Source organism: Garra rufa, chromosome 13 (assembly GCF_049309525.1).
Source record: "Garra rufa chromosome 13, GarRuf1.0, whole genome shotgun sequence".
Lineage (NCBI taxonomy): Eukaryota > Metazoa > Chordata > Actinopteri > Cypriniformes > Cyprinidae > Garra > Garra rufa.
The window spans coordinates 25,354,308-25,472,134 of NC_133373.1; the positions used below are offsets into that span (position 1 = coordinate 25,354,308).

The following is a 117,827-nucleotide window of genomic DNA, read 5'->3' on the forward strand; positions in this document are numbered from 1 at the left end:
TTCGGCTCACCGCAGGGGCGATCTGAGGACTGCAAAAAGTCCTTTTGGGATTTTAGTTAGTTCAAATCCAGAGTTACAGTCTCTGGATCGGATAATTGAATAAACGAGTTGAAGAGTTCACTTTTGTGGTGTTATCAAACGGCCATCTATAATGTAATTACGGTAGGAAGTTTCATTATTTTTCCTAACAGCAGCATTTATTTATTTTCTTAGTTTTACATATTTTAAAAACATTTTTTAAATCACTTTTATCTGTTCTTTATGAATTACTGTCAATTTTTGAAGACATTTCTGTTTGAAACAGTCCCAACTGTGCAAACAATGCACATCTTTATTGGTTTGTTTCGCAGCCACCATTAAAACAGCTTGTTATTCAAAGCTTGCTCCGTCTTTTATCTCACTTCTACCGTGAAAAGAGACAAGGAATGGTAATTTTCCACATTTAGCACAATGCCCTATCATCAGCAGTGTGAATGCATGAAACACAACTATAAATGCCCAGTCATTGCTCGCACCATGACATTTATACGTCTGTTTAATTTGAGACATATGGCACCAGAGGAGATAAGACGGGCAATATTTTCCACAGCTATCAAACCAGAAAGCTGCTTTCTACACAGCCTCCTGGGTGCAAATAATACGATACCATCAAACTATAAACCCTGTTTAATGATTTGACAAAAACAGGCTGGTTTGGAGTGTGCTGAGAGTGGTATTGCTATTTAACTATAGTTGCAAAGCAAATGAGAGTTTGTATGCCATGTGGTGTTGTGGACTAATGCACTGCTTTGTCCATTGAAACTCAGTGATTGCTCACGGTAAGCCAAAACAAACATGTCTCTGCTATGGTTAATTTGGTATAAATGGTGCTTTTAACAATTAATTCAGATCATAAACAAAACAAGTATCGATGCAAAGGGTATGTCTTTCTATCACTTTCCCTCTCCCTCGCTCTCGCTCTCTCTACATGCACTTTCTTTCATTTTGTTGTTTAATTTGTTCTAGCCATCATCAGCATGGCAGGTGTGTAAATATGACTCACAAAACCTATTCAATACTTCACCTTCAGGAAGGAAAAAAAAAGATAAATATGCTTTCTCAGCATATATTCAAAAGCAGACCAGAATGAAAAAGAAAAAGAGATTTGAAACTGATAAGGGCAAATCAACAAACACTGTTTCACATATTAGGGTCTGTGTCAACATCCACTAGAATTTACATTTGAAGACCCTTGATAAATGTTTCATAAAAACACTAACTGATAAAACATGAGAAGTGAGGCATAGGCTGTCCTTCTAACTATCAACTGACCAAAAGTAAAACGGGCTAATATAAACAGAATCCCATGTGTGTATATCAGATTATCAACTAACATAAGGGTTTAGATCAAAGTTTACACATGCGAGGTATCTACAGTTTACAAATATGTCACAAAAATAACTTATTTTAAACAACAGAGAGTGGGAGAGATGATTTATATGATTTATGATTTTCCTTCAGCTTCAGACTAAGTGGGATCAATGAACTACATCTGGTTTGTACGGCTTGGGTATGATTCAAATATTGAAATATTGGGCTTGTACTGTTTTAAATCTTATTTTATAAGCTTTAACCATAATATCTGATTTATAATAGGATATCCTAACTGTCAGTACGGCTTAGCCGTCTACTAAATTTGGCAAGATAGCCAGAGAAACTATATAATGCCTTGCCGAAAGAGCTCAAATGTCACCGCTAACCACAAAGCAATTAAACCCTCTTTCATGCACTTTCGCCACCTGTGCATGTATCAGGCGTTTCCTTCAAATGCTCACATTGGCTCGTTCAGAGCGCACTGGCAAATGACAACACGGCTTGCTGTAATTATTGAAAATTTCACATTATTGCAATGCAATTAATGCACTGCTTGGATGCGCCGAATCCATCTCTAGTATTCACACTAACGATGCCAGCTACAATCCAAAATGAACAGGTTCAGTCAGTCGATCAGACGGGAGGAGCACCAGATGGTAAACAGAAAATCCTCAAGCGACATGACAGTCCAGTAGCACAACCAATCAAAAATCAAAACGCCTGTGGACATTGGCAAAATATCGAAACTTAACTGAAATGATTTCAATTTAAACTTCTCTGTAATGTGCATTGCTCTTTCCTTTCTAAATATACGCGTATACAAACCACTCTAATTACCATTTCTAATTAATTCTAAGTAATCAATTTATGAGCCTATTAGGTATTTTATATGCAAAGATTGCTTATTATGACTGAGCTCACAATATATTTGTGACCCTGGACCACAAAACCATGCAAACTGTATGAATCACAATTATCGTTTTTTCTTTTATGCCACAATCAGTAAAGATAATGTTCCATTAAGATATTTTGTAAATTTCATACCGTAAATACATCAAAACTTAATATTTGATTAGTAATATGCATTGCTAAGAACTTCATTTGGACAACAAGGCGATTTTATTGCCCCCTCATATTCCATAGTTCTCAGCAAATATTGCCCTATCATAACAAACCATACATCAATGGAAAACGTATTTATTCATGATATGAAATCTCAATTTCAAAAAATGTACCCTAATGACTGATTTCTGGTCCAGGTCTGTGATTTTAATTGATAACTTGTTTCGAAAATAAACATAATGAAATAATACACCTACATTACGCAGTTATCCTCATTCAAAATAACTGACTCATCGTGGCACATAGAATAATTTACATTATCTTTCTTGTTAGGTACACAAGAAGAAGACGCAGAGTTTTATGACGGTTATGGCTAAAACCCTCATTATCATACAGCTGAATTGTTATCTCTCTCACCCCATCGCAGCCAGAGGCCCGTATGAAAGCAACATGAAAGCCCTCGAAACGCGCTTCTAACGAGGGGCACGCGACTCAACAATAATGGCACGCTGTATTTAGGCTGAAAGGACGGCGTGTGCAGCACATGTATCAAATTAAATGAGGAAATATTATTCATTATCATATTTTTAATTAGAGCTCATTTAGGCATCGCTTGGAGCGAGCTTTTGATGATTCTTTCGATAAAAACACAAAGACAAATTATTATGTATAAAACAAAAAAATAAAATAAGTGTTTTTACAGTATATTAAAATATCATTATAGTGCTGTAACGCAGCAGGGCCATCAGGTAAGCTATATGACCCTACACTGACCGTGCACGCGTTCAGTGATGTAATATAATTACCCGCGCAATTGACTGGAACGGGGACAAACGAGAAGTAACAGGCTGTGCGAAGTTTCCCCGGTTTTTTTTTTTTTATTTTTTTTTTTTTTTTTGGGATGAGGGCAAATTGCACAGTGTGAAATGCTCAGCGTTTAACCGTGCCCGCTTTAAATATGCCAACAGATGCTGGGCTTGTTAATAATCACTCGCGCTCAATTGGTCATCATCCGCGTAGTGGTGGGTATTAAATGTGGATATCATTGTTGTCGAGAGAGGGGGGCTGAGTATATAAAGTGGGCGGCGTTTAGTGATAGACAGTTTATATAATGAGCAGCGCGGACACAAAGCCAGTCTTCATTCACGAATAACACGAGAAGCGTGAGGATACCCAACAGCGCAATGCTGACGCACAAAGTTTAGAACCAAAACAAGACATTACCATTGACACTAAACACATCGGTGCGCTCACTGTGGAATACTAAACATGCTCCGTGGATATCTTGGGACGAAGAGGAATAGGACTGGATGCTGATTTTCCAGTTTCACCTTCACCTTTTGGATAGCCTGGAAATTTGACGTGCTCCTGCACACTGAAGTGCCGTGCAGCGCGGACGCGCAGCGGGATATACCTTTTTCCTCTTCGGCATTTGTTTTTATTGCACCCTTTTGCATTGGAATAGGCTCTTTCGGGGAATATAATCGTGGGTGACGCGGCTGCCCAGGAGAATCGAAAAGCATGGCAGCTTGGCTCACCTTTCTCATCGCAATTTTCACGACCGTTTTGACGCAGGTAAACATCCAAGGTCCTGTGGAAAGTCAGCAGGACCCCGTTGCTCTCAATCGAGAACACTTGTAGGTAAGCCAGTGTTTGCAGTGCAATGTTGTAATGCATGTAATTTTTCCCTTCAGATATTGGGATCTGGTGTTTTCGAACTCGACCTTCACGAATTCAAAAATTTCAAAGGCTTGCTCGCAAATGGCAATGCATGCAAGCCCGAATGCAGGACTTTCTTCCGAGTTTGCCTAAAAAACTACCAGGTGGTCGTGTCTCCAGGTGACTGTATCTTTGGAAGTGCCATAACGCCAGTGCTGGGGACAAACTCGTTCAGTATCATGGGAGGTGGCTCTTTCAGCACACCGATTCGACTGCCGTTCAACTTTGGCTGGCCGGTAAGCTCAAACGCAACTCCTTTTGATCTTATGTGAGCTGAAACGGAACGCCTTGCGTTTTATTACAGCATTGGGGTAGCAACAGTTTGCAATGCAGCCAGGTTCAACGTGTGTAGGCAAACTCTACATTATTCATTCTTTTGATCACTTTAACTACGGTTATTTATTTATTTATGCTTCTTACAAGATTTTATAATGCTGGTATTTTTATTTATAGATTAGTACTACACATCCTCTCATGTTTTAACCATTTGTTTAATTTTGTTTTTTATTTATTAAAGGCGTAAATCTAAATTTCTCTTTTCTCCCAGGGATCATTTTCATTGATTATTGAGGCCTGGCACTCACCTTACGCGGATCTACCTGTAGGTAAGATTCGATTTCATCCACTAGAGGGCGACACTTCGATATTGTACATATACAAAATATCAAATCAAGCTTCTCTTTTAATTAGAACGTTTTATATACATTTATGTTTGTTTACAACACCTCACTAAAGCTTGGCAAGCTGAATCCAACTCTTAAGATGTTCACTAGTGCATTTTCCTATTGCTTCAAACACCTTTGCATTCTCATGCTCGAACACAATTGAACTTCCTTTGGTTTATTTTTGGCGTGGGAAAGCGCAGTGGGCTTTGGTGAGAATACACAGCGCTTGCCAAAACCATCCGACTGCATTTTCCTGTATTTTACACCTTTGTCTGTCCCGCCCTTTAGAATGGGATAATACCATGGGAATATTTTGCTTAACTCAAAGGAAGAGGAAATTTAAACATATATTTTACTCCAAATGTGTCAGCTTCCCAGAACTTAAAGTTGGTCTACATTTTTTCCTTTAAAGACACTTTTAAAACAGAAAAAAGAAAAACATAATGCCACGCTTTAACCTATTTATTTAAGCTTTTTAACCCCCAAAAAATGAGAAATCAAATAATGGCCTAATCACAATCTTCTCCTCTTTTTTTCCACAGACACATACAACCCAGAATTGCAGATAAGCTTTTTTGCCATCCAAAGAAAGTTGGAAGTAGGGGCTGAATGGTCTCAGGATGTCCAAAGCGGGAAGCAGACGGAGTTAAGGTATTCATACCGGTTCATCTGCAGTGACAATTACTACGGCGACAGTTGTTCCAAAAAATGCACGCCCAGGGACGACCGTTTTGGCCACTACACCTGCAACCCAGATGGGCAGTTATCCTGTCTCCCTGGCTGGAAGGGAGAATACTGCGAAGAACGTAAGCAATCAGAGATCACAATCCACTGGATTAGTCTTGAAGAGTGAGGCTTTGCTTAGGTTTGAGCTCTGTGTTTTGCTCGTCCCAATAATTTACAATTGAACAAAAGTGTTAGAGCATGTCTGAGTGATGTTAACCATGCTGCCAGCGGCCTCTGGAGTCAACCTTTTAGGAATTTGTATAAGAAATTTAGAAATGGAAAAGATTTGTAGCACAAATAAACTTACTTTTAATTTTTTTTTTTTTTTTGTGATACAGGCGATTTGTGATATGCGAATAGTGTTAAAAAGAGATTAAATTATTATTTAATATATAACAGCTAGCGTGTAAATGTTTTGTCAATGTTCCGTCCGATAATGATCCTCAAGTAGCGTACCGTTGCTGTCCTTAACGCTACCTCTTCAGGCGATACTGTTCGCGTCTTGAATAACTTCTAATAATTATTTTTTTTGGTTGATGAAACATGATTTTAAAACGAAAATATTATATTTCTATATAATAGATGTTCCTTTAAAATCCTTTAAGATTGTGTTTTGGCTTCTTTTTATCGTCAATACGAACAGCGTCCTGAGATGGTTATGGCCTTAATGGGAAGCGTATGTTTGCCGACCGTATGGCTGTATTCATTTGAGTCTTGTGTGTTTTGCTCTCGGCTTTTTCTTTGTAGTGCTGTAGTTTCTCTGAGAATTGACGGTGTTGCTCAGGGCGCTGACACAGTTTGTGTATACTCTAAACGCGCGTGCTTGGTAATTTAATCCTGCACGCGCGTCATGGCAAGCACGCGCCGGGTTAATCGCGCCATTATTATCCGCCACGCGCCACGAAATTGTAGTCCCCATTGTTGCGCTCCAGCGTAGCAGCTGCAAATATGGTTCGCACAGACTACAAACAACAATAGGGGCAGCTGTCCGTTATTGGGATAGAGCATCTGCTGCGGTCTAACCAGCAGTTCTGTGCTGGTCGGGTACCCGCTCAAAATCAATGTCATAGACAGCTCAACACAAGCAACAGTAAATTACCCGGCAGCCAAAGCAGTGACCTCGCCAGACAGGTTCTGTACAATTGCTTGCAGTGAAAGAGATTTATTTGGTTAAGAGCACTGCACAATGCTGATAATGAACAAGAACTGAACTTCAGTTTTTACAAGGGCAGCTGATATAAAGGCACAATGCAATTATGGATGCTTCTATTGTAAAATAGGCTGAAATCTCAGAAATAGATCTTGTCCAGTTTCGTTTTTTCGTTCTGATACAAGCTTAATGCAAAAAATGAGTCAGTCACACGTATTCATTTCAAGCTCAGAATTAGTATGAACGTTGAAATTTAAAGATGAAGTTAGATTGTTTATGCGCCGCTATTGCAAAAATTAAAGTTTTATGAGCACTTCCCCTGTCTGCCATTGGTTGGACAAACAGGTAGTTCTTCTCAAACCTGGCTAAGCCAACATTGTTATTTCAGACTAAATAAGCTGTTCAAAGCAATGTGTTGTTACACTATTTGAAGAATCAATCTCTGAAAGGCTTACACATTATCATTATTCATTATCATTATTATTAATGCATATTAAGCTGGTAGAGGAGAATTATTTAACACAGGGGGGAAATGACATATCACCTTTATTAAGTCAAAATAACTGATTAAACAACTGTAAACCCATGACCCTTTACTAACAAGAGCTTTTTATTTTAATGCAGCAATCTGTTTGGAGGGATGCAGTGAGGCGAATGGGAATTGCTCCAAACCTGGAGAGTGTGTGTAAGTATACTAGTCCTGTGCATTAAGTGTGAATATCTCCTAATCTGTGTTTGCATACATCTATATAGTATTTGCTCTGGTGTAATTTTCTGACCCGCATACAGGATAAGCCTTGAAATGCAACACAACTGTTGCATACAGTTTGATAGAAAAATGATTGTCCTGAACTCTAATTAACTGTTTTTTGGCATATTTGTCTATTGCAGATGCCGAGAAGGATGGCAGGGTAAACTTTGCACAGAGTGTAGAAAATATCCAGCCTGTAAACATGGCACCTGTCAGCAACCATGGCAGTGCAACTGTAAAGAGGGCTGGGGTGGACTGTTCTGTGACCAAGGTAAGACTAAACCCTAAACGGTTACAGAAGCTGACTGAATGTCTCGCTCTTCATTGACCTCAGTGTCAGTAATAATAGCTCTTACAGCACTTTAGCTCATTGCTAGTTTAAGACTGAACAAGTAGATGTGTGACTGAAAAGCAATGCTAAAAAATGAAATTTTTTACGTCTTTCAAAACAGATTTGAACTTTTGCACACATCACAAACCATGTGTGAACGGAGCCACATGTATGAATACAGGTCAGGGCAGTTACACCTGCACCTGTCGGCCTGGATACACAGGGGTCAACTGCGAGCTTGAGGTGCGAGAATGTGACAGCAGCCCATGCAAGAACGGAGGTCTTTGCTCGGTGAGTCATTACTTCATTGAAAAGCCCCAAACCTTCATGTTTTTATAGCCACTGAGAGATTCTGACTCAATTGGAGTATATGAATTTGATTGAAACCATATGAGTTTAGTGGTTTTTACTATAATGCGAATTTGGACTGCAAATGAATGAATCATCTTAACAGATAATCTTTTTATATTTGGTATTTTATCATCTGTCCATGTCAGAGTAATCATTAATAGTGTTTGGAATAACCTCAGGCTTAATCAGTGGCCATGTATGACTTTATTAATGGACCCAAGCATCCTTTCTGCTCTTTCTTAGCATCTAGAATGACTGTACAAACATGAAACAATACAAATGGGTCCATAAATAGCTCTATGAAACATCTGCTTCCTTTCCCACTCTATAGGATCTTGACAAAGGCTACATCTGCACCTGTCTCCCTGGCTTTGAGGGAACTCACTGTGAACACAGTCTGCTCACCTGCGCAGACTCCCCATGCTTTCACGGCGGTAGATGCCATGAAAAAGACAACGGGCGCAGCTACGCGTGCGACTGTCCCAGAGGCTACACGGGCCTGAACTGCGAGAGGAGAGTGGACAAATGCACAACTCTGCCGTGTGCCAATGGTATGTATCTTATCTGAGATCCAGATGTGTGTGTGCATGCATGTCTATGTAAAATTAGTCACTGACACCTGTGCAACTAATCCACAGATGGCTTGTGTGTGGTTCTGAGTGGCGTTCGCATGTGTAGCTGTCGAGCGGGCTTTACCGGTCAGCGCTGCGAGATCAACATCAACGACTGTGCGAACAACCCCTGCGCTAATGGCGGCACGTGTTTCGACCGCATCAACGACTACGTCTGCTCCTGTGCCCCGGGATACGAAGGCCGCAATTGCGACCGGCCCTCCAACGCCTGCTCATCCAGACCCTGCCTCAACGGGGGCTCCTGTGTGGGCATCCCAGGGAACCCACCCGCCTGCTTCTGCCCCAGCGGCTTCACCGGACCCCACTGCGAATACTACTCGGTCACCGCTCCAGTGACCAAAGAGGAACCCCAAGATCGTTTCCAGTGGGCCGCGGTTTCTCTGGCCGTGGGTCTGGTGGCTCTAGTGGTTCTGCTCTGCATGGTGGTCATTGCCCTGCGCCACATTCACAGGCAGGCATCTGGAGAAAGGACTCGAGCCGAGGCAATGAACAACATATCGGAAACGCAAAGAGACAACTTGATCCCCACCTCCCAGTTGAAGAACACTAATAAGCAGGTCAGCCTGGAGGTGGACTGCACACCTGACAAATCGAATTACATACACAAGAACTGCCACTTGGACTACAATTCATCGAAAGAGTTCAAGGACATCGTATCCCAAGAGGACAAAAGTCATAAATACGAAAAGTGTTTAGAAGACAAAATACCGTTGAGTAGAATGTACAGGTGAGAAATGGATTTCACGTCACTTTGATAAATAGAGGTGTTTGGATGAATTGAATTTGCTTTATTATGCTGAGGTCATGCTCCATTAGAGTGCCGCCAAGTATATTAACCTTTGCACTTAGCGCTTGCTTGATGACCGTAATACGAACATCAATACTGGCTAAAAGAAGTTAAACCCTGATATCCGCAACACACACATTTACACGCTCAAACGCGGATTTTACACACAGGCCCAAAGGCATTGACAGCAAGAAGCCTTTTTGCCCCGTTAAAAGATTTTTATTGATTTGGACCGCACAACAAAAGCGCTTTTTCCTCTTAGAGGGTTTTCTTACATCAGCCTCTGTAAACAAAGCGAAAGAACAAAACGTTATAAAGTGAAAAAACGAGGCCAACGCTTTCACCCCCATCTCAGTACAATAAATAGCTGCCCCATGTGCTTTTACTTTGTGTTAACATGAAGCGTGATTTGTGTGTGCAGGGAAAAGCCAGAGTGTAGGATATCAACGATATGTTCCCCAAGGGACTCCGTGTACCAGTCTGTGTTTGTAATAGCAGAGGAGAGGAGTGAATGTGTCATAGCAACTGAGGTAAGGAGGATCATTTCATTTCTTAATATGTCTGCATGTTTCAAGCAGGGATCTGCTGGTCGTGTTTGCTGTTTTATCATTCTGTCAGTGTCTACTAATCTAGCCTACTGAACAGAGGCTTGTTAATAGAGAGAAAAGTGATAAATGTGCCACTAAATCACATTTGAAATGAAATTCCGTGCATGTTCTGAGAGCACTGTACCATTATTTTCAAAGCATAATCTAATCCTCTTTTCTGTTTTTACTCCATCCACAGGTATAAACTACAGGCTGATGTCTATGAAGAGAGGAGACAAAAACACAATCAAAGCAGAATCTTTTTCTGGATTGTTTACAAAATACTTAGAGACTGGAGATTTATATTGACGTCCACTGCTGCACTGAGAAACTTGAGAAACTGGAGAGAGCAGAGTCCTGCTCATCGAATGCAATAGTTTAGTTTTATGTTGAAGAAGTGTTTGTGTACAAAACGTGTACAGTCCTGGATAATTTCTGAACTCTTCTGCTACGGTATGTTTTTCCCCCGTGGGCTGAAAGGAAAAGGGACTTCTTCAAAAAGAAAAAAAACAAAAAAAACAATCCTTTTGCGGTAATCATGGACACGTCGTCCGCCAAGTAATCAATAGAAGGTGCCAGGGACTTCCAAACCTTCAACCAGCATTGCCAGCTATGCAAGAACGAGGAGGGGAGCACCAATCAGAGCTTACCCAAACAAATCAACCATGAGCGCTACGAATGTCTGAGAAGAAAAAAAAAACTGCTAACATCAATCATTTCAATCAAAAGACTTTTTGCTCTCCTCTCTACAATAAGATTGTAAGCAGCTGAAATCACAAAAAAAGCCTTAAAAGAAATTGAATAGAGTGCTATGTTTGTGCCCAGGGTCTTCTTGGATTGTTTTTTTGATAATTTGATCAACATGGGAAAAAAAAAAGAAGAAAAGAAAAATAACTCGCAAAACCGTAATACGCAGAACTGTGCCAGCAAGACCCAAGAGGAAGTTCAGTCGACTTCTTTTATGCAACACGGCCCATGAGTAGAAGACAAGAAATGGACAGAAACAGAAAAACAAAGCGACTGCTCACCACTGACTGCCTATAATTAGTTTTGAGAATACAGAACCAATAATGTAATTTTTTAAAAAGTGATTATTTCCAGAGTTAATTTAATAATGACACACTGCTCTTTATATGTTTTATACTATTATTTTGTATATAATGCATATTTATAAGAAACCAAACATCTGAAGAATAAAAAAAGTTAATTCCTTCAAGCTATTTTTTGTTCTTACTAAGAGATAATTTCACATTTGTGACCCTGTACCACAAAAAAAGTAATTTTTTGACTAAACGGGCTTTCCACTGATGTATGGTTTGTTAGGATAGGACAATATTTGGCTGAGATACAACTGTTTGAAAATCTGGAATCTGAAAAGTTGTCTAAAACAAGTTTTTAGCAATGCATATTACTAATCAAAAATTAAGTTTTGATATATTTACAGTAGGAAATTTATGATGTATGACCTTCCTATTATCCTAATGCTTTATGGCATAAAAGCAAAATCAATCATTTTGACCCATACAATGTATTTTTGGCTATGACTACAAATATACCCTTGCTACTACTGGTTTTGTGGTCCAGGGTCACATTTGTGTGTGTATTTTATATACATTTATATTACGTTTAAGGTTACAAATGTGCCGCTTTTTTACATCTCCATGAACTATTTTCTCTCAATCCTGAAAAAAAACCTCACAACCCCCTCCTTCCTCTTCCCCAGTTGTAAATTGGCTTGAAATTTAAATCCGTTGCCTCGGATACAGGCCCCTTGAGCTGGAAATTCTGAAACAAAGACAGGCGAAGAGCGCAAACGACAGAGGAGCGGCCCCTCCTCAGAAAACCGAAACAGATGCCCCAGGGTGCAACCTTGCCCTGCCATAAAAACAGCGGCATATGCCGCCCCTCTCACCAGGCTCATCATGGCGCTGCTCAGCAAAGCACCCATAAAGAAAACACACACACACTTATCTACAAACGCAAACGAGTTCCAGCTCCGAGGGCCTCAGCCTCGCCTTTGGGGCTAAAGGAGACATCTCCATCCCCAACAAAAGAATCAACCAGAGCCGTGCACGTGGCCTTGGCGCCCACAGATGGGTTTCAGGGCATTATACACTGCAAACATAGAAAGAATAGGAAAAATCCAAGGTTTTTGTTAAAAATCAAATCAAAGACCTTATCGACCTGCCAGAGCAGAACAAGCTAAAAGGTCTTCTAAGGTTTTAAGTAGTTAAAAAACACCATAAAAGTAAGGCAATTTGGACTTTCATTTGATGTTCAGCTCCGAGATTCATCCTTCCCATCAGTTCCCAAATAATTCATCACCCTGGCCAAAGTCAACATTATGAGACCCCATGCAAGGCACCAGAGGCCCATGCAGGAGATGTGTTTTAAGTACTAAACCAGAAATGCTATTCCAGAAGGTCAAGCTCAGGTTTCTTTCCATTCCAAACTGCAACATAATCAACAACCGACAACAAATCTATGCCACGCAAACACACTCCACACACACACATCCTGTTCATCCGTGTCATCTAGGCATCCTTCTCTCTATGTCTGTGCATGGGTCAAAAGGACGCTTAGGAAGAATAAACACATTTCGGGAAAGGTTCCGAGAGAATTTCCGTCAGCGGCCGGAGCGTTAAACACTTGTTATCGCAGCAATTAGTCTTGCGCTAAAGCTTTCGCAATGCAACCTGTTACCGAACCCCTCCTGCCACAACTGCAAGAGTGTATGTGTATGTGTGTGTGTGTGTGTGTGTGTGTGTGTGTGTGTGTGTGTGCGCGCTCTGCTCTCTGGCCTCTGGGTCTAAATCGCATGGCCAGGCATTCTCATTGTGTTATAATCACTGCATCCTGTTTGTGACCCAGTGACATCATTTCCTGCTTCCTGTCTGATTAAAAAATGCAGAACATGCCGGCACTGGCCAAACGCTTTTCTCACGCATCTCTTTCTTTCTCCATTCTCTGTTATTTGTACGGATCCCCAAAGTTGCAGGAAACGAGCTCATAACAAACAAAAGGGGAGGGGGGCATCAAATCAAGACTATTGCTTTCATTTCAAGAGTATTTTGAAATCTGGCCTGTGGAATGTGAAAACATCCTTGATAGGAGGATGCTAAACATTCATTAGATTTTGACACGGTCGGCCATGTGCAGTCGAAAAAATAAAACGGGTAAACACAAATGAACTTTTTCTGAACCTGAAATCGCACATTAATGTGTTCAAATGCAACAAAAATGTGAAATTTAAAACACATGATGTTCAAAACAGCCATCATGAGGCAGAAATCCAGCAAACCCAGAGGCCCTTCATCTGCAGTTTTTTTTCACTAACACTAGATGTCACTAATATGCCCATGCAGTTTGTACAGCAACACATGATGCAAGTTTTCATAAAAAACAAAACAAAAACAAAAGCATTCTTTCATCTGTCACACTGTTCTTGAAGTTCTTAATTTATAAGATGAATTTAGTAAAATATTAAAATATTTAATCTTGTAACAAAAAAAAGTATGTCTAAGTCAAACAATTCTCAAGAGAATTACCTATTAATGTAATAAATTCTCCAAAAGGGTGTTTTTGCAGTTATGCCATAGGAGAACCATTTTTGGTTCCTCCTAGAAACTTTCAGTGAACAGTTCTTAAATGAACCATTATGAAGAACTTTTTCGACTATAAAGAACCTTTTCTACATTTGAAAGGTTCTATGGATGTTCAAGGTTCTTTATGGAACCAACGATACCAATAAAGAAGTTTTATTTTTAGTAGTTCAACAAAACATAGCAATTCTGTCATTATTCACTCTCCTTCGTGATGTTTTAACCCTGTGAAGAACATAAAATAAGATATATTCTGAAGTTATGTTTTTGGCCATACAGTGGGGGTTCAGTGTTGGTTTGGACCCCATTCACTTTCATTGTATGGACAATAATAGTTCTCAAAATATCTTTAGATATGATTAGATATTTTTTTATCTTGTACTGTGTTCCACAGAATAAATAAAGCCATCCAGGTACACTACACTCTTAATAATAAAGGTGCATTAAAAGATTCATCAAGCGATGCCATATAGAAGAACCATTTTTGGTTCCACAAAGAACCATTCAGTCAAAGGTTCTTTAAAGAACCATCTCTTTCTTACCCTTTTATAATCTGAAGAACCGTCTTTCGCCACAAAGAACCTTTTGTGAAACGGAAAGGTTTTTCAGATGTTAAAGGTTCTTTAAGGAACCATTTAGACAAAAAAGGTTCTTTTATGGCATTGTGAAGCACCTTTATTTAGTTTTTGAACAGTAAGCTTTTTAATGTTTTTTTTTAATTCTCTTCTGCTCACCAAGCCTGCATTTATTTGATCCAAAGTACAAAAAGCAGTAACATTTTGAAATATTTTTACTATTTAAAATAACTGTTTACTATTTGAATATATTTTAAAATGTTATATATTCCTGTGATCAGAGCTACATTTTTAGCATCATTACTCTAGTCGCCAGTGTCACATGATTCTTCAGAAATCATTTTAATATGCTGATTTGCTATTCAATAAACAATTATTATTATTATTATTATTATTATTATTATTAATATTTAAAACAGCTGGGTACATTTTTTCAGGATTTTTTGATGAAGAGAAAGATCCAAAGACCAGCATTTATCTAAAATAAAAAGCTTTTGTAACATTATACAATATACCATTCAAAAGCTTTTGGGGAAAGAAATGATAGAAATGAATACTTTTATTAATGCTTTAAATTGACCAAAAGTAATGATAAAGACATTTATAATGTTACAAAATATTTCTATTTCAGATAAATCTATTCATCAAAGAAACCTAAAAAAGTCTACTCAGCGGTTTCCGACATAAAAATAAATGATTTTGAGCAGCAAATCAAAATATTAAAATGATTTCTGAAGGACCATGTGATGGGAATAATGATGCTAAAAATTCAACTTTGAAATCACAGAAATAAATTACATTTAAATAGAAAACAGCTATGTTAAATAGTAAAAATATTTCAAAGTTGAAATGGTTTTGCTCTACTTTGGATCAAATAAATGCAGGCTTGGTGAGCAGAAGAAACTTATTTAAAAACTTGACCAGTAGTGTATCCTGAAGATCTGTTTTTGTCCAATGTTTTTGCACAATGAAAGTCAACAGAGGTTCAATGTTGTTTTGGACCCCATTCACTTTCATTATGTAAACAATAACAGTTAGAGTGTCCTTCAAAATATGGTTAAATATGATGAGACAATAAAATAAGTCATACAGGTATAAAGAACTTGAGGGTGAGTAAATGATGACATTTTTCCAACTATCCCTTCAAGACATCATTATTAAAAAAAATAATAATAGTAAAAAAGTAAGATTAAAATTACATAAGCGATGATCAATATAAATATATAATTACCAAACATTCTCATCCATCAGTAAACCAATTATAAAAAAAAAACATTTATGTAATACATCAACGTGTCTGAAATGTTCCCTGCATTTTATCATGTATGGCAGGAAGAATGTTTAAGTGCACAGCATGTGTGCATAGGGCATGGGAATGTATTTTCTCCTAAGTTTTCTAGGTCAGTTTACTTTGGGTGTAGATTTCTTGGTCTCCACCCTATGGCATGGCCATACTGTAATACACGTGGGTTGTTGTTTTGTTTTTTGTTTTTGACATTTAACCGCAGTATGTTTCTAAAAAACAGTTCAACTGGTCATCAACATAACATCAAACTTACATGAGCCAACATAAACAACACGAAGACCGGAATGTCATAAATGCATTAAAATAATGAGCTTTGTCAAACCACATATCAATTATAATAAAATTACACTGATTAACATAAACATTCAATTGTGCTAATCAATTCTTTCAGGGATTTGAGCAACGGCCAAAAAAAGTCATTTTAGAAACGGCTAAAAAGAAACAGGCAAGTGCAGCACATGTCCAATTCACACAATATGCATTTGTCATTCATATAAGGTCAGCCGGGGCCTAGCGTGTCCGTGCTGGAGAAAGTAAACAGGCTGTCCCGTGAAAGGTCTGGTCACTGGAGCTCCCCCGTCTCCCTGAGCTATAGGCAGAGAAAGGCTTGTGCATCATGCAGACTTTTAAGGAGCTTACATGTGCTTGTATCTTATGATGCCAGCTAATACCTCTATTTATAGATAATCCTATTCTAACCAAAGGAGAGCCTAAGCTATACTACAAGGAAACGTCCAGGGGTGGCCAGGGGCAGAGGGGTGTTTTGTTTATCAACCGAAAGTGGAGTAATTAAAAAAAAAAAAAAACAGCAAATACAGGATGTTCCCTAATCTAATTGTTTTGAAATCCAGTGATTCATTTACCTGAAAAAAAAACAAAAAAAACAAACAGGCTTGCATGAAAGAAAGAACATGGATTAATTAAAATATAGCCTATCCTTGTTACTGCGATCAGAAAAAATGCTACATCCGCATTGTTAGAGAGTGAAATGAGTCACAGTCTTAGAAACCTGTCTTAGAAACCAGGCTGAAAAACACCTGTCAACATAATGCAGAAATTCCAAGTCGGGCTGACAAAAGAACTATGACGCTACTGACATCACAAGTCTGCCCTGCCTGTAGTTTGATGACGCCGTCATGTTGTCATTCTCAGGCTGCCCAGGTATATAATACGCAAAAAAACATTAATCTAATAAGACTCTGAATCTTCAAGACAGATAACAGGTCAGTACATAAATATTTGCTTTGCTAAGAACATGACGCAATTGTATGTGCAGACAGCATGCACTCAGAGTGCTTTCCAAATTTAACGTACTGATGACCTTAACTTTATCATAATTTGTAAATGACGAGAGCATGAGATGTAACCAAAATAGAGGTGAACACATGTGGAACGCGGCACAGGTTTGTAGAAAGATTCGAAGAAATTGTGAAGAAGTTTCTGTACTTGTTGGAAAGATCTATCATAGATAGAGATTACAGACAAAGGAGATCTAAAATACAAGCCGATGCCATAGCTTAAAAGATCTTTTGGAGGAAACTAATCGGTCTCAGCAGTCATGATAGGATAAAACTGAATGGAGAGGTCTGAAGGATATTTTTCTGGAGGCTACCGTGGTAAAAAAAAAATGGCTAAAACCAGTCTAGGCTGGTTGGCTGGTTTTAGCTGGTCAACCAGGCTGGCATAGGAGATCTAAAATACAAGCTGATGCCATAGCTTAAAAGATCTTTAGGAGGAAACTAATCTGTCTCAGCAGCCATGATAGGATGAAATTGAATGGAGATGTCTGAAGGATGTTATATTTTCTGGAGGCTACCGTGCTGAAAAAACAGCTAAAACCGGTCTCGGCTGGTTGGCTGGTTTTAGCTAGGAGATCTAAAATACAAGCCGATGCCATAGCTTAAAAGATCTTTAGGAGGAAACTAATCTGTCTCCGCAGTCATGATAGGATAAAGCTGAATGGAGATGTCTGAAGGATGTTATATTTTCTGGAGGCTACCATGCTGAAAAAAAAACAGTTAAAACCAGCCTAGGCTGGTTGGCTGGCTTTAGCTGGTCAAGGGGTTTTGGACACTTTCCCAGCCTGGGCAGGCTGGGCAGGCTGGTCTTAGCTCTTCAGGCTGGGAGACCACCAGCTAAAACCAGCCTTGCCAGGCTGGGAGACCAGCTAAAACCAGCTACTTCCAGCATAAACCAGCTAAGCCCAGCCAACCAGCCTAGGTTGGTTTTGACTGCTTTTTTCAGCAGGGTTTGCAACTGCATTTAAAATAAAAATGGAATTGGTGGATATGCACCACAGCTGGAACAGCATATTGATTTCGTTTTTATATTAGCCTATATGAGACCCTGGACCACAAAACTAGACTTAAATAGCACAGAGATATTTGTATCAATAACCAAAAAAAAAAAAAAAAAAAATACATTGTATAGGTCAAAATTTGTGATTTTTCTTTAATGCCAAAAATCATAAGGATAATAAGATCACGTTCCACAAAGATATTATTTTATTTAATCGTAAATATATCAAAACTTAATGTTTGATTAGTAATATGCATTGCTGAGAACTTAATTTGGACAACTTTAAAAACGATTTTCTTAATATTTTGATATTTCTGCACCCTTAAATTGCAGATTTTCAAATAGTTGCGTCTTAGCTAAATATAGTCTTGTCCCAACAAACCATACATCAATGGAAAGCTTATTTATGTTCTAAAAACGAAACTTTAGGACTGGTTTTGTGGTCCAGGGTCACATATTGCATCACATTATATTACTTATGTCTCCTAGTCGCTGTTTCTCTCCAGCATCCTTGCAACCCTACAAAGAAAAACGGTTTGAAAAAATAATAAATCAATGGATGTTATTTTATCCTATTATACTATTGAAATTATTACATTATTTTCCAATTTAGACTTCATACGAAGTCAAATCTGATACCTTGTATGTGCAGTCAGCTCTGTTTCGGTCTCAAATTACATTCTTGGAAGGCCTGACGCAATACTTTGAGTACAAACTGTGCCAGTATCGCCGGTTGAAACGCTTGTTTCAAGTTGCATCAGCCGAGCAGACTTTAAGCGACAGAATTTCTGACGAATGAGCGTGAGAGTATGTCGTGACTGACGCCTGGCTGACCAATGAAATAAAACACCCTCGCACATTTTTTCCTGGTTCGTGAGCCAATCAGACCAGTATGCGCTTATAGAGTCTTGGCAAGATGATTTGATTGGATAGAACACAAAACACCCCGCCCGATCTGCGCTGTGATTGGGTAACATTTTGAGCAAGACCAGGTACGCCCATAGACTCTGTCGTTTATAGTCAGCCTCAGAGGAGCGTATATTTCATCAGCCGCTGAGGAGGAAACAGCACGGTAGTCGAGAGCTTATAAGGAACGGTTAAACAGTTCTTGTGACTTTAAAGTGTCCTGTGGTTGGGTAGGTAGAGGCTGGTAAACAGCAGGCTGGCCGGTGAGCCAGCAACGGTTTTTGTGTTTTATTCGAGTTGAAAGAGCCGAAGAGGCCACGATGGAGTTTTAAGGCAATATGCGGTAACTGCACGGCATCGGCATGCACCAGGCAAAGAAAAGCGATTTGCGGGACTTTACCATCACAACTGCTAAGCAGTTGGGCTCTGATACCGTCCGCGGTATAGCCGTGAGCCAACCGATACCTCTCCTACTTGACAGGAGGAAGCTAACGCTAGCCAGTTAGCCTGTGGGCCCATTCATTTAGCGTAAAGAAGCTGTTACATCTAAGCGTACACTACTACCCTTACTATCCTCATACCATCCTGTAAAGATGAAACCTCAAGACATCATCGCTGGAAAATCCAGTCTGTGGATCTTCGGGTACGGCTCGTTGGTTTGGAAACCAGACTTCAAGTTCAAGAGGAGCAAGGTCGGTTACATTAACGGGTACAAGAGACGCTTCTGGCATGGGGATAATTTTCATCGTGGAGATGATGAAATGGTGAGTGTTTTTTGGTTTTCTTAAAAACATACCTAAACAGCTCCTTTATTGAAACTCACCAAACCTTGCGTTTTTCCATGACAGCCCGGAAGAGTGGTGACGCTCATCGAGAAGGATGACGTAAGTGTAATTTCCCCTTTTTATAGAAACAGCGCTATGTATAGAAACATATTACATTTTCTGGGCGTAACGATAGTTGCTTAGTTTTTTTCAGTTTGCTCATACTTGTTGTTCCAAACCTGTCTGACTGACTCATTTGATAAACACTAAAGATGTCTAATTAAATGGCAGTGTTTCCATTCACTTTCACGCAATACAAGTGAATTAGGTTTGGAACAACATTTAAATCGAGCCAACTCATTCCCCTCAGTATATCTGACTAACATTCTGCTTTCATACACAGGCGTGCACCTGGGGTGTTGCTTTCGAAGTGACTGGATCTCAGGTCGAGGAGTCTCTTAAGTACCTGAACGTGAGGGAGGCGGTAAGAGGCGGCTACCTGACCCGGGTCGTAGAGTTCTTCCCGCAGGGCACGAACCAGTCTCCTGTTCAGGCTCTGGTTTACATCGCCACGCCCGACAACCCTATTTACCTGGGGCCTGCCAGCACAGAGAAAATTGCTGCTCAGATCGCCGTGTGCAAGGGAAAGTCGGGCCCCAACATCGAGTACCTGCTTCGCCTGGCGGAGTTCATGAGAGTCAGCTGCCCTGATGTGGAGGACTCTCACCTGTTCTCCATCGAGGCAGCTGTTCTCGCCACCATTAGACCCGTATTGTTGGCAGGCTAGATGTTTGTGTCTTAAATGGGTTAACATTTAATCTAAACACCATGAATTAAGGTCCTAACATGAATCAATGTTGCTGTCCTTGAGGTGTCCTTTTGATTTGGTGGCTATTCAAATATTATATTCTCCCTATGTCAAGCTATTAAAACTTACTGTTTTAGGTACTGTATTAAGGGAAATTGTATTTTAGGTTGTCAATGTTGTGATCCTGTAGCATGACATCATGCATACTGTCAGTTCTCATTGTCGGTGTTGTAGTACAAAGGCATGTTTGTGACGATGTATTGCCAAAGTTTGTCCAGTTCTAAAGCTGTTACATTTGTTTTGTATATTAAACCTCAAAACACTTCCATTTGTAATTTGCACTGAAGCAGAATGCTGTTAAGCCATTATAGGTGTTTTCCTTTTGCACATTAAAACCTTCAGAGAAACTGTAATCTGATTGTCAAGTGTTTTTGTTGTGACATTAAATCAGTGTCCGTGTTAAATGTGTAAGACCTGAGAGATGACCAGATTTAGCTACAGTTGAGATCTGCAAGTTTACATACACCTTGCAGAATCTGCTAAATGTTAACTATTTGAGCAAAATAAGGGATTCATACAAAATGCATGTTATTTTTTTTATTTAGTACTGACCTGAATAAGATATTAAACGTAAAATAGGTTTACATATAGTCCACTAAAGAAAATAATAGTTGATTTATAAAAATGACCCTGTTCAAAAGTTTACACACACTTGATTTTTATAACTCGTATGCAACTATTACAGAAGGTTCAAATGCTCACTGATGCTCCAAAAGGGAAAAAAGATGCATTAAGAGTCAGAGGTGTAAACTTTTGAACACAATGAAGATTTTACAATATATTTTTTAGTACTGTCCTTTAGAAGCTACAGAATATACATGTTTCCCAGGAGCCAGTTGTTCAAAAGTAATCTGATCAGATTTTGGCCATCGGATTGGATCGTATCTTGAAAATGGGTTGTTTAAAAGACAAAGGATTCTGAATTCAGATTAGATCTGAATTAGATCCAGATTTGATCAGGATTAAATCCCCAAATGTTTTAGTAAAACTGGGATACTTTCAATTAAAAAAAAAGTATCTCAGCAGAGGTCAGTTGTTCAAAAAGTTTAATCTGGATCAGAATGATCTGGATTTGGAAATCCCATGCTTTTTTTTTTTTTGCTATCCAGGATCAGGTAGCCCATTTTACTTTTGTGCTGGTTTTTCAAAGCAAAATTGGATTGGATCACCCTAATCCAGATATACACTTTTTGAGATTTCCAAATCTAGATTACTAGTGCTCTACGGAGACCCTAAAAGGACATGGTAATAAAAAAGACGATGTTTTGCATTGCATTTACACAAATAACTACTTCTGTCTGGTCCATCTATGGTGATTGTGCCAATGTAGTTTACAATCAGTGATTAAAAAGAACTACTTTAAATACAATAGTAAATATGTTTTAATGGGTGGGAATATTCCGGTTCCTCATGAGTCGATTCAAATCAATTCTTAGGGTCACAATATGATTAAAAGTCAATTTTTAATCACGGTCCACTATTTATGTGGTAACGTGAAACTCTAATGTAGCGTGGCCAAGTAGAACATATCGTTCATTTTCTGTCACTTTCCGAATATTTTCCATAATAACAAAAGATCAATAATTAATGTTTTTCCAAACACGTGCCCTCGCTGAAAACAGGGCAGGATGTTTTTGTTTTTCCATCTCCATTGCTGTTGCTGTTTTGTTCTGACAACATCATGCTATTATTATTATTATATTAACCAGTTTTGACATTTGTAAATCGATCGCTAAAATGAATTGCCAGAAGACTGAATCGCTATTCAAATGTGAAACGATTTTTCCCCCACCCTTAATATTTTTGTTTAATATTGACAGCTGTTTGGGGATTTGGGGATGTATTACATGTTAAAATGTGGTATGTTTTAAAGTTTTATTACATTCTTGTTCCTGAAATCCACCCTTTTGCTGGGATCAGAATAATCCAGTTTTTGGGGTCAAAAGTATCCAAATCTTACTAAAACATTTTAAACAATACAAACCAAATCAAATCAATCCAAATCAAAACTGATTGGATTTTGTGATCTAACCCATTATCCTTTTTTTTTTCTTTTGAGCAACCCCTTTTCAAGATGTGATCCAATCCGATGGCCAAAATCCAACCACATTACTTTAAAACAACTGGCCCCAGAAGGGTGGATTTCAATAACAAAAATGTAATAAAACATATATGCCCAAATAGCTGTCAATATCAAACTAAAATATTATATTTAATTTAAAGTTTTTTTTCACTGATTGTAAACTACATTGGCACAATAATCATAAATGGACCAGTCAGAAGTAGTTATTTGTGTAAATGCAATGCAAAATTCAAAACATTGGCATTACTTTCCATCACCATGTCCCTTTAGGGGCTCCATAGAGCACTAGTAGAGCACATTTCAGAATAACAACAAAAAAATTCAGAAAAACAAAGTAAATTGATTTGCATTTTGAGTGAAACCCTTGTTCGTAATCACAGAAGTCAGACGTTTCTTGTAGTTTGCACTTGTAGTTCAGAAGGGATTTTGTCCCACTCCTCTTTGCAGATCCTTTCCAAGTCATTAAGGTTTCGAGGCTGACGTTTGGCAACTCGAACCTTCAGCTCCCTCCACAGATTTTCTATGGGTTTAAGGTCTGGAGACTGGCTAGACCACTCCAGGGGCCTCATTTATAAAGACTTGCGTAAAAACCATCCTTGATTTAATCTAAGAACTTTTCTGATTTGATCGTAAGAGCGATTCAGAGAAAACGAACGTACCACGAAATCCATGCGTACGCCAGTCATTCGGTTATAAATCACAAATGATCGTGGAATTGTGTGCAGCTGAATGTTCCGCCGTCGAAACGCCCCTGCTTAATTAATTAACATATAAAATGAGCTCATTCCTAAAGCAAAAACTCTGTGACAATCGCAAGTAAAAAGGAGCGCAAGAAATCAAATTATAGTGAGGCTGAACTATCTGCATTACCAGGCATAACCACAAGGAAACGGTCGTACGCCAAGCTGGAATCTGACGTGGAGATAAGTACTTTTCCACGTCAAAGACGGTTTTTATAAATCTGTACTTTGACGTGGATTTGATCGTACGAACACTCTAAGATCAAATCAGTGCGTAAGAAAGTTTTATAAATGAGGCCCCAGGACCTTAATGTGCTTCTTTTTGAGCCACTCCTTTGTTGCCTTGGCCGTGTGTTTTAGGTCATGCCCATCCACAACACATTTTCAACGCCCTGGCTGAGGGAAGGAGGTTCTCACCCAAGATTTGATGTTACATGACCTGTCCATCGTCTCTTTGATGCGGTGCAGTTGTCCTGTCCCCTTAGCAGAAAAACACCCCCAAAGCATAATGTTTCCACCTCCATGTTTGACAGTGGGGATGGTGTTCTTGGGGTCAGCAGCATTCCTCCTCCTTTAAACACGGCGAATTGAGTTGATTTTGGTCTCATCTGACCACAACATTTTCACCCAGTTCTCTGAATCATTCAGATGTTCACTGACAAACTTCAGACGAGCCTCTACATGTGCTTTCCTGAGCAGGGGGATCTTGCAGGTGCTGCAAGATTTCAGTCCTTCACGACGTAGTGTGTTACAAATTGTTTGGTGTGGCTGATTTCTCACCGTTTTCATGATCATTGAAACTCCATGAGGTGAGATCCTGCATGGAGCCCCAGACCGAGGGAAATTGACAGTTATTTTGTTTCTTCCATTTGTGAATAACTGCACCAACTGTTGTCACCTTCTCAACAAGAATGGTCTTTGAAGCCCATTCCAGTTTTGCATAGGTCTACAATCTTGTCCCTGACATCCTTGGACAGCTCTTTGGTCTTGGCCATGGTGGAGAGTTTGGAATCTGATTGCTTCTGTGGACAGGTGTCTTTTATACAGGTAACAAACTAAGATTAGGAGCACTCCCTTTAAGAGTTAACCTTTATAAAAGACACCTGGGAGCAAGAAATCTTGCTGATTGTTAGGGGATCAAATACTTATTTCATTCATTAAAATGCAATTCATAACTTTTCGGAAATGCATTTTTTCTTTGTTTGTTGTTATTCTGTCTCTCACTGTTTAAATAAAATTCTAGGCTGATGATTTCTTTGTCAGTGGGCAAACATACAAAATCAGCAGGGGATCAAATAATTTCCCCCCTCACTGTATCTGGATCAGGGTGATCCAATCCAATTTTGCTTTAAAAAAGCATTTGATCCTGGAAAGCAAAACGTGGCAAATCATTCTGATTTAGATTAAACTGGCCCCAGAAGACAAAATAAGTTAAATTTACCCTGACCTTCAAATTAAAAAAAGTTTTCACCCCCGGCTCTTAATGCATTGTGTTTCCTTCTGAAGCATCAGTGAGTGCTTGAACCTTCTGTAATAGTTACATATAGTCCCTCAGTGTAAAAAAATGGAACTCAAAATCATACACTTATTGTTGGAAAGGGTTCAAATATACAAAAAAGCTGAAAAACCAAATAATATATGGGACTTGAAGATTTTTCTGAAGAACAGCGGGCAGTTTAACTGTTCAGGACAAACAAACAACTCATGAACAACTATCACTAAACAAACAAACAAACAAAAAAGCTATGGATTATTCAGGTAACAACACAGTATTAAGAATCCAGTGTATGTAAACTTTTGAACAGAGTAATTTTTACAAATTCAACTATTATTTTGGACTACATGTAGACTTCTTTAATGTGAAATATCTTATTTAGGTCAGTACGAAATAAAAAAAAAACATGCATTTTGTATGATCCTTCTTATTTTGGTAAAATAATTAACATTTTGCAGATTCTGCAATTTGTATGTTAACTTTTGACTTCAACTGTAAATGTACCAAAAACCACATTATCCCACAGTAAAAATTTCAAATCATTGAATCAATGTTTATTTAGTTCTTTCTCCAAGTTAGTAAAAGGACCATTTGGGTTTTTCTCTTCAGGTATTTACACTGACCTATAAAAATAGACAAGCAATTGGGGGAAAATGGAGAACTTTGAAAGGGACGATACCCTTGAATTATTTACATACATAGAACATTTATCATCACATTTAAAGACAAAATAAACCCAGACACGGCCTTCCTCAAAACCATAGCCATATGTCACAGATGCAACAAAATTATGGACTTCTCATCATGTTATTTAAAAATAAAACAGCTTTGATACAATTTACAACTAGCACAGATCATCATAAATTACCAAGTTTTAACTTAAGCTATGATACATTTCACATCCAACTGTTTTAAGTCACCATCTGAGCAGTGACATGTTTTTCGAGCAGCACTCACTTCAGACATTTTGACTACAAAAAACATTGATTTCTTTTATTCTTCCCAAGAGAAAATATATATATATTAGTATTTAAGCCAAAATCTTTGAGTCTGCAGCAAATAAACATAGAAAGAAGGCCATTCGGTATTTAAATTGAACAAATGTCAACGAGTCTGTCCTACAAAAATAAGAGCGATCTTACAAAAGCAGTCTTATCTGTTCCTGTGTTCAAGGTAAAGACTTTGTTCAAAAGGGTGTTCCATAACCAACATTACTCTCCCGTTCCCATTTCAACTCATCTCTGCTCATAATGATGCCGAATATCTTGTGATTAGTGCCAGAAGATGAAGAAAACTCTTGGATCCTTCATTCGGCCCTGCTGCCCTTTGCTTAGTCATCAGAAAACAAAAAAGAGCTGTTAATGGAATAACACTCTCTTTGGTCAACCTATACAATGGGTATTTTCTGTATAAAGGAACAATTTCATATTCAAAAGATCCGATTCTCAAAGGAAAAGTTTGCTTTTAGATGCAAAACTGGGGTGGGCATCAGGTCAGGTTTCACAGTGACAGTAGGGCTTGTGGTATGACAGCGGCTCGTCATCCTAAGCGAGAGAATCGTCAACCTGGGACTGAAAATGTACTGGCCATGCTACAATCAAAAAGCGAACATTCACAAGCTGCTACCGCCCACTGTGGTTGCTGGGTCCTGCTTTGCCTCTCTTAGTGGGGTTGTGTTGGCTTTGTGAACTGCCGTGTGATAAAGTCTGAGAGTTGGTGGCCATGGCGCTTCCTTTAGCCTGGGGGGAGGAGGTGCCAGCTGGAACAAAGGCAGGTGTGGTTGAAGACCGAATAAGAGCCGGTTGTAAGGAGCCAGTTGCTGGAATACCTGGAAGAGGGTTGATTAACAATGGATGAACTAATATAGACCTTTTCATCAGGAGTTCTGCCAGTCAAAGTTGAAGCGTGTCTTACCTTTGGACACACTGTAGCCGTATGCGGCATAGGCAGCTGCGGACGCGGCTGCCGCCCCTGCCATCGCCCCTGCCATTGCTGCAGCACTGCCCGCAGTGGACTTCCGTCCTCGTCCCTTTCTCACAGAAGACGACTTGCCGGCTCCTCCAGAGCCTTTGGGTCGGCCTCGACTCCGACCGGACCTTCCTCTGCCTGGACTGGATATATCTTGGGAGGAGACACCTGAGAGAAAGTCATGTGCGATGACATTGGTTAGGATTAATGGCTTTAAAAAAATTCAGCTTTTCATCACAGGAAAAAATTACTAAATTATTTTAATATATTTTAAACAGATTAAAACGTAAAACTATAGAAGCCGTTTTTGCCACTGAATAAAAAAAATAAAATGTTAACTGCAACTTTTTATCTCACAACTCTGTTTTTTGTTTTTTTTTCAGAAATGCATGATACAAACTTGCAATTCTAAACTTTTTTTTCTTTAAACACACCATTGCATGTTATTGAGTCAAAATTGCAAGATACAAACTCGCAATTTGGACTTTTTTGAGAAGTGGATTATATAAACTCGCAATAGTGAGAAAAAACTCTGACTTTCTTGCAAATGCAAATTTGTATCTCGCAATTTTGACTAAACTTGCAATTGCGGGGTATAAAGTCAGAATTGCAAGATATAAACTTGCAATTCGGAGTAAAGTCATAATTGCGTTATATAAACTCACAATAGTGAGAATTTTTACTTTTTTCTCAAAATTGTGTGATATAAACTCACAATTGAGAGTAAGAATAGTGGGATATAAACACAATTGCAAGATAAAAACGTGTAATTTTCAGTTTATATCTTGCGATTCTGACTTTATAACATGCAATTGCGAGTTAAGTCAGAATTGCGAGATATAAACTCACAATTACGTGTTATAAAGTCACAATTATGTGATAAACTCGCAAGAAAAAAACCTCAAAACTGCAAAATAAAAACTCGCAATTTTGACTTTTTCTTGCAAGTTTGTTTCTTACAATTCTGACTTAACTCGCAATTGCGTTATATAAACTCGCAGTAGTGAGAAAACTCATAATTGCAAGATAAATATGTGCAATACTGTCTTTTTCTTGCAAATGTGAGTTTGTATCTTGCAATTCTGACTTAATTTGCACTTACATGTAATAAAGTCAGAACTGCGAGATATAAGCTCGCGATTGAGTAAAAACTCACAGTTGCATGATATAAACTCGCAATTCAGAGTAAAAAGTCACAATTACGTGATATAAACTACAATTTAGAATTTGCCTTGCAATTGTGAGTTTACATCTCGCAATTCTGACTTTATAACATGCAACTGCGAGTTAAGTCAGAATTGCGAGATCTATACTCACAATAGTGAGAAAAAACTCAGAATTGCAAGATAAATATGTGCAATACTGTCTTTTTCTTGCAAATGCGAGTTTGTATCTTGCAATTCTGACTTAATTTGCACTTACATGTAATAAAGTCAGAATTGCAAGATATAAACTCGTGATTGAGTAAAAAGTCACAGTTGTGTGATATAAACTCGCAATTCAGAGTAAAAAGTCACAGTTACGTGATATAAACATCGCAATAGCGAGAAAAAAAAACAGAATTGCAAGAAAAACTACAATTCTGACTATAACGTGCAATTGCAAGATCTATACTCACGATAGTGAGAAAAAACTCAAAATTGCAAGATAAAAACTCGCAATTCAGAATTTTTCTTGCAAATGCGAGTTTGTATCTCGCAATTCTGACTTAACTTGCAATTGCATGTTAGAAATTCAGTATTGCGAGATATAAACTCGCAATTCAGAGCAAAAAACAGAATTGCGTTATATAAATTCGAAATAATGAGAACAAATTCTGAATTGCGAGATATAATAGTCGCAATAGTGAAAAAAAAAACTGCAATTGCAAAATTTGCTTAACCCACGTTTGCATGTTATAGTCAGAATTGCAAAGTTATAGTCATAATTATGTGATATAAACTCGCAATAGCGAGAAAAAAACTGAATTGCGAGAAAAACTGCAATTCTGACTTTTTCTTGCAAATGCAAGTTTGTATCTCGCAGTACTGACTTTCTTGCAAATGCGAGTTTGTATCTTGCAATTCTGGCTTAACTCACGCTTACATGTTATAAAGTCAGAATTGCAAGATATAAACTCGCAATTCTGATTTTTTTCTTGCAAATGCGAGTTTTATCTTGCAATTCAGAGTAAAAAGTCAGAATTGCATGATACAAACTTGTAATAGTGAGAAAAAACTCAATACCAACTTTGTCTTGCAATTGGGAGTTTATGTTTGCAATTCTGACGTTACAACACGCAATTGCAAGTTAAGCCAGAACTGCGAGATAAACTTACAGTTACATGTAAAGTCACAACTGCGTGATATAAACTCGCAATAATTCAGTCTCAATGACCTTTTTTATTTTTTATTCAGTAGCGGAAATGGGCTTTTATAGAAAACACTTATTTTAAACTGTAAAAATATTTTACAATAATACTGTTTTTACCATATTTTGAACAAATACATGCAGCCTTGCTGAGCATAAGAGACTTCTTTTAAACACCTTACCAAACTGCCAACCCCAAACCTGGTAGTGAATCCTCAAAATATGATTTCGCAGATCCACGACTATTTAACGGATTATGTGCCAGCCAAACACATCAATATGTTTCTTTTAAATTGTCAGAGTTGCCATTTCTCCTCTAATCCTCAGTTTATTATGAGGTTGCCTGCCGAGGCCATCTGAGCCACTGCGGCCCAGACTCACGCACACCCTGTCTCCTTTATAGCCACAGTTCTGCTCGCGTTTCACAGGCAAGCTCAATCCCACAAACCTCTGCGCTCCCAGCTTTATGGCCTAGACTGCAACACTGCTTATTAGCACTGCTAATCACTCGACAGAAAGGCAGCCAGATCTATGCTAAATGTGACCCTGTTAAACTACAGTGGTGCTTTCAAAAATTTGGGAACTCTTTAGAATTTTCTATATTATTTCTATTATTGAATCCTCAAAGTAGGCAAAGAGGATCCAATCAGATGAGAAAAACAATATACACTGTCATTCATTCATTGAGAAAAACAATCTAGTGTTACACACCTGTGAGGGGCAAAAGTATGTGAATCTGTGCTTTTTAATATTTGGTGTGACCACCTTTTGCAGCAATAACTGCAGATAAATGTTTCTTGTAACTGCTGATCAGTCCTGCACTACCACGTGTCAATACAGAACCGCTTCAACTCTAATGTTGGTGGGTTTCTTCCTATTAACAGCTTGCTTCAAGTCCTTCCACAACATTTTATTTGGATTAAGGTCTAGACTTTGACTCATCCATTCCAAAACATGAACTTTGTTCTTCTTCAACCATTTTTTGGTAAAATTATTTGTGTGCTTGGGTTCGTTGTCTCGCTGCATGATCCACTTTCTCTTGAGATTCAGTTCCTAGACAGACGTCCTGACATTTTCCTTCAGAATTTGATGGTATAATTCAGAATTCTTTGTTCCATCAATGATGGCAAGCACTCCTGGCCCAGATGCAGTAAAACAGGCCCAAACCATGATACTACCACCACCGTGTTTCATAGATGGGATAAGGTTCTTATGCTGGAATGCAGTATTTTTCTTTTTCCAAAGTACATAATGCTTCTCATTTAAACCCAAAATGTCTATTTTGGTCTCATCCATCCATTAAACCCATTAAATCTTTCTCCAATAGCCTTCTAGCTTGTCCACATGCTCTTTATCAAACTGCAGACAGGCAGTAATGTTCTTTTTGGAGAGCAGTGGCTTTCTTCTTGCAACTCTGCCATGCACGCCAATGGTTGTTCAGTGTTCTCCCGATGGTGAACTCATGAACATTAACATTAGCCAATGTTCTCACTATTTTGCAAACTCGTTGACTTTTTACAAGTCTGGCTTTTGGAGTGATCTTTGTCGGTCGACCACTCCAGGGAAGGCTAACTATGGTCTTGAATTTCCTCTATTTGTACACGATCTGTCTGACTGTGGATTTGTGGAGTCCAAACTCTTCAGAGATGACCTTTTCCAGCCTGATGAGCAACAGCAACTCTTTTTCTGAGGCCCTTAGGGATCTCCTTTATTCGTGCCATGATTCTCTTTCACAAACAATGACATACTTTGACAGATCCCTGTTCTTTAAATAAAACAGGGCACGCACTGACACCTGATAGTCATCCCAGTGATTGAAAACACCTCTGAACAAATGGACTAAAATTAACTGCTAATCCTAGAGATTCACATAATTTTGCCACTCAAAGATATGTAATATTGGATCGTCTTCCAGAAAAAATAAATAATATGTCTTGTTTAATTGGGATTTCTTTGTCAACTTTCGGGATTTGCATGAAAATACAAAGATCTTAAGGGTCATATTTATGCAGAAATATAGAAATTTCTAAAAGGTTCACAAACTTTTGAGCACCACTGTATATTTAGGAATTTGAATATGCCCCAACAAACAAATAAGAAGGTTAAACTGAATTAATGTATGAAATGTTATGCCCATGTATAATACAACAAATCTTTCTGTGAGCTGCATAGGCCTGAATGTAATTTAAAAACGAACAAGAAACAGAACAAGGATACCCACCATTCATCGTGTCAGACACAGAGCCAGTGATGGAAGCAGGAGAGTTGGTTGCACGGGACTGTGGAGCAGAAGACACGGGTTCGTCTACAATTACCAGCATGTCGCTGCTGCTCTCATCTGCGGGAATGGAGCTGGGCTGGAGCTCACTGCTCAACGAAATCTGCAGAGACACACAGTTCTGGGGGTGAGACAGGGACAGAGGGACAGCACCACGAAGGAAAGACAGCAGGACCAGAAGATGGAACGAGGAGGAGGAAGAGCGGCGTGAGATCGGTGTAGCAAGTAAATGAAAGGATGTGAGTTGACAATGGCATAATGGCTCTATAGAAATCATCCATTCTTTGGGGAAGTTCTCACATGATTGTTTTAGGGACTCATCAAAAAGAAATGTCATTACAGGACCAGCACTGTACAGTAATTCTTCCTGACATTATGACCTCTGCAATTCAATAAACATTGTCAGGTTTGCACAGTTCAGTCCAGTCCAGGAAGTGCATTTGAATTGAGTCTCATTCGCTCTTACCTCACTGAAGGGGCTGGGCATGGCAGAGTCCATGTCCACACTGATGAACGAGTCTTCTCCATCTACCGACAGATTGGAGTTGTCTGCAGACGGGATGAAAGGGATGACCACATTCACACCTTCTTTCTTCCTCTTAATGTCTGGGTCATCCTCCTTTCTCTTCTTTAAAATAAGACAGGACAGTTGGATAAGGGTGATTAGGGAATTTTCTTCACTTAAAAAATTATTTATCATTTCTATATGAATCAGGAACCTATGGAAGCCCATTTCCGCCACTGAATAAAAAAAAAAAAAAATGAATATTGCGACTTTTTTTCTCAGAATTGCGAGATAAAAACTCGGAATTCTGACTTTTTTTCGCAGAATTTCTCAGATTTCTGAGATATAAACTCGCAATTGCGAGAAAAAAGTCAGAATTCTGAGATATAAACTTGCAATTGCGAGACAAAAAGTCAGAATTCTCAATAACGTTTCTTCATAATAGTTGGCTATATTTCTTGCAAATATACATGTCATATAATGATATCATATAATAATCATAATAATCATATAATGTTTGTATCTCGAAATTCTGAGAAAAAAAGTCGCAATATTTTATTTAATTTTTTTATTCAGTGGCGGAAACGGGCTTCCATAGGAACCTGATAGAAAAAAAAAATCTTTGTGGCAACAAATATAAAACTGCTGTTTTAGTATTGTTTATATACTAGTACAATATTTATATTTTGAATATGTTTTTTTTTTTTTTTATGTTTAATGTTTTGTTTAACTTTCAGTCATTTTGATTTGTGCTTCTGTCATTTTTAGTAGTTTCTTTAATTCAATTTATAATTAATTTGTCTTTATTTCTTTTTTTTCTGTTTTAGTTATTAAGTTCTGAAGGTTTTTAATCTTATATTTATATTGTATTATATTTAAAATGTAATTTAATAACCAAATTTTAATAGGTTTTAGTTTTAGTTAACAATAATAACACTGATGTAGAGTACAACTATATTCTTTACCGCAAGGACATTTATTGAAAAAAAAACACACACACACACACACACACACACACACACACACACACACATACATATATATATAAGCAAATAAATAACTAATAGATAAAAATAAATATTGGCACAGGAATCTTTTTTTTTAATAAATAAATATCATTAAACACCACGGCACAGGAAGTAGATTCTTAATAATAATATTTTAAGCAAATATTAAATATTATTATTGCTAAAGACCATGGAAAAGGAAGGAGATTCTTCATTCTTTTTTTTTAAGCAAAAAAAAAAAAAATAGATTCTTCATCATCATTTTTTTTTTTTGTTAAAGACCATGGGACAGGAAGTAGATTCTTTATATATTTTTTTAAGCAAATAATTAATATTATTATTTTTTAACACCATGGCACAGGAAGTAGATTCTTCGTAATTGTTTTTAAGCAAAAAAATAAATAAATTTCATTGAACACCACAGCACAGGAAGGAGATTCTTCATCATTTTTATTTTTTTTTGCAAAAAAAAAAATATTATTATTGTTTTACACCATGGCACAGAAAGCAGATTCTTCATTATATTTTTTAAGCAAATATTAAATATTATTATTGTTAAAGATCATGGAAAAGGAAGGAGATTCTTCATATTTTTTTTTTTTACCAAAAAAAAAAATATTATTGTTGAACACCATGGCATAGGAAGTAGTTTCTTCATTTTTTTTTTTAAGCAAATATTAAATATTATTATTGTTAAAGATCATGGAAAAGGAAGGAGATTCTTCATTTAAAAAAAAATTAAAGCAAAAAATTAATATCATTATTGTTGAACACCATGGCACAGGAAGTAGTTTCTTCATAATTTTTTTTTAGGAAAAAAATAAATATTATTATTGAACACCACAACACAGTAAGTAGATTCTTCATCATCATTTTTCTTTTGTTTAAGCAAAAAATTAATATTATTTTTGAACACCATGGCACAGGAAGTAGTTTCTTTATATATTATTGTTGAAGACTACAGCACAGGAAGTAGATTCTTCATCAATTTACACCTCTGTGAGGACACTTACCCTTTCTGCATACTTCTCCCTCTTCCTCTTCCGCTCTTTCACCTTACTGGTCTCCTCCAGCTGCCGTTTCTCTTCTTGTCGTAAACGCACTGTCCGAAAACACAACGCATCCATCCAATCAGAGCTGAGCAATTAATTAATCTATTACCTTATTTAGAACTTACATATGCTTTTATTCTCATGAACGCAGTGGGAACTCACATTTTTTCTCCAGCTCCTCATCATCCAGCAGCAAACTGACAACCTCTTTGGGCTTCAGGGTGTCAGGTTTAAAATTTCCCCCTGATATTACCATCCTCTGAATCTGAAGCGCAGATCCCACAGCAGAAAGTGATTATTGAGACAGAGAATAAATAAATCAAATCAGTAAGAGCAGAAAGAGGAGAACACTTGACTCTTGGAAACATATACTGACTATAATGATGTGTTGATACAGACGTCCCGGGCGGCATGTGACTGTTTAGAGCATATATGCAATTACAGTATAATTAGTTGTAATTGCAGTTAAAACCATGGGCTAAATATTCCTTTAACCCCCTTGTCACTGCAAAGACTCTTCTGCGGTTTGACATTTAGATAAATAAGGTTTTTGTAACTTAAACTGACTGATGTAAGCAATGACGAGAAAAAGAAGTCATTTGTTTAACCATCGCAGAATTAGCTGAATTAAAAGGAAAACGTGCTACATTTTATTTTGTGTGACCTTCTCGATACTGTGTACTAACCTCACTCTTCTCTTTGGCTCTCTGTAGAATGCGTTCCTCAATTGTTCCTTTGCAAATGAGCCGATACACTGTGACTTGCTTGGTTTGTCCAAGTCTGTGGGCTCGATCCATGGCCTGCTGGTCAACCGTGGGATTCCAGTCGCTGTCGTAGAAGATCACCTGGAAAGAGAGGAAATTGCTAAATTAGTCACATTAATTCATTTCTATTCATGGAAGATACATTTTTTTTTGCACATATGTGACCCTGGACAAAAACAAAAACGTTATAAGGGTCAATTTTCTAAAATTGAGATTTATACATCAGCTTTCCTCTGATGTATTGTTTGTTAGGATAAGACAATATTTGAAGATACAACTACTTGAAAATCTAGAATCTGAAAAAAAAAAAATCTAAAATTTAAGAAAATTGCCTTTACAGTTGGCCAAATGAGTTTTGATATATTTATGATAGGAAATTTACTAAATATCTTCATGGATCATAATCTTTACTTAATATTCTACTGATTTTTGACATAAAAGAAAAAGCGATTATTTTGACCCATACAATGTATTTTTGGCTATTGCTAAAAATATACCCATGCTACTTATGACTGGTTTTGTAGTCCAGGGTCTATACTGGTTAAAAATACTTGATTCCACACCTCCACAGTCAATTCACTGACCATCTGCATATTGTACACAAAATTGGATTAAACTTTGTGAACCTAGCAAGCTCTTATCTGATTGGCTGACCCAATTCAACATCTGGGATTAAAAGCATAGTTTTTTTTTTAACTTATGTTAAAACTTGACTTATGTTTTACCTATATTTTATATAAATAAATAATTTAATATGTTGTCATTTCATATTCATTTTACTATGGCTAAAATGGCATCTAATTTTATCTGACAAAAATTGGGGGGAAAATTATATTAATTTAAACATTGTTTACAACCTTTAACAAAAACAACATGGGAAAACGTACTCGGTTACTTACGTAACCTCGGTTCTCTCTAGAGAGGGAACGAGTACTGCGTAAGAAGTATCTTACGCTAGGGGAAAATCCTTTTCTGCGAGATATTGAAGCCAAAAATTATCCTTAATTTTGAAATAATGTAAAGCGCGTTGCAGCAGCATACAGACATAGGCGAAACAGCTTGCGCGCCTATTGGCTGCTCTGCGGCAACTGCAGCAGCCTATTAGAGCGAGGCCTGACGCGACGCCAGATCCAATGGGGGCATTTCGCGCCCTTTGCGTCGCTTCGCGCCCTTTTCGTAGCTTCCCGCCTAAAAGGGCGTGGTCTAGGCCTATAAATATCGCTCATAGGCAGCTATTATCTGGTTTTTCATCATCAAAGCAACCAGAGCGTGCGCATGCACGGCAAGATACGCAGTACTCGTTCCCTCTCTAGAGAGAACCGAGGTTACGTAAGTAACCGAGTACGTTCTCTTACTAGAGGGAACGAGTACTGCGTAAGAAGTATCTTACGCTAGGGGACCCAGTGTAAAACGCCGTGCATGCTGAGATCTGACACCAAAGACCCAAGGGCGAAAGCCCGGGGTTCATACAGTTCATAATCACCTATAGAACTCACAGGGAGTCCGGGGAAGAGGGAGGGGCAACGCCGCACTCTTCCACATAGTGCAGCGTCACTCAGACGCTGAGTAAACGTACATACAGGGCGGGGTTACGGCCTGAGCTGACGTAAGAATAAGGGTCATCACACAGTTTGCCCAGACACATATTGTGCTGCTATTACTTTCACTGTCGACCCTAGAGCTGTGCTCAGTAGACGCAGCATTTCGAGCTGATAAATCAGGTCAGACAACACTGAATATCTAGACTGACAGCAGTCTGGCCTGTAAGGCGGGAACCTCCAGGTTGTAAAACCTTATAAATGTAGACGGAGAGGCCCAGCCCGCCGCCGTACAAATATCTTGTAAGGCAATCCCACTCGACCAAGCCCACGACGAGGCCACGCCCCTCGTGGAATGTGCTCTGACACCTAGCGGGCACTGCTTGCCCTTGGAAGCATATGCCAACGCAATAGCATCAACTATCCATCTGGATAGGCTGTGTTTCGAAGCGGCCAGTCCCTTTGGGCGCCCGTAAAACGAAACAAAAAGCTGATCTGTCTGTCTAAAAGCAGGCGAGCGAGACACGTAAGCTCGTAATGCCCTGACTGGGCATAGGAGGTTCGCGTCCGTTTCCTCATCATTGACCGGTAGGGCTGACAGCGCGATGACCTGTGCCCTGAACGGTGTGTTGAGTGATTTTGGAACGTAACCATGCTTGGGTTTGAGTATGACTTTAGAGTCATTAGGTCCAAATTCCATGCACGTCGCGCTCACAGAGAGTGCGTGCAAATCCCCTATGCGCTTCACTGAAGCGAGAGCCAGCAGAAACACAGTCTTAAGAGACAGGTATTTCAAATCAATCGTCTGCAGAGGCTCGAATGGTCCGCCTTTCATGGCCTCTAGTACCACAGAAAGGTCCCATACGGGGACTGAGGGAGGTCTGGGGGGATTTAGTCTTCTAGCTCCCCTCAGGAAGCGAATAATTAAATCGTTCCTTCCTATTGACTGACCTAACGTTGCGCTCGAAAACGCCGTTATAGCCGCCACATAGACTTTGAGCGTGGACGGGGTTCTGCCCTTGTCCAGCAGCTCTTGTAGGAAGGAAAGCACCTCCATCACACCACAGTTAGTGGGTGACAAGCCGCGGGCTGCGCACCAGCCCGAAAACACTGACCATTTTGAGGAATAGAGCCGTCTCGTAGAAGGGGCTCTAGCCTGCGTGATCGTGTTTAATACTCCTTTTGGGAGTTCATCATATATTCGCTGGTGGCCCAGACATGAAGGGACCACAGCTCTGGGTGAGGGTGCCAAATCGAGCCGCTGGCCTGAGAGAGAAGGTCTCTCCTCACTGGTATCGGCCACGGGGCGGTGCTCGTCAGCTGCATCAGCGCTGGGAACCAGGGCTGGTTTTCCCAAAACGGCGCTATCAGCAGTATTGGACATCCTTTTTCCCTGACCCTCTCTATCACCTGAGGTAGGAGAGAGATGGGGGGAAAAGCATAGAGATGACGGCGGGGCCATTCGTGGGCCAGCGCGTCTCTGCTTTTTGAGTAAAATTCCTGACAGTGAGCGTTGTTCGGAGACGCAAAAAGGTCTATTTCCGCTTTGCCGAATTTTTTCCACAGCATTTGTACTGTCTGTGGGTGTAGAGACCATTCGCCTGCTGGAACATTGTTCCTGGACAGTCTGTCTGGTCCTATGTTCAGAAGCCCCGGCACATGCGCTGCTTTCAGCGAGCGCAGGTTGCGCTGAGCCCATACCAGGAGGCGTTCTGCAAGTCTGTATAGGTTTTTGGACCTGAGACCGCCCTGGCGATTTATATAGGAAACCACTGACATGTTGTCCGAGCGGACTAGTACATGGTTTCCTTTTATTTGGGGACAGAAGCGCGTCAGCGCGTTCTGTACTGCCAGCATTTCGAGGCAGTTGATATGTAGGAGCTTTTCCCGTTCTGACCACTGGCCAAAAGACGGTCTGCCCTCGAGCAGAGCCCCCCATCCCGAGGTTGACGCGTCCGTAGACACCACTTTTACTCTCGAGAAAGTCCCCAGGCTTACACCTGACTGGTACCAGTCGACTGCTTTCCACGGCTTCAGGGCTGTGATACATTTCTGATTGACCGTGATACGAAGCCGACCGGGCGCCCACGCTTGACGCGGGACGCGCGCTTTCAGCCAGAACTGCAGTGGACGCATACGCAGCAGACCCAGCTGCAGAACTGATGACGCTGAGGCCATGAGACCCAGCATTTTCTGAAATGTTTTGAGCGGGACAGACGCGCCGCAGCGGAACGAGCCCGCTGTGCGCTGAATGTCTGCTGCGCGCTGTGGTGACAGCCGCGCTATCATTGACAGCGAGTCCAATTCTGTGCCCAGGAAGGAAGTTTTCTGACTGGGGGACAGGGAGCTCTTCGCCCAATTGACTCTGAGACCCAAATTCTCGAGGTGATCGAGTAACATGGTCGTATGCTGTACAAGCACTGAGCGAGACTGCGCTAGAATCAGCCAATCGTCCAAATAGTTCAGTATGCGCACGCCTTTCAGTCTGAGAGGAACGAGCGCTGCGTCCATGCACTTTGTAAATGTACGGGGTGCCTGGGACAAACCGAACGGCAGGACTGTGTACTGATATGCCTGGCCCTCGAAGGCGAATCTCAAAAATCGCCTGTGACGTGACGCTATCTGTATTTGAAAATACGCGTCTTTCAGATCCACTGACACGAACCAGTCTCCTTGGCGAACTTGCGCGAGGATTTTTCTGGTCGTGAGCATCCTGAACCGACGCTTCACCAGCGCTTTGTTCAGTTGCCTTAGATCTAATATGGGTCTGTGACCCCCGTCTTTTTTCGGTACCAGGAAATATCTGCTGTACAACCCTCCTTCGCTTTGAGTTTGAGAGAGGGGCTCTATGACTCCTTTGCTCAATAGTTTCGCCACTTCGGCTCGAAGCAGTTGTGCTGCTTCTGTCTGCATTGTGGTCTCGACGCGCGCTGTATAGCGGCGCGGGCGTCGGTGAAACTGTAGCGAATAGCCTCCTTTTATAATGTCCAGCACCCATTTCGAAACCCCTGGAAGCTTTTCCCATGCGTTTGCATGAATAGCTAGAGGTTGAATACGAAACGCGCTCCGTTCTATCCGTAACGGAGTGGTTTCGGAGTGCTGTGGCACTAGAGACGTGCTGACATTCGAGGCGTGGGGCACGCTGATAGCGGGAACTATTATGTCTGTGTGTGGATGTGGTCGTGTGGCAACAGGCACATTTAACACACTGCAAACACCGTTCGCCTGCATGCACGTTAGTTTCGCTTTTACGGAAACCTTTTGACGTGCGTGATGTGATGTCTGTGGGCACTGTAAAGTGGGCACGTCTATCACCTGTGGAGCGCAATCGATCTGAGCCGATTTTATGTGCGCAGGGTCTGTCTGACATGTTGTGCTTGTGTGTAGAAATGGGCACTGAGTGGGCATTTTGACTACACTTGAAACACCATCGGCCGTGGCCGGTTGTGAAGCGCAATCGATTCGAGTCGATTTTATGTGCGCTTGACCTGTTAGACAGGGTGTGCTTATGTGTAGAAATGGGCACTGGGGAGTGGGCATTCTGACACGTGAAACACCATCGGCCGTGGCCGGGACACCAGAAAATACACTCTTTTTTGGATTTATCTGGGTAGCCGTGAGAACGGCTTTTGAGTACAGGCAAACGGGCGACAGAGCCGGTTTGTTGGCTGCAAAATACACTGGAACAGTCACAATACTTGGAACTGAACAAGCAAATACCTTTGGTGGGGGTCCGGCGACAGCGGGACTCGCGCACCGTCTTTTTCCTAGCTTTGTTAGGACTGCTTCGGAGGCTCAGGTTTCAAATCCAACCTGGGTCTCGGGCCGCGACCAGCGGGACGGCGGCCAGAAGAGCGGGAACGCGGTCTCGCGCCCTGCGCTCGGTGGCGCTGCGAAGCGGCAACAGCGGGCTGTGGCTGGGGTCGTGCGCTCTGCGCGGGCGGTTTCACACGGCCGGCTGCAGAGCTGGAGCGTTTCGGCAGGAAGTGCCTCATCGCCTGGGACGCCTTCTGTACCTCAGCGAATCTCTCTGCAAAGTCCTTGACAGAGGATCCAAAAAGGCCAGCGGGAGAGAGCGGAGCATCGAAGAACGCGGTGCGCTCAGACTCAGCCATCTCCGAAAGCGTCAGCCACAAATGCCTTTCGGCTACAGCGAGCGAAGCCATGTTGCGTCCGATGGCCTGTGCTGCAGACTTTGTAGCGCGGAGTGCGAGGTCCGTGGCGCTCCTTAGGTCCGGCACACAAATCGCGTCAGGGCCTTCCTCATCCATCCTTCGGAGGAGGTCAGCCTGAAAAACCTGCAGCGTGGCCATTGTGTGCAGCGCTGACGCTGCCTGCCCAGCGGCGGTGTAAGCGCGGCTGTGCAGGTTTGACGTCTGGCGACATGCTTTAGACGGCAGCGTCGACTTAGCACGCCGTCCAGCGGAGGGCGGGCACAAGTGGGCTGCTATCGCCTCCTCGACAGGCGGCAGAGAGAGGTATCCTTTTTTCTCGGCGCCGTCCACAGTGGAGAACGCTAGAGAAGAGGATGGGCGCACTCTCGCTGAGTAAGGGGCGCTCCAGGATTTAGCCAGTTCTTCGTGAAGCTCAGGAAGAAAAGGCGCTGGTTTGCACGCGCTCGAAGCGCGTTCCCCTTTCGGCAGAAAACAGCCGTCCAACCTGTTATGAGCGGGCTGCTCCGGTGAGGACCACTCGAGGCCAAGGCACGCCGTGGCCTGTGTCAGAATCCTCATCAGTTCTGCCTCGATCGAAGCTCTCGAGCCTGACGGAGCGTGGGCGGGGGGAGCGAGGTCCACAGAGCTCGTCCAATCCTCACTGCCTGACGCCAGAATAGAGCAGGAATCCTCCTCCTCCATAACTGTGCCCTCGTCAACCGTGTCGGTGCAAGCGGCGGCGGGCAGCGGCCACTTAACATCTGGGACGGAGGCTGACGAGATTGGTGAAGCTGGCGGGCGAACCGGCGAGCTTTGTCGGCTGGGGGGGGGGTTCCGGTGCCCGCTGGGCACGGCGCTTCTTACGGCGCGACACCGTGGCGGGCGGGGGAGCAGATTCGGCGAAGAGTGCCAGGCGAGTCCTCAGAGTCGCCATCGGCAGTAGTTCACAATGAGGGCAGCCGCCCTCAGCGAGCGCGAGTGCCGCGTGCTCCTCACCCAGGCAGGAAACGCAGACGATATGGCGGTCCCCGTCACTGAGTGTGGCTCTGCATGAGCCGCAGGAAGGCATCTTTAAAAAGACGCCTGCTCTTTTATAGAGAAGTGTGTATCGCAGCGGCGACACACACTTGAGATATTAAAGGATATGAGCGCCGGAAAGCGCAGCAGGAAGGCACGGAAGGCGGCGTGGCCAGCAGCTTCAGAGACTCGTCCCGCTGAGATGCTTGCAATCGACGGCGGCTTCTTCTCCGGCTCCAGCGATGCGTTTGCTTCGCTTGAAGGATGAAAAATCAGATAATAGCTGCCTATGAGCGATATTTATAGGCCTAGACCACGCCCTTTTAGGCGGGAAGCTACGAAAAGGGCGCGAAGCGACGCAAAGGGCGCGAAATGCCCCCATTGGATCTGGCGTCGCGTCAGGCCTCGCTCTAATAGGCTGCTGCAGTTGCCGCAGAGCAGCCAATAGGCGCGCAAGCTGTTTCGCCTATGTCTGTATGCTGCTGCAACGCGCTTTACATTATTTCAAAATTAAGGATAATTTTTGGCTTCAATATCTCGCAGAAAAGGATTTTCCCCTAGCGTAAGATACTTCTTACGCAGTACTCGTTCCCTCTAGTAAGAGAACTCCTTTTTGTTCTGACAGAGCTTCAGTTTAATAGTGATCATTCACTGTATATATTATTAAAAAAAAACGTCAAAACATTTAAAGAACGATAAAAGGCATTTTCTTTATTTCATTAGGGCTGTCAAAGTTAACATGCTAATTTAATAAACTAATTGTTTAATATTCTGTACGTCGTTTTAATGATGAAAAGTAAATATTTTCTAGATAATATTAAATAATATTCATTAAAGTGACCATATAAAAGCCAATTATTTAATTTTGCTCAAATATATTTTATATATATACTGCCGTTAAAAAGTTTGAGATGAGTAAGGTTTTTAATGTTTTAAAAAAAAGTTTATAATGCTCATCAAGGCTGCATTTATTTGATCAAAAACACAGAAATAAACTGTGATATTGTGAAATATTATTACAATTTAAAACAATGGTTTTCTCTTTTAATATACTTTAAAATATGATTTATTTTTCTGACGCAAAGCTGAATTTTCATCAGCCATCATTCCAGTGCTCAGTGTTACATGAGCTAGAAAATCTGAAATTATTCTAATATTCTGATTTATTTGTTTATTTAGTTGTGCTGCTTTTTATTTATTTTTTTTTGGAACCGTTGAAAATGTTTTGTCAGGATTCTTTGATGAATAAAATTATTTAAAAAATATTTATTTAAAGTAGAAATATTTTGTAACAGTATACACTGCCATTTAAAGGTAGGATTTAGTTTTTTCTTTTTTAAATGAAATTAATACTTCTATTTAGCAAGGATGTGTTAATTTGATTTTAAAAAAGTGATAGTACAGATCTGTATTGTTAAAAAACATTTATGTTTTGAATAAATGCCGTTCTTTTAAAAGAACCCTGGGCAAAAAGAGCACTACAGGTTCCAAAAACATTAAACAGCACAATTGTTTCCAAAATTGATTATAAATCAGCATATCACAGTGATTTCTAAAGAATCATGTGACACCGAAGACTGTACTGATGGCTGATAAAATTCAGCCTTACATCAGAAATGAATTCGGCAATGCTTTATTTTACGTTTTTTTTTTACTAGTTGCGTATTAGTATGCATGAAACTAGAATATTAGCCTTTTATTAGTACTAATTATACACATATTAATGTCTTATTCTACATCCCTAATCCTAACAAATACCTAAACTTAACAACTAACTGACTATTAATAAGCAGCAAATTAGGAATGTAATGAGGGAATGTCAAAGTTAATAGTGAATAAGTGTTTCCTATTCTAAAGTGTTACAATAAATTCTATTTTAAAGTATCTTCCATTATTTTTTCTATATTTTTGGTCAAATGAGACCATAACAGACTTCTTTAAATAACATTAAAAATCTGATTCCAAACTTTTGAATGCCAGCGTAATTACACGCAGTAGCAAGAAAGTTTTGCTGTTTTTTTTAGTTATGTCAAATGTTTGTGACCCTTTTTTGTCTACACAAACTAAACATATTAAATTATACATTTTTCTCAAGCTTTCTGTGTAAGTGCTTGCAGTGCCTGCTGCACCATTTTTTGTTTATTTAATACCTTTCTATTATTGTGTTATCCACCATTTCAGATAAACACCAAACCCCCCAAACAAAACAAACTGTGGTTGGTCATGTTCCACGCTGACCATTTGGTCGAAGCTTCAAAGTGTCCATGTTAAGGTCAATGAGTTCAACAGCTATTATTACACAAGTGCTAAATGTCTTTGAGTTCATACAATATTAGAGCCCGTTCTCATGGCCCCCGGTGGGGGGGGAGGCGCTCTGGTAATCATGATGTGCTGATGGGCTACAGCCTCACCGTGTCTGCAGCTGTCAGGTTGATCCCCAGGCCTCCGGCTCTGGTACTGAGGAGGAAGACAAAAATATCCGTCCTGCAAAGGGAGGGGAGACCAGAACAGTGAGAGAAAGCAAATAAAGCACAGGCAAATCGTACTCTTCAAGGGGCCTGCCCAACCGCCCAGGATTTACACAGAGAAACGTTTCAATATACAGCACACTCCTCTAGAAAATAAAAACCAGAGCCCACTGCACCCACAGAGAGCTGAGCTAATGCAAACCAGGCCCTGTGAGGAAGGGTGGGGAGAGAGAAGGCAGCGCAAAACCTTGACAGCACCGCCAGGGATGAGGAATTTACGCTTGGTGACATTTTGGAAAAACAAGCCCCAATTAGGTTTAAGAAGAGACGGGAATTTACAGACGTGTACGTCTCCTTTTTAATCCGTAGCTGCAAACTCACCGGCTCTGGAAGTCGGCCACCATGTCCCGCCGCTCCGAAATCTTGGATGAACCATCCAGTCTCATGTAAGTATGCTTGCGGTACACCATGTACTCCTGTAGGAGAGTTGAGAAACACTCAAGTAAGCAAATGGAAAATCATAGGTAAACAAGTCAACGATACAAAACTGGTGTGTCTATTTCACTTTAATCCTCTCATAAAATCTGCAGGGCCGCCACAGATCCTCATTAGCATTGCAGAGTCTTCTCAGTGACTTTTCTCAGATGACCTCCCACTCTCCTACGCCACCCAGAGTGAACATCGGGCCTACGACTCCACTGGACGGCCTCCCAAAAGCACATCTGGACCGTATGAAGCGAGCATTAGCACTCTCCTTGACATTAAATGTCTTTGATTAGGACTTTGTTCCCGCCTGAAGTAACATTAGATCACAAATCCCAACCTTCTCTGCAGCTGTAAGTAATGGGACCATCTTAAACGGCATTACACCGCTGAGAATATAACTCTAGGTTAGCAGTGTGTCGAACATAACATGATTTAGACCTAGACTTAGGAACAAAGCCTGGAATATGCTTGAACAAACCTCAAGTGGGAGTTGAGCTATTGAACACATAATGAATAAATAAAAAAAAACTTGACCAAAATACTCAAGGGATCTGTTTGGTGAGTGACAATATGAAAGGAGACAAGATTTGACAGTCTACGGCTTCTGCACAGAGAATACAGTGATACAGGGATTTGCAAACTGGGCTCCAGGGATATACAAGGGGTTCCAGAGAGTCCACAGAACATTTTGGGGGGGAAAGGAAAAAGATTTTACAAGATGCATATCTGTCAAATTTAATGTGTTAATTTAAGATGGAAATTATACATTGTTTAATATTCTTAAAACATTTTAATGATTTACACTACAAGTCAAAAGTCAAAACATAGTTGATGACTAAAAGTAATAATTTAATGGCTCTAGACATTACTTTGTGAAGACGGTGGCATAATACAATGACACACACTACCAGTCAAACGTTTTTGGACAGGAAGATGTTTTAAAGAAACCTCTTCCGCTCACCAAGCCTGCATTTATTTGATTCAAAGTACAGCAAAAACAGAGAAGTTTTGAAATATTTTTACTATTTAAAATAACTGTTTTCTATTTGAATATATTTTAAAATGGAATTTATTCCTGTGATTTCATAACTGAATTTTTAGCATCATTACTCCAGTCACACGATCATTCTAATATTTTGATTTGCTGCTCAAAAACATTTATTACTATTATTATGTTGAAAACATCTCAGTAGAATTTTTTCTTTGAGGTTTCTGTGATGAATAGAAAGTTCAAAAGAACAGCATTTATCTGAAATAGAATTCTTTTCTAACAGTATAAATGTCTATCTAAATCTAAAGCATCCTTGTTAAATAAAAGAATTACTTTCTATAATCCCCCACCCCCAAAATGATACTGACTCCAAGCTTTTGAATTATATAGTGTATAATATTACAAACACTTTTTATTTCAGATAAATGCTGATCTTTAAAACTTTCTATTCAAAGAATCCAGAAAAATGTACTCAACTGTTTTAAATATTGATAATAATAAATGTTTCATGAACAGCAAATCAGCATATTCGATCAGGGGTTCCCAACCTTTTTTACTCCGGTGCCCCCTCTTTCTCTGGTCAATTGTCCTCTTATACTGTACTTCCGCTATTTTTAGACCTTTTTTTATCAACAAAAACATTTGTTTGAGAGTTTTAATTTTTCTGATAATCAGATGATATATTTAATATTTTTTGGCAAACAAACAGAGGTTTACTTTAAAATTATATTCAGTTTAAAATTCTTTAATAATAGTAGTATTTTTTTCTACAATTATAATTTTCATATATATTGGGAACCACTGTATTAGATTGATGTCTGAAGGATCATGTGACACTGAAGACTGAAGTAATGATGCTGAAAATGCTGAAATAAATTACAATTTAAAATACATTCAAATAGAAAACAGCTATTTTAACAAAAAAATTGGATGTATATTACTTTGGATCAAATAAATGTAGGCTTGGTGAGCAGATGAGACTTTTAAAAAAAAAAACATTAAAAATCTTACTGTCCAAAAACTTTTGACTGGTAGTGTGTGTCATTGTATTATGCTACTGTCTTCACAAAGTAATGTCTAGAGTCATTAAATTATTACGGTAACACTTTACAATAAGGTTCATTAGTTAAACATTAGTTAATGTATTAACTAACATGAACTAACTATGAGCAATACATTTGTTACTGTATTTACTAATCTTTATTAACATTAGTGAACGGAAATACAGTTGTTCATTGTTTGTTCATGTTAGTTCACACTGCATTAACTAATGTTAACAAAATTTTAATAATGTATTAGTAAATGTTGAAATTAACATTAACACAGATTAATAAATGCTGTATAAGTGCAGTTCATTATTAGTTCATGTTAACTAATGTGGTTAACTAATGTTAACTAATGAACCTTATTGTAAAGTGTTACCATTATTACTTAATCATCAACTATGTTTTCGCCCTGTTTTAAGCAGGCTACATTAATCACTTTTCCTAACGGTGAATATAGGCTAAACCAGCCTGCAATGACAACGAGAATTAGAAGGAAATTAATATATATTTGGGTGGTGTAATACTATAATAAAATATTTTAAGATAACCCATGTTATTTAAATGACTAAAGTACTCTAAAATGGATAATAATGAGCAAAACTAATTCACTGGATTTGATTTTTTTTTCTTTTCAGGAAATGGGCAGACTAAAATAAACAGCTACTGAACAGCGAACAATAAGCGATAAAAATGGCAAAACAAAAATAAATAACTAATCCAAAGTTTATTATTTTAGCCTACTCATAAATGTTCAAACTTTGGATTAATTATTATTTTTATTTTTATTTATTGTTCGCTACTGTTTTGCTATTTATTCAGGTCTGCCTGTTTCCTGGAAAGAAAAAAATATAATGTAGTGAACAAAACCATTTTAATGATTACCCCAAGTTTATTTGTGTTGTTGTCTTATTTAAATTACAAATGATATAACTAAACAAATTATTAATAATTAGGTGAATCTATGCTCTTGAATTTGTCGTTGCATCACACATCCTCTGCAGTGCAGTGACTTCTTATTGCTCATGTTTGTCTATTGAACATAAAACAACAGCACAAAAACATAGTACATGACTAAAATAAACAATTTCATGAGTCTAGCCATTATTTTGTGAAGACAGCGCATAATACAGTGACAATTTTTTTTTTTTTTTTAGCCATATCAAAACAGTAGCCATATGCATGGGTAAATTTTTCTGGTGGTTTTAGGTACAATTAAAGCCAAAAGTTTACATACAGCTTGCCGAATCTGCAAAATGTTGATTATTTTACCAAAATAAGAGGGATTATACAAAATGCATGTTGTTTTTAATGCAGTACTGTATTTAGTACACATTTACCTAATAGACCACAAGTCCACAAGAGACAATAATAGTTGAATTTATAAAAATGAATCAAATACTGATTCTTAATACTGTGTTGTTACCTGAATGATTTTTGTTTAGTGATAGTTGTTCATGAGTCCCTTGTTTGTCCTAAACAGTTAAACTGCCTGCTGTTCTTCAGAAAAATCCTTCAGGTCCCACCAATTCTTTGGTTTTTCAGCATTTTTGTGTATTTGAACCCATTCCAACAATGACTGTATGATTTTGAGATCCATCTTTTCACACTGAGGACAACTGAGGGACTCATATGCAACTATTACAGAAGGTTCAAACGCTCACTGATGCTTTAGAAGGAAACACGATGCATTGAGAACCTGGGGGTGAAAACTTTTGAAGATGTATACATTTTTGTTATTTTGCCTAAATATCATATAATTGTCATTGAGCATTGCTCCTCAGAAGCTACAAAGATACCTACATTTTTCCCAGAAGACAAAATAAGTTCAATTTACCCTGATCTTTAAATTCAAAAAGTCTCTGTTGTGTACATTTTTTTTAAAAAAGCCATGGGTAAATTTTACCCTGTGGCATTTCTAGTGTTAATAGTAAAAAAATAAATAATAAAGGGAAATATTACCTAGATTATATTATTATATTTAATTTCAGTGACAATTATACAAATATTTTGAAACTTGTTTTTATAAAAATCCCCCCTACAATAAGTAGATCTTTATAAATTAAAACATATAGCTTTCGTTATACTTTACGATGGGGTTCCTAGTTAGAAAAATGTATTATACACATTATGAAAGTAGAATGGTTATAAATATTGTGACATATTTTTATTCAAGAGCAGGATATTTAGATAATATATTATCCATCATAAACTAAAGGGGTTGAAAAATAAGACAAATTTGTGATGACGGCTGAAAGGGAAAGTCATTTCAGTGGCGGGGTAAGTTATTACATTTTGATGAAAGAATGTAAAGCCAAACATTTTTTTTTTCTTGTGAATTGCGTGCACTGATGAATAGTTCACAATAAGACCAGGAATGCGTGTCCAAAAAGAAAATAGGATCATTCGAGATTTTTATGTTGACTTAAAGTTAAAATATAAGGTGCAGATATACATGTCTATGCCAAAACTAATGGCCAATCAAAGCCAAACGTTGATGCCGTGTTTTTCCATGCTTGACTTTTTCTATAGACCAACTACTTCACAAATAAAGGAAGTCAAATCTGCGTAATCAGACTTTAGAGAGACGGCCATGGAAAACGCTTCAGCCAAAATTAATCGGAAGGAATTCCTATTGACTTTAAGGAGGTGTTTCTAGACTACGAGCGCTGTTGTGTAGGGCTATAAGCTGCCCGTGTTGACAATGTTATTGAAGGCTTCTACTTTTAGCTCTGTGTTTGGCTTGCTGCTGAACATGTGGCAAACAACTGTGTGCCTCTGGAAAAAGTGATTGTTTCCTCTAGTTATCTTCTCTCAGCTTTTGTCCAGCTTTGACAATATGGAGCTGTTTAACAGCAAACATTCCGCTCACAATGCTTGATCAAATTTAGCCATCTCTCCTTTGGTGGGATTAACACTCAACATGTAAACAAAAACACGTACAGCATGACCTCGGATATCTACAATCGCTTCAGTACAGAGATTTCTGAAGGAAAGGTTGAAGGTTACAGGAAAAAACATGTCACAATGACATGACGTAGTTAACGTAATGTTCACAGGCCACAGAGCTGTCAGTCACCGACTGTGAGAAGTTCCTGGAAGCACTCACCTCTAAAAGGTCTATCATGCGGGTCATCTGAGAGTAGATGAGAACTCGGTGGCCCTGAGACTTCAGTCGAGTCAGCAGCAGGTCTAGAGTGTGAAGCTTCCCGCTGTCTGTGATCAGAGACTCTTTGTCTGAAGAACAAAGAGGAGAAAAACATTTCAAAACACTAAGAAATGGTAAATAATGCGTCAACACTCTAGATCAAAACTGTATCCCACACTGTCGGAATGGAGCTGATTAAATAAATCAAAGCAATATAATGAATAAGCTTGTGGAGTGACAGCAATTTCCCCTCCCCACTCAAAGCACTCTATAATCACTCCGCTCCAGCTCCGCTTCGGGTTTTCCATTTCCTGCTCGTCACCTACCGATGACAGAAATCCCACTCTCAGTAGCAGAATTTTGTTACAGATCCGCTGTAAAGGTCTTTCAATATGTTTGTTTTATGATATCTCTTCTTTTACTTAAGAGAAAAATGTTATGCTTTATTGAAAGACCAAAATTCTTTTCTCAGAATTCTCGCAAATGCATGTTTGCACCTCTTTTCTCTGATTTGTAAGATATAAACTCACAGTTGTAATTTAAGATACAAACTTAAAATTCTGACTTTTCTCAGAACTGCACGATAAAAAAACTCACAATTGTGAGTTATAAAGCCAGAACAGCATGATATAAACTTGCAATTGCGAGAAATAAAGTCAGATTTGTGAGATAAAAACTCTGACTTTTTTCCCCTAGAATTTTTAGATAAACTCGCAGTTGTGAGTTATAAAGTCAGAATTTAGAGATATAAACGTGCAATTCAAAGAAATAAAGACTTAAAATAAAGATAGAAATGCGAAAATGCTAATTTTCTAGCAAATGCATGCATCTCGCAACTCTGACTTTCTTTGCAATTCCAAGAAATGAAGTGAAATGATAAACTTGAATCTCAGAATTGCTCAATATAAAACTCGCAATTTCCAACTTATATCTCACAATTCTGACTTTTTGACTTGAAAATGCGTGTTTGTATCTTGCAACAGAATTGAGAGATATAAACTCGTAATTGCGAGTTATAAAGGTCCAATTCTAAGGGGAAAAAGGACAATTTTTTTTTTCAGAATTGAAAAAAATTTCTCACATTTCTGAGAAAAAAAGTCACAACTGCGAGATATAAACTTGCAATTCTGACTTTTTTCTCGCAATTCCGAATTTATATCTCACAATTCTGACTTTTTGTCTCGCAAATGCGTGTTTGTATCTCGCAATTCTGACTTTTTTTCTCAGAATTGAGATATAAACTTGCAATTTCAAGTTATAAACTCTAATTCTAAGGGGAAAAAAGACTGATATTTTTTCAGAATTGCAAGTTTACATCTCACAATTCTGACTTAATAAACTCAGAATTCTGAGAAAAAAAGTCAATATTGCAAGATATAAATGCGAAATTCTGACATTTTTCTCACAATTCCCAACTTATAGCTCACAATTCTGACTTTTTGTCTCGCAAATGCGTGTTTGTATCTTGCAATTCTGTTTTTTTCTGGCGATTCCAAGTTTATCTCACAATTCAGACTTTTTTTTCTCAGAATTGAGATATAAACTTGCAATTGCAAGTTATAAGCTCCCATTCTAAGGGGGAAAAAGACTGATATTTTTTAGAATTGCAAGTTTACATCTCACAATTCTGACTTAAACTCACAATTCGCGAAAAAAAGTCAAAATTGCAAGATATAAACGTGAAATTCTGACTTTTTTTCACAGTTTCCAACTTATATCTTGGATATAAACTTGCAATTGTCCATTTAATATAAACAATTCTACAAGGGGAAAAAAGACTGATATTTTTTCAGAATTGTGATTTACATCTCACAATTCTTACTTAATAAACTTGCAATTCTAAGAAAATGTCATATTGCGAGATATAAACTCACAATTCTGAGAAAAAAATCTTTGTGAGTTTATATCTCGTAATTCTGATTTTTTTTCTCACAATTGTGAGTTTGTATCTGAGTTTCTAAGTTGCAACTGCAAGTTTCTATCATACAATTCAGAGAATAAAGGTCAGAACTGCAAGTTTATATCTCACAGTATAATCAAAAACCTAATTATATCAGTTATAATGGTTATTTGGTTTTCTGTACTTTTCATTTAAGCTATATCTCAAAAAACTTAAAAACACTAATAATTGACTGATACAGTTAAATGTAATTTTTAGAACAAAAAAGAGAATCTCAATTTTTCATACTGTGCAATTATAATGCAGTGATGCCTAAATGTACTTGCATGTTGTTGTTTTTAGACAAAAAAGTATTGAATTTTGATTTTGACCATAACATGAAAAAACATTAGCTTATCACTAAGTACTATTTTATTGTTGGTGCATCTCTAGTATGTGTTATTTGTTCGTTTTGTTTGTTCTGAGGTAATTCACCTCATCCTATCAATGCTAATCAAGTTGTATTTTCAGTTTTTGACTGAGGTTCACAGACCAGAAAATTTTGTGGCAATGGTCTGTCAGTGCTGTCACCCCAACAGTGCTTACAAAAAAGGAAGCACGGGCTTCCCATTGTTGACTGGTGCAACCCTTGACCGTAGGGTCAGCTCATGGGGGGAAGTTAAATGACCCTGCTAGTCATGGGCACTCAGAAAGTGATTATACACACAAAATGAGCCGGCTGCCAGAGCAATCTAGAGATCCCCAGAGAGAGTTTAAGGCCTGCTGGCCGAGCCTTAGACAGTACAAAAAGCATGTCAAACACACGGCCAGCATGACCATGTTGCAGTTACCCCATCGTGTCCATGCTAATGTGAACCATAGCTGAACCCTGACTCAACACCCTCATGACCCTGAAAAGGGCATGTGTGTAACCTTTTCAATGAGTGGTGGAGAATGACTCAAATTAGCCCGTGCACTCAAGAATCTCATACTCAACGTGTTGATGATTCACAAGATAATGAACACATGGATCTAATTTAGTCCAGCCGAGATGAACATTAGCTCTAATGCAGGGGGTCTCAAGCATCAGACCTGTGGGCCATATTCGCCCTGAGAGATACTTTCCAATGACTACTCAAGTTTTATTAGGCCGAAAGACTAACGAACAAGCCTGTATGCTCGTCGAAACTGAAATAGATGGAAAACTAGATCACATCCAAGTGATATGTTTGCAGAGAGGATGGCAAGCTCTGTTTAAAGCTTGAGAGCAAGTCATGCAATTTACAAGCAAATAACAAAATTACATTTGATTTCTCATTATCGTCTAACTCTAAAAAGTTGAGATTTGCTGAGAGTATCTGGCAATGAAATTGGAAAAAACAAATTAGACACTTAACAAAATTCTTCATTTACCAATCATGAAGAAATTGCACATCCATCAGCTTTCCGAAGGGAGTTTAAGATAAATCAGACATCTAAAGTTACTTGGAAAAAGTTAAAAAACAAGAGATGTAATGGGTTTAGCATGAGATAAAATGACTTCAATATTTAAAATATACAGAAAAAAAAAAAACAATTTACAAAACAGTCAATTCATAACATTGAAAATTAAATTACTTAAATAAACTTAGATCAGTAAAAACAGCAAGGCTGTAAAAAATGATTACAACTAAAAATAATGAATGTTAATTTTAAATTTATTCTTGTTCTGTGCAACTTAATTTTTTGTGGAAACCCTGATTTTTACAGGATTCTTTGATAATTAGAAAGATTGAAAGAACAGCGTTTAATTTAAGTTTAACTTAAACTTAAGTTTTTAATCTTTCATTAAAAACTGGTATCATTCAGGAAATTATCTTTTGTTGTTTCTTAGATGTTATTTGAATGCAAACAAAGTTTTGTCTAATAATCAATCTGGGTTTTGTAAAAAACTACTACAACAGCTGTTTTGAAAGTTCTAAATGATAGCTTGGAATCTATTGATAATGTTGATTATTGCACTTCCCTTTTTATCATTTTATCAACGGCTTCTGACACAGTGGAGTGTTGGTTTATCAAATCATGTTATTTTTTAGTTAATAAATTATTAAGGTGAAAGAACTTAATGTGTACAGGCTAATCTGAATCACTGGAGATTGTCAAAGGTGTCCCCCAAGGATCTGTGCTGGGGCCATTTTTATTTGCTATTTATATAAATAGTCTTGACTAAGACATTCAGGACGCTAATTTTAATTTTTACAAAGATGATTCTGTCATGTATTGTAGTGCTTCTGGACAACAAACCCTGCATAAGCTTTTGATGCCATTCAGAGTAATGGCTTTATAATTTAAAACTTGTTTTGAATGCTGATAAAACCAAGCGTATGTTATTTTCAAGTTCAAAGAGAATCAAAAATGATCTAAGTAAAAGTTAGTAAGAGAGTATTAATACCATAGCATCATTGTTATTACCATATTACTGTTATTATCATATTAATCATCTAAACAATGATGCTGTGGTATTTATACTCTCTTACTAACATTTAATCATTTTTGATTCTCTTTCAACTTGAAAATAACATACGCTTAGTTTTATCACTATTCAAAACAAGTTTAAAATGATAAAGCCATTACTGAATGACATCAAATACATGACAGAATAATCTGAGTAAAAATTTAAATTAGCATCCTGAATGTCATAAATAATATGGGTCCCAGCACAGATCCTTGGGGGACACCTTCGACAATCTCCAGTGATTGATAAATTGATAAGGGAAGCGCAATAATCACCATTATCAATAGATCCCAAGCTATCATTTAGAACTTTCAAAACAGTTGTTGTAGTACAAAACCCAGATTGATTATTGGACAAAACTTTGTTTGCATTCAAATATCATCTAATATAGTAAAAATTCACCCATCTAATAAAGAAACAACAAATTTCGATTTATAAATTTCAGTTTTTAATGAAACTTTAAAACGCAAGTTTAAGTAAAATTTTAATTAAATGCTGTTCTTTCAAACGTTCCACTTATCAAAGAATTCTGAAAAAAATCAAGGTATCCACACAAAAAAAATAGGTGACACATGGCGGATGAAAATTCTGCTTTTGCCAGAACAGGAATGAATTACATTTTCAAATATATTGAAATACAAATCTGTTATTTTTAATTGTAATAACATTTCACAGCCTTGCTGTTTTTACTGTATAGTAGATCAATGTTTCATTCAATTATATTTAAGTAATTTAATTTTCAATGTTATGAACTGACCGTTTTGCTAATTGTTTTTTTTTCTATATTTTTTAAATATTAAAGTCAACAGCAAGCTGACCCATTTTATCTGACATTAAACCAATTACATCTCGTTTTTAAACTTTTCCAAAGAATGTTTTAGATGTCCACTTTGTCTGAACCTCCCTATGGGAACCTGACTAATGTGCAATTTCTTCATGACTACTAAATTAAAAATTTGTAAAATTTGTTAAGTGTCTAATTTAGTTTTTCCGATTTCATTGCCAGATACTCTCATCAAATCTTGACTTTTCAGAGTTGGACAATAATGAGAAATGTAATTTTGTGTTATTAGCTTATAAATAACATGATTTGCTCTCAAGCTTTCAAACAGAACTTGCCATCCTCTCTGCAAACATTGCTTGGAGGTGATCTATTTTTCCATCTAGTTCTATGCAGCCGCACGTAACGGTTTTGATGAATATGAGCATACAGGCGTGTTTGTTGTCTTTTGAATAATTAAAACTTTACTTTGGATAAAACAAATGCAGGCCTGGACTCTTTAAAGACTTAAAAACATTAAAAATCTTACTGTTCAAATACTTTTGACTTGAATCCTTAATCAAAATTGAAATGACAAAATTTGCTGTCTTTGTAACATTTTAAAACGCTTATTCAGCAAATGGAAGATGATTCAGTGATGTGTCATTATTTTAAGTGTTCTTAGTTTGTTTTTGTTTTGTTCATTTGTGATTGCACTGCTGCCCATTTTGACTTGACTGCCACATACCTAAAATTGCTCTAATGTTTTACAGTGACTTGCAGCTGAGCTTGCACATTCAAATAAAGATCTACTTGAACTGGTTATACACTATACAATGATTATACTCTACGCTACATAATGATTACACACTATACTATATTCAAACCACTAAAGACTGCTTGAAGGATCACATTTTTCACCAAAAGATTTCCCCGCTGAAATACATGTACAAGTTTAACAACCATATCCCACAGTGTTAACAGAAATGGCAACAGCAAAAAGCAGAGGTTTCAGGTTCCCGACTGAGAGAAAGACGGCTTCATGAAGAGAGAAGAGTCTCCCATACGCTCTTCCCCATAAAGCTCTAATCTAATGGGTCTGGCGTCAGAGAGATGAGGCAAAGAGCTGCCAGATTCCACTTTATGAAGCCCCTGAAAGACTGTGGGATGAAGATGGTGGTCTAAGAGGATGATGTGACCCGTTGGTACCCACAACTCAACGGCACCGGCACCACAAAGTCTCCTCTGGTGTTTCCATTCCCGTCTTATCAAATCCCCCCACACGTCCTATTTCACAAGTCTGACGAGTTTGCAATTAGTCAGACACATGCTACTTCATCTAAAACCTGCTTATCAAACACAACTAATCTCATACAAAAACATTTTCAGAGGAAGCTAACAAGAGTGACTTCATCATTTAGATTTTACGATAACAGATTTAGGAGTGGATTACGTCGAAATGAAAGTTCATCGAGGACGGCTTCATGTATTTTCAGGATATCTTCCAACTCCAAAACAAGGGGAGAACAAAAATACCAAGCACTGTGCCATCAGACACTGCTATCAATTTAACCCACCTGCCGGTGGAAACCCCTCAAGAGTGCCCTTCCAGCAGCCTCGGCTCTAATCCAATCCCTCCTGTCTAGAATTTAGGTTTGACCCGAGGGTGACCCAATTTAAAAATCTGTCACAGAGCCCTGGACGAGCTCATTAACCCCCCTGCCAATTTAATTGCCTTTCCGCTGCTTGATAATTTCATTAAAGCGATCTCAGCTTTAGGGACGCTTCTTGTGGAAGACAACATGAGCACCGGGCCTACATACTATAAGATTAGCTTTAGTGTTTACTGACGCCCAGTACAACCACTAGCCAACACCTAAACATGAGCACAGGGACAAGGGGTGAGGCTGGTGCTGAACACAAACATGATTTGTTTTGCCACCCTGTTACAACTTCGCAGAAGTTACAGTGATTACTACACCTTAAAAACAGGGCAAAGTTGCATAAATAAATTACGCAATCACAATTTAGAAGGGCATGAGGACAAGAAATGTGATACTTCCAAAGTAAGGTGCTGTAATTCACCTGAAATTAAAATTATGTCATCATTTACTCACCCCCATGATGTTTTGAATGACTAAAGATATTTCGATAGAGCTTTCAACTGGTTTTGTCCATACAATGAAAGTCAATGTGGCTCACAACAACCTTCTGTGAAATATCTCTTTAAACTTTGTAAAATTCAACACAAAACCCACAGGTCAGCTGCTCACGAAATGGTTCGGATAGTTTGGATATTCCATCTAAAGCCTTCTTTTTGTAGGTAAAGGTCATATGAAATGTGACACATTTGCCACACACTGTTTACAGAGTCTTGCATCAGTCCAGAGACCACAGATCTTGGGAGGTAAAATAAATGTGGCGAATGAGGGAGGCTGTCATTAAGCTGTCGTGTATCGATTATACTCACCAGATCCCGCTTGGGATCTGAGCGCAAACCCAAACACTAAAGCAAGGGGGGGGAAATATGTGACCACATTTTGAATTTCACACAAAAGGGAGAGGCAGACTAAAACCAAGTAAAACGCTCCCTCTGTAGGCCAGAAAAAGGCCTGCAACAGGAAAGTAACTCGTTTCACCAAAGGTCATCATCATTCTGCAGCCTTTGACCTGTAAAAACAAAATAAGTGGTGGTCTTGAGGACATACTGAGCAGTGGAGCTCATGGGAAATCAGGGTTCAAGTCTGTTTCTGGTCTCATACTGTGTCCCTCTCTCTCTCTCTCTCTGCTTGATTTTTGTGTACTTGTATTACTAGCAAATAAATATAGCTTCAGACAAAAAGAATAAATGTAATAACAATAATCGTAAAAATAATACTATTCCATTCAATGTTTGATATATTAGTGTGATTATGCTCTTGTTTTTGAGCAATTTTTTTTTTAAATATCACTTTCTAAAATAAATTTGAGGTCAAAAGTTTACACCCCCCCCCCCCCCCCCCCCTTCAGAATCTGCAAAATGTTAGAACGATCATATAAAATGCATTTTAGTACTGACTTGAATAAGATATTTCCAAGATAAATCTTTTCACACAGAGGGCAACTGAAGACTCATATGCAACTATTACAGAAGGTTCAAATGCTCATTGATGCTTCAGAAGAACAAACAATGCATTTAGAGCCAGGGGCGTAAACTTCTGAATGGAATGAGGATGTGTACTTTTTACTTATTTTGCCTAAATATAATGTTTTTTAATTTAGTACTGCCCTTCAGAGGCTACAGAGGAGAGTTACATGTTTCCCAGAAGACAAAATAAGGTACATGTACCCTGATCTTTAAATTAAAAAAGTTTTCACCCCTGACTTATAATGCATGGTTTTTCCTTTTGAAGCATCAGTGAGCGTTTGAACCTTCTGTAATAGTTGCATATGAGTTCCTCAGTTGTCCTCAGTGTGAAAAGATGTGTGTGAAAATGTGTGAAAATGCTGAAAAACCAAAGAATTTTCTGAAGAACAGCAGGCAGTTTACCTGTTCAAGACAAACAAGGGACTCATGAACAACTATCACCAAACAAAAACAACACAGCTGTGGATCATTCAGGTAACAACACAGTATTAAGAATCAAGGGGATGTAAACTTTTGAACGGTGTAATTTTTATAAATTAAACTATTATTTTCTATAGTGGACTATATGTAAACATATTTTATGTGAAACATCTTATTAAGGTCAGTACTAAATAAAAAACAACATGCATTTTGTATGATCCCTCTTATTATTTTGTAAAATAATAAACATTTTGCAGATTCTGAAAGGGGGATGTGAACTTTTGACCTCAACTGTACAAACCAATGCATTTAAAAAAAAAAAAAAAAAAAAAAAGATAAAAAATAAAATACTTCAGTGGCATCTGACTAAAGGATCATTCCAAACACCTTGGTGAAGCCCGGCTGTTTTTCGCAGCCAGAAAGGCGGGGCGAGGGAGCAGATCACAAACAATTATGCAGTCACTGTTGTTTGGGCCCCAAATCAAAAAGGCCAGGAATATTTCCGGCCATTTTGCTGGAGTGCAGAGATTCTTTGAAAGAACAGGAAGGGAAAGCAGAGTTTCCCACAGGCTGTCTGTGAGCTGAGCTCTGCAGCATTCTCACTCTCTCTCCCTCAAAACAACAGCTCAAAGCAGCAGTCGCATTGCAACAATGTGCAGAGCTATTGTAAGAGAAAGCCTGTCCTCCTGTGGCCTGGCCCCCAATTAGTGTGACACGAAAGGTACAGCAGTGATACACTAACACTTTCATGTGTACAAACCAGCCGACGGGTGGCCGCACCAATATTGACAGTTCCAAAACTACGTGCCAAGTTGAATCTTGTGTTTGTGATACAGTAAACACAGTAAATGTTTATGCACTATGGAAAGGGCAGAGGTGAACGTGTGTGGTGCTCCTCATGAATGCGCGCCGAAGAAATTGTTAAATAAACTTGTTATTTGTGTTTTCTCTGCACACAAAATGTATTCTTATAGCTTTATAAAATTACTGTTGAACCACTGATGTCACATGGACTATTTTATTAATGTCTATACTACCTTTTTTGGCCTTGAACATGTTAGTTGCATTGCTGTCAATACAGGGTCAGAAAGCTCTCAGATTTCATCAAAAATATTTTAACTTGTGTTTCGAAGATGAACAAAGGTCTCGCGATTTTAGAATGACATGAGGGTAAGTAATTAATGACAGAATTTCCATTTTTGGGTGAAACTACTTTATTATACAACCTAAAATGTATCTGTAATCTAAGGCTGCCCTCGACTAAAGATTTTTCTGGTCAACTAGTAGTCGTTCATTTTAAGTATTAGTCGACTATTAGTTGCACATTTATTAATAAATCATATAAATCATAATAATGAGCGTTTAATTGCCTACATAGCCTAATAAGTGCTCTAGCGCAGTAGTGATGCACCTGTACGCATGTTTCATACGGATTACATAATCTGAGAATATTTGTTTTCTATTTGAATTGGTTAATTTGAAAAGTAGAATACTTAGGCAAGAATACACAGAGTTTCGAAGTTTCGCGCTCAAGTTCACAGAGACTAAGACTGCAGAAATCACAACCTGTTTGCTTTAATTATTTTACAAAAGTGCAACGTTTTGTTGTTATTCTGAGTGCACACAAATAAACGTAGTCTTTACAGATTCGAAAGATGTATTACTTTTATCCACTTCCTGTGGACTTTTTCTTTTCTGGGACTAACCGCCTAATAAAATTTTCGTCGACCAAGCCTTTTCTCGTTGACTACTTGACTTGTTAGTCAACTATTAGGGGGCAGCCATAGTAGGGACATCGTTAAAATAGTCCATGTGACATCAGTGGTCCAACCTTAATTTCATGAAGCTACGAGAATACTTTTTGTGTGCAAAGAAAACAAAAATATCAACTTTATTCAACAATTTCTCCTCTACTGTGTCAATCTTCGACGTACATTCACGAGAGTACCACGTTGCATCCGTGCGGTGCTGCTGACGCAGAAGTCAGCATTCTGACGTTGAATAAAGTCATTATTTTTGTATTCTTTGTACACAAAAAGTATTCTCATAGCTTCATAATATTACAGTTGTACCAATGATGTCACATGGACTATTTTAACAATGTCCTTACTACCTTTCTGGGCCTTGAATGTAGTAGTACTGTTGCTGTCTATACGGAGACAGAAAGCTCTTAGATTTCATCAAAAATATCTTAACTTGGGTTTCGAAAATGAATGAAGGTCTCATTTGGAATGACATGAGGGTGAATAATTAACTTTACTTACTTTATTATATGACCTAAAATGTATCTGTAATGATATGTTTCATGTTTTCAATCTTTAAGATGTCAAAGAATCAAAAAAATCAGTAAATACTAAACATGTTGAATGTTTATTCATTCACTTTAAGCCTATTTTTAATGACTTAAATATTTGTACATTTTCTTTAGTTATTGCTAATACATCCTCCGTCAGCCTTTATATGGAGATCTAGGCTTTTAATTTAATGAGCCAGTGGTGGGACCGCCAGCATACTTCAATGACTCTTGCCCAGGCTTGTGTCATTTCCTTCCCAGGGTACAGTATGACTCTGAGAAAATGGGAAAAGTGCGCTCTGAAACACCTTAAGCCTGTGAATGAACATTCACAGTGATACACACACACACATTCAAAGCGCTTACCTAACGCTGTGCAGAAACAATGTCCAATAGTCCAACTTCCTTGCTTTGTCCCCCCTCCCAACTTCACAAGCGCTCCCAGACCTCTTTCTCTTCCCCAGTCTGCTCCCAGCAATCACACTGGAACGCGCACACAACACACAAGCCTGTGTGCAATTCACACAACAGGCTGATGCAAAAATCTGTCTTATCTGCAAATTAAGTCTGGCAGTATTCCCAATGCTAAACATGTGACGAATGGCTATGCACTGGTGCCAAAACAGTGACTTAGGTGCACCGGCCCTAAGACGTGGCCTCTTCCATGACCTCTCTCATGAGATTTTAAGCACTCTGTGAGATTTCTTTGATTGAAATGCACTTTGGCCTCGGAGCACAGCGGTGCCGTGGAGTCCCTCAGGGCTTCAAGGCTTGCCATGAGGAGCTGAGACACAGTTCTCTGGTTTGTGTTTGGTCTAAAGGAGGGAGTTGTCGCTTCTGAGGGCATTATAAATTTCAATAAAATTTCGACTTCCTCTCGAGACATTCGAAACCTTTATGAACAAACCAATGAACGTGAGAAAGTTCTTTGTCTTAAATAAAAATGTCTTTGCGAGGACAATACCCGGATACAAACGTCTTGGAAAAATGAAGTACCTCTCAACCGCTTTTACACACGGGCAAACATAAACAAACACACATGCACGCACGCTAACTCCCACCCAGGATTTTACCTACCTGGAATCCTTATGAAGGACCAGCCGTGTCTTTGCTGCAGGGCCATGACGCCCCCTGGGCTCTGAGGGAGGAAGGCCTGAGAGCGTAGAGCCCAGGCGCAAGCCAGCTCGGGGGATCCGTACAGGAAGCACTGCTTAGCAATGAGACTCCCTCCATCTCGTATTAACCTCCATTCATACTCGGCACTGCGATCGGCACAGTAGCGTTCCATGGGAACTGAAGTCACCTAGGGAAAGAAGAAAATCCCTTAGTCAACACCTCCGAGGCTGTTTAGGCTATCAAATTGTCTTTCCTCCAGATAACTGGCATCTATTTCCCTATTCAGTCTTTTTATCGCTACGAAACACCAAACAAATTGCAGCTTGAGGGGGAGAAAAATCATTTCCAGTTGTCGAACGTGCTCACACACACACACAGGCACGCACAACCCTGTCGTTCTGACATTTTGTCCGAACCCCGCCGCTCTGGCAGGAAAGCGTGGCAGAGGTCAGCGGTGCTAACAGCGCTAACAGGCCTTTGAGTAACAGATGACCATTTCCTGTAGTGATTCACACCGCTCACAACCCCTTCCACTGGCCGTTTCTTTTCTCTCCCTCTCCCTCTCGCTTTATCCCTCTTTCAGCTTTACGGAGAATTTTATGGCGTGCTGACAAGCGGATGATATTATCTTCCTTTCATTCTTATCTCTGATGAAAAACAGCTCAGCTTTGGCCAGGCTTCCAGTTTTGTAGCGAACAGCTGACCAATAGGAGCGCGAACACGCAGATGTGGCCATAAAAAGCCAAAAGGGTCAAGAGTCCCTCATGAATAAAGAGAAAAAAGGCGACTAATCTATCTTATCACTTTCCCACAGTGCCCATATGCCCCTGGTGCCTAGGGGCCGGTGACAACGCGGTGCCAATTCTCACAGCGCGGCCATGAGGCTAGACACAATCCTGACTCTAGGGCTGGGATAACACAGAGATAGCCTTACATTAAGCCAAGTTAAGAGCAGATGTTGGAGGAAAAATAAAACAGTTTCTCATACATGTCTGAACCATTAAAAGATTAATATCTCGACTAGCTTAAGTAGTTTTCCTGGATCTGAAACAACCTTTCTATCTACCAATTAGATTTACAGATTAGGTTTAAGGTTACGGTTAGACTTAAAGGCATTGTTTTTACCTCATGATTTAATCACCCTCAAGCCATCCTAGGTGTATATGGCTTTCTTCTTTCAGACGAATACAATTTGAGTTATATTTAAAAAACTTTCTGGCTCTTTCAAACTTTAGGGTAGCAGTGATTGGCTGTTGAGATTTTGAAGGCCAAAAAAGTAGATCCATCAATCATAAAAAGTACTCCACTTGGCTCTGAGGGGTTAATAAAGGCCTTCTGAAGCAAAGCAATGTGTTTGTGTAAGAAAAATATCCATATTTAAACTTATAAACCTGTAGTACACCCATTAATGCCACTCAAAAGTTTGGGATCAGTAAGACTTGTAATGTTTTTTAAACAAGTCTCTTATGCTAAATCAAGGCGGGATGTATTCAATCAAAAATACAGAAAAAAAAAACAGTAATATTGCTAAATTTTATTACAATATAAAAATAATGGTTTTATTTTAATATACTTTAAAATATAATTTATTCCTGTGATGCAAAGCTGAATTTTCATCAGCTGTTACTGTTAGTCTTAAGTGTCACAAGATCCTTTAGAAATCATTCTAATATGCTGATTTATTATTAGAATTATCAGTGTTGGAAACAGTTGTGATGGCAATAATTTGTAAAAACCTGTGATTCTTTTGTTCTGGTTTCTATGATGACTAACAAGCTGAAAAGAACAGCATTTATTCAAAATATAAATCTTTTCTAACACTGTAAATCTATGCTATCACTTTTTATTAATTTAACACATCCTTGGTGAATAATACTATTAATTTCCTTCAAAAAAATAAAAATTTACTGACCCCAAACTTTTGAACAGTAGTGTATATTGTTAGAAAACCTTTCTATTTTAATTAAATGCTGTTCTTTTAACCTTTTATTGATTAAAGAATCCTGAAAAAAAGTATAACAGCTTCCAAAAACGGTTTTTAACATTGATAATAAATCAGCATGTGACACTGAAGACTGGAGTAATGATGCTGAAAATTTAGCTTTGTATCACAGGAATAAATTACATTTTAAAATATATTCACATAGAAAACAGTTATTTTAAATTGAAATAATATTTCACAATATTACATTTTTTTTCTGTATTTTTGATCAAATAAATGCAGCCTTGATGAGCATAAGAAACGTCTTTATGGTCATGAATTAGAAGTACACCACAAGGATTTGTAAAGAAAAATGGATTTCGATATAAGCCAATAGGAGACTTTTTCTTTTTTTTTGGCTTAAACAAAACTTGATTCTGACAAGACTAGAAGCTTATGCTACGCCTACATCATCCAATCGAACGCCACTCTCTCGTGAATGCGTGTACGACAGTTAGCAGAAGTTAGAGATTACGGTTTATAAAGTTTTCAATTTGGATATTTTTCTTACACAAAAGCATTGATTCACTTCAGAAGGCCTTTATTACCCCCAAGAGCCATGTGGAGCACTTTTTTATGATGGATGGGTGGACTTTTTTTGGCTTCAAAATCTCAACAGCCATTCACTGCCATTATAAAGTTTGGAAGAACCAGCAATTTTTTAATATAACTCCGATTGTATTCATCTGAAAGAAGAAAGTCATATACACCTAGGATGGCTTGAGGGCAAGTAAATCATGGGGTAATTATTGTTGGGTTAACTATCCCTTTAAAGGCTTGAAGTTTCTGGCTTTTACAAAGGCTTTAAAAATTCTGATCAAACTGTCATTTGATAAAAGATAACATCACCTCTGGTTTAAATGGTGGGTCTTTGTTAGGGTTAAGAAAAGAGTAATGGTTCAAACTGGGAAAAGAATAAAACAGTAAATTTAAAATATATTTATATTTTTAAAAACATATTACAATTAAAAAAAGTAGAATAAGAAAATAGAAGAATTATAACAATATTTTTTTAAATAAAATACTATAAAATATATTAAAATACCTAATTATTTCATTATATTACATAAAATTATAAGACATAAGTACACATAAGAACTCTCAGTCTGAAATGACTATTTATATAAATAAAGCAATAATTATTATATTAATGTTACATAAATAGCTATGCAAAATTGAATAAAAATATGCAAACATACAAATTATATAATATTATTACATAAATAAAATTACATTTATAAAGAAAAAAAAAGTATAATGTAAATATAATTGTTTAGAGATTTTTTCTAATCTAAAAAGATCTGAAAACCGCTCCGAAAGTTTGGCTAGAATTGTTTCATAGGAATGTTGATTTTGAACCAGGAAATGATGTTGTAAGTCTTAAATACCACATTCCCTCTAGTCCCAAACATGTGAATTCACAATATTTTGAGAAAATCCCCAAGTCTGAGAGTATCCCAAATGGCGGTGTGGTTTTTAATGGGCTGTGTATTCACAGCCAGAGAAGCAGCCCTAAACCAAGACCTCTGATTTCTTCACTGGTGGGCTTGTGTTGTTTGGTTACTCTCCACTGGGGTCATGATCAGCTGAGCAGAAGATCTGTCAGGGGGTCAACGAGGATAAATAAACCAGGCTTGTTCTGAGGGCCACACAAAGAACGAGTCTTTCATTTTGGATAGCAAGTTTGTTTCTGAGACAGCGGGAGATCACTGTCAGCATCTGACCACCCTCAGTAGAAATCCATGCTGATGAGTTTCTGACTTTTGCCAAACTGTTACTGGATACTGAAAGCAGCAACAGTTGCTGCATATAGAAATCTGGATTTATTTCAAACCTCTAAACTGAGTGAAAGTTCTGGCAATCAATATGGTCCACCAGGATGTTTTTTGAGAAAAAAAGCTGTGTGTTTCTCACCCTGGGTGTGACGGTGAGTAAAAACTTGGGTGCTTGGGTAGGCTGGCACGGTCTGATCATCTGAGTGGATGAGCGTCTACTGTGGATGACCACGTCAGTGTGACAGATTAGCGAAGACCCTGTGGACATGAACACTAAATCCTGCAAAAGAGAAAGAAAAAAAAGTAATCAGTATAGGATATTACACCCTACTAAATCACATGCTGTCAAAATGTCAACACGTATGACTAAGTGTGTGTGTGAGGATAGCCGTTTTTCTGCATGACGTGTGAATTTGTCACAGAGGAGTACATGGGCCTGCAGCACCTCCTAGTGATCTCGCAACTCTCTACACTGAGTTACTCCTAATCTAATGTAAACCTAACTCCCATCTCATCAGCTCCATTTGTCACAAGTCAAGAGGTCACGCTGAGCAGAAGTTATACCCTAAATGAGACCACAGTGGTAACAGACGTCCAGACGGGGTCACAGTCAAAACTACGGCTCTAATGACCCGCATGAATCATAAAGACCAGCCTATATATCTGCCTGTTTCCTGTCTGCATCCACACAAGTGACATGAATAAACAGACCTGTCAACTTCATTTAGAGGAGGCTGGGAGCTAATGATGGATGAGGTGTGAAAGACGTGTGATGAGAGAGAAAGAAAGAAATGAGAGAAAGTGAGAAACAAATGAGAGTGAAAACGAAAGACAAAAAATGAGAGAGGGAAAAGAAATATAAAAAGCAAAAGCAAGCAAAAAAACACCTATGACTAAAAGAATATAAGAATGAAGAAAGAAAGCGGAAATTAAAATTGGAAGAAAAAAAATTAAAAAACAAGCAAAAAGCAAGTATGAGTGGGGGAAACAAAACAATATAAATAAAAAATCCAAAAATAAATGAATAAATGACAAGAAAAATATGAAAAAAGAAGGTAAAAGAACAAACCAACAGCAATAATAAAATGAAAGAACACAATGCAAGAAAAAATAAATTAACAAACAAAAGAAACAAAAGAGTGAAAAAAAATGGAAAATTGAAAAAAAGAGAAAAAGCTGGAAAAAAGGTAAAGAAAGAAAGAAAAAGCATGGGGGGAAAAAGAGAAAAAGAAAAAAATATATATAAATAAAAAATCCAAAAATAATTGAATAAATGACAGGAAAACAAAAATGAAAGAACAAAAAGAAGGAGAGTAAAGGAACAAACCAACAGCAATAATAAAATGAAAGAACAAAAATGCAAGAAATTTTTTTATTAACAAACCAAAGAAAATAAAAGAGTAAAAAACATGAAACATTCAAGGAATGAAACAAAAGAGAAATAGCTGGGGGGAAAAAAGACAAAGAAAGAAAGTATGAGTTAAAAAACATAAAAAATTAAAGAAATTAAAAAATACAGAAAAAGCAGGAAATTAAACAAGAAAGAAAGAAAAGTATGAGTGAATATAAACATGAAAAATTCAAGAAAGAAAAAGAGAAAAGGCAGGAAAATAACCAATTTTTCAATAACAAGAAAGAAAAAACTGTTAAAAACAAACATGAACATTTCAAGAAATGGAAAAAAAGAGAAAAAGCCGCAAAAAAAGACAAAGAAAGAAAGCATGAGTAAAAAAAACATGAAACATTCAAGCAATGAAAAACAAGAGAAAAAGCAGGAAAAAAGACAAAGAAAGAAAAAGAGAAAGACAAAAAGAAAGAAAGTATAAGTGAAAAAAAAACATGAAAAATTTATGAAAAAATAAAAAAGCAGGAAAAAAGACAAAGAAACGACAAAGAAAGAAAGAAAAAGAAAAAAAAGAAACTAAATTTTTCAAGAAATGAAAAAAAGAAAAACCAGGAAAATAAAAACAAGAAAGAAAGAAAGAAAGAAAGAAAGAAAGAAAGAAAGAAAGAAAGAAAGAAAGAAAGAAAGAAGGCAGTCTCAACAGGCGTGCTCGTGTCTCGTTTCATAAAGCACAAGCTTGAAACTCTTGCCAAGACGTCAGTGAGAGTGACCATACAAACACAGATGAGGCATCAATATGATCCAGAGCACTGAGATTCTCACAGCACTGCTGCCTGCGGCTGCACACTGACTGATACAAACACACCAAACACTAATTACCACACAACAACACACAGATCAGCAACATCTGCACACGGCACCTCTGACAGAAGGATCCCTCGGTTCACATTCGGCACTGGGTTTAAGCAATACGTGATTACTTACAAATCACAGACTGACAGCTTAAATTTAGAGACTGGGAACCAGTTTGGCTGAGTATCTTGGTTTACAACTTAAAATCACCATATGATGCAATGTTTGGAGAAAACTGAACTGCTCTAAATTAAGGAAAAAGACAGGTGCTTTCACTTTTGTCACTAGTTAGTACAGTTTAAGCCCGGCCTCTGAGTGCTCGATATGGGCCAGTCCACACGGGGAGCTGATTGTTGTGGTTTCGTGTTCCCCATCCATGCCCCAGTGGAGCTAGGAGACGCTTGTGTGGTATAAAAGCTGTAGTGGGAAGTGGATAATATTACACCTCAGTCAGCACCTTCTGAACACAGCTTCCCCTGACCGTAGCCTGAATGCACGCCAATGCACCAAACTGCAGGTTAACCCCTGCCGCTGTTTGGCCTCCAGGGGACGACACTGTAGCTTCTGGACTGGGACATCCAGCATCACTTCCTCTATCGTCTTTCCTTTCCCCGATAATCAGTTTGGACCTTTGATATTCCCATCAGCATTTGATATACAGCAACACCGCAGTGTCTCGTGGGTGAGTGGAAAGAGGTTTCCACAACGAAATACGAGCCTTTGCCGCTAATGAAAGATGAGGGTCATTTAATCTGGTTCAGTGGGGTAACCCAAAGCAAGAGTAGACCTGTGCACTCATACATCCAAAACAGTGCAAGAAATATGATGAGCAAAGAAATACGCCAAAATTTGTGCAATCAAATCTTTGGAAGATATTCAGTTTTGTTCAAGCATGTTAACTAGACATCTAGAAGCAGGACTGTTCCACTATGTCTTTTGAGTTATGCCTGAGAAATAACCAAAACGTATTATTTTTGGACGTACATTTTGACCAGATTGTATGCTTTGTATTCTACTACAAGTACCATGTTTAAGGACAGTGTTAAAATTGTGAAAAAAGTTGTTTTCTTTGCGCAAAAAAATCATAAAATTACGATTGAACCACTTGTGTCACATGGACTATAATAATGATGTCCTTACTACCTTTCTGGGCTTTGAACATGTCAGCTGCATGGAATGAACACAAAGAAACAAAAGCAAAAAAAAAATGACAGAGCTCACCTGTAAAATAGGACTGGTGTGGACATTTGGGTAAGACGTTGGCCGGTTAAGCCACAGGATGAGATCTCTGTGTGAAAGACACAGATTGCCTTTAGCCTCATTCTCCATCACTTCTTCATTCCACAGACGGCTGAGGTGGAGCCGGTAGGCCGATTTGAAGGACAGATATAGGGCTAACCACCTGAGAAAAGAAGAGATTTTAGAAGACAGTTCCCCCAAAAATGAAAATTCTCATTAATTACTCACCCTCATGTCGTTCAGAACCTGTAAGACTTCATTCATCTTCAGAACACAAATTAAAGGGACAGTTCACCCAAAAATGAAAATTGGATGTTTATCTGCTTACCCCCAGGGCATCCAAGATGTATGTGACTTTGTTTCTTCAGTAGAACACAAACGAAGATTTTTAACTCAAACCATTGCAGTCTGTCAGTCATATAATGGCAGTAAATGCGAACCAAATCTTTGAGAGTAAAACTTGACTACAAATCACGTTGACGTGTTACGCGCCGGCTGTTGTGAATGCGCTCGGGACAGTTGAACGTTGTGGTGAATCAGAGGTAAATAATGATATAAATACTGTTCAGTTTCTTGCACAGACTGATCGTTTTGTGTCTGAACACCTCAATGTATTGCCACAAGCCGCAGGGTTTAATTTGGTTTTGTCTGTGTATGTTTTTTTATTCTCAAAGATTTGGTGCCCATTGACTGCCATTATATGACTGACAGACTGCAACGGTTCGAGTTAAAAATCTTTGTTTGTGTTCTACTGAAGAAACAAAGTCACCTAAATCTTGGATGCCCTTGGGGTGAGCAGATAAACATCCAATTTTCATTTTTGGGTGAACTATCCCTTTAAGATATTTTTGGTGAAATTAGAGAGCTTTCTGACCCTCCATAGACAACAACACAACTACCAAGTTCAAGGCCCAGAAAGGTAGTAAGGACATCAATAAAATAGTCCATGTGATATCAGAGGTTCAACTGTAATTTTAGGAAGCTACGAGAATACGTTTGGTGCGCAAAGAAAACTATATAACAAGTATATTATTATATTATATTATGTGTGTACATTCCTCTGCTTGTAAAAAAGGCAAAGTGCATCCGGGTTCTACGCCACCATCGTGGTACTCTCAGAAGATAAGAAATTGTTGAAAAAAGTTGTTATTTTCATTTCTATGTGCACAAAAAGTATTCTCGTAGCTTTATAAAATTACGGTTGATCCACTGATTTTATCAATGTCCTTACAACTTTTCTAGGCCTTCAACATGTCAGTTGCACTGCTGTCTACGGAGGGTCAGAAAGCTCTCAGATTTCATCAAAAATATCTTTATTTGTGTTCATTTTTGGGTGAACTATCCCTTTAAGTTGACAATATTAAGTAACTATCCTAAGTCAGAGAAAGTGTGTGTTTTAACAAGTATTGTTCTCTGACTGACGCGAGTGTGGCATAACTTACCTCACTACAGTCCCCTGAAGCATGATGTTGGACATCTCAGCAGGAGACACATCGATGAACCGCAGGAAAGAATAGCTGCTGCCTTCATCGTCAGCTGTATCAATTGAACATATCATCAGAATTTTAGAGATGTTTTTAAATTACAAAATCAGAATAGAATTGTTGAATAACAGAGACTTACTTTTTCGGTGAAACAAGGACTGTTGAATGTGTTGAGCAGAGAAGGGAGAGAGCAGAGTTTGCTTCTGCCTGAGAAGTGAGAGAATGAATTAAATAATTAATCTAATAAAAAAGAACTCAGCTATTACACAAGTTGTATAACAACATTTCAATTCAATCAACAATGCCACACAGTTGGTTAGGAATCACCCTAAAGGTTTGTTCACATTAAAAATGGTAACTACAAAGAACTATAAAAATAAATTATAAATTAGATCTGCATTCTGCGGTTACAGTTGTGCTCAAAATTATTCATACACTTGGTAAATACGATCAAAGAAGGCTGTGAAAATAAATCTACATTGTTAATCCTTTTGATCTTTTATTTAAAATTGTACAAAAATCGAAGCTTTTTTAGGAGAATAAGAATTTAAAATAAAGGGAAAATCTAATTATGAAATAAACGTTTTTCTCTAATACACACTGGCCACAATTAATCAGATTCAATACTTTTTGCAACCACCTTCCGCCAGGATAACAGCTCTAAGTCTTCACCTATAATGCCTGATGAGTTTGGCGAACATCTAACAGAAGATCAGAGACCATTCCTTCATACAGAATCACTTCAGACCTTTCAGATTTCAAGGTCCATGTTGGTGCTTCTTCTCTTCAGTTCACCCCACTCATTTTTCTATAGAGTTCAGGGAACTGGGATGTCCATGCCTTCCGTGACCCATTTTTGTTTTGTCTTTGATGGTTTTTTTTGGATCACTGTCCTGATGGAAGATCCAGCATTCTAGCAGGGACATTCAGGTTTTGATTTTTGTTGGTATTTGATAGAATTCATAATGCCATCTATCTGAACAAGACGTCCAGGACCTTCGGCAGAAAATATGCCCACAAAATTAAAGATTCAGCAGTATATTTCATTGTACACATGGGGTACTTTTTATCCCTGTGTGCACCAAACCCATCTTGAGTGTTTGCTGCTAAAAAACTCATTTTTTTGTTTCATCTGACTATAGAAGCCAGTCTCGTTTGAAGATCCAGTCGTGTCTGACAACTGAATATGCTGGAGATTGTTTTTGAATGAGAGCATTTTGTTTTCTTGATTTTTTTTTTCTTGAAGCCCTTTCTGCCCCAAGACATAACTATTTTTTGCAATTCTCCAGCTGTGATCCTTGGAGAGTCTTTGGCCACTCAAACTAATCTTTTGCTGCACATCAGACATTATATTTTTTTGTTTTTACTCCTTGTGATGGATGATTAAAAAATTTGGCCTTTGTGTTTCTCATATTTATTCTCCTGTGAAACAGGAACAAAAGGCTGAATAATTTCATGTTCCTATTCAACCTGGTGCACTAAAAATGCAAATAATAAAAAAAAATATTTGTTTCATAATGTGAATTTACAGCACTTTAAAGGATTAGTTCACTTTCAGAACAAAAATTTACAGATAATGTACTCACCCCCTTGTCATCAAAGATGTTCATGTCTTTCTTTCTTCAGTCATAAAGAAATTATGTTTTTTGAGGAAAACCTTTCAGGATTTCTCTCCATATAGTGAACTTCTATGGTGCCCCTGAGTTTGAACTTCCAAAATGCAGTTTAAACGCAGCTTTAAAGGGCTCTAAACAATCCCAGCCGAGGAAGAAGGGTCTTATCTAGCAAAACGATCAGTTATTTTCAAAATAAATTGACAATTTATATACTTTTTAACCTCAAATGCTCGTCTTGTCTCGTCTCTGCGATGCGCATGCATAGCTGAAGTTCAAACTTGGGGGCACCATACATATCCATGATATGGAGAGAAATCCTTAAATGTTTTCCTCAAAAAAAAAAATTTCTTTAAAAAAGACATGAAAATCTTGGATGACAAGAGGGTGAGTACATTATCTGTAAATTTTTTAAAGTAAACTAATCCTTTGAAATCTTTTACTTCAATTAAAGGTTAGATTTTTTTTTAATTTTGAATGAAAGATCAAATGAATAAACAACACAGATTTATTGTTACAGCCTTCTTTGATCATATTTACCAAGGGTATGAATAATTTTGACCACAACTCTATGTTGTCTGCTGTTCTAAATGTTCTGACTGGCTGACAATGTTTTTATCATTCATTAGCTCTTTATTCCAACAATATTGTTCCTCTATGTATATTTGTGGTGTGGACTTCCCTGTTCTTACAGAATTAGTAAATCTTGGAGTTACACTGAGATCAACTCACTTGGTCTTTGCGTGGTCAGATGTGCGGAGGATGGCGTGTCGGAACAGAAATTTGGACATGATAAAGGGCTTCAGGGACATGTGGAAAGGCGAGCGTATCTCCTGGCGCTCAAACAGGTCTGGGTGGTTACAAACCTTTTAAAGTTGACAACAACATGCTGTTTACACAAACAGCTTCTTTACTATATATACACACAGTAAGAGTTCAAAAGGTCACACAGGCTTTAAATGGATAGTCCACCCAAATATGAAAACTGTGTTACGATTTACTCACCCTATTGCTGTTTCAAACCAAATGTTCATGTTTGGGTGACTATCTCTTTAAAGCTGACAAATCCGGCCTCACCTTCCTGAACTGCATGACAAGGTTCATAAGGCTGCTGGTGGTACTGTGGGCTTGCTGGGCCGTGCCCATTGATGACTGCAGCAGGTCCTCGATGGAGATCTTGTTCTTTAGAGCCTGGTAGAGCAGCCGCTGTCTGCTGGTCAGCTGGCAGTATGTCAGGATTTCAATCTGAGAATAACATGCAACAAATATTACATACATAGACATTTTAGATATGAAACCATAATTCTGTCTGAGAGGCTATAGGACATCACCTTGTCAGAGAGCTCATTCTCCACATCCTTCTTTATTCTGCGCAGCATAAAGGGTTTTAGGATCATGTGCAATCTGGAAAGTTGGTCTGAAAGGGTAAACCACAGTAAATCACATCAAGCACACATGAAGGCTTCGCTTGTTCAGCATGAGTGTTGCTGATTTAATATTAAATGTTATTAAAATCATATTGTAGCTGAAATTACAAATAATACAGTTGAGGTCAAAAGTTTACATACAATCTGCATCTTTTTATTTAGTACTGACCTGAATAAGATATTTCACATAAAAGACGTCTACAGTGCACAAGAGAAAATAATAGTTGATTTTATAAAAATGACCCCGTTCAAAAGTTTACATACACTTGATTATCAATGCTGTGTTGTTACCTGAATGATCCACAGCTGTGTTTTTTAGTTTAGTGATAGTTGTTCATGAGTCCCTTGTTTGTCTTGAACAGTTAAACTACCTGCTGTTCTTCAGAAAAATCCTTCAGGTTCAACAAATTCTTTGGTTTTTCAGCATTTGTGTGCATTTGAACCTTTTCCAGCAATGACTGTATGATTTTGAGATCCATCTTTTCACGCTGAGGACCACTAAAGTTCAAACGCTCACTGATGCTCCAGAAAGAAAAAATGATGCATTGAGAGCCGGGGGTGTAAACTTTTTTACTCTCTGGGTCTTAATGCATCATGTTTCCTTCTGAAGCATCAGTGAGCTTTTGAACCTTCTATAATAGTTGCATATGAGTCCCTCAGTTGTCCTCAGTTTGAAAAGATGGATCTCAAAATCATACAGGCATTGCTGGAAAAGGTTTAAATACTGCTGGAAAACTAAAGAATTTGTGGGACCTGAAGGATTTTTCTGAAGAACAGCAGGCAGTTTAACAGTTCAGGACAAACAAGGGACTCATAAACAACTATCACTAAACAAAACAAAACAGCTGTGGATCATTCAGGTAACAAGTATTAAAAATCAAGTGTATGTAAACTTTTGAACAGTGTCGTTTTTATAAATTCAACTATTGTTTTTTATGTGAAATATCTTATTCAGGTCAGTAATAAATAAAAAAATAGCATGCATTCTGTATGATCCCTCATATTTTGCGTAAAATAATTAACACTGCAGATTTTTCATGTCAGGTGTATGTCATCTTTTGACCTCAACTGCATATAATACCTTAATTATGTTGGCTTGATAAAGCCAACATACTGTTGTTTGATTTAATTACATTAGTACTCTGAGATTACAATTTTTGATACAAACTCCTCCTCAGAAGCAAAGCTAGGGACACACTAGCTCAGGGGTGCCCAACCCTGTTCCTGGAGATCTACCTTCCTGCAGAGTTCAGCTCCAACTCTGATCAAACACACCTGAACCAGCTAATTAGGATCTGAAGGAGCACTTGATAATTACAGACAGGTGTGTTTGATCTGGGTTGGAACTAAACTCTGCAGGAAGATAGATCTCCAGGAACAGGGTTGCGCAACCCTGCACTAGCTAATTGCTAAAATATAAAAGCAAATATGATAAAACTTGTCTATCTGATAGACTGGACAGAGCATAGATGAGGATGACTTACTTACTTAACTTAAAAACTTCAAACTTTTTAATCTACTTCCTATCCTGTCTGTCACATCAACATCCATATTTGTCTTGACAAGCTTTTTAAAAATAATGTATTTGACTATATTGTTCCACCCTAACACATACAGTATTGTAAGATAAAATGGTCGGCAAACAACAACTTAAATGGAGATAAACACAAGAGTTGACTGACTTTCATCAATAGCTGATTTGTTCTCTGCATGACTTTCGATGTCCTTGGAGAACCACTCGTTGAACTCCTCATGAGAGTCAAACAGAGTTGGCATGATGAAGTGAAGCAGGGCCCACAACTGAGAAAAAGAACAACAGCGTCAGGTTTTTCACTCACACAAGTAGACTCTCAAACAAGGTCCCGCATGTATACACTCACCTCTGCCATTGTGTTCTGGATTGGCGTCCCTGTTAGCAAAAGGCGGTTCCTGCACTGGAACTGAAGGAGAATCTTCCATCGGACACTGCCAAGAAGAACCAGACACAGTTACTAAGACCTCCCAAGCAAGCTGAGGTTACTAAAGGATACAACTCTCGACACGACATCAACACTCAATGCTGAACTCTGAATCCCACAGGTATTCTCTTCAGAGCTCATTTCTCAGACTCGGTTAAGTCTTTCATTGATTATGGGGACTTAAATGCTCATGAAAGCTGCTCTGACGCACTGTGGAGACTCTGATCGGGCAATAAATCATGTTCCACCACAACAGAAGCTGCAGGCACATGTGCTGTCATTTCCAGAGAGGCACAAACTCACACTCAGAGCTCGAGAGGCCCTCATTCTCTGAGGGGTTCCAGTCCAGACATAGTGTCACAGCACTGACTATTAGGACAGGAACATGGAAAATCTGAGATGCACCAGTACTGGAGACTCCCTGGAGCATCTGTAGCTTTTTATAAGCTTTTTCCCTTGTTGAAAGGTTCAACCAAGGATACAGATCAGTTAGACAACCAGACTTTAACATTTTGGAGCTTTGCAAGAAAATACAGTGGTTAGCTGGCTATACAGTAAGGGAAACAATTATTTGATGATCCCCTGCTAATTTTGTACGTTTGCTCACTGACAAAAAAATTATCAGTCTATAATTTAAATGGTAGGTTTACTTGAAGAGTGAGAAACAGAATAACAACCAAAAAAATCCAGAAAGTTAGGAATTGATTTGAATTTTAATGAGTGAAATAAGTATTTGACCCCTTCGCAAAACATGACTTAGTACTTGGTGGCAAAACCCTTGTTGGCAATCACAGGGGTCAGACATTTCTTTTAGTTGGCCACCAGGTTTGCACACATCTCCACTTTGCAGATCCTCTCCAAGTCGTTAAGGTTTCAAAGCTGACGTTTGGCAACTCGAACCTTCAGCTCCCTCCACAGATTTTCTACGGGATTAAGGTCTGGAGACTGGCTAGGCCACTCCAGGACCTTAATGTGCTTCTTCTTGAGCCACTCCTTTGTTGCCTTGGCCATGTGTTTTGGACCCATTTGACCCATTTTCAATGGTTTTTACTCAAGATTTGAAGGTATATGTCCCTGTTCATCGTCCCTTTAACCCGGGGCAGTTGTCCTGTCCCCTTAGCAGAAAAACATCCCCAAAGCATAATGTTTCCACCTCCATGTTTGACGGTGGGGATGGTGTTCTTGGGGTCATAGGCAGTATTCCTCCTCCTCCAAACACGGCGAGTTGAGTTGATGCCAAAGAGCTCAAGCTCTCATCTGACCACAACACTTTCACCCAGTTCTCCTCTGAATCATTCAGATGTTCATTGGCAAACTTCAGACGGGCCTGTATATGTGCTCTCTTGAGCGGGGCGACCTTGCGGGCACTGCAGGATTTCAGTCCTTCACAGCGTAGTGTGTTACCAATTGTTTTCTTGGTGACTGTGGTCCCAGCTGCCTTGAGATCATTGACAAGATCCTCCTGTGTAGTTCTAGGCTGATTCCTCAACGTTCTCATGATCATTGAAACTCCACGAGGTGAGATCTTGCATGGAGCCCCAGACTGAGAGAGATTGACAGTTATTTTGTGTTTTTTTCATTTGTGAATATTCGCACCAACTGTTGTCACCTTCTCACCAAGCTGCTTATCGATAGCCTTGTAGCCCATTCCAGCCTTGTGTAGGTCTACAATCTTGTCCCTGATATCCTTGAACAGCTCTTTGGTCTTGGCCATGGTGGACATTTTGGAATCTGATTTATTGCTTCTGTGGACAGGTGTCTCCCTTTAAGAGAGTACTCCTAATCTCAGCTCGTTACCTGTATAAAAGACACCTGGGTGCCAGAAATCTTGCTGACTGATAAGGGATCGAATACTTTTTTCACTCATTAAAATGCAAATCAATTTTTTGAAACACGTTTTCAGTCATTTTTGTTGTCTCTCACTGTACTATATGGAACAGTATGAAATATATATATATATATATATATATATATATATATATATATATATAGCACTTTTAATGTTTTTAGTCAAACGATTATTCGTGATTAAACACATCCAAAATAAAAGTTTTTGTTTACGTAATATATGTGTGTATACTGTGTATACGTATGTGGGTGTGTTTATATATATACACAATAAATATACACAGTACACACACATATATTATGTAAACAAAACCTTTTATTTTGGATGCAATTAATCACGATTAATTGTTTGATAGCGCTTATATTTTTATAATTATTTTCAGTTAATCTTTTATGTTACACTTATTTCATTACGTTTATTAATTAAATTTTTCAAAATCTGGTTGTATGTAATAATCCCACATGCTTTGAAGTCAAGCACTTATTATAGCTAAACACTATATATGCATATATAATAGTGTATATGTGTGTAAAGTAAAGGTTTTAAAAATTGCTATTTTAAAAGTACTAATCGAGTGCTAATTACCTGGTGCTGCTTTTCAGTGCTTGGGCCTCATCCAGAACCATATATTGCCATTTCACCCTCTGGAAATACTTCACATCCTGCACCACCAGCTGATAACTGGTGATGACCACATGAAACGGTGCATTCTGGGTATACAGAGTTTTCTACAGGAGCCAAAAAGGGATAAAATATAGTTCAAGTAATAGATTTCAATAAATATGACATTTTAGACCAATATTCTTATGAAATGTTTACCTGGCTCCAAAATTTTCGAATAACTTTACGATCATGAGGATTTCCCCAGTATGGTAACACCTACAAGACCAAAGGAGACAAGATTGCAATGATTAACTTTATTACAATGTGTATTATGTGATTTATTCAATGAGGACAGACTGATTAACCTGGGCAAGAATGAAAAAGTTTTTCGAATTTATAGTTTTCATGAAGTTACGTTATATCTCTAAAACCGTTATTACACAAATTAAAAGCATAATAAATTACTTTCTGTAACTTGTTTTTAATATAAAGAAACCTAATGTTTAAATGGAAAACATATTTCCTTCTGACATACAAAAATATGTTGCTACAAATAAATTGTGGCAGGGCCAGTGAAAACATTGGCAGGGCAAATATTAATCCAAACTTATGGCCTGACCAGGCCAACAATTACTGTTCAGCCTGGATATTCCTAAAGTTTTCTGGCTAGGACTTCAGATACAGATGATTTGTGAGATTTAGTCGGACTGGCAGGAAATGAATATTTAGGTTGCTGATATTAGTGGAACTAGCTATAAATGATACAACACTGCCCCCTAAGGATAACAAAAATGAGACCAGAAGTGCAGTAATCTTTCATGCATTTCCTTACAGCAAAAATATGCAAAGGCTAAGAAAAAAAACGCATTTTCCATTGTTCTGAAAATAGACATAGTTCAATGGGTTTATAAAAAGTTTAATACAGTGAGGGACACCGAAAAAGAGTGAGAGAGAGAAAGAGCGGTAAAAAGGATTCCACAGCTGCAGGTGTTTTCCTGCACAGCTGCCGCACTCACCTTGAATTTGGCGACAAAGCGGGAGAACTCCTGATGCCAGTTGTTGAGTGTTGAGGCTGGGGAGATGATCAAGAAGGGTCCCCAGATGTTTTCCCTCTGTCCGATAGAGCACACGAACACAAAATAAGCCAAACAGGTGCAGAGAGCGGAGGGGGAAGGGGACAAAGATGGTGGGAAAGAAAAAGAGAGGAGAGAGGGGTCAAAACAGGAAACAACTGAAAACCGAGGTAACATGCTACCATGGCTTCCTATGGGCCCACAGCGCTACACTTTCATATCAAATAGCAAAACTCTGTATCCTCCTCTTTTCGCAAGTCCTGGAAGTCACGGAGAGCAGCGGAGACAGCTGGAGGGTTCACACTGATGCCAAATAACTGATTTGTGGTGTCAGGGGTTTGTTTGGGAGAAATGAATATGATAGCACAGGAAAGCAGAACAGAAAATAGTTTTCTTTTAAAATGCTGGTGTCTTATTCCCAAAAAATAAACCTTTTCCAGATTTTCGACCTGAGAGCCCAGAGATTGGGAAATACAGTATCTTCCAAGTGAAATCTGTTGGCTTGAAGATGACACAATAAGGATGCAAGAGATTGAAGATTTTAGCATGGCAATGTAGTTGAGGTCAAAAGTTTACATCCCCCTTTCAGAATCTGCAAAATGTGAAGTATTTTACCAAAATAAGAGGATTCACACAAAATGCATGTTGTTTATTTAGTACTGACCTGAATAAGATATTTCACATAAAAGATGTTTACATATAGTCCATAAGAGAAACTAACAGTTGAATTTATAAAAAGGAAACCATTCAAAAGTTTACATCCCCTTGACTTTTAATACTGTGTTGTTACCTGAATGATCAACTGCCGTGTTTTTTTGTTTAGCTATAGTTGTTCATGAGTCCCTTGTTTGTCCTGAACTGTTAAACTGCCTGCTGTTCTTCTGAGCAATCCTTCAGGTCCCACAAATTCTTTGGTTTTCCAGCATTTTTGTGTATTTGAACCCTTTCCAACAATGTATGATTTTAAGATCCATCTTTTCAAACTGAGGACAACTGAGGGACTCATATGCAACTATTACAGAAGGTTCAAACGCTCACTGATGCTCCACAAGGAAAAACCATGCATTAAGAGCTGGGGGGTGAAAACATTTTGAATTTGAAGATCAGGGTAAATTTAACTTATTTTGTCTTCTGGGAAACATGTAACTATCTTCTGTAGCCTCTGAAGGGCAGTACTAAATTTTAAAAATATGATATTTAGGCAAAATAAGAAAAATGTACACATCTCCATGCTGTTCATAAGTTTTCTCTTAATGCATGTTTTTTCCTTCTGAAGCATCAGTGAGCATTTAAACCTTTTGAAATAGTTAGGGTAGAAAATACACAAAAACGCTAGAAAACCATAGAATTTGTCAGACCTGAAGGATTTTTCTGAAAAAAGCTGTGGATCATTCCGGTAACAACACAGTATTAAGAGTAAAGCTTATGTAGACTTTTTTATGGGGTCATTTTTATAAATTATTTTATCTTTTATGTGAAATATCTTATTCATGCATTTTGTATGATCCCTCTTATTTTGGTAAAACAATTAACATTTTGCAGAGTCTGAAAGGGGGTGTAAACTTTTGACCTCAACTGTATTTATGACAATGTAAATGTATTTGTAATTGCTGATGCTGTTTATGTTATTGCTATTATTGTTGATTATTGCGGCTGGTGCTGCAAAGCAAGTACAGGAACTTTCTACTGCCAATACATACACCGACATGGACCATGGTGCTCCGAGTGTTTAATAGCATATATAATAACCTGTAGCAGATCTAAACAGGTGGAGCTGGGGAGGTGGAAGGTTTAAAAGAAACTCTAAAAGCATGTTGCGAAATGCTCTAGTGAATGCTAACCAGCTTTTTAAATGTAAAGCAGCAAGCGTATTGGCTGTGCATGAAACATGAACCAATCAGATTGTGCCAAGTAGTTTAATGCAGTGAATATCATAATTTTGCGTTAACGGCCCATCAGTCTATGCCATCTAGAGTTTCATGACAGAACTTGGCATTAATGATACTATATAACATTTAAAATGTCTTCATTAACGCAAGCTAAAGTGAATGCCAAGACTTTCCGTGCATAACTATTTAATTTTCAGTCTACTCCTCACACAAAGCTGCTGCATGCCTTCAGAAAACTTGAAACATCAGTTCTTACCTCTGCCAGATGAGCCAACAAAGCAATGCTCTGAACCGTCTTTCCAAGCCCCATCTCATCTGCCAGAATGCCATTAATGCCCTATGAGAGACAAACAGACATAATCATCTTTATAAAGTTCGCAGACATGATAGAAAAATGCAATATACACCACAGTTTAAAAGTTTGGGGGTCTTTAAAATGTGGTAATGTCTCACCAAGGATGCATTTATTTGATCAAAAACACAATAACAAGGTAATATTGTTAAATATAATTACAACTGAAATTAAAATTTTCTATTTTAATATACTTAAAATTTGAATTTATTCCTGTGATGGCAAAGCTGAAATTTCAGCAGTCATTACTCAAGTCTTCAGTGTCACATGATCCCTCAGAAATAATTCTAATATGATGATTTTGTCGAGAAATATATTAATATGATCAAATAATATATGTTTTAAGATTCTCTAATGATCAAAAAGTTCAAAGTGTTTCCAACATTATGAATGTCTTTACCATCCATTTTGATCATTTTAATGCAACTTTGATGAATAAAAGTATCAATTCTTTTTTTTTTTTTTTATTGTATTGACCCAAACTTTTGAACACTTACACGTAAAAAAAAATAACCTTTAGAGAGCATCAAAAATCACCTGTTCATAAAGATTGGCTAGCCAGTTCATGCCTTTGAGTTGGTAGCCCTTAAGTTTCCCATTGAAGATGGTGGGCTGGGGAATGTCTTCACCTGCTTGAATAGATGGGTTTGATAAGCTGTAGCTCTCGCCGAAGCCAGACACACTAGCCGCATGCAGAGAGGCACTGCGACTGTCCTTTGCTTCTTCATCAAACAGCCTGGTCTATAAAACAAAAAAAAGAAACATTCTAATAATTTCCAGCCAAAATCCATTAAGATAGACATGTATAATGTAAATCAAAGTTATAAAGTACATTTCAGATTGCCACTTACTCTGGCCTGGTGGATCTGGTATGCTTCTTTTGCATTTTTAAGGGCCTGAGACTTGTAATATTCACTATCTGCAAGAGCACAGCATGAAATGCATATGTGTGCAATACACATTTTGATCAAATCCATCAGGGAATAAGATCTTACCGTAGTCCTCCTGGCCAACATTGACCATAACCCCTCCACCGATGTCGATCTGCCGCTGGGAGGTGTTGTCCTCAAGCTTGCGCAAGATCTCGTCCTGCATGCCGTCTCCCCCAGAGTTCTGCTTGCCCCCCATGAAGTGAGCATACAGCTCTGTCTGGGTGATCAGGAAGTTAAGCTTCCTCTGCTGACGCTTAGCCTAATAGGACACACAGGAAGAACTGTCAAGACAATGTTTTAGGAAGTGATTCACAGGCAAATGTAAATGCACATACCTCCCGCATCTCCTCATCCAGTTTGCGCTGCTCAAGAGCCTCTTTCTCAGCACGTTTGCGGTGCTCCTTCTCAACCTTTTCGTACTTCTTCCAGTACAGCAGCATTTCTTTGGTGAGGCGGCGTGCCCGCGGCAAAGTCTCTTTGCAGTTCTTCTGCGCTTGGATCGCAGCCCTTCGGACCTCACGCATACACTGGTGGGCCAGCTGGACAAGTGTACAAATGCATTTTAATTGGAGACTTGCAGTCTCAAAATTTTGACCTTCAAATGTTGTGACATTCAAATGTTTAGGGTCAGTAAGATTTTGCATTATTTTGCATAAGTAAAACAACAGTTTTCAACACTGAAATGTTTCTACAGCACCAAATCAGCATATAAAAATAATTTCTGAAGCATCATGTGACACTGAAGACTGGAGTGATGATGCTAAAAATTAAGCTTTGCCATCACAGAATTAAATTACATTTTAAAATATATTAAAACAGAAGAAAATTGTAGTCATATTTAAAAATACTATCTTTTTACAGTATTTTTTTATCAAATAAACGCAGACTTTCTTTCAAAAACATTTAAAAAATCTTACCAAACCCAGGGTTAATGTATGTAAAAACGAAACATCTCTTACCTTTCTGGCATTGGTTAAAACAAAGTTCCTTGCTGAAACCTTCTGTTTAAACGCCTGAAATGTGACAACGAAAACATAGATTAAAGCGGGAATAGCAGACATAAATCTTGTGTTGACCAAGAAACATAGTTGTACCTTTGGGATTTCTTTTTTGGCAATCGTGAGCCAGACTTTTCGTCTACGAGCATTGAACTGCTCGATGGTTAAGTGCTTCTTTTTGATCATGGGAAGAGGTGCATCATGAGAAAACTTGGCAAATATTTTAGTAACGTGGGGCCGTCCCTCCATGGAGAACTCCTCTCCTCGTTTCTTCTTCTTTTTCATCTTTTTTAACTTGGCTATTAAAACACAAGAAGGATGAGTATTCAAATGACCACAGAAACAGCTATTGTCATCCTCTTTTTTCATTCAGCAGGCTTACCCTTGCATTTCTTCTCTTCCTTGATTTTCTTTTTCTTGAGGCCCAGTAGTTGGCGCTGCTGCTCGTAGAATGGATCGTGAGAGGACAGGAGGCCTGTGCTGTAGTGTTGATAGTGCTGCAGCTGTGAACACAAACACACATTACCAACTGTTTCCATTAGGCTATTTATGCGGGGGGGGGGGGGGGGGGACGACTAGCCCAGACTCAGAGCGATTGTGTCGTACTTCTCTGTCAGAGTGAAACTTGCTCTGGTGGAGTTTGGTGAACTTGTGCAGGCGCAGCATATCCTGGAGCTCTTCCCGTGTCATTGTGAAGTCAGAATCATCCGAGTCAGTGTCGGAATCTGTGGTGTCATCACTCAACAAGATGCCCTGTAATTCACAAACAATCTCCCTAACATTAGGCTGCTTAGACATGGAAACATAGAAGAGGCACAATTACCAATGAATGACTTTTTTGCCAGTTTGAATAACAGTATGGAAGCCTAGTTTCCCTAAGAGCAAAAAAAGTACTTTTATCTTTTATTACAGCAAATTTATTTGTATTTTGTCATAATTGCAACTTCTACCGAGCCACTAAAGAGACATGATTTGGGGGGGGAGGATCTTTGCTTTTGTTTGCTCACAAAACTGTTCCCCATAAAAACGTAACGAATAAGAACGTATTCGTTCACAAAAAAAATGTGCGTTCTCTCACAAAAGTATTGTGTTCCCCTAAGAAATGTGACATTCATTCACAAAGGCATGAAAATATAATATTTAATCCTACCTCACTTACATCACTAGTTTTACGTTTACTCACTAAAATGCAAAGCTTTTCTGGAACAACGATAAACTCTTTGTAAAGAAAGAGAAGGCAAACATTTCAGGAGCGAATGCAACATCTCTTTTTTTCCATCACCATGTACCCTTAGAGTTCATAACACAATTTTGATCACACTTCCAGTAAAAAGTTGTTGAACAGTAAGGTATTTCTAATATATAAAGATAATTCTGCTTACCGAGCCTGCATTTATTTATTATTATCCAAAATACAGAAAAAAACTAACATTTTGAAATATTTTTACTATTTAAAATAATTGTTTTTGATTTGAATATATTTTAAAATGTAATTTATTCCTGTGATCAAAGCTAAATTTTCAGCATCATTGCTCCAGTCTTCAGTGTCAAATGATCCTTCAGAAATCATTCTAATATGTTAATTTGCTGTTGAAGAATTTTTTTTTTACTATAAACATTAATATTTAAAAGAGTTAAGTACATTTTTTCAGAATTCTTTGAATATGAAGATTGTAACACTATGCACTATACCATTCAAGCTTGGAGTCAGTATAATTTTTGGGGGAAAGAAATTATAGAAATTAATACTTTTATTTAGCAAGGATGCTTTACACTGATCAAAAGTGATGATAATGTTACAAACGATTTCTATTTCAGATAAATGCTGTTCTTCTGAACTTTCTATTCATTAAAACACCTGAAAAACATTCTACTCAGCAGTTTTCAACATAATAATAATAATAATAATAATAATAATAATAAAAATAATAAATGTTTTTTGAGCAGCAGACCAGAATATTAAAATGATTTCGGAAGGATCATGTGACTGGAGTAATGATTCAAAAATTCAGCTTTGAAATCACAGGAATAAATTATATTTTCAAATAGAAAACAGTTATTTTAAATAATAAAATATTTTTTAAAAGTTACAGTTTTTGCTGTACTTTGAATCAAATAAATGCAGACTTGGTGAGCGGAAGAGACTTCTTTAAAAAACATTAAAAATCTTTTGACTGGTAGTATATATTTCTTGTAACTGTTAAATAGTGCATTTATATACTATTTTAAGCTTTATATCACAATTACTGATTTTATTATTCACTCTGAGGCAGAAACCGAGTTCTTTAAAGCAGGGTTTTAAATTAAATAAAGGTTTTCTCAGAATTACTGTAGTGTTGTATCTATACATACCTTTAGCCATTTCCTGCTTTTCTTTAGTTTCGAGAAGTTATACAGACTGGCCTTGTCAGCTTTGTGTTCTGTGGATGAGAGTTTGACATTTAAGGTGAACATTTAAGCTGAAAAATCTCACACCTAAATAAATGAAGAGTACTTCTGAAAAATGTTTAAAATCATCTACACATTGGAACGCCTCATGAAGGCCACCATGTTGAAATCACATAACCAGCCAAACGCTACTCGTTTTATCATAGTAAAGAGATACTTGAAGGGATGTACTTAAGTCTACTTAAAGGGATAGTTCACCCAAAAATGAATTACTTTTCATCATGTCGTTCCAAATCTCTAAGACCTTCGTTCATCTTCAGAACACAAAGTTGGAAGTTTCTTAATGAAATCTGAGAGCTTTCTGGCCCTGCATAGACAGCAACACAACTACCACATTCAAAAGTTTAGTTTCATAAAATTTAGAACCACTGATGTCACATGGACTATTTTAACAATGTCCTTACTACCTTTCTGGGCCTTGAATGTGGTAGTTGCATTGCTGGTTTATGCAGGATCAGAAAGCTCTCGGATTTCATCAAAAATATCTTAATTTGTGTTACGAAGACGAATGAAGGTCTTACAGGTTTGGAACGACACAAGGGTGAGTAATTAATAACAGAATGTTAATTTTTAGGTGAACTATCCCTTTAAAGGATAACTGTTGCCAAAATGCAAACTGGGCTGTTTTTTTTACTGTAAACGAGACAAACTTATATCTAAAAGCATAATTACGGCAAACGAGCCGTTTTTGAGATTGACCGTGATTTAGTTTTGTGGTCAGTGGCCGGTGAATGGGAGTACTAGGGGCATACATTTGAGCGCATCAAAATCAATATTTTTACAACACTAAGAAGGTTCGTCACACCATGACACTTTGCTCGAAGTATCGCCTGGGTCTCTACACATGAACTCCAGCATTGAGAACATTGTTTGTGTACACACAGTTTACTAAAAAGAAAGTTTTTGAACAACTCACGTACACTGTTTGGGTTTCCACTCGCAGCCGTCTTGCCAGTCAAGAAGTGTCGATCTCCGAATACGAATGAATGGACTCCATAGGATGAAATATTAGGCTTATATGAGGCTCTTTTTACAACTAGAAGTTTAATATTGTTTTTCACTTGCGACAAAACAACGAATTAGCCGTGCATTTATATGGAAATATGCTTTAGGAGCTATCCATCCTCGCACTCGGAGATCGACACCTCTTGACTGGCAAGACGCCCACGAGTGGAAACTCAAACAGTGAAAGTGAGTTGTTCAAAACCTTTCTTTTTAGTAAACTGTGTGTACACGAACAATATTCTCAATGCTGGAGTTCATGTGTAGAGACCCAGGCGATACTTCGAGCAAAGTGTCATGGTGTGTCGAGCCTTCTTAGTGTTGTAAAAATATCGATTTTGATGCGCTCAAATGTATGCCCCTAGTATTCCCATTCACCGGCCACTGACCACAAAACTAAATCACGGTCAATCTCAAAAACGGCTCGTTTGTCGTAATTATGCTTTTAGATATAAGTTTGTCTCGTTTACAGTAAAAAAAACAGCCCAGGTTGCATTTTGGCAACAGTTATCCTTTAATACTACATCCACGGCATTAGATGCCAACAGAAGTTCAAAACGACTGGTGAGCGCAATACAGAAAATGACATTCTTATGTTACATAAGACGATTATTTATTATTTTATGTCTCGTACCTTGCAGCACAACTCCATTGAGAGTGCCACACTCGGCCTCTCCATCTCTGCAGGAGTCCTTGGTCTCGTTCTCAGGGTTGATGTGATCATCTTTCACTGCCAGCAGTGGGTTAGACGGGGTCAGAGAAGACCCCTCGCCCAAACCATCATCGCTGTCATCACTAAAATAGAGACACAAACTCAAAAACAAACCACCACAGGCCTTACAACCAAGCTGGAGTGCAATTCTTCCCATAAAACATGCCATTAGCTTTTGGCTTTGGGAACTACGAGAAATGGAAAAACATTCTAAAACAACAAAATAGCTAAGAATCACAAACCGGGGTGGGACATTTTAGTCTCTAAGGATGTTGTTGGGGCATGGTAGTCACGCAGTGACTCAAAAGGGTTTTCCTTTGAGAACTCCACACAGAATTACCTGGAAATGTTCTGGTTAAAAACAGCAGCAGTCTGCCTAAGAAAAGTGTCTAGGCGGAGGGATCGCTCAAGGTACTGCAGGTGAAGTGGTTTGGCCAACTTTGAGCATGTGGCGCCTCCCACGCCATCCTGCTCTGAGGCCATAGGTAGAGGTTAAGAGCCCGAAAGGGCGATCACTGCAAATACAATACAGAAAGTGTTTGTTGGTTAACTCTGAAAGAGATTCTGAAGACCATCCGAATGCTTTGAATTAAGGTGATAAAACATAAGTGTACCTTTGGAGAGTGAAACTTCATATTTCACAATTTCAACATTCAGTGTTCCGGAAATGATGAATCTGAAAGAGAAAATTATGTTATATTGACGTATTTACTGCATTCGCTGATTAACCTGTCTGCTCTTTAGATTTATAGATTTATTATTGCACATTTAAAATAATAATATTGCACATAAATATTCAGAACTGAATGACAATAACTCAAATTTTTAAAAATGCATATGCACATGGCATACTGGAAGTGGAAGTAGATTAAGATTAACACAGCTGACAGGTTTATTGATATCCTACTGTAATGTAATACTGACTTTATTTCATTTTCACAGCAGGATGTGCCCTCTGTAGGACAACAGAGGTGCTAACCAACCTGAAAACAGCTTTGTGAGGTTTAGAGTCAGCTGGCCACAAACTTGTGAATGACATTGCCTGAGCTTGAAATTGGGCTTTTTGGATGTGCATGTGTTCAACAACTCCAAGAAAAGTAGATTTTCTTTATTAATTACATAATTGTTAAAAACATTTGGGATTGGTAAAAAAAAATGTATCTCTTTTCACATTAATCACATTACTTTTTTTCAAGTAACTAATAAAGTAACATGTTACTTTTTAATTTACAAGAAAAATTTAATTTACTTTTACAAATAAGTAACGGCAGTTACTTTTTTTTCCCCATTCGTTGATTAAAAGCTCTCCTGTCCCCATGTTGAGAGTAAACAGGAGTAAGATGTCACTTTAGTTCTGGATTCCATACAATCTGGATGGATTGTATGGGTCAAAATTATACATTTTTTTATGACAAAGAGCATTAGGGCATTAATAATTTTGTACATTTCCTACTGTAAATATATCAAAAACTTAATTTCTAATTGCTAAGAACTTCATTTGGACAACTTTAAAGGTGATTTCCTCACTATTTACTTTTTTTTTTTTTTGCACCCTCAGATAGTAGATTTTCAAATAGTTGTATCTCGGCCAAATATTGTTCTATCATAACAAACCATACATGGATGGAAAAGCATATTTACTCCGCTTTTAATTTTAAAAATTACCCTTATAACAGGTTTTGTGGTCCAGGGTCACATTTACATTTTTTAGTAGTAATTTATCCCACTGCAAATCTAATAAATGACACTCCCCCTCAAATAATAGTGGTGCATTTGCACATGATTTGAGAGTTTTTGTAAACATACCTAAAGCACTGACACCAGTAGTGTTTTAGTGCCCCCATTTAACCATTTCCTGGATGCAATATCACAAACACAGCAATAACTATGAGTTACAATTCTCAGTTCAATAGTTTGGCTACTCATTTGGCTTTAATGCGCGGGAACTGTTATTACACCATCAATAAACGCATGCGTTAAACTGCCAAATATTCGGCAATTTTGTTTTCTTCATTTGAGAAGCAATTTATAAACATAAGGTACACTGATGATAGTCATATGAGGGTATCATTTTATGTTTACAGAGGAAATGTAACGTTACCGCGGTTCAAGGTGTATTAGGTCTTATTATGAAATTCAGGTAAAACTACTGTTAGTTCACACAATATTATCGACAGGCTGATGTTGTATATCCGACTTAGCTTAGCTAGCACACTAAGCTGGCTAGGTTTAGCTAAAGCTAAGCGTCTCAGCAGCCAGTGCTGCTTGTTAATATAAATCCAGGGTTACTGTATATGTTGCTAGTTAGCAGTGCAGCAATATAAGGTAAACTTGAGCCACGACCAGTAAAAACGAGCTTTATTTGGATCTCAAAAGCAAGGCTATGAAGTTTAGCTGCCTGCTATTTGAAATGATAACCATGCAGAGGTGACTTTTTAGCAAGGGTTTAATATCATAGCAAGTTCTTGATCATTTTGAATAATTGAAAGGGGTTCTGTCTCTTTAAGGCCACCACCTCTTTGTCAAATGAAATGTAGGGAGATATGATTTAAAATAATTCGTGATATGCCGTGGCCTTGTTCCACGTGAGGTCAAGCACCATCTGTCCCGTCCCGTGTCTATATATACTGCGGGAGTCGAGGAGGCCAGCAGATCAGCGATTCCCATATTCTAATTCTTTCTCCCTCCCGGCCATCTTCCCCCATTGCTCCCCCACCATGTTCCTCATAAACGCTAGCTCACCTTGTCCCCCGTGTCCGCCGTTTTTGCTCTGTCTCTGTTGCAGCCGACTCGCAGCTCTCTGTCTCCAAAATGGCGGTTGTGAGCGAGGAGAGAGACCGTGAGTCGGTAGCAGCAGAGAGGCGGCCACTTTCAGTAACTGAGAGAGCAGGGACACGGCGCCATGGCGAGGACAGAGTGGGGAACAGGCGTACCAATCAATTATAGAGCGAGGACTGCAATCTTATAAGCATTTAGGGACGTGTCATAATAAAGTACTAGTAGTAAAAAGAAAAGAGTAGTTTCGTTTAAAAAAGATAGTGGTAAGAATATGACCCTTTGTAAATTTAGCGGGATATTGGAGGAGAGTATAATGGCTATCGGAGTTCTACTGATTGTGCCTAGAAAAACCGAACGTTGCCGAAGGTCCAATGACGTAACACTTTCCGAATGTAGCCTCAAAATATCGCGTGATTGGGACTTGACGTAGTATTTGTCACAGTCTTGTTATACATAAATGGCACTAATGCAATATAAAAATGAGTATTTTCTATGCAACTTTTTTATTTATTTACCTTTTTTGCATACCAAATATTTGATCCATAAATGAAAGGTATTAAAATTAACCCCATTTTCTCTCACTTTAAAAAAATAAATATTTTATCTGATCTATCTGTCCATCTATCTATCTATCTATCTATCTATCTATCTATCTATATCAAAAAATCTACTAAAACTTGGAATGTATGCTCACATTTTGGTGTATTTTGTATTATTATTTTTTTATATTTTAAAGAGAGGTCAGTTTTAGGTAAGTGATCTATATAACATTTCTGTTTTTCTTTTTTTTTCCTCATTTATATATTTTCCTTTGGTTAGCTTGATGTATAAACCCTTGACTATTATCTCTTGGCGTGTTTTATTGTAATTATTCTATTATTTGTATAGAATTGTAAAAAAAAATAAATAGCACTTATTGGTCATTTAATTTTGTTTTATCAAATAATTAACACTAATAACTTTAATGTAAACAACATTTTTTAAAAAAGATGTAAAATTCTTTTCATATTTCTCACTGATTTCTTTTTTTTTTTTTTTGTACAAAATGAATAATTTCTGGAAAACAAAAACCAGTCAAAAGGGTACATTTTGTAAATTGAAATGTAATCTGAAAACTGAATAAATAAGCTTTCCTGGACAATATTTGGCCGAGACATAATCATTTGAAAATCTGGAATCTGAGGGTGCAAAATAATCCAAATATTGAGAAAATCACCTTTAAAGTTGTCCAAATGAAATTCTTTGCAATGTATATTACTAAAATATTAAGTTTTGATATACGATATACAATCAATATTTGATTTACGGTAGAAAATGGAACATGATCTTTACTTTGTATCCTAATGATTTTTGGCATAAAAGAAAAATAATTTTGACCTATACAATGTATTCTTGGCTATTGCTACAAATATACCCGTTCTACTTAAGACTGGTTTCATGGTCCAGGGTCACAAATATCTTACATCAGGAATATTCGTGCACACTTTTGTCCCATAATGTTGTATCACCACACCAAGTCTGGTAAATAGCAATCATTTATTCTTTTTTGCTGCATACATTAAAAAAGATATTATTCACATTACTCATAATGCAAAATGAAAACAAGTGCATATTCAATTTTGAGGTGAACAGTGATCTAAGGAAGCAACATAAAATCGACGAAGGCCATTTGTACAGTACATATCTGTTAACAGAGTTGTGTTAATATTCATTAATTCAGCATGTAGAATGTAACATCCTGAACAAATTACAACTTTCACAATGCACAAATGGTTAAATTGTCAGGATATTTACAATCAATGTATAACATAGATTTATTGTGCAGCTCTCAAATGAACTCATTTTGTCCTTTAGAGCCAGCTGGACATCTCTTGATCAAACTTCTGTGGATCTATGAAAGGCTTGTCGATGGATTTGATCATCAGCTCACCACAGTAGACACACTCACACGCTATGATGTCATCAATGTCAGACTTGATCTGCTCTCTGCTTCCTTGGCCCTTGCCTAAGCTGACGGTATCCTCCTCTCTGGGCCTGTGCCTGGATTTGGTGGTCTGCGTGGTTGCTGCCAGCTTCTTCTGAAGCTCCTCCAATTTATTCTGCTTATAGACAGAGAGGTGAGGGGTGACTTCCTGTAAGAGGCAATCGTAATGGAACATGTGTCCACACAGGAAGAGATAGAAAGGTCTGTTGAGCAAGGGGAAATCGCAAGTGGCACATTTTTCCTGAGACTCCACCACTCCGTATTTGTTCCTCATCTCTTGGATGTCTTCACGGATGCGTTTGGCACTTTCTGTGGCCTCCTCCATTTCTTGTTTCAGCTCCTCGATGTGTTGGTTGTACTCTTCCAGGGAGTTGCAAATTGCTTCCTTGAAGTGGTCTATGGTAACAAAATCTGGAAAGAAAGGCAAGATGTCCTCAATCTTGAGAAGGTTGCAACTGGACAGACAGTTCATGGCCTTCTTGACATCTTTCTCCTCCTGAACCACATGACGAGCAATCTTCAGCCACAGCTTCTTCCTCAACTCCTCGTCATCTTCTGGAAGGTCAGCGCAAGACTTGGCCAAATCTACATCCACCTAAAAGAATAAACATAGGCATAATTAAAAAATATATATAAATGTATAATTTTCCCAAATTAGACCGTTTTAAAGGATTAGTTCACTTCCAGAATTAAAATGTCCTGATCATTTTCTCACCTCCATGTCATCCAAGATGTTCATGTCTTTCTTTCTTCAGTTGAAACGAAAATAAAGGTATAGTTCACCCAAAAATGAAAATTAGCCCATTATTTACTCACCCTCCAGGCATCCTAGGTGTATATGGCTTTTCTCTCAGACGAATCCAACCGGAGTTATATTAAAAATTATCCTTGCACTGTCTAGCTTTAGAATGGCATAGGTGGGATTTTCTCCTCATTAGTCCAAAACAAGTCCAATAAAGTGCATCAATTCATTAAAAAATAAAGTAAATAAAGGCCTCCTGTAGCGAATCGATGTGTTTTTGTATGAAAAATATCCATATTTAAAATGTAATAATCACTTTAATCTAGATTGTGCCAACTGGTCATACACAGATGAGATGTCAGCTTTGCGCATGCAAACGCGAACGCACCATGAAGATGGGTGTAAACAGCATGGGTCATGAATTAAAAGTTCAAAACAAGGGTTTGCAATGAAAAATGTCAGAGAATTTCAACATAAACCAAGAGGAGACTGGTTTTACTTTGCCAAAGTAAGGAAACTTTGCTTCCTTTGCTCCTGAAAACAAATGCTGGTTTGTTTGAGACTCACCAGCGCATACTAAACGCTGACATCCTAAATCAAGGATGGATGTACTTTATTGGACTTGTTTTGGACTGATGAAGAGAAACACCATATGCCATTTAACTATGGCACCATATTCCATTTGAAAGTCTGTAAGTGCCAGCTTGGAAGAATCTAAATGGATTTGTCAGAAAGAAGGAAGTCTTAAGGTGCGTTCACACCGGACGCGAATGAAGCGGCAAGCGCGAGTGATTTACATGTTAGGTCAATGCAAAGACGCGAATAGCCATCCTGCGGCGCGAAACGCGCGAATGAGGCAGCGCGAAACGCGCGAATATTCTGAAAAATCTGAACTTTGGCGAAAATCCGCGCCGCATTAACCAATCAGGAGCTTGCTCTAGTAGTGACGGAGGCAGAAATCCGAAACAACAATGGCGGACAAAATCACCGTTGCTGTCTGTGGTTCCTCGGAGCTGTACGATACATCTTTGGACTTTTGTAGAAACAGGAATAAAAGGGATCTTGCTAGGAATAAAGTGAATGAAGAGGTCGGACAATCTGGTTAGTTTTAAAAAACGCTCTTTACTCAATTTGACCTACATATACATACATATTGAGACTACAAGCAAGCTAAAGCTGGCAAATTGAGCTCATTCACCTATTTTACAACTACTTTCCCGCTGACGAGTGGCAGAAGCCCCTTCCTTGACGCGAATTCGCGTCTGTTGTGAAGAAAATGTCACGCGCGAATGACGCGAGTAAACTCAAATGTTCAAGCGTTCAACTACGCGCGAATAGCGTGTTTTTTCCGCGCAAGTCGCATCCGGTGTGAACGCACCATTATACACCTAGGATGTCTGGAGGGTCGGTAAATAATGGGATAATTTTCATTTTTGGGTTAACTATGCCTTTAAGGTTTTCCAGGATTTTTCTCCATATAGTAGACTTCAATGGAATTCAACAGGTTGAAAGTCCAAATTGCAGTTTCAATGCATATTCATAGGGCTCTACACGATCCCAGCCAAACAATAACGGTCTTGTTTAGTGAAATGATTGGTCATTTTCTAACAAAAAAAAAAAAAAAAAAAAACACTTTTCTATACTTAACCACAAATGCTTGTCTTGCCCTAGCTCTTCCATGCACAGCTATGACTTCACGCATAGGGCAAGGCAAAAAACTCCATCTCATTTTCCCCTCCAACTTTAAAATCATTGTTTTACCCTTTTTTGTAAAGGGTGTTTGACTTTCTTTGGATGTTTGCTTTGTAAACACTGGGTCGGTACTTCTGCCTACGACTCGTGCGACCTTTTCAACATGACTACGAAATCTGTAAAATCGAGCTAGTGCAAGACGAGCATTTGTGGTTAAAAAGTATATACATTTTTATTTCTTGTGAAAAATAACCGATCGTTTCGCTAGATAAGACCCTTATTCCTCGGCTGGGATTGAGTAGAGCTCTTTGAAGCTGAACTGAAACTGCAATTTGGACCTTCAAGCCGTTAGCTCCACTATAAGTCCACTAAATGGAGAAAAATGCTCCTCAAAAACCTTAATTTCTTTTTGACTGAAGAAAGAAAGACATGAACATCTTGAATGACATGGGGGTGAGTAAATTATCAGGACATCTTTATTCTGGAAGTGAACTAATCCTTTAAAAGCTTTTTCCCTTTTCTTTTTTTCTCATGACAAATCCTAAGTCAGAGATCCTCAAGTCTAGCCCACCAGATCCAGTTTAGCTCTAACCCTAATCAAACACACCTGAAAATGCCAATCAAGGTCTTCAGGATCATTAGAGAACCACAGGTAGCGCATTGGCCCTCAAGGGTAAGATTTGAGAAACCCTCCTCTAAGTCATGTCATCTTAACCAGTAATAAAAGAGAATGTAAAGAAAATCAAAAGCATGCATACTTGTAGAGCTAGATCCACAGCTTCCTCATACAGCTCCATAATCTTGTAAACCAAGACACAGGCTTGCAGGTACCCATGTTCGGCACAAAGCCGCAAGGCATATTTCAAGTCGTAGTGGATGTCGGTGACGTGCGTTCCTGCTTGTTCAAGGTACCACAACAGAGCATCTGGCTTGTGTTTGGCATAAAGCGAGAGTAAGTAATTGTGGATGGCTTCGTCTTTGACATCCAGCTCATACACACAGAACTCCATGTACCGGATGGTCTCATTTATCTGCTGCATGCTGCCCATCTGGCTGTAGTTCACCAGTGCTGGAATTAAATTCTTCGGATCCAACCGGTTTCCCATTTGAATCCAAGCATCGACCACCTTTTTAGGGATGTGCTGCATGAGGACTGGGGAGAACTTGTAGAAGAGCTTTTCATCGCAATGTTTGGAGAGAACATCTAAAGCTGCACTGAAATCATCATGCTGGCAATAATGAGATATAACGCGTTCATAATCTTGCATGATGACTGAGAAGTACACCATGTTGTCCACGTCGCCGTGACTTGCGAGCAGGTCGTAGATGGTGTTGCGATTGTTGTAGAAGCAATCTTTATGTTTGGGGCTTTTAAGAAAGGTGCGAAACTCTTCACGGGTCTCCAAAAAGACGTGCTGTTTGCCGTCATCGGTCTCCAGCTGACCGAGCCGGTTCAGATAGAGTTCAGTCAGCCAGGTGACCAGCAGGGTGATCTGAGTCTTCTCAGTGGGCTTGAAGTTGCTCAGCTTCTTATTTAGAAACTCTTTCAAGGCCTCCTCCTGCTTAGCCTCAATGAACTTCAGCGCAATCTCCTCAAAGTAATTCTGAGTGAGAGCGTAGCATTTGGCGCTCTCCAGGTAGCGCTTGTTTTGGAAGCAGTGCTCCGCCTCTTTGGCGAGCACCATGTCTAGGCATTCTGGTCGGTCTTTGCAGTACTCTTTGGCCAGGTCAAACTTATTCATGTTCATGTACATCTGCCAAACATCCCGTGCCTCTCTCTGGATGTGGTAGCGAAACACAGCTTTCTCGGTGTAGATCCACACGAGGCCTGTGACGGGATCTTTGATCATCTTTTTTAAGGTGCCGAACTTTTCTGGAAACACATCTTCATGCACTACCTGCCCATTCAGAGTGCAGATACCCTTGACGCGGTCTGGAAGCAGGAGCAGGAAATGAAACTGGGTTAGTACTATAGAGATGGGCTTGACAAAGTTTAAATCGATGTCTGGTGTGTATTCCCACACTTGAACATCACTGAGTAAAGAATCAGGCCGCACATAATCCAGCTGCCCATACAAAACCCCATTTCCCATCATCCACGCAAAGGTCTTAGGGGAGCTGCGCAGCTTCGACGTGTAGAACGTAATCTCGCTATAGCCCATATTGACTGGAAACTCTTGGAAGCTTGGTAGGAGATCCTGGTTTTGAGCAAAGATAGAGCTGAACCCCTGCTGCTCGGATCCCTCTGGCAGCTTTCCTACAAACTGGAACAGGCGTTTTCGTGTGGTCGCTACAATGAAGTACTTGGATTCCAAGCCACGTTCCACCTCGAGGCAACAAACCGGAGCTGGCTTGCCATCCTCCTCTAGGGAATGAACCTGTTTGAAGTACTGGTCTGGGTTAGTGTTGAACAGACTGCCCTCTGAGGCAGAGATCTCTGCTTCAAAGATGATTCCCTGGCTGGTGCCAACCAGAATCGGCCCGGTGTTGGTCTCAGACCCGATTAATTTGTTCCAGCCTATGCTTTCAATCAGGTGGCCTCTCCATCGTGACAGACTTCGGACCTTTTGAGTGTTTCGGTTTAGGTATACGCATTCGCTTGTGGTGAGGCTGATGACTACATGTGACCCTGTAAGACAATTGATAAGGTCATTTTACAAACTGCATTAAAAAGGAAGTAAGTCTAAGCAGTTCAAGATCAATCTTCAGTCAATGCTAAACATGGATGTAAATGGGGTTCAAAATGACCATGTTGCATTTGTATTGTACAAGATAATCCATCTGATAAGCCTAATCACTTGTCAATCAACCACTGTGCTGAAGAGTTTTTTAAATGTATTTTTTTTTTTTTTAATTTACATTGGTATATACATACACATTTATAAATGCAACATTTCTTATTTATATACATTTTTGAAAATATATTATTTAATATTAATATCTAAATTATTTAATATAAACATTAAAATCACACACACAATCATACATAGAAAACATTGGGCCCTATGATTTCCGCAATGCAGAAAATGTGGAAGGAATCGCAGAATCCAGTCATTAAAAAGTTTACTGTATAATGCAGAATGTCACAAAATTTGCCCAATTTTAGATGAATAAATTTTTGCTGACGAAACGTCTTGACTATTGATTGCTGTTGCAAAATTAAAATAATTTTAAAGTGATTAGGAAGATTAAGCGAGTACAGAACCCCCTACCTATAATGAATATTTACCAGAAAAATGTAAATACACAATAATAATAATGTTTCAGAAAAAAAAGAAATAAATAATAAATGATTCATAATTTTTTTTTTATAATCAATAGTGCTGTCAAGCGTTTATTCGCTAATAATGACATCCAATATAAAAGTTTTTTGTTTACATGATATATTTGCGTGTACTGTGTATATTTATTATGTATATATAAATACACACACATACAGTATATATTTAGAAAATATTTCCATGTATTTCCAAGCATATATTTATATGATTTACATTATATATAAACATTTTTCTTAAATATATACAAGCATGTGAGTGTATTTATATACACATTATAAATACACACAGTACACACACACATATTACGCAAACAAAAACTTATTTTGGATGTGATTAATTGCGATTAATCATTTGCTTTAGATTATTAAAATGCAGAAAATTAATGGAAAACAGAATTTGGTCAAAATAAAACTGATTTTGAGGGGAGAAAAGTAAAAAGGATTTAATAGGGCCTTGAAAATGTAATTTTTGTAAACTTTTGATAAATTGCTGTTGTGTAGGTTTCATAATTTCAATTAATTAGACATGTTTTTGATTCATATTTTTTAATTTAATCATTAAAACAAAGCAAAAATTTAATTGAAAAAAAAAACTGAAAATTTGGGAAAAAAATTTGTAATGGATTTCATAGGGCCCTACAAACATTACTGTACCTTTCTTGTGCTATTAACTATCACAAGATAATCTTGCAATGTCAGGCATTTAGACCAAACTAACCAGTTTAAAAAGTTGATAAGCCTATGCATCTGTCAATCAACCGATGGGATTTTATATTTATATTTATAAATTTGCACTTCTCATTTGTTTTATTTATTATGTAATATTTATTTTGAAATTATTTGTTATTGAACTTTAAATGATGGCATACATGGCATAACATAATTAAAGTGATTTTACAGTTTTTATTTATTTTATTTTAATTTTGTACTGTTATATCTTCTTATTGTAAAGCACTTTGTAACTTTGTTTTAAACGGACATGTATAAATAAGAATTTAAAAAAGGTGCTATTTACTGTTACACAAAAAAAAAAATGTTAAAAACAAAACCTCATCTATGCCAGCCAGTCAGACCAAGCAGTCTAATTTAAAAAGTTAACAGAAAACTCAAAAATGTTTATTTTTGCCAAGCTCAGTGTTTGTCCATCACGACAAATGCACATTATTACCATGTGTAAACACTGCTGCATCGCACCCGACCATTTGTGACTGGATCACACAAGACTAATCTTAATTCCAGGTTTAAACAGACAATTAGTTTCTCTCAATATATAAATCATATCAAAAACTATATTAATTATCCGTTGCACTTGTTTCCAAGCATTAAAAAATACACATTTTCCTAATTGAATTTCCCAGTTCACATCTGTTAAACTACTTTGGGATGCTTCTTTTGTCATACTAATTTGAATGGAAATCTAATCTATTGACATCTAATAGATGGCCCAAATGCATTTAAATCCTCTTACAACAAGGTGTGAACATTGACACGTGATTACCTGTAGGATCTAGGAAAAGTCTGTGCACTTTGCTATCGTCCTTTCTTCCCAATTCAATCTGATTAGGCTGATCAGGTTTGCCAAGATCAATTCTGAAACATAATATGCATGTCAATATATTACAACTGCTTTGTAAATGTTGCTGAACTCGTTCAAGTCAGTTAACAGGAATTCAGTTAACAGTAATTGATTGATTACAACACCACAAATAACAGGCAGATTAAGTGATTTTCATCCCACTTTAACATGAAATGACTAGATTAAATATGCATTTCAAGGAGATTTGTCTTTAAAGGAGTAGTTCGCTTTCAGAACTAAAATTTAAAGATAATGTACTCACCCCCTTGTCATCGAAGATGTTCATGTCTTTCTTTCTTCAGTCGTAAAGAAATTATGTTTTTCGAGGAAAACATTTCAGAATTTCTCTCATATAATGGACTTCTATGATGCCCCCGAGTTTGAACTTCCAAAATGCAGCTTCAAAAATCTCTAAATCTTCTATTATCTAGCGAAACGATCGGTTATTTTCTAAAAACATTTACAATTGATACACTTTTTAATCTCTGCACAGAGTACACACAGAGCTAGACGAGATGAGCATTTGAGGTTAAAAAGTATATAAATTGTATTTTTTTTTTTTTTTTAGAAAATAACCAATCATTTTGCTAGATAAGACCCTTTTTTTTCCTCAGCTGTGATGGTTTAGAGCTCCACAGAAGTCCATTATATGGAGAGAAATCCTGAAATATTTTCCTCAAAAAACATATTTCCTTACAAGTGAAGAAAGAAAGACATGAACATCTTGAATGACAAGAGGGTGAGTACATTATCTGTAAATTGTTGTTCTGAAAGTGAACTACTCCTTTAATGGTTCACATCCTCGCTGCTTAGTCCTGTTACCTTTCAATTTCAGACAATAAAATACACGTTAATCACTAATTGCATGTGCATAAACTAATCAATGCAAAACTTATCAAGTGCAAAATCTCCCAATTAAACAGTTGTCGTTAACATAGAGTTGAGTTTACCTCAGCAGGGTGTCTTTACCCAGACTCATGCATAACTGGTTGTTGCATACTGAGAAGTGGTTAATTTTTTCGGGAGGTGAGAAATCGATGCGCTGCTTGTTGAAAATGGGTTTCTCTTCTTCCAACCTTACATTTACAAACCCTTTGAACGAGAAACAATAATGTGAAGTACCATAGTCACTCAAAATTATCTAAAATTTAATCACAATGCTTGTACATGTAGAAATTTGTACCTGAATGAGTAATGCCGATGTTGGCCGCTGACACACGGCTGTGTTGACGGATGTTTTGAGAATCTTCATATTGATCCAGAATAGATGCCATTGCAAATGATTAAATGTTCACTACAGTATGTACAACAAATACTTAAGCTGTGTTTACATTGCATGTAAAGATGTACAGTAAGTTATCTCTAGCAGCTGCTGCTGTTCCCACCCATAACACGCTAGCATCTGAGCTAAATGTTCAGTTCAAACGCGCACTTACTGGTAATGCCACCGTTGTGTGCTAATTCACGTAGTGTGGAACTAAAACAGATATAAAATAAAACGAGGTCGAGCTATAAATTATATTTTATAAATAAATAAGGGCAGAACTAAGAGACCGAGCTGTGTTGTGTGCATTGCTGTCTTGGTCAGCTGATGAGTATCATGTGATTACATGACAAAACTTCACTGCGGTTCGTTAGCTGTCCACGTTGTGGCACTGTTTAGTTAAGGATTGATTCTCATTTATTAAGTGTTACAGAGTTATAAATTATTGGGATTATGGTTCATTTGTGCTACTTAAAAAATCTAACTATTTTAGTCAATCGTGGCAGTCTAACATTTTAAATCAATTGATCCAAAGACATATACTACCAGTCAAAAGTTTTTGAACAGTGGGATTTTTTATGTTAATGTTAAAAAAGTATCTTTTGCTCACCAAGCCTGCATTTATTTGATTAAAAGTATAGCAAAAACAGTACAATTTTGAAATATTTTTACTATTTAAAAAAAGTTTTTAAAATGTCTTCAATGTCACATGATCCTTCAGAACTAATAATCAACTATTATTATTACCAATATTTAAAACAGTATTTTTTTTTTTTTTCAGGATTCTTTGATGAATAGAAAGATCCAAAGATCAGCATTTATATGAAACAAGTTTTTGTAACATTATACACTATACCATTCAAAGGCTTGGAGTCAGCAGCTAAAAGAAATTATAGAAATTAAAGAAATGATAGAAAAATAATACTTTTATTTAGCAAGGATGTTTTAAATTGATCAAAAGTGATGATAAAGACATTTATAATGTTACAAAAGATTTCTATTTCAGATACAGTAAGATGTGTAATGTTTTTTTTTTTTTTAAGGAAAGTCTCTTCTGCTCACCAAGCCTGCATTTATTTGATCTAAAGCACAGAAAAATAGAACAATTTTGAAATATTTATACTATTTAAAATAACTGTTTTCTATTTGAATATATTTTAAAATGTAATTTAATCCTGTGATCAAAGCTAAATTTTCAGCATCATTACTCAGTTTTCCGTGTCACATGATCCTTCAGAAATCATTTTTATTATTATCAATATTTTAAACAGTCGTTTTTTCATTATTCTTTGATGTATAGAAAGATCCAAAGATCAGAATGTTTGTGAGAAGAAAAAAAAACCTTTTGTAACATTATATACCAAAAGCTTGGAGTCAGTATAAGAAATTATAAAAATTAAAGAAATGAAGGAAATTGATTTTTCCTTAGCAAGGATGTTTTAAATTGATCAAACGTGCTAATAAAGACATTTATAATGTTACAAAAGATTTCTATTTCAGATAAATGATGTTCTTCTGAACTTTCTATTCATCAAAGAAACCTGGAAAAATCTACTCTGCAGTTTTCAACATATAATAATAAACGTTTTTGAGCAGCAAATCAGAATATTAGAATGTTTTCTGAATGATCGTGTGACAGGATTGTAATGATGCTAAAATTTCAGCTTTGAAATCACAGGAATAAATTACATTTTAAAATATATTCAAATAGAAAACAGTTATGTCAAATAGTCAAACAAAAATCAAAATGTTGCTGTTTTTTTGCACTTTGGATCAATGCAGGCTTGGTGAGCAAAAGACACTTCTTCTAAAAATCTAAAAAAAAATCTTACTTTTCGAAAACGTTTGACTGGTAGTGTAGGTCCAAAAAAGAGCTATAAAAATGCATATTGTCTTTATTTTGAATATTTTTGCACAGCTCAGGTTTACCAGGACTATTTAATTCCAGTTTTTCTCTTAAAGATGCTGACTGTGTTAAAACAGCATATAAAACGCCTCAGGACACTACTGTATTCTACATTTAGTACATTTCGTTTTTAAATGGTCTATTAAATTGCATAATAGGCCTAATAAAAAAAACCTCCGTAGCCAGTTACACTAAAAACTGTTTAGGCATGTACTTATGCTCCATTGAGAATCGTTTGGGATTAAAATTGTTAACGAATCATTAAAAAGCTTATCTGTGTTCAAACCAAAGATTTGTGTTCTTTCCATTGAGGCCCGTGACTGTGGTAGGCGTGGCTATGCAAAATCAAGCCTCCCCATATCTATCGCTGATTCAAAAGGCACAGAGAGGTCCAGTCACAGATCAGAGAGAGTCAATTCAGCTTGTGAGCTGCGAAAGTAATGAGTCACTCATCAGTCTCAACAAAGACACCACCCAATACAGTGGAGTTTACAGAGTTTTCCTGAAGACGCTTCTCCTTGGCTTAAATTTTTGGACATGCCACCTCAAATGGATTACTTTTACCACGAGTCAAGAGTTCCGTCCGTGTGCTTAGAGCAGGACGACGCGCTGGAGCCAGCGATCAGCTGTATGCTGGTAGGGGATGGTGCGGTCGGGAAGACTAGTATGATTGTCAGCTACACAACCAATGGATACCCTACGGATTACAAACAGACGGCTTTTGATGTCTTCTCAGGTAAGCGGATGATCTTTTGACCCCTTATAAACCCCATAAGGACCCTATAATAGCTAAGTTATTAGATGCATCACGAGGATGAAAATATAAGAGTCTTGAAATTTTGCTTATCCAGGACAAGTTCAGGTGGATGGGACTCCTGTGCGAATTCAGCTGATGGATACCGCTGGACAGGTAAACATTTTCACTCAAATATTTCACAGAATGAGAATGAGAGTTTACATTTTGACAATAAATATATGTACTCGTTCAGAAAGTCTGTCAGTTGTAAACGTTTAGCTTGTCAGCTCTTAAACTTAAGTTTTATGTAAAGTGTAAACTTTAAGAAAGGTTTGTGAATTGTAAACCTTTTAAGAAGTTGGTAATGTGTACATTTTGTTAAACAAAAGTTTGTCAAGAGTTCTTATCTGTCTCTGTCTTTGACTTACAGGAAGAATTTGATGAATTCAGATCTCTGTCTTACGCACACACGGATGTCTTCCTTCTCTGCTTCAGTGTGGTTAACCCCACGTCATTCCAGAACATAACCAAGAAATGGATCCCTGAGATTCGCGCGTGCAACCCATCCTCCCCCATCATTTTAGTCGGAACTCAGTCGGACCTTCTCTTGGACGTTAACGTTCTCATAGACTTGGACAAGTACAAGGTCAAACCCGTGTTCAACTCACGGGCACGGAGCCTGGCCGAGAAGATCAGGGCGGCGGAGTACGTGGAGTGTTCGGCCCTGACCCAGAAGAACCTAAAGGAGGCATTCGACGCGGCAATTTTCGCCGCAATCAAACACAAGGCCAGGAAGGCCAAAAAACTGAGACTGTCAGACAGACGAGCCAAAGCTTTTTCCAAATGCGGCTGGAAGAAGTTCTTCTGCTTCATCTGACCCTGTGGGTCAAACTGTGTGGACTGTTTACAGGAGATATTAATTTATTTGGGACATTGTGTTTACCCTAGCTTTATTCTATGGGCGGAGTTGTTTGATCTGTGGGGAACTACCGGGAAACGTTCAAGTGACGTTTGAGAGCTTGTCGTGCTACTCAACAGTGTGTTTAAGGAGCACAAGCTGGAAGATTTATAGACACGTTATGAAGAAAGATTAGAGAAAACTACTCCTTAAATCATGTATTGTTCACAAAGAGCACCCACCATATGCAAATGAGTGCATTTGCATGAGCTGGATAGCTGCCTATTCAAAGCTTGAATGGTGCTCACGTGGAGAGGTCTCTGATGGTTGAGGGAACAAGAGCGGGTATCTGTCTTATCTCCTTTGTGTCAGGCGCTACTTAGACGGACTCTTTCATATGCAACAGCTCAATGTGTGAGCTGTCTCCTTCTTAGGTGCCTGCGACCATATAAATCCAACATCATGCTTACAATGATTCAACCTGTCCTCCTGATAAATCTTAGCTGGGGATTGTCTTGCAAATTGGCAAGATAAGATTATTAGGCTTGTGTGAAAAAGGTTTCCTCCATCCGGGGAAAAATCGGCAGGGTTGTTCCTGGTTTCCTCTTGTGCAAATGTATTGTGAGAACGCACACACAGATGAAAGTATAGCAGCCCAGCCCATTTTGTGGAGCCGTAGCTTGGTTAAGGTTTTTTTTTTTTTTTTTTTGAACTGACAGTGTGTACTTCTCACTGAGTAAACCATACTGTCATTGTTATCAATATGCTTCTTGTGGAAGTTACCTTTTTAAAATGCTGTTTGTTTAAACAGTTCTGTTTTAACAGTTTTAACTGTTCTGTTTTGATGCCTCAGGCAAGAAGGATGTACGGCTTGATCATTTTATCTGTCTTCACTGTTGTTTTGCCTTTTGATCAAATTCAAGCAGCACTTTTAAACGGCTTCTCCTTCAGTGTTTCTTTGCATCGTCTAAAAATAAATCGAAAGGGCAAAATACATTTCCGATGCTGTTGTCTCAACGCAACTATGCAAGTTCTGTTTTTATTCCTTTTTCCTGCTTTAAGTGTTATGTGAACGTTGTTTATTTACACAATCATATAATGTTCCTATGAAATATTGAATAAATAAACAACATGTTGAAAATGGATATCGCTGCGTAATTGTATTTTTGAGCTCAATTAAGCAACAAAGCTGTTAAATAATTTTTGTGCTCGACGAGGCTGCATTTATTTGATCAGAAATACAGTACAAACAATAAAATTGTACAAATATAAGTTTTTAATTATTTCACATGTACATAAAATGTCACTTATGCTGAATCGGTGGTCTTCGGCATGATATGATCCTTCCGAAATCATTCTAATATGCTGATTTGGTGTGCAAGAAACATTTCTTATTATTATCAATGTTGAAAACATTTATGCGTAAAATATGAAACCATTATCCAAACTTCCAAAAATGTGACCCTTGACCACAGAACCAGTCATAAGGGTCACTTTTTTGAAATTGGGATTTAAATATCTCAATTGAATACATAGGCTTTCCATTGATGTATGGTTTGTTAGGAAAGGAGAACATTTGGCTGAGATACATCTATTTGAAAATCTGGAATCTGAGGGTGCAAAAAAAATTAAAACACTGAGAAAATCGTCTTTAAAGTTGTCCAAATGAAGTTCTTAGCAATGCATATTACTAATCAAAAATGAAGGCTTGGTATATTTACAGCAGGACGTTTACTAAATATCTTCATGGAACATGATCTTTACTTAATATCCTAATGATTTTTGGCATCAAATCGATCATTTTGACCCATAGAATGTATTTTTGGCTATTTCTACAAATATACTTGTGCTACTTAAGACTGGTTTTGAGGTTCAGGGTCACAAATAATGTCTTTTAGCTTTTTCTTCTACATTAATAACCAGTAGGACAAAACACAAACATTTCGTCTCAAGGCCATTTGAGTTTGGTCTTATCGTTGATTCATGTAAAATAAAATGCTTAAATGACTATTTTTGTGAGTGTGGATCTTGGTTTTATATACTAAAGTAGTCTAAAATATTTGACGCATCAAAAAAAGAATTAAGTGACAACTAAGCATTTATGTGAAAACATTTATGTTGCAATGGAAGTCATTGTAGCATAAATGTCTTTACTGTCACTTTGGATTAATTGAATGTATCTTTGCTGAATAAACATATTAATTTTGTTACCCTTTGAATTAAAAAAGACTAAATTAAATATGTGGTTATGACATGCTTTCTTTACACATGCCAGGTGCTACTAAATTATATACACAGCAAACAAACGTTAGAGATGGGAATACGCTTCCGGAACAGCGTGAGTACTTGATGTAAATGGGCCTGCAAATATCTTCAGAGAGTGTAAATGAGACACAGAGAAGTGTCAGGTACTGAAGGAGTATGAATGCATTGTGAACTCACACTTCTCTGCTCCGAGGTCTCATGCTGTGACTTTGAGCTGAGCTCGGCTGAATGTAAGAGAAGATGTCACTCACGTAGCCTTGAAGTGTAAACAGAAGACAAAGGGCTCGTTGCTCTTGTTTGTAGTGTTCAAACTGCTCAAAATGAAATTTACACTGGCTAGACTTTCTTTCAGAAGTTTATACATACAAGCCCTAAGATAATAAATCCTCTTTTTTTCTTTCTTAAAAAAAAAAAGATGAATTCTTTATAGAAGTTAAACTTCCAAGATGTTTGATGGAATAGTTCACTAAAGAATGAAAATGTGCTCAAAATGTTACTTCCCTTTAGAACATCCATTTTATTTTTTTCACAGAACAGATTCAGGTTTACAAAACCTGCTCAGCAATGGATTCTCAGCAGTGAATGAGTGAGTTCATCCAGCTGTCTACAAGTAATCTACATGGGTACAGTCCATTAATTAACCACGTAGAATATTGAATTTGTATATTACAAACAGCTTTTTGCTTTGCTTTTTTTGGTTACCCAAGATATGGGGGTAACCAAACGGTTTCTGGCCCCCACTGAATTCCATCGTATTTTATCCCAGAGGCTGTTTGGTTACCAACATTCTTCAAAATACCTTCTTTCTTTTTGAAAATGCTTTCAAACTTCAAGGTTTTCAAACGAATAGTTCACCGAAGAATGAAAATGTGCAAAAAATGTATACACCCTCAGTACATTCAAGATCTAGAGAAGTTTATTTCTTCATCGGAACAGATTCAGCATTACAAAACTTGTTCACAAATGGATCCTCTGCAGTGAATGGGTGCCATCAGAATTATTGCTCAAACTGTCAAAAAATTGTTTTAACACAAACTAAGATATGTGGGTAGCCATACAGTTTCTGGTCTTCACTGACTTCCATATATTTTGTGGCAACTGTTTGGTTATCAGCATTCTTCAAAACATCTTTCTTTCTTTCTTAAAAAATGCTTTCAAACTTCAAGGCTTTTGAAGGAATGGCTCACTTAAGAATGAAAATGTGCTAAAAATGAATGCAGCCTCAGAACATCCAAAATCTAGAGGAGTTTATTTCTTCATCGGAAGACATTCAGCATTACAAAACCTGCTCACCAATGGATCCTCTGCAGTGAATGGGCACCATCAGAATTAGATTTCAAACAGCTGTCCACAAGTAATTCACATGGTCCATCCAATAACCATGTAAAATATTAATTTAATTATGAATTTGTATAATACAAACACCCAGCTTTTTGCTTCACAAGACTTTAAAGGCATAGTTAACCCAAAAACTAAGATATGTGGGTTGTCAAACAATTTCTGATCCCCACTGACTTCCACAGTATTTCGTACCAGCAACATGTTTGGTTACCAACTATCTTCAAAATATCTTCTTTCATTCTTTAAAAATGCTTTCAAAATGTCAAGGCTTTTGAAGGCATAGTCCACCAAAGAATGAAAATGTGATAAAAATGTGTACACCCTCAGAACATCCAAGATCTAGAGGAGTTTATTTGTTCATCTGGAAATATTTAACATTACAAAACTTGCTCACCAATAGATCCTCTGAAGTGAATGGGTGCCATTCCAAAAATAAAATGAGCACAAACTAAGATATGTATGTGGGTAACCAAACAGTTTCTAGTCCCCACTGACTTCCATAGTATTTTGTAATCGACAACTGTTTGGTTACCAACATTTTTCAAAATATTTTTCAAAATGCTTTAAAATTTCCATGGCTTTTGAAGGAATAGTTGACCAAAGAATGAAAATGTGTTAAAAATGTATGCACCCTCAGAACATCCAAGATCTAGAGAAGTTTATTTCTTCATCGGAACAGATTTAGCATTACAAAACCTGCTCACCAAAGGTGCCATCAGAATTACATCTACAAGTTATCCACATGGTTACAGTCAATTAATTTATTTTAATGTAAAATATTAATTTAATTATGAATTTGTATATGACAAACACACAGCTTTTCGCTTCATAATACGTTAAAAATATAGATAAACTCAAACTAAGATACCAAACAGTTTCTGGTCCCCACTGACTTTCATGGTATTTTGTACCAGCAACTGTTGGTTACTAATGTAACCTTATGTTGAATTCATTGTTTTATTTTATTTTGTCAATTCATAGTTTTAAAAAAAAGGAATAAGAAGAAATGTGAATTAATCTGTTTACAAAGGTTTTTCATGCATTTTCATATGTCTAATGCAAAGTTTTATATATGTTAGTCCGAAAGATATTTTGTGCCCCTGCCCCTTTAAGGCAGTGCGTGCTTAGGGAAAGAGAGAGAAGAAGTGGAAGCGAGTTGTGCGAGTTCGGCTGTTCATGCTGTAATGCCGATGCTTCTGATTAAAGAAAGAAACGAGAATTATCACCCTGGTAACCCGTGTTTTATTTATGTTATCCACGCGGAAGAGACTGGAGCATTCAAAGCAGAAAATAAGGGTTACAGACTGGCGGCAGCGGTGTTACATTCAAGAGTTTCTGGAAGTTTCTCGGCAAAAGCATTCAACTTGACGGCACATTTTTGTATGCGCAGTGAAGCGTTCTGGTGAGTGTACAATGTACAGTCGTCAGTTTAATTCAAGTGGATGAGTTTACCGCTCGCTTCATTACAAGTTAAACAGCAACTACGCAGTGAAAATGTCTACTGATTCTCGCGTGCTTCCCGCACGAGCTTCGTCCCCTAATGAGAGTGATGACGATGAATCTGCACCTGCGGCTGAACGCAGAGAGGGCGCCACTTCTGTAAATCGCACTACAAGATTGCTGCACTTTAAAGTTGATCTTCCCCCGTGTTTTCATGGAGACGGTAGGGATAAGGACAGTTTTTCTTTATGGAAAGCCCGTTTAGAGCTTGCAGTTAAAGCCTGTGCTGATGCACAAACGCAAGATTTGGCCGCCATTTTGCCTACTAGGTTGAGTGGAGATGCTTTAGCTTATTGGCTCTCCCTGTCTCCTGACATTCAACAGAATTATGAACTGTGTGTTGCTGCATTAAATGATGTTTTTGGGAGGAAACAATTTTTGCTGCATTTTCAAACTTTTGTGAATGCCCGACCACGTATGCCTAAAGAACCTTTGGAAGTATTTGCAGCTGAGATCACAAGACTGGTTTTGGAAGCATTTCCAAATTATGGTGAGTCCGCCATTGCCATGGAAAGATTTAGACGGTTCGTAGCTGGTCTTGACCCTGTTCTCCAAGCAAAATGTCACGAGCATGGCGCTACTAGCCTAGAGGAAGCTTTAGCCATTGCTTGTAAGTGGGAACGGGCACAAGAAGTTCTCAGACTTGCACCTCTTCCTCCTCTCAGTCAAAAGACTGGCCTTTCACCAAATTTGTCCACAACCTTACCCAGTGAATCGCTTTCAGCCATGGTATCCACAAAGACCACAGAATCTGGGGACATTTCTTCTGAAATCATGACTGCAGTAAAGCAATTGACAGCTGATGTTAAGGCTCTCAGGATGGAAGTAAGTCAAATGAAGAAGCAACACGCTTCCTCTGGACAGAGAGACTATTCACCTGAACGTGGCAGAGACAAGCATCGTTATTCTCCACTCTCATCTCCTAGGAGATATCCATTGTCACCGGCATCTTCTCCACATCGTCGAAATGAGCCTTACTCAATCATCCACCGGGAAGGTGACAGACGTCGGAGCTATGGAGATCGTCAATTTAACCCATCTTCACATTATCAAAATCGACACATGAGCCCATCTCCAAGTCATCGAGATCGTCATGTAAGCCCGTCTTCACATTATCGAAATCGACACATGAGCCCACCACCATCTCATCGAGATCGTCACGTCAGCCCATCACCATCTTATCGAGATCATTATATCAGCCCACCTCCACCTCATCGAGATCGTCATGCCAGCATGTCTCCACACTATGCTGCTCAACATGCTAGCCATAATGCTGTTCGTCGTGATCAACGTGTCAGCTCGCCTTCACCTCACCGTGATCATTACGGTCGTCCAACCTCTGATCATCGAGATCATCGTTTACATCAGGCTTCTCATCATCAGGATCGTCATACATCAGAATGGCCCTCTAATAAGTTCTCTGGCGAGAGATCTTCTACTGACTATCTGCCCTTGTCTGGAGATCATCATGTCAGTTTTGTTGATGAGGATGTGGATCTTCAGGGAAACGGCTGGTAGCAGGTACTATGGGCCAGGTATCTGCTGAGCCTATGAGTTGGCCCAAACAAACTGAACTGGTACTTCCTGTCATTCCCACACCTTATGTTTTTGCTATCATTGAGAACATTGCCATACAAGCATTTGTTGACACAGGTTCCGAAATATCTTTGATTAGTGAAACACTGAGAATGTCAATTCCTTCTCTCACAAAAAAGCCTATTCAGAAATCCTTTCTCTTGGCAAAGTCAGTGACTGGCGACTATCTTGACACTTTGGGTATGTTGCCTATTACTATTAGGCTAGGTGAGGAAGTGTTTTCGCATGATGTTCAGGTGGTTAGGAATGCTACACAGCCAGTTATCCTTGGGTGGGATTTTCTTAGCAAACATCATGCTGCAATTGACCTCAGAGAGAATCATTTAAAATTGTGGAACTGGACTGTTCCTCTCTTGTGTTCGCAAGAAATAGTCCCTCTTAGGAGTAGTGCTGTAACGTTAGAGCCCATTCTGATCCCTGCCAGGTCAGAGATGAATATTTTGGCAAAAATTCAGGCCAATGTTGGGGAAAAAGAGTACACATGCAATTATGTTGGACTCTTAGACCCTGAAATTCAGTCAGTACCTGGTCTTTTTGTAGCACGTACGGTAACCTCTGTAAAAGCAGGTGTGACTTGTGTTCGAGCTATGAATCCGACAAATGAGGATTGCCATGTTCCCTGTGGCACAAGGCTAGGTGAGTTTCATTCCTTAGTCACTCAACCAGGTGAAGAATTCACAATGCTGGAACCCACAGTAGCTCAGATACAGACTCAATTGTACCCCCGTGCAAAACCTAAAGTAGATCTTAGTCATTCTGCACTGAACAGAGAAGAACAGACTCAGCTAGAGACTCTAATTTCCAATTTCTCAGATGTTTTTAGTGCAGATGATTATGACTATGGTCGTACTGATTTGGTCAAGCATACCATCCGGACAGGGGATGCACAGCCCGTTAGGCAGAGGGCTTACAGAACATCTCCACATATTCGAGCTGAGATAGACAGGCAAGTCCAGCAGCTCCTTTCCCATGATGTAATTGAGGAAAGTTGTAGTCCCTGGGCTTCTCCTGTTGTCTTAGTGAAAAAGAGAGATGGTAGTTATAGATTCTGCATTGATTTCAGGAAGCTTAATGCAGTCACTGTAAAAGACTCGTACCCCTTACCTCGACCCTCAGATGCTTTAGACAGCTTGGCAGGTGCATGTTGGTTTAGCACAATGGATTTGTCCAGTGGATACTGGCAAGTGGAACTAGACCACAATGATAGGGAGAAAACCGCGTTCAATACAGGCAGTGCTTTATATCAGTTCAAGGTTATGCCAATGGGTCTCACGAATGCCCCTCCCACTTTTCAACGACTGATGGAGCTGGTGCTTCGTGGGCTTCATTGGAAAGTTTGTCTCGTCTACCTTGATGATGTACTGGTGTACAGTCGGTCTTTTAGGGAACATCTTGGCAGCCTTGAGGAGGTTTTCAGTCGTTTCCGTTCAGCAGGTCTAAAATTGAAGGTTAACAAATGTCATTTTGCTCGCAGTGAGGTGTCCTACTTGGGTCATGTTGTATCCAGCCAGGGTCTGCTCCCAGATGGGAAGAACCTGGACAAGGTCCGGTCATGGCCTACCCCCAGGACTGTAACGGAGGTGAGAGCATTTGTTGGTCTGTGCTCCTATTACCGGAGGTTTGTCAAGAATTTTGCTGTTGTTGCTGCACCCCTTCATGCTTTGACTCAGAAAGGCGCTGTCTTCAATTGGTCCAGTGAATGTGAGGAGGCTTTTAGGTTACTAAAGCAGGCTCTCACTAGTCCTCCAATTGTAGCTCACCCTATATTCACGTTGCCTTTTCTTTTATACACTGATGCTTCTCATGATTGTGTAGGTTCAGTGCTTGCTCAGATGCAGGATGGGAAAGAACGCGTAATTGCTTACGCCAGTCACGCTCTCACTCCTTCAGAAAAGAAATGGTCAACATATGATCGTGAACTTTGGGCTGTGGTGTGGTCCGTACGACATTTCAGACATTTCTTGTCAGGGGCCCCATTCAAGGTTATTACCGACCATAAACCGTTGTTGAATCTAAAAAAGGCATCGGTTGATAATGATCCGACAGGTAGAAGAGCACGCTGGATACTTGAAATGGACGTGTATGACTTTATCATTCTACACAGGGAAGGGAAGCAGCATTGTAATGCTGATTCCATGTCACGGCGTCCTAGTTCACCTGTGGCTGAACCAAAAACAGTGCAGTGTGTAATTTCCAGTCACGATGCTGCTAAAAGAATCCCATTTTCTTCTGAAGTGCCACTGGTTTGCGGGGTTCTTCCTGACATGACTCTGACTCTGTCAGTTGATTTAGCTGAATTACAAGCTCAGCAAAAGGCTGACTTTTGTCTAAGTACTGTCATGGGATGGAATGAGAATTTGAATCAAAGACCCCCATTAGGCAGACTGAAACATTCCCCTGCAACTCTGAGAAAACTCTGGCATGAATTCCCGAAATTAACAGTCCAAGAGGGTATTTTGTGTCGCAGAGTGAAATCATCTCCTCATAGCCCTCCTGGTTACCAAGTAGTCTTGCCTGAGGTACTCATTCAAACAGCTCTTAAGTGTTTTCATGGAGAGAAGTTTAGTGGTCATTTGAGTGCTGAGCGTACTTTGTTGAGAGCCAGAAAAATATGCTATTGGCCGTACATGTCCCGTGATATTCAGAAATTCTGTGCTGAATGTGTATCTTGTCAGTCCTGTGCCTCTACCACTCCTCATGAAAGGGCCCCGTTACAGTCAATTCATGCAGAACGACCATTCCAAAGAATTGCTGCTGACATCACTGAGCTACCTGTTACTTCACTTGGGAATAGGTATGTTTTAGTTGTAATGGACTATTTTACTCGTTTTGTCAATTTGTACCCTTTAAAAGATCAGCGTGCCACAACTGTAGCACAGTGTATTTTTGAGGATTACATTAAGCAGCACGGAGTCCCTGAAATAATCCATACTGACCAAGGTAGACAGTTTGAGTCAGATTTGATTAAACATCTGTGCAGTCAATTGGGCATTGAGAAAACCCGTACCTCCCCATACCATGCTCAGTGCGACGGTATGGTTGAAAGATTGAATCGAACTTTGAAAGACCAGCTCGCCAAGTACATTTGTGAAGGTGGGGGTGAATGGGACAAATATCTTCCTCAAGTGGAACTGGCCTATAACTCTAGTGTTCATTCTAGTACAGGGTTTTCTCCTTTCTTTCTTGCACATGGCAGAGAACCACGACTACCTGCCGAAATCCTTCTGAACTGTAGTCCTGCTGTCACTTCATGTACGCCTGGCACCCCAGCAGACTATGCTCGTGATGTGACCACACGTTTGTCCTATGCCTTCAAGGATGCTGCTGTGCGGTCCACTGCAGCTAAACTAAATCAGAAACGGCAATACGACAAAAAGACATTTTTCCACCCTCATAAGCCAGGTGACTTGGTATTTTTGGATGACCCAGCTCAAAAGCAGAATAAACTGGCTCCTAAATGGAAGGGCCCATACAAAATTCTGAGTAGAATGGACAAAGATGACAGTCCTGGTGTAACTTATGAGATTACAGATCCAAGAAATCCACAGTCAAGAAGGTGGGTGGTTCATCACAATCGCCTAAAACCTTACAGGTCTTCTTCAATGGATTTGCCTATCACTTCCCCTCCGAGCTCTGAGCCTCTGGTGGTTAGTAGTACGGACGCCCCTTCTTCAGTCCCCCTTACTGCATTGTCAGGTGCTTTACCTTTTCGACCTTCTACACCACCGTATGTGCCTAACCAAACTATAAACCCGACAACTACTAATGCCAGGACTGAATGTTCAAATCCACCTGTTTTGTTGTCTGAACCTGACATTGTGCCAAGTCTCAGTGTTCCCCCTGTGGCCTCTAAGGCCCCGGACAGGGCCACCTTGCCTTCAGAAGATGCACCTCAGTTAACTCGTAGTGGTCGCATAGTTAAAAAACCTGAAAAGTTTAAAGATTTTGTTTGTTGTTGATTTATGTACACATTGGTTGTCTGTTTATGGTGTTTTCACTGTATTGTATAATGCACACGACTTCTCAAAATATCTTGTGTTACAGGAATGTGATACAGCATATGCAATTGTTTACTTGGGTATATCACATTATTATGCACATATTTTGATGCCATACTGCACTTTTGCAATGTTGTCATGTTAGTATGTTGATGCTACATGAAGAAGAGTAAGTTGTTCAGTATAATTTTGAGAAACGAGGACGTTTCTTTGTTAGCAGGGGAAGACTGTAACCTTATGTTGAATTCATTGTTTTATTTTATTTTGTCAATTCATAGTTTTAAAAAAAAGGAATAAGAAGAAATGTGAATTAATCTGTTTACAAAGGTTTTTCATGCATTTTCATATGTCTAATGCAAAGTTTTATATATGTTAGTCCGAAAGATATTTTGTGCCCCTGCCCCTTTAAGGCAGTGCGTGCTTAGGGAAAGAGAGAGAAGAAGTGGAAGCGAGTTGTGCGAGTTCGGCTGTTCATGCTGTAATGCCGATGCTTCTGATTAAAGAAAGAAACGAGAATTATCACCCTGGTAACCCGTGTTTTATTTATGTTATCCACGCGGAAGAGACTGGAGCATTCAAAGCAGAAAATAAGGGTTACACTAACATTCTTCAAAATATCTTCTTTCTTTCTTAAAGATGCTTTCAAACTTCAAGGCTTTTGAAGGACTAGTTCACCAAAGAATAAAAATGTGCTAAAAAATTATACACCCTAAGTACATCCAAGATCATGTCTCATCAGAACTGATTTAACGTTACAAAACTTGCTCACAAATGGATCCTTTGAAGTGAATGGGTGTCGTCAAAATTAAAGTCTAAACAGCTATCTACAAGTAATCCACGTGGCTACAATCCATCAATTAATGATTAAAATATTAATTAGGGGTTCGAGCACGAAGTGCTAAAACCCTATTGTATTTGTTAGGATTTTTATTATTATTATTATTCTTATTATTATTCTCCGCTAAAACTGAATGGGCAGCCCAAACCATAAGGCCTAGAAAGCTGAAACTCGGTCAGATTGTAGTAGTATTGCTTGCTACTTAGATCCAAAGGCTCGTCCCAATCGGACCAAAGGTGGCGCTACAGCGCAAAAAAACTAAAATTTTTGACATTTTTGGCATAATCTCGTAAACCGTTTGTTGTAGACTCAAAAACATCGGTGTGTTCCTTGGGTCGGCCCGGACGTATGTCCGAAACCTACTTTTGCGAACTAGTCCTAGGTTTTTCGCCCGATCAGAACCAAACCAGTGCAGGAATATTCTCTGGACACTGAATATCAATAACTATCAAAAATAAGTTGAATTTTTGACTCACGGTCGCAAAGGGCCACCAAAATGTTTGAAACCAAAGGGGCCCCTTTTACTAAAATGGCTATAACTTTTGAACGGAATGAGATATCTTCACCAAACTCGATACACATGTGTATAAGCTCAATCCTTGGTCGAATCAAAAAAATTGCGGAGCTTGAACACTTGGTGGTGCTATAAACGGAAAAAAAACATATTATTGACTATAAATACACAGCCGTTAGTCCGATCGACTTGAAAATTGGTATGCAGTATCTTGGACCAAAGGGGCACAAGTGTCTATGAAGACATTGGCGTATCTCAAAAAACATGGCCGCCATTGGCCAATGAAGTTTGAGCACCTATTTGACAAGGTTAACGGAGGTCGATCGGAACGAAACTCGGTGGGCATGTTTGACTCATGCCCCTAAAGGTCTGTAAGAATATTGAAAGAAATCGGCCACTAGTTGGCGCTAACAAGTTTTTTGGCTCTGTAATCGCGCTGCGTTTCACGCATCCACACAATATACATATCATTTGATAGATCTCCTCATGCCGAGAAACTTTGCCTCAAGAATTATTGTTGTCAACCAAATCGTTCATTAATTATTCACAAATATGTTAAAAACCTACTTTTGCGAACTAGTCCTAGGTTTTTCGCCCGATCTGGATCAAACCACTGCAGCACAATTCTCTGGACTCTCTAGATCAATAATTATCAAAAAATGTGGAATTTTGTCCTTTGGTTGGCTATAATGGGCTTATTTAGTAAAGGGGGTGTGGCAATATATACCCAAAAGCCTATAAAACCTAAACAAAAACTCAAAACTTTACCAAAATTGGTGAAAACATGTACCAGATGGCTCATAACAAGCATGCAAAGTTTCATGAAGATCGGACTATAGGTGTCGCTATAACAGTTAAAAAGGTGTCCAAAATATGAAAATTCTATATTAAATGGCCTGAAATTGCTGCAATAAAAAATGCTCATATATTCACTCAAACACTAGATCTTCATATCATATGTCATTTATTTCATGTTGGCCTGCACCCTAACAGCATAAAAGCCAAAAAAAGCCTTAAATGCTCGAACCCCGCTAAATGCTGCTTGCAGCTTTAATTTATTTGTGAATTTGAAATGAACAGCTTTTCCACTTCACAAGATGTTAAAGATATAGTTAACACAGAATTTTTTTTTTAACACAAACTAAAATATGTGGGTAACCACACAGTTTCTGGTCCCCAATGACTATGATATAGTATTTTGTATCAACAACTGTTTGGTTAGCAACATTCTTCAAAATATCTTTCCTTCTTGGTTACCAACATTCTTCAAAATATTTTTCCTTCTTTCTTAAAAAATGCTTCCAAACTCCAAGGCATTTGAAGGAATAGTTAACCAAAGAATTTAAATGTGCTAAAAAATGTTTAAATGTATACACCCTAAGTACATCCAAGATCTAAAGAAGTTTATTTCTTCATCAGAACTGATTTAGCATTACAAAACTTGCTCACCAATGGACCCTCTGCAGTGAATGGGTGCCATCAGAATTATAGTCCAAACAGCTGTCCACAAGTAATCCACTTGGCTACAGTCCATCAATTAATTATTTTAATGTGAAATCTTAATTCAATTATGAATTTGTATATTACAAACACACAGCTTTTCACTTAACAAGACAGTAAAGGTATAATTAACCCAAAAATGAAAAATATTTGAACACAAACTAAGATATGTGGGTAACCAAACAGCTTCTGTTTTTTAAAGATGAATTTTCAGCATAAATAAATAAACAATTAAATAAATGGTTACAGTTGTGGTCAAAAGTGTACATACACCTTGCA

At 38.2% G+C, this 117,827-nt stretch overlaps 5 protein-coding genes across 5 annotated transcripts; 3 read left to right on the plus strand and 2 right to left on the minus strand.

Annotated features, from left to right (window-relative positions):
• The first annotated feature begins 3,574 nt into the window (after positions 1–3,574).
• Positions 3,575–11,330, plus strand: LOC141348699 (delta-like protein 4). The gene is made up of 11 exons (XM_073852973.1): positions 3,575–3,990; positions 4,110–4,370; positions 4,682–4,739; positions 5,342–5,605; positions 7,300–7,360; positions 7,567–7,697; positions 7,879–8,048; positions 8,440–8,659; positions 8,747–9,467; positions 9,949–10,057; positions 10,314–11,330. Exons 1-11 carry the CDS (start codon positions 3,937–3,939, stop codon positions 10,317–10,319), a joined length of 2,055 nt encoding a protein of 684 aa, XP_073709074.1. The 5' UTR covers positions 3,575–3,936; the 3' UTR covers positions 10,320–11,330.
• A 7,593-nt stretch (positions 11,331–18,923) lies between these two features.
• LOC141283269 (glutathione-specific gamma-glutamylcyclotransferase 1) lies at positions 18,924–20,786 on the plus strand. The gene is made up of 3 exons (XM_073816557.1): positions 18,924–19,565; positions 19,650–19,685; positions 19,969–20,786. The coding sequence occupies exons 1-3, from the start codon at positions 19,395–19,397 to the stop codon at positions 20,350–20,352; spliced, it is 591 nt and encodes a 196-aa protein (XP_073672658.1). The 5' UTR covers positions 18,924–19,394; the 3' UTR covers positions 20,353–20,786.
• A 4,491-nt stretch (positions 20,787–25,277) lies between these two features.
• ino80 (INO80 complex ATPase subunit) lies at positions 25,278–89,938 on the minus strand. Its single transcript, XM_073852885.1, has 37 exons — positions 89,883–89,938; positions 87,755–87,816; positions 87,481–87,655; positions 87,063–87,223; positions 85,331–85,398; positions 83,585–83,731; positions 83,361–83,481; positions 83,075–83,277; positions 82,940–82,993; positions 82,316–82,519; positions 82,044–82,239; positions 81,900–81,967; positions 81,586–81,789; positions 80,953–81,033; positions 78,751–78,846; positions 77,951–78,010; positions 77,717–77,859; positions 75,205–75,289; positions 75,007–75,124; positions 73,229–73,314; positions 72,975–73,142; positions 72,630–72,763; positions 70,424–70,491; positions 70,243–70,336; positions 68,783–68,963; positions 65,504–65,644; positions 61,570–61,795; positions 49,481–49,608; positions 44,233–44,327; positions 43,795–43,867; positions 34,597–34,755; positions 34,073–34,175; positions 33,872–33,960; positions 31,813–31,974; positions 31,290–31,449; positions 26,666–26,887; positions 25,278–26,579 (listed from the first exon to the last, which is right to left on the minus strand). Exons 3-37 carry the CDS (start codon positions 87,621–87,623, stop codon positions 26,374–26,376), a joined length of 4,647 nt encoding a protein of 1,548 aa, XP_073708986.1. The 5' UTR covers positions 87,624–87,655; positions 87,755–87,816; positions 89,883–89,938; the 3' UTR covers positions 25,278–26,373.
• A 1,497-nt stretch (positions 89,939–91,435) lies between these two features.
• Positions 91,436–100,768, minus strand: vps18 (VPS18 core subunit of CORVET and HOPS complexes). The gene is made up of 5 exons (XM_073852886.1): positions 100,376–100,768; positions 100,143–100,284; positions 99,115–99,206; positions 95,095–96,965; positions 91,436–92,497 (listed from the first exon to the last, which is right to left on the minus strand). The coding sequence occupies exons 1-5, from the start codon at positions 100,464–100,466 to the stop codon at positions 91,769–91,771; spliced, it is 2,925 nt and encodes a 974-aa protein (XP_073708987.1). The 5' UTR covers positions 100,467–100,768; the 3' UTR covers positions 91,436–91,768.
• Positions 100,769–102,764: 1,996 nt separating this feature from the next.
• Positions 102,765–105,135, plus strand: rhov (ras homolog family member V). Its single transcript, XM_073816872.1, has 3 exons — positions 102,765–103,098; positions 103,214–103,272; positions 103,529–105,135. Exons 1-3 carry the CDS (start codon positions 102,900–102,902, stop codon positions 103,973–103,975), a joined length of 705 nt encoding a protein of 234 aa, XP_073672973.1. The 5' UTR covers positions 102,765–102,899; the 3' UTR covers positions 103,976–105,135.
• The last annotated feature ends 12,692 nt before the right edge of the window (positions 105,136–117,827 follow it).

Bases quoted from the DNA above. Each gene is read 5' to 3' on its own strand.
- LOC141348699 (XM_073852973.1), top strand. From the start codon at position 3,937: ATGGCAGCTTGGCTCACCTTTCTCATCGCAATTTTCACGACCGTTTTG. The intron at 4,740-5,341 runs GTAAGATTCGAT...TTTTTTCCACAG, and splicing joins TTACGCGGATCTACCTGTAG to ACACATACAACCCAGAATTG. The intron at 8,049-8,439 runs GTGAGTCATTAC...CCCACTCTATAG, and splicing joins AGAACGGAGGTCTTTGCTCG to GATCTTGACAAAGGCTACAT.
- LOC141283269 (XM_073816557.1), top strand. From the start codon at position 19,395: ATGAAACCTCAAGACATCATCGCTGGAAAATCCAGTCTGTGGATCTTC. The intron at 19,566-19,649 runs GTGAGTGTTTTT...TTTCCATGACAG, and splicing joins ATCGTGGAGATGATGAAATG to CCCGGAAGAGTGGTGACGCT. The intron at 19,686-19,968 runs GTAAGTGTAATT...TTTCATACACAG, and splicing joins CGCTCATCGAGAAGGATGAC to GCGTGCACCTGGGGTGTTGC.
- ino80 (XM_073852885.1), bottom strand. From the start codon at position 87,623: ATGGCCTCAGAGCAGGATGGCGTGGGAGGCGCCACATGCTCAAAGTTG. The intron at 85,399-87,062 runs GTACGAGACATA...TCTCATCCACAG, and splicing joins CAATGGAGTTGTGCTGCAAG to AACACAAAGCTGACAAGGCC. The intron at 78,011-78,750 runs GTGAGTGCGGCA...TTGGTCTTGTAG, and splicing joins GCTTTGTCGCCAAATTCAAG to GTGTTACCATACTGGGGAAA.
- vps18 (XM_073852886.1), bottom strand. From the start codon at position 100,466: ATGGCATCTATTCTGGATCAATATGAAGATTCTCAAAACATCCGTCAA. The intron at 99,207-100,142 runs GTAAACTCAACT...ATTATGTTTCAG, and splicing joins GGTAAAGACACCCTGCTGAG to AATTGATCTTGGCAAACCTG. The intron at 96,966-99,114 runs GTAATCACGTGT...ATTGTCTTACAG, and splicing joins ACTTTTCCTAGATCCTACAG to GGTCACATGTAGTCATCAGC.
- rhov (XM_073816872.1), top strand. From the start codon at position 102,900: ATGCCACCTCAAATGGATTACTTTTACCACGAGTCAAGAGTTCCGTCC. The intron at 103,099-103,213 runs GTAAGCGGATGA...TTGCTTATCCAG, and splicing joins GGCTTTTGATGTCTTCTCAG to GACAAGTTCAGGTGGATGGG. The intron at 103,273-103,528 runs GTAAACATTTTC...TTTGACTTACAG, and splicing joins TGATGGATACCGCTGGACAG to GAAGAATTTGATGAATTCAG.